The sequence below is a fragment of the Dermacentor silvarum genome, chromosome 8, assembly GCF_013339745.2.
Source record: "Dermacentor silvarum isolate Dsil-2018 chromosome 8, BIME_Dsil_1.4, whole genome shotgun sequence".
Classification (NCBI taxonomy): domain Eukaryota; kingdom Metazoa; phylum Arthropoda; class Arachnida; order Ixodida; family Ixodidae; genus Dermacentor; species Dermacentor silvarum.
The window spans coordinates 31,771,526-31,915,704 of record NC_051161.1 but is presented as its reverse complement, the minus strand read 5'-3'; the positions used below and the strand labels follow the sequence as shown (position 1 = coordinate 31,915,704).

The following is a 144,179-nucleotide window of genomic DNA, read 5'->3' as shown; positions in this document are numbered from 1 at the left end:
AGTGGTCAGAGCGATGGTCCACTCACATTATAAACGGGATCAGCCGGCCGTGAGTGGTGGATGATAAGACCAGTATAGAATAAAGCATAACACATCGCTACAAAACAGCGGCCTTGGTGCTACATGGCAGAATAATTTGTCCTTTGGAATTGGTGGCAGTGACGATTTGGCTGCCATGAAAGGCACCTGTAGTGAATATTTGAATAAGGGTCACTAATGTTGATTTTTTGTTATAAAAGTACACATCCTAAAATGGCATTCCGAAAACCTACTTAGACAGCAGCACCATTGCATACTTGGTAAATTTCTCCAATTGCTGTAAAACATGCAAGAAAAGCGGCAACTGCATGCCAGAAGCAGTAGCAGCTACTAGTCGCCATCAGAAGCACAAGACTAATCTTTGTCGACTGAAACACAGTTGGAAGAATACTTCGACAAGATTAGCACTCCGTTTTTTTTTTTTTTCGTTTCTTTTCTATTTTTCTCTATTGCTTCAACTACTGTAGTGTTGAGGTCGTACACTTTAAGGGAGGGTGAACAAAGTATATTTGATTAAGTTACTCGGCATAACATGTAGTGCTGTGTCAGTGGATTGTAAGGTCTGTGGCATTTTTGTGAGCACAGTTTGTCCGTGCACACTACAAATTTTGTATTCTTAAAAAATGCTGTGTGTAGTGTGCATGCTGTGTGTAGTGACTTGGGCTGCTTTAGTAACATTGAACGCATATTAACAATATTAATTTTTTTTTTATTTCATTAGCCCGATGGCAGTCTTGTCCAAAGGTTAGTCTCACCGGTGGCACCTTCTGGTGACAAGGCAACTCTAGAAACCCTCTTGCAGCAAGTGGCACCTCAGGTTCTTGTCGGTGGTCAGTACCTCCGTTGGGTGTTTAGTATTGCTTAATGCTTGCTGAGAAATGATGTGTGATTTTTACCGAGATCTAGCATTGTGATTAATCAGAAGTGCTAAAAATTTCTGGTGATCCCCTTCAGACACCGTTTAATTCTGCCTGCTGTAAATTTAGCTTTAACATTTTTATTACATTGGCTGCATCATTAAACATACAACAGATCAGGTTAAGAATCTGATCTCAGTGCATCTATGGACTCTGCCGTAGCTTCGAAAAAATACTTCAGAGAAGGAAATGCAGTCAACTAATTCACCTTCAGTGCGTTTGGCAGTCAGTTACTTGAAAATATTGGCTTATGTAAATTGTTACTGTTAAAAGAGAGAGGCAGAGAAAAAGAAGGAAGGACCCACTACATGACTACAATGTCTATGTTCTGACTCTTTCTCTAGTGAATAATATGTGTATTAATTTTGCAACAGAGGTCTAATCAGTAATGTGTTAAGATCAAAAATCTCTTAATGACAATTCAGTCTTATTTTCGGGCACTGCACGTAAGGCAGCGTCTTTCATTAAGTTTCTGTGAAATGGCGTGCACACTGATGCCCGTGGCCTTTAGATGTGACTAATCATTTTTCTAAAATATAATAGCACCATAGGAGAGCCTATTGTGTATCTTATCTTTTCCAAAGGTATCTTTCCCGAGTGACTACAACTGTCAAAAATAGCAGTCATAATTTCAAAGTGCTAACAGTAATAAGTTTTTAATTATCATTCCACATACTTTAATTACTGTCTTTTCAATGTTCAAATACCTTTCAATGATAAAATTCAGATGCTGTACGACCCTGTAGGGCCAGAAGAAGCAAATTTTGCAATCACTGAAAGACAGTTTATGTACATTCTGCGTAAGACAGTCATTTCAAGGCATACAATTCTGTCATTCATAGTATTTTACTTAGAAAAAACATCAAACTGTTGTAGAAGTTCTTAGAAGTTTTATTTGAGCATTGTTTGCTGCAGCTAACACTTAACTGCCTTGTATCCAACATCAGACTGCATTCATGCTGGTGCAGTATCCCAAGGAGCATATAGTGATCATTACTTTTTAATCTGTATGTTAATAATTTGTAAGTATTGATTCTGTCACAAATTTTGTTACACATGCAGATGATCCCAGCCTTTTTCTGACAGAACATGAACCTTCAGAAGATGAAGACATTGTGCTGGTTAAAGTTGACTTATACTAATCATAAATGCCAAAAATAAGAAAACAGGTTTATTTTTATACAGACTAGTAAACAAAAATGTTGTGTTTTTACCGTGATCACTAGTATAGAACTCTTTTGAGTGGTTAAATCAGTTGTTGAAAAGCAGAGATTTTGAACAGAATGAGTGAATGTGTTAATGAAGAAGCCTTCCAAACCAGTTGGAATACTATTATCTAAGTTTAATTTCTACTGACAAATATAATATTGTCAAAACTCTCTCTTTTTACCAACCTGTCGTATGTTTACTTAGTTTGGGGCGTGACTATGAAAACACTGGAAAACTGAACAAAGTACAAAAGTACATGAACACAGCAGCATAATGTTGCAAAAGTGTTGTTAAGCAGCCGCTGTCGTGAGCAACACATTTCTTGCAGAAATATTTACCTTAAACCAAAGCCAAAATATTATTTGCGCTTTTGTATAAATATTGGGGTTGTATTTTGCAACACTCTCTCAGCAATACTTTCACCCTTTTGTGCCAGATATGCCGCACCACTTCATTTCGTAAATGGAAATGGATGATGCCACCAAGCTCTTGCTCCTGCATCCTGGCAACCTAATTTTGCTGTTGGTGGTTTCGGAATGTTTTTAATCTTAATTTTTAATGGGCCAAATGGCAAAAACACTCAAATGAGTACGAGACAGGTGGCTGTTTGACAGAAGTCTGCATTTGTTTCGCATGTCTCGCATCAAGTGGCAAGCTGTGAAACATAGATCTGCATCCTCTGGGGGACATGTGACTGCCCTCAGGTTTTCACATTGAAAGAGACATTTCTCAGAATGATTTTGCCAGGTTTTTTTCTTGTCTGTATTATTTGTTGTGTTGCATCCCTCATTCATAGGCACATGCTTCGTATGAGTGACATGGTGTTGTTGTTTTTTCGTTTTTTCCTCTTCAGATGGAGCCAAACATGTGGTCATCACGCATGGGATACAGGTTCCACTGGACACACCACTTCAGTGGATGAGTGAACACCTCAGTTATCCGGACAATTTCCTGCATTTGTGTGTTATGCCATGCTCATAGTGAACGCTTCAAATGTTCATCAGTGATATTTCACAAATTTTATATCCCGCTAGTCGAGGGTAGCTTGTCTTGTGGATGCAGAGAGGGCTTCTAACGACTAAGATATATCGAGCGCAAATTATTTGAATGGGTACCTCATACATTCTGCTTGATTGTGCCGACAATTTGCACTTATATGTACCTACTGTCATAATTATGAATTGGGCTGTCAAAAAAAGTGATTATTACCTGTCAAGGTGCATGCTTTTTTTGTCCACATTGTGCACTTTTTCCATTTTTAGTTCTCTATTGACATCTTTGACTGGTTGCTCAGAGCACTTTGGCAGTGCTACAATGACTGTACAAAGCAGCAGCAGAGCTTTATTCGAAGACTAAGCCAACTCCGCCATGCACAATCAAGTTAGACTCTCACTGTCAGAGTGTGCATACCCCTACAAAACAACTCAAACGTTACCTTACTCAACATTGTAGTGCCGCAGAAGCATTTTGAAACTAGTTGAATATGTCGTCATACGTTTGTTGATGATGCTTGTTGGACGTTATTTCATGATCATGTTAAGCGAATGACTGCACTGCCATTAAGAAAATTAGATCTAACTGGTTCTTGACGAAATTCACAGTCATGCTTGCTTGGGTGTGGCTCCACTGTTGTGAGATTTTGCCAAAAATGAGTCATTCCCAAGCTTCCTTTTGTTGTTGTGCTACAAGGCCTAGTTATTTTTACTGTGTAGCGTGGCTCCATCATTGTGTGATACATTGCATAAAGCTCTGGACAACGATTTCACGATTGCATTAGTCTGTTACAGCACCATTTGTAGACTTGCAGAGCACAGCTTGTGTTTTTTGAAAAGTGCAACATGAATAATGTGCCACGAAAAGCTTGAAAGCTGTGCTGCTACAGCCAATAATACTTGGTTCCAACGTAGTTGTAAGGTATGCACAACACAGTTTCATTCATGCAGTACCAATCACGCATGTTTTTAAAATGCCAAGAAGGCTTGGCACAAAAAATGTGTATTCCATATGTAGTGGGTACGATTACTCCATTTACAAAGCTGAGTGTGAAACCTTCAGTTACCAACTAGCAGCAATTTTGGGGCCACAAAATTGAAATAGATTTGTACATAATGACTAAAAACGCTTGGTTAAACCATTTGGTAAAAATTTGGTTAACCTTTCAGGACATGAATACAAAACGAGAAGCAAATTTAATAAGCAGCAGCCAGAACAAAGGCCCATATTAAATGTGGGGTTTCGAGGTACATAGTCATATATATGAGTTGGTCTGCCACTTCTTATTCATGGTAGTGTTCAAGCACCCAGAATGTTTTGTTCGATGACGTGTTTGATCTTCTGCTAGGAATGAAAAGTAACTATTTAGTATGAACTAAAGTCAATTTTATATAATTTTAAATAATGCTTGATAGGTTGAGACAATTTGGTCATATGACCTCATATTTGTTTCATGCTCTATTCAAAAATACATTTTAAAGATGTTTCGTGTCATCTATACGTGCTTTTAAAATTTTGTATGTGTTCAGCCTGAAGATTGGAGTGCAATGTCTGTAAGCTGTGTGTGTGTGTGTGTGTACAGGAGTTTTCTTAATTTATTAACTGTCATATATTTAGATGAGAAAAGTTGTTCTTAGTACATATGCTCCTAAATTTATATTGTGGTTGTAAAAATAATAAACAAAAAAGGGCTTGCATGTCTATGCGAGCCATATGATTCACAGCGTTGCTATATTGGCAATTTTGTTGCTAGATTTAGTGATCATTTTGTCCATTTAGTGACAAACTTTTCTGTTTAGCAATTTTATTTAGCAGCGTGACTGAACAACTGACAACATTTTAGTGACTTCGAAGTTAAGAAAGTTTCTTTTCTAATAGCCTTTCAGAACATAGTTTATTAGTCAAAAGCTACGAATAGCAGCTTAAATTGATTGTATGGTGCATCAGCTCAGTGACCGTGATGAAGCAACAGTGTTCTGCAGTTACAGCAGGTCATACATATTGTGCTAAGGGATACAGGCTACCCGTTGTGTTCATCAAACGCATCTATTTTTATGCTTTATTGAACCCATTAGAATGGCTCTTAACGTTGAGAATGCTGTGGTTTCACTGATTACGTTATATTGGTACACATTTGCAAGTGTAGCAGTGAATTAAATTATCGAAAGTTATTGCAACAAATTTTATGGTGGGATTTAGAACGCAACAGGTGATTAATAAGACAGATCAACTGTAGAAAGGCACATATATTGAAGTAGCTGGGCCCATACATGCAAATCTAAAGTATTGCTTCTGTTCTGCACGGCTTTTAGACAAGTCAATACTGCACGGACCTTTCAGGTGGATCAAGAGGTGGCAACGTAGTATTTGTCCTGCATAAAGTTTACATAATTGTCATCGCCGTGTTAACGACATGACGAAGTGTGGGTATTCTCCTTTAGCAAGCACTAAAAACTAAAACATTTGCGGGCATAACGTGGACTATTTGCATTTTTGTGCTAGGAATATCTGGTTATGTGTGTTCTTTTGAATTACGCTGGATTTGCAACCTTATAATTTGAAGGTAAACACAGATTTTCAGCTGACATCATCCTTTTTGTAAATATGTATATTAGCAAAGTAAAAGGCCCTTTACTCTGCTAGCCAATTCACTGTTCATTCCTTACCTGCCTGAACTAGATGTATTTGAAAAGCTTCGGTAGATGATTTACTCCATGTTAGTCAATATTATGGTGTTCCAAATTTTCTACATTTAAGATTCACATAGTAGTTTGAACGACATTGAAGCAAAGTTTTGAGAGGAGGTATGTAGATATTCAGCATCTCCACCGAATGTGATGCAGTTTATTGACAGAGGCAAAATAAGATCATCAGGAAACCAAAACACGAGCTAACACAACCTCCGGTCTCATGACTAGCTACAACACTGTGGCTTGCATAGTCTTCACTACATTGTCTTCTTTGTCTCAGTTTAGAGACACACTTGAAAAAAAAAAAAAAAAGTTGGAAAGACGGCAAATAAAGCCTTGTTATGTTGACATTTCAATTGCTGTTTAGCACCCTAGTGTAGTGCAGATTTACATGTTCTTTAGTTCTTACTTTGAATTTGTTTTGATAGCTGCTACTGTGAGTCGGTAGCTATGGTGTGCTGCCGAGCTTGAGGTTTGATGCCCATCTGCAGCAGCTGCATTTCGATGGGTGTGAAATGCATAAACATGCATGCGCCGTGCACCTACTCATTTAACACAGTACGGCTGTACAATGCGCAAAGAAAATGACGTGCAACAACGCAAAAGACTCATAATTTATTATATTGTCTTGCTTGCATAAAAAGATGAGACACAGCAGGTAAAAACAAGTGATGGAAGTATACCCACCACACAGTGGGAAAATGCAAGTATCGGGTCCTTGAAGTGACGTGTTGATGCAAGTAGTAGTGCGTGCGCCGATGCAAGGGCTATGATAATGTATAATCGTCACAGCGAGATAGATGTGAACTTGGCAAGTTGAGTGATGTTCATTATGATGGCAGTGAAAAAGTGGCACTTAGCAGTCAAAGAATCGCGTAGGACTGGTAGGGTACTGGCAACTAAGAGTTCAGTGCGTGCATACGTCTACACTAGTACAAAAAGCCTACCAGCGTGTGTAACCCAACTTTTACTACCATGTGCGGACAAAAAAATATTTTGAGCAGGTTGATTTCACAGTCAAACTATGATTGATAGAACTTATATGTGAAAAAGGGCTTCTATCATATTGCATTTTTTTTTGTATGTTTGTATGTATTTGTATGTTGTCAGTATAGAACTTGTCCTATGAAATTCTTTCCCTGCTTGTTGCTATATTATTTGTGCTGCCATAATAATTAGTAATATGTTGCCATATATCATTTTGTGGACCTGCTATTTTTTCGATGAAATGGACGTGTCAGTTATTGGTTTGGCTACTATGTTTTTACTGTTTATATAGTCAGCTCATTCTCATTCACAAATTCCACATGCCCTTCAAAATTTTCAATTTGAAATAATTAAGGGCTTGCAAAATAAAAGGGCCTTACATTACCACGTAAGAAACCCACACACCGGCAAGGGTAATATAAGAATACTCGTGCCACATGGGCAAAGTAAATAGCACTTTGAGCGAGTGCACTTCGTGGCTAGTGTCATTCGCAGGCTGCCACACGGGAACGCTTAGTGACACTCACTACAGAGCGCACTCGCTGGCGAGTGTGTTCGGCGAACTCGCTTCGCGGCGGCGAAGTGTGTAGCCTCGTTAGCAATGCTTAGAAGATACATAAAGTGATATTGAAAGAAGAGTCAGGAGTAATTTTTAATAACATTGTTTTAAATTGCTAATGTTGAAAGATAATAAAATGTGCCACACCGCAAAAAACCAAGAACAGCAAAAAAACTCTCGCTCTCGGGCTGTTCACGACCACGCCGGATAATGACTGCGCAGTTGTTTGGCGGGTCGAGTCGTTTTGACCGTTGCTGGTCAAGTTGCCGTCGTTGCCGGTGCTTATAAAGGTGGATTGTAAATAGTGTTTCTAACAATAATAAACTGTTTTCGTGCACACATTTTTATATTAATATATGCTTTCCCGTCTGACTCCCGGTCGCCATGGCGATCAATTTGAAAACATTTTTCTTTCTCGTGTAGCAGCACACCGCCAAAGTGCACTTTACTTTGCTCGTGTGGCACGGGTATAACACACGTCTGCATAACTGAAGCCTCTAGTACAGACGGAATATTGTAATAAGGCAGACTTGGTGCTCTTAAGGCAACTTTGCATACACCTAAGGCAATTAAACATTTAAGATCAGCAGTTCAAGAAATATTTTGTTGCATACTTCAAGGTTGTCAAAAGTTGTAATTTAAATAATCTGTGCTGAAATATTCAACAGTTTTTCTCTCTCATATTTTGAGGTGTTAATGGTGGGAGATGGATCGATATTTATATGTGACAACGTAAATCTATCATAACCTACCTAACACAACCAAGTCTGTGGGAGTTGCATTGTATTTCATGTAACAGCTGCGGATGCACCGGATGGAACTCACACTGTTGGGAGAGACCACACACATGGCTTTTTGGAATTGAGTGCCCACTGTTTCCTATACAAAAAAGTGCACTTACTGCGTGTTGCTAATCCATAACAGGATTGCGAATGCTGAGCATTCATGCCTGCTGCTACTAAGGGAGTGGAGGGGGTGTACTTCACTTGGGTGATGATCACTGTTACTCCCTAAGTATGTGAAGCGTTGTGTTGAAAAGCTTAAAAGCACCCTTGGTAAATTTTTAAGCAACAAAGTTGTGACAGACAAAACTTATATTAACAGCTTGCACGTATTCTCTTTTCTGTGAGCAGGACTTGCCATGCCTCTAGGTTCCAAGTTTCTTTTTAACATGAAGCACGATGTCACAGCAGCAGATTATAGTTGCTGCAATGAAAGCAACTTACACAATCTATCACAACGAATCATTGCGGACGATATGCGCTCTGCTGTTATCTTTGCTAGCAGCCTGCTCTCATTTGTGCAATGGCTTGTCAGGGAAAAAGGTAAGCAAGCAGCTGATATGGATAGAAAACACCATTGCGAGTCATTAGAATTACATAGTTGTGCCACCTAATAAAATGTCAGTCTCAACATATAAACTATATCACTCTCTCAAAGCTTGCACAATGTTCCGAAGGGCGGTGGTTGCTTCGGAAGGAGGGATTTGGTTGAGAACAGCAAGGGCTCTTGACGTGTAGGACTCCAAAAGGGCCTTTGTCTTCTCGATGCCATCTCCATTTACAATAGTGTTGTGAACCTATGGAATGCAAGAAAAAGAAGCTTTTCAGATGTACATTCAATACTGCTGTTGATGTGTGTTGGTCACTGTTGAGCTGGCAGCTGAATCTACAGCACTGTTACGACACAACACATTACGCAGTTCGTAGAGCGAGCATTCTCAGGATTTTAATGAAGGCAATAATCTTACCACGTGTGCTGCAAGTTCTCTAACATACCATAAGAAAGTGGCAGATTGATAGCAACCTTGAGTAGAGAACTGCACCATGCAACTTGCTTTTCAATGCCACACCTTAAGCACCATACAAACGCTGACCTATATTACAGCGAAGCTGTATACCTCTCGTTGGTCGGAAAATTTCGTGGCGTAAACACAAAACTCCAGGTTAACAATTGAAGGCCAACGGCATATCTTTGTTTGCAATCAGGCATGCAGCATATACAGTGTAGACCGCTTATAATGTAAGTCGCCGGAGTCGTGAATATCCGCACTATAAGTGGTACCGCACTATAACCAAAACAACTATTTTATTGCGATGATGGAAACTCCAGGTGCATTTCTGCCGTCGCTCTAGGTTCCGTATTCGCTTACTAAATAAATTGACAAGCACACGGTGTCACGCGCGCACAAGCAAACATGAACACATCTCGCTCGTTGACCGCGGAAACGAACTGTTAAAATGCTCGAATGACGCAGCGCGGCGAGTGAATTGACCTTCCTGCTATCATGCCTCTCGCTTCAACGCGACCTATAAGTGGCGAAAACACGGCGTGCATTGGACTTTCCCCGTCGCAGATTGCTTTCAAGATAGGGCCAAGGCGATCGTATCGCCGAAGTGGATCGTTGCAGATTATGTCCTGCTTCAGTCCACTGAAACCATTCTGCATTGCTTTGCTGGCAAAAATCCTCTCCTTCTGTTTGCGCCAGTCCCGAATGCAAGTTTCGGATTCTCCGAACGCCCGTGATGCGGCCCGATTTCCGTCCGTCTCCGCACACATGATCATTTTCCTTTTAAATGCGGCATCATGATGAACTCGGTACTTCATGCTAATAGAGCAGACGCAGAGAACGTGAAGACGGACAATAGACTATTGCCTAAGCACGTGTGCTGCAGCACATGGAGGAAGCTAAGGTATCTAGGGACGACGTGCGTGCGAGGTGGCCATTTTGAAATGCCGACGGCTATATGGTAACGCAGATTTAGGGTCGTACTCGATTATGCGCAAGCAATTTTTGGACCCGTTGTATCGGAAAAAAAGTGCGCATTAGTTTCGAGCAAACACGGTATTTGTGGCTTGAGGGGAGCGTTTGTTGAACTTCCAGGCAGCCGCACTGTAACCGGTATTTCGTGTCCCGCAACTGCACTATAAGCGATACGCGTATACATAGAGTACTATGGGAAAGTTAACGGGAGTCTGAAAAGACCATATTATATCCGGTCTTGCATTATAAGCGCTTACGTTATAAGTGGTCTATGCTGTATATATATGTATATACTTAGTGACGTCACCACGCTTTCATACATAAAATGGAGACCCGTCTAGCAACTCATTCAGTTCATTCTAAGACTGCCATAGGTAAACTACAGGAAATTAAATACACCAGCAGAACAGTGTGAATACAATGCTCGACCATGTGTGGTGTTTGATACAGCTTCGCTGGACATTAACGTTCGCAGGGTGGGATGGTGGCCAATTTTTTTGGAAAGCTTTGTGAGATTGCCACTGGCCCTATAGAAGTAATGTATAAGCGTGACTGAAATTCTGGATACCTTACAGCACGCTGTTTGATAATTCGGATTTTGCTTGTGTAACTAAGTGCTAATTCAGTCACTGAGTTGGGCAGAAAGAGTTACTTCTTGTTTGGTTACGTCGCTGACCGCGCCCAAACCACTAAGTTATGAAGACTACATTCACAGTTGATTGTGCGTATTCAGAATATCCACTGTTTGTCCCTTCACATGTTACAAAGCAATATGGTCCCAGGCAATTTCTCTGATGCTATGACAAATTTCTGCCGCTCAAAATACTCAAGCAGTTTCAAATGGTGCCAACTCTACCTCAATCTCTATGCCAACGAGGACGGTGATTAAATAGGAGAAGTGCCAACAATGGCTGTTCCGAAGAAACAAGCAATCATTTGGGTATTGGAGTGCGGTTTACCTATCTTTCAGTTGCCAAGGGATAGAGATGTGCATGCATCTGCTGCACTTTTGTGCAGCAGATGCATGCACTTTTGTGCAGCAGATGTAGATCTGTAGCGCCAGCATTACACTGGTTGAAATACAAACTAACCAGCTTGTGTGCAAGCATATGTGCATGTAGCAATTCATTGGGAAGCTTAATTTTTTCTTTCCATATTAGATAAAAGTCAATTACTTTCTGACAAATTTGATATGTCAGACTCCCGATTATTCAAACATTTAGGCAGTCCTCGCTGAGTCTGAATTATCGGCTAGTGACGGTAACTTAGCCGACTCCACTTCCTTCTTTCACTGTGCTGTGTAGTAGAACATCAGCAATTGCTCTTTGGCCACCTCTTGATATATTGTACACACCCCACTCACTTCACTCACATAACCTCTTGGCAGTGCTTAAAGTCAGGGGGGGGGGGGGCTCGGGGATGCCCATCCCCTCCCCCTATTTCTTAAGAAGGGGCCTGGCTTCCACAAATTTCATCGGTCCTGATGGGACCGATGAAATTTATCAAATTAAAACAAGATTCAGTAAAAATGCCAGAACACACTGCCGATCCATTGGGCAGTATATTCCAGATTCTAACACCCCTGAATCAAACGTGCACCCATTTCTGTGTGTCCAAAGTAGAAAACTAACAAACCTCGTAAACAAAGTAGAAATCTAATGCACACTCGGATTTTCTAACAAGAAAAATGGGCGAGATATGTTGCACAATGGCAGCTGGTTTCCTAAAGTCAGCTTTGCCACCATACATCCATGTTATGCAGTAAAGCATATTAATATACCACGACTGTTTTGATATCGTGTCTGACTGCACCATGCAAGCAATTTTCGGCCCAAGTTTATTGAAAGAAAAAAAAAGGTTCGTGTTAGAATGATGTAAATACTGTAATCAAACATTGTGAGTTATGGTTACTGCTTGAAAATTTTGCTATGGCAGGCCGAAAATAGGCATTTTCTACGTGAGATGACGCGTGTTTAACGTATTCACTCTCGCCTAAGCTCTGCCGACACAGACGCTGCCACTAAGGGGTTCACTATTTGGGTTACATATGGGTTGGGCGCATGCATGCTGATTGGTAAAGTTAGAATTAGCCGGCAAAGGTCAATATTAGGATTGAAAAAACGAAAGTATGGGCCCATAGAAATGCATGGATGGGCGCTGGCCAACCCTTCGGCCTGAATCGAAATAACTGAAAAATTTAATTAAACAGAGTCGAAATAATGGCATAACAGGCTCACTGGATCATATAAACAACCACCCGGTTTCCCACCTCAAAACTTCTTGGAACTGTAAAATAAGTATTTTTTCCAGAACAAGCAGCGAGACATTTTTTGTATTAAGTCAAAACCAACTGGTATATTATGCAATAGGTGTGACACATTTAATGCTAGAAATTGCAGTACCTTCAGATAATCCAGTTTCTCAACATTGTCCCTGTGGCTGCGAATCTCTTCAAGGAGGCTTGGATCCGATTCCAGGTGCAAAACAACTGGCGCCGACGTCAGTACAAATGGCATGCCAGGAGGATGCCTGTACGTGTCGACAAAGGGTTGCAGGTCGGAATGAACCTGCATGGACAAATAATTTTCAGCCCTTCACATCCACGAGCTGCCCAGCTCTGCATATGACATCCTCAAAATCATATGTGGAATGTAAAAGATGTTGCAGCGGAGGTCCTGAGTTTTTACACCTCAAGAAGTTATTTTCCATGTGCCAAAATCTTGCTACATATCAGCAAAGTGGAAGAGCGGCCTAGCTGGTACATATTGAAAAGTGTACACCACAGTGGCTGTTCCTGATTTGTTCCCGACTCCGATTGAAAAGGCATTCTTGCATTCCACCTTGATCAGAATGTACTTGTGATAACTGGCAATGAGAACCATGACCCTGTGACATGAATAGTATGCCACAGCCATTCAGCCACTGCTGTGGTTTCTGAGCACACACCACTTCACATCTTGCTGCACACACATCACAAGGCTGGCAAGCTCCCAATAAAGTAACACTTGCACGTCAGTATTTATATATATATATATATATATAAAGACCTGTAACCTTTCTTTTTATAGCCTAGCTGTAGCTGGTGCTCAGTTGCACCACGCAAGTGTGCTTCGAGGGTAATTTTGTTTCTCCTGCAGATGAAGTGAGCGTCCTAATGACACGTGCTAGTTCAACCTGTCATCTGAACACCACTGATGATTAATTTTTACAGTCTGCATCTGCTAATTAAGTCCACTAATACACCTTGTTTGTTAATCTTGGCAGTGACTGCACAGCGCGTTAGAGGGCTATACAGAGGCAGTGCACACAAGTGGCTTAATCTCTTAAATTAAAACAGTATACTAGTAGACTATATAGGATGTAATTGCACAATAACTATCATCAATCGTGTATTCACTTTCGTTCTTTAAAACTCTGTGTACATGGTGCTTTCCTGTTGGTAATGCCATGGGATGCTGAGATGTGTACGACATTCCTTACAGCAACGATCTGGGCGTGCAGCATTAAAGAAAAACCCTAAAGGCTCTTCGCATAAAACCACAACTGAAAGGACCTGTGAAAGAAAGTTCAGGCCTATCTTGCACGTAGTGCCATATATATATGTATGTGGTATTGCTCATCAATCGCAGCTGCAGGGGCATGCTGGTGAACTTTGCTAAGGAAATACAGATACCACACGTCTTGGTGAAGCATCCGAGTTTGCTGCTGTGTGGTATTGTGGCTCTATCTAGCATGAACTCTGTGAATGACAGCTGTTTCCCCGAAGATTTCAGCGCTCGCCTTCACATTTTTTCTCCCCCCCCCCCTTTTTTTTACGTGATAGACCTGTAGACCTGACACACACACGGCTTGAGACAAGATGACATAAACCAGTGCAATGACGTGAAATTTCGCGTGATTACGGATCCTGGAGGCACATATAACAGACAAGACGAGAGGCTTCACGAACCAGTTTGACGACCATTATTATTGTGCAACCCAGCTGCACCTTAAATGGTGTGTAGCTTTTAAGAGCATTGCACACCCAAAAAGTGGCATTAGCAATACACTGTGAGCACAGAATCCAAACTTAGCCAGGGTTCTTTAGCATGACGGGTAGGTAGCATACACTTTAAGTTGGAGCCCGCTATTTACGATACAATTTCTAACGCTGCCAATTTATTCACCATCAGTATTATTGGCATATTGATAGCATCACAAATCGCAGAAAATATACAAAATATGACGATAGATGTCAATGGAGTAAATTTTATTGCATGTTATCACTAAGGAAACTAACCACTCCAAGAGTGCGTCTGTCTCTTAGGACAGCTGCGATTGTGATAAAAACAGTGCTAACCTGCCACGCAAGTCCAATGCTCTTGCCGAACTCGAAGCCAAGCTCTTGGAAGGCCTGTTCGTGACTTGCAAGTTCCAGTGTGGCCTGGCAGCTGTTGGACATGAGCGAACCTGTAGAGAGATAGTTCTTCTCCTCCCACTGGGCGATGCCCATGCCTGGGCTAGGAATGGGACTGCCCTGCTGGTCATGGTCTCCCAGAAACTCTGACTGCATGAAGTCTCCAATGGCTGTTGCCACCAAGTCCACCACCTGTTCAAACAGCCACCAACAGAGCGACAAGAAGCATAGTAACATTCTCTTTGCATAACAGATGACGTCTATAAATGAGGTGAAGCTTCTCAATTCTTTCGTTACCACTAGAAATGTGCTCATTTTTGGTGCTTTTATGCTTTGACATTTTATTGTACACCACGATACGTAAAATTATAGCCTAATCACTGGAATTTTGAATGGATATAAAGCAGTAATAATTGCTCAGACAGTTTTTGAGAACTCTTGTGTGAAACTTCAAAGAAGCACCTCAAGGAACCCAAATGAAATAACAATTTGCTATTTTAGTATAAATACTGAGAGTTAAACCAATCTGAAATATACAAAATATGCACCTGGCTCCTAGTTCCCAACTTCTGTAAGTGAAAACATAAGTATGAAGATTTGTTGGCGCCCATACAAGCCGTAGTGTGAAAACCCCACGTAACGGGACGGATTGCTCGCAAAAATTTGTACATATGCTGTCGAAACACTGATGGGTAAATGCAACTCGTGGTGGGAAAAATAAAGTTGCACTTGATATTAGTTGAACACAATTACCAAAATAACACGCACTTGTGAGCATCTACTGTTGTTTGAGACAACCGTTAAAACAGCCTAGATGTCAGATAAAAAATTAAGACAACTAGAAAGAAGCTTCTACGTCTTCACTGCTGCTGTCATCTAGGAATTATGTTACTGAGACGATAAATGTAAATTTTGCATCGTTTTATAGAGGAAATATTAGGAGCACTAGAGACTAGTTTTGGCGATACCTCCAGTCAAAACTTTTTTTTATTGCGATAGCAATTATATGGACACTCCAAAGCAGATTTCTGCTGTCGGCGTCGCCGTCGCCGTGAGGTTCCGTATGACGTCAATGGAGATGAAATCGTCGCCATGCGCCGAACGCTGTATGTGCGAGTGAAAGGGCACGAGGGACGCGCGCTTTCACGGGGAGTGAACGCACGGCGGAGAACAAACGCGCGTTCTGCGCCGTGCTCCCTTAAAGGCTGCAGAAGTAGGCGTCTCTTTCCTCCTTTACAATCACCATATATGTAGAGCAAACGCACCTTCTTCCGACGAGCGAAAGGCCTTGGGGGGGAGGAGGAGGGAAGGAAGGCGACGTTTAGCTATAGTGCCTAGAATAAGTATATTCTAGGCACTATAGTTTAGCTGCGGCACCAAGTGCCTATTTATATGAGAGGCTCTGGCAACAGTCACCAACGCCGCACGCATTTTGTGCGAACGCGGGCAAAACGGCGACGGCGTCGACAACACTTCTGCGTGTTGCCGGTGCTGCTGCATGTCGAAATTTATACAGCTGATAAAGCTACTGTCATTACTCCGTATAGCTCTCTACAAATTTGCTATCGCAATTGATGCTTCGCCTTTCAGGTGAAACTGCGACAACTTTTTTTTTTTCCCAGACTCCCCAATCTCCTTTGCAGAATGATATTGCTTTTGAATGACGTTTCATGACGTTGCTAGTAGAAGAATTCCAAGGGAAATGTTTAATAGCGTGTAGAAAAACTATAGATCGAACTGATTGATTTTTATAGGTGCAGCAATGAAAGAATTAAAAGGATGAGGAAGGAAGACATTTAGGCGTCATTAAACAGAAACGTTTAGCATACCTTCAAGCCATGCTAAATCAGCGTTTTATCACCAAGACATAGGTAAATGTTACTATTGCTGAAAGCCGGGGGCGTTGGTTACTGGCATTATAAAACATGGTTACAGCACTAAAAAAGATAAACCAGAACAAGAAATGCGATTGACTGGCACTACCAGCATACATCCTGTGCATTTTGTGCATATGTTTCATCTTCGTTAGTGCGGTAGCCATGTAAATGTGACTTCCTAATTCAACCTACCTTTTAATTTTACCCACTGCCAAGTCCTGACAGGCATCAGTGGCTTTTAAATATGCTATCAAATGCTGGATAATTAAAGGGAACATTGTAGTTCCTTGAAAATGAAATGCCACATATGGTACGGACTTTGCACATGATTTGTATGTGCAGCCTTGCAAGCTGCAGCAAGCAGTGTGGTAAAAGAAAGTGCTTTGTTGGCAATAAAAACTTTAAGCATACAACTTAAATTAGCAAAAAAAATGTTGACATAAAATCAAGTGCAGTAGTATGCAATTAGGCAGGTGAGCTGTAAGTAATATAAAAACTAATTTGTTAACCATAAATGTAACTCCACAAACAGTACAAATTTAACTAATACATATTTGGTATAAAAAGAAGATTATTTTCTGAGTTACCGTTTTAGCCCATGCTGCATTACTCAGTTGATTGTGTGTTCGAACTGTTTTAACTAAAGTCGTACGTATTGTTTATGTGGTAAAAAGAATGACAAATATTTCGCTAAGATGTTCTTTGTCAAAATCTCACTATTTTAACGGAGTTGCTGATCATTGTTCTATCTTTATTGTACATAAGATGATCACTTCTACCCGGTGAGCAGATGCAGTGAAATAATACGTATTGATTGGCATTGGGCGATCATCAGAAGCTCAACAAAAGAGGGACGTGAAGTGTGAGAAGACATGAGGTGCAATTTTTTTCAGCAACGCATTGACCCCCCTGAGGGAACTGCAACAAACGTACACACCAAAAGACCATCTCATAATTGCAAAACACTAATGAAAACTTTTGTGCACCCGCCGTGGTGGCTTGGTTTGGCACACCTTTGGCATTGTGCTGCTGAGCACGAGGTGACGGGTTTGATTACCAGCCACTGCAGCCTCATTCTGATGGGGGTGGAATGCAAAAACAACCGTGTACCATGCATTGGGTGCATGTTAAAGAACCCCAGGCGGTCAAAAGTAATCCTGAGTCCTCCACTATGGTACGTCTCATAATCTTATCGTGGTTCTGGCATGTAAAACACCGAAATTTAATTAAATTACTTTTTTTACATTTGTGCAGGAACCGCAAACAATAATTGTGAATGTAAGTGAATAGCCGAACGCTTCAAGAAATGCGTGACACTTTATTAAAGCAATGGTTTATTTGACAGCATACATTTGTTGCAGTAAGGATATTTAGGTAGTGTTTGTTGTTTCATTCCGTAATTTTGTAAAGAACGCGGCAATTAACCAGCACATCTTTAGCAGTAGTATATGTGGTCAGCACATGCGTCTCAAAAGCTTTTGAGTCTGGCGGCGAATGTGCCCCTAAACTCGGTTGCACGAGCGCAGGCGCCCTTTGTATTGGTGTCTTTGTATCGGCGATGGCAGTCCAACCTTCGACCACCAACCACCGTCCATGAAAACGGGTGAAAGAACCAAACAAACCTATTCGCTTTAATAATGACATAGAAAATGTGTTGCATATACCCTCTGATCGCATCTGGCAAAATTGGTGTGAATATGTATGAAGCATTTTAAAGAAAAAGAAAAAAAAAAAGCACAAGAAGACATCTGGACAGTAGGTAGCCATGTTGTGGGTCCTGTTTTTTTTTTTTTTTTCTTACAGTAATGGTTTATATTAGGCAAGCTTCTGAAATGATTGGGTATTCTTACAGTACACGTGATGGAGTCCTTGTTGCCACAATTGTAATAGTTTTCAGAGCTAATGCGTGGAGTCCACATAAATGAATACAATAAATCTTTAAAAACTATGTACTTTTGATTCTGTTCTGGTGCTGTCCGTTTCTAGGGAAGTTGAAGTTGTGAGAAATAGATTGATTCATCGGGTTTAACATCCCAGCAGCGCTGGAGTCCATAAGTGATGCATAGGGGGAGTGCACTGAATAATTTCCACAACCTGAGGTTCTTTGATGTGTATTGAAATCAAAATACAGAAGCGCCTTCACATTCCACTTCAACGGAATCACCACATTTGTGTTCTACCACCATCAGCGGGGAATCAAAACCGCAGCCTTAAGCTCAGCAGTACTACACCACAGTTGTGGAGCCACTGTGATGGGCGAAGATGCAAGAAATAATGTAACTACATTTTTATCTGACGGAATCAATATGTGTCTGAAAGTGTTCAAGTGATCCCCCACTTTGCTGCATACCTTGCAGTTCTTCAGATCCGTCAGGGACTTGCTGGCATTGGCAATAAGGTAGTCCCCCGTCAGGACGGATATCTTGTTGCCAAATTGCAGGTCCTTGAGAGTGGTGGCATCAGGGAACAGGTCATTTGACAGGTTCAGCACACCACGGTGAATCAGGTGTGCCGTGTGGATCATCTCGGTGATTTCAGCCAGCGACCTCTGCCGTTGCGTGATGCCTGCCACACGCTCTTCCTCGAGGCAGTCCTGCCGCGTGCTTGGGTGGCCAGCTGCCTTTGACAGCAGCAGCACAATGAGACCTCTTGTCTGAATGTTGGTGCGTCCATTGTATATCAATCGCCTGCAAAGGGCAAATCATTCGTGGGTGCCACTTTTACCAATCAAGCCGGCATCACTATTTTGAAGGAATGTGTACAGTGCCAAGGGAACAAGCTCACAACAGTAAACCAAATAGGCTAAGCCTCTGGAGTAAAAAAGTCTAGACAGACAAGCACATTTGAAACAGTGAAGTGGCTTGTGGGAAAGGCTGCAATATTTTTAAAAGGGGGGGGGGGGGGTGGAGTTTGCACAGTTTTACACTAGAACTGGACCTGATTACATCTGTCGGCATTCTCCATATGTTATTGTATGTTTATGTAAACCTCCTCCCCCGACCGCCCTAGTGGATTGTAAAGATAGCTGTTGTCATTTAGATACTGCGATGTAGGCAAAGCATTATGCATTCCATAAAAATTTTCAATTTTTGCTCATGATTTAGTTGACTTCTAACAGATGCACACCATAATTGCTGCCAGTGTGAGGTCCGGTCTGGCAGACTTTCTTGTGTCAAGCTGAAGCAATTCCCCTATGATGCCATCAAGACTGATAGGTGGGTGGATTATGTTAACGGATTAGGTGGTAACATCTGTCAACGTGGGAATGCAAAATCTTGTGCCAATGTGTGAAAGCCCATCTGTTTCTCATCCAGCATGGAGAAAGTGATATTGAATGTGAGGCAGAACGCAATGCACAAACTACACATAAATTTGTCTGCCCATGCGTCAAATATGGCCTGAACGCGTCTACTTTTTCCTCCGAATTTATTCTCTGGTATCATAACCATGGTCTTTATTTCAAGTGTCGCGCATTATGTGCTGTACATAGTTGTCATGATCCGGCGGCAAAATTATGCACTGCTTAAATACACACGACGTAGTTCGTATAGGCAGGCACTATTTTATTTTTGCTACCGCTGGCAAAATCGTAACGGGCTATGTAACACGCACACGCGCAGTTGCCATGGCGACGCGCACTGCTTCTTTGACCGCCTTACCGCAGTCCCGAGACGCCTCAGCCGGTCTGGCCCTAGACGACAGAGGCGAGCTGGTAAGAGGGGGACCGGCGCCTCCTCTCCGAATGTCGAGCAAGACGCGACTCACATGCGCGTTCAAAGGCACTGGGTCATCCGGTCAAGGAAGTTCGTTCGCACGGATTCCAGGGCAAATGCCCGACCGCGTACGATAGCGGAGGTTCAGACGTATCGTTCATGATTTTATGGTTTTCCTGGTTTATTGTGTCATTTTGCAGTAGGCTCATTACAGTATCTGCAGCATAAGCCAAAGCTCATAAACACGCAAGACAGACGAAAAAATAAATAATGCAATGCTGACGGGATAAATCACCTAGCGGAGACTGACATAAGCAAGTTTACTGTGTTTAGCGTTCGCGGTCAAATTGTCAACACGTGAGCAAAGCTGCGGAAGACGCGCACAAGCTCTTAAGGAGCATGCGACAAACTGACACATGTGGGTTAGAATGACACGCGAAACTCGGGGAGATCTTCGTCCATACACAACAGCTCTTACTCACTTTGCTGTCTTCAGTACGGGGTGATTGGTACCGATCAACTTTCGCACATGGAATGCAATGTTGGACGTTTCGTCGTTGAGGAGGCATCGCAGGCTGAAGTACGACGTCGGATAGCCGACGATTTTCTCTGCGTTCGACACAGCGCGGTTCCAGTCTGTGGTTTTTGTAGAAGCCCAGAAACCAGCTGATGCGAAAGTTCTGCTCGTGTACCACTGACCAACGACAGCATCTCTTGGTGCGCACAGTGCGCGCAACAGCGCTCGGCTCATGTTGCGCGGACTACGAAGTTACGTTTCGGGACCGATCAGAATGGTTTCACCCGCCGCCGCAGTCCCAAAACAAACTTGCCCCAACTTCGGCGACCCATTGCTGCGAGCAGAAGGAAACCGGCGTGACTGGGTAAGGCTTGCATAAAGTTCACTATTTGCGCTCACATAAAAAGGTGGCGCTAGTGAACGTATAAAGAACGTGAGCAAAAGGGTTGCTCTTTTCTTTCTGATAAAAAGATGTATAAATCTGCATTTTGTCTTTAAAATACCCTACAAGATAGATTAAATTATATAAAAAACTTTGAAAGTGAATAAATGCGCAGGGCGCCTTGATTTATACAATCATTTACACCGTGACCTCGATGCTACTAGCGCCATGTAGCGGCATTGTTTGTTACTTTTACGTTGAATCTAGTTTCGGTTTCGGTAAATAGCGCTTGCGCTTTCTGTGCGCGTGAGCAAACTACAGAATACGTTCGCCCTTATTCGCCCTGGTTGCGCCACGCCTTCCCAGCTAAACATGCACCAACTTGACCAATAACAAGCCTTGCTGAAGGTCCTATGTTACGCTCTGAACGAAAGGAAACTGAGACTCGATTTATGTTGGTCGCGACCAACGAAGTCAAGGAAAGCGCAGCGAAAAAAAAAAAAAAAGAAAAAAAAAAGATTCTTTTTCTATTTAAGTGTGGAAGTGATAAGCTAAAGGGAAATGAAAGTGGGACGAAAAAAAAAAAAAAAAAAAAAAACTTACCGCTGGTTGGAGCCGAACCCACAACTTACGCTCAGTGGCGTCGCCAGCACTTTTTTTTTTTTTCCGTGAAGAAAAGAAGGGGGGGGGGGGGGGGGGGGCGTGCCCGGTGCGCCTCCCTTTTTCTTTCTTTCTTTCTTTCTTTTTTTTTTTTACGCCCCTGCCTACGCTGTGTTTCGTAAGATGCTGCGCGCAAAAATGATATTAATACTAGAAGCTCAGTCGCTGTCCCGTACACAGCACATCAACAAGTTATGCTTTGTTTGAAAGCCCTCGTGGCTGACCACTCGAACTTCCCGTCCTCACGAGTCCCCGCACACTACTGTCGCCTCTCTAGCACGGCGTGTCACTGCCACTGTTGACATGACAGCACGCCTTGGGGTGGTAGAGTATGTAGGTGCATTACCAGCTCCTGACACGTGTATCCGGTTTCGTCACCTGCAGCTACACTGAAGCCATTCTCAAAGCGGTTCTTCCCAGCGCTCCTTAGCTCTCAGTGCCAACCCTCATATCAAAGGCAGAATATTCATCTGATTGATTCTGCAATAAAGAGCCTCACTGTTGTACAAACAGCCAGGACGACCGAATTTATATTACCTTCGTTTTCATTCTTCCTTCTTGTTCTTCGTATTTTGCATGACCTCAGTAGACTTCGTTTCTTTGCTAATGTTCTTGTTTATTCAACCCCCCCCCCCCTTTTTTTTTTAACCTTTACGTTCGAGCAGCATTGATCAAATTTGCTTTAATTTAGCGCAAAAAGCGAGTCCATCATTTGGAGGATGCGCTTATCAGTCCCGGCTCCAGGCTAGCCTTATAGTTAATCACTAAATATTCTCCAATGTGACGCTTCGCAATCTGCTGCTATTCCAACGCATTGAGTTTTCACGTTTAACTAGATAGACGAATCACTCACGAGGTGCAATGTTTATAATCGTGCTTACCTGGCCGAGCAACACACAGCGAATCAGACAGTGCAAAATGAAGTAATTTTCTTGCGTCTTCGTAAAAGAGCAAGTCAGCAAAGCCACTCAGCGTCATCAACTATACTTAAAGATAGCTTTAAAATATTGCGACTACTTATTTCCAGCTTTTAACTTTCCTTTGTACTTCTGGTAGCAATCACCACCACTTACGGCAGAAGTCATTTCGTATACTTGTTCATCGCTGAAAAGGTTCCAAATTGAAACAATTGAGTCCCATGCGAATTCATTCTGTGAACGATAAAAAAATTGTCGCTTTTATGAAGGAATGCTTGACTTGACCCGTGCTCGACGGCAACGACTTTGCAACATTATTAGCAAAGATTAAAGTAGCATTCGGCACATTGTGTTGCTTCGCAGCGTATGCAGACTATGCGAAACAGTTTCGCTAGCGCAATCACTGCTCTCGCACAACATGGTCGACTCAAAGGCTGTTTGCGGCGAACAGCAGCAACGAGTCTATGCGGACACACTTCCGTATAGAATTCCGACCAGACTCTACCTAATGCATCTGAGCTGTTTTTAAGGCGAAAGCCTTATGTTTCTCTATGTTTCTGTATGTTTATCTCTATGTTTCAGGGTCGCATTGTGAGGTACAGAAAGTCACGTGACACAAGGAAGGCCAGAAGCGAACCAAAGCATGTCCAGCCGTGCACGAGAGATAATTAATTATTAGCAAAGTTAAATAATGATTGATTAGTGATTGGATTAAGGTGGATTAAAGAGGATTAGGGTGGATTAAGGTCGATTAGCGTGTATTAAGGAGGATTAGGGTGTATTAAGGTGAATTAAATAGTACACTTTACAAGGCTGTCAGCTTCGCGTTTTTTAGGCGATAGCTAAGGACACCTGGGAATTTGTTATTTGTCATTGAAAGTTAAGCACAGGAGCGAGGCGAGACCTTTGGATGGAGTTTCGTGCGAACCCTTGTCTGCAGCAAACAGCAAGGCCTTGTTTCTGTTCAGAGATAAGGATACGCCTTGTCCCATTTACCGTTTATCTGTCGAACCGATTGTTGCACCGCCGTTCAAGGCGTAAGGCTTCTGCTAATTACTGGTGGTCACGACATGGCGTTCAATAGTCGCACAACGACAGAAGGACAAGAAAGAAGCATTCTGAAAACCAGAGTGTATTTTCATACCTTATAGGTTGCCTATAATCTATGAAAGCAATGAAGGAATAACTTTTTTAAAGTTTATTGGCACTGAAACCTTTTTTTTTTAAATCAATTTTCGTTGACTTTGTTCCCATGTCTCCAGCGGCCGGGTACTGCCCTTCAAGCTCTCGTTAGGCTTTGGAAGGCCCGCTTTTGTACACTGCGATTGTAATCTAATAAGCATTATTATTATTATTATTATTATTATTATTATATTATTATTATTATTATTATTATTATTATTATTATTATTATTATTATTATTATTATTATTATTATTATTCGTTCGTGGACTTCGCACCAAGGCACGTGAATTTTTCGCCAATGTCATTTCGTCTTTATTTCCTATTTTTGTTATTTCCGAAACTTGGCTCTGCAGTGAAATTTCCTCCTCAGATCCTTTTCCGCAACATTATAACGTCTTTCGCAGTGACCGGGACTTCAGTGGAGCTAAACAAAAAGGTGGTGGCGTACTTATTGCCGTCGTCAGCTCACTGACATGTGTAAGGCGCAGCGACATAGAAAGTGTGCAGGAATCGATTTGGCTTGAAGTCAGCCTATAGCGCGCTGTGAAAAATTGTTAATCGGAACCTTCTACGTTCCACCGAAATTTCTCCTGCCTTGTTTGATGAGGTCATCTCCTCTATTGAAAGTGTCTTATCCTCCCATCGCAAGCACAGAGTAATCCTTCTTGGTGATTTTAACACACCAGGAATTGATTGGAACACGCTTACATATTCTCATTATAATCATTACATAGAGATCAAATGCAGCCTGTTGTTAGACTTTCTGTCCTTCTGTTCTCTTCAGCAGCACAACTTGATCGCCAATTCCTGTGGCAACGTTTTAGACGTTTGCCTCTCGAACGATCAAGCTACAGATGTCTCCCGTTCTGACATTTCCCTTGACCGTCCCGATAAGTTTCACCCCTCACTTAAGATAACTGCCTCTGTGTCAGCCTTGAGGCAGAGCTTTTCCACTGGCATTAATGAATCTTCTCGCTTTGCTTTCAAGCGGGGTGATTATGTTGGCTTGTATGATTTCTTGTCCACCAGAGATTGGTCCCTGATCACAGATAAAACCAATGTTGATCACCAAATAGATCAGTTTCTGGAGCTTGTTTTGAGCTGTATGCGCAAATGCATTCCTCAGTATAGTCCTATAGACGCTCTAAATATCCCCCCTGGTTCTCATCTGGACTTATAACTGCCCTAAAGCATAAAGATCATGCGCACCGTAAATCCAGAATTCCTGTGCCTAATGAGTGGAGAGAAGAATTCCGCTTTTTTCGAACTCTCTGCAACCGCCTCTATAAGCGGGATCATGACTCATATATTGCATTCTTGGAGAAGAGCGCCTCCGACCGGCCGGCGGAATTTTGGAAGTATATCCGCAAGCGTACTAGTAATCGCGGAGAGTGTTTTCGCCTGCTCGACTCTAGTGGAGTAGAAGTGCATTTAAAATTTTTATTAATGACATTCTTTCCGCCATTCGGCATTCTTCATTCCTTCTATATGCCGATGACATAAAGATTTTTAAGGCAATTCACACTGTTGATGACTCTCGCATCCTGCAGTCTGCCCTGCTTTCTTTTTCTAAATGGTGCACAGATAATAACCTCACCTTAAATGCTGCTAAGACCAAAGTCATGACTTTCACCCGCAAAACAGCAAGCATTTCTTTTTCTTATTCAGTGGATTCTGTACCATTGTGTAAGATCCGTGAGATCAATGATCTCGGTGTACTTTTTGATACAACCTTACACTTTTCAGCTCACACTAAACGCGTTGCAACGCGGGGCATGCGCACTCTTGGCTCTGTTTGCAGACTGTCGAGAGAATTCAACTCTCCTACACCGTTCCGTAAGTTGTACAAACAATCTGTCTTCCTGAACTCGAATACGCGCGTCGGTCGTCTGGAACGGGATTTCTAGATCCAACAGTGACATTATATAGATCGGGTCCAGAAAAAGTTTCTAAGCATATATCATCACCGCTTTGCTAACACGGACTCTGGGCCCTGCTCTAGCACTGTTAGATTATTGCCATTGGGCTTACTTCGCTGCCGACGTAATCCTTTTCCTTTTCAAACTCCTTCACGGTATCCTCATGTGCCCCGAACTCCTCAGTTGTATCACATTTCGTATTCCGCGCAAGGTCACCAGAGAACACAGACCTTTCCATGTTGCTGCCTGTCACCACCAACACTCAACCGTCCACAGAATACATGAGCCTTTATAACGCCCGCTTTCATCACCTTGATATTTTTCACAACTCTCTGTCTTTGTTCTGCTCTGAGCTTTCCGTTGTTGTGTCTTAGATTCACATATTGTTCAACTTCCCTTCTCCTCCTTTTTATTATGCATGCATTTTGCGCCTACGGTTACATGTATGTACACTTTTCTTTTCAAGATTGTTATTTTTATTCATTGTTTTTTTTTTACTGATATTCCCCTGCTGCATTTCTTTTTCTATGCATACGTGCGCCAGCACCTAGACCTCACGGTTGTTCCTGGGCACGATAAATAAGTGATTGATTATTATTATTATTATTATTATTATTATTATTATTATTATTATTATTATTATTATTATTATTATTATTATGTACACTCTACTCATATTTTTATTTTTATTCGTTGTGCTTCTTTACTTACATTCCCCTGCAGATTTTTTTTTTGTTTTGTTTAATTTGTAATGTATGCGTGCGCCGGCACTCATACCTTAAGATTGTTTCTGGATACGGTAAATTATTTATTTATTTATTTATTTATTTATTTATTTATTTATTTATTTATTTATTTATTACGTGGCTGACGGTGTCTACCAAGCGGCGTCAAGCCTTTTTTTTTTTTTTTTTTTTTTCAGAGTAAACGTGCCCATGAGCTAAATGGTTTCCACCTGTTGATCAGTCAGAAAAAAAAAAGGCCGTATGCAGTTGCGAAAGAAGAGATGTTTATTTCGTAGAAGTTTCCACTGCAAGGCTTTCAAGAGTTCTACAGCACGTCTTGTACACAAGGACAAAGAACACAAATTTCATACAATACTATTATATCATTATGTGAACACAATATAAATGAATAAAAAAAATCTGATGCATCACTATATGCACATCTATGCTACAGTAACACCTATACCACTCTGCGCTTGATGCGGGGGAAAAAGAGGTGGGGAGAGGGGGGACGTGCTTAAGTGGCAATTTCGTAACGATTTTTTTTTTTTTTTGTCGAAGTCTGCCGTCCTTTTTTGGTATATGAATATTATTTTCACCGCCATTCGGATGCTCCAAACTGCTTTCGATTCTGGGGCTTGCGAATGCGGCCTTTAAATAAGAGTTCGGTGACACATTTCAATGTCCACACACCGATGTCTGATGCATCGGAATGCGGGACGGATGCGTACCCGTAAAAATCGATTTCCCTCCCCAATGCACGAAAAATTTGTGTCTTTGACAAACGATAGCATCGACGACACATTGTACGTGTGCGTCTTTCTTTCTTGAGTGAGAAAGGCGGCAACCTTCAATGTAAAATGCGAGAAGAAAACAACACGTGGGAACCATATATGAAACAAGAACTAGTATATGTACAAGACATGTGCATGCTTTACATTTGATGAGCGAGTTTGGTATATGTATATAGACTATCTACACTTAAAGCTATGAGCCTAGATATGAGTGCACGACGAGAAATTGGGACGAAGCCGTTATTATGGCAGCGCCCGAGCGTATAACTTGCGTACAACAGGAAAGAAAAAAAAAAAAAAAAGAAAAACATCCTTATATCGCGATCACGTGACTGTGAAAAGTTTGCTGCTGCGCACAACTAGCGTGTAATTCTCGCTCACGGCCGGTGACACGCCTTGTCTGTATTCCGCTTCGTAATTCTGTCCGAGCAGAAGTCTCAAAGAATCAACATCTGCTTTTAGGAGTAGCCTATCCATGGCGTACGTTCAACTGTGTACTTCTGGTGCGGGTACTGGTTCTGTGCTAGCACCAACAGCGACTACAGCAACGAGCCGGTAGAAAAGTATAAAAGTACAAAAGTGAAAAACCACGCTTCACATATCCGTCGTTGGTTGCAGGTCTTCGCTGCGAGGCTGCATAGCCATCTCTTTAAATGCGCTGTACAGTTTGTCACTGCGGCCTTCGTCACGATAGCACGGTGCACGTTTTTGACATTTTTCGAGCTGGAGCGTCTAGAGAGAGTGCTCCCGACGTAGATTTATTGACCTAAAGAACGTACGTTGTCGATGGAGTCGAGCGAGGACAAAACCGTACAAAACTAACGCACCAATGTCACCCACCTGCGAGGGACCGTGCAAAACGTGACAAAGTCTGCACTGACACGTTCCCTCTCACACACGCTCATCACTTGTTTATCGGAAGCCCCTCAGTTGTAAAATTCTCAAAATACATATCAATCGCATTTCCAGCCTATGACACTCATGTTCTATAGCTTTTCCTAAAGCACACTTCGCATAATAAAGTTCTTTCAGTCACGTACCGTGCACTTTACTTTCAATTGATCGCTTCACGTAATATTTACAACTCAGCCAGTATGCTGCCAAGCTCACCATCGAATGCCAACAGCATGAATCTTCTGTTCTCGCCAAGCTTCGGCAGGCATTGTCGTTCGTTGAAACGATCAGTACTGTGTACAGTCAAGCAGCTCAACAAGAACGCTTCTGCAACGAAATGACCTGCATAACGAAGGAATAATTCCATTCCGCCTCTATTGTGAGCTGCAGTGCGCGACCTTTACAACGAAGTGACCTATATAACGAATACTTTGGGAGGCCCCAAGCACATAATTAAAAAGGCGTTCGACAGTATTACGATTCGATTCTAAGCGCCTTCTGTGGTTTGGTACATTTTTAGCGCCTTCTGTGGTTTGGTACATTTTTAGTCAGGTTTTTCAGGAATGACACACATTTCCGAACGTGTGATTTCCGTCCGCCTTCCGGTATTGGTCCGCTGAATAGCCAGCTTTTACTGCCGACAAAGCTACGACGATTTGTTCGCTTGAACACATACGCGTACACGGCGCTCACTATACCACAGCCAAAATTCGAATGGTAGACCCAAAGAGAAGGTTTAATCTTCATGATGTGTTAAAGGGACTCTAAATAGACAAATATAACGTTGAGCTTTATTAGTCATTCATCTTTCTATAATACCAACAAAGCCGCTCAGAGGGTTAGATCAGGCTTAGGTATAAGATAGAACACGAAAGGCGGGTGGCGACGCCGGCTTGAAGTTTCCGCACTAGTTCGCAGTGACGTCATTGATTTTTATGGCGTCTGCTCGAGCCTAGTCATTATTTTGTTAACTGTAAAGATGCACTTCATTGTATTCTGAAAGCGCCAAAGGTCTGTGAGCAAGTTTCGAGAACATTCACTGTGTTACAACGACCCAAATACGTGAAAATACTTTGAGAAACGTGACCGTCACAGTGACGTACCTGCGCTGGAGTTGGGGCGCATAATTCAAGAAATGGAAGTTTGGCCTTCATTTCATCTTCTAATAACGAACTTTTCACGGCGAAATGAACAAAAGTACACTTTTCAAGGAATGCTTTATCAGTGTGATTTGATTCAGGGTTTCTGTTTAGCATCTTGTTACATTCATTGTGCGATTTTCTTTTTTCACTGTACATTTCACATTGCACTCGCATAAAACTGGCTTACTCGCGCTCACAAACTTGTCAAACACGTTCAGAACATTTACAAAGCAACAGAACTAAGCTGCACTCACTGAAGAACGCAAAAAATGGCAGTAAGATTCGAAAGGCTCATGGCTAATGAAAGGATGCAAGCTCGATTATTAGGGTATTAAATACGCGTCGCGATTCGTGCATGGAGTAAAATGTGTGGGAAAAAAAGATGCGATGACGTTACCTGAGTATTGCTCGCAGATTCATACCAGCCAGAAGTGGCACGTCTGCAAATAAATTGCTTGCGCTACTATCAAATTAAAGCCAGAGGACGCTTGTCGCCTTCAAATCTTAAATAAGTAAGCATATCATTTATGCTTTTTCCTGTGAAAGCATTTTTTTTATGAGCTAGGTACACCATGAACACGTTTAAGTCCATCAAAACTGCGACAGCTCCCGCTGATCATCGTGTATGTTGTTGGCGAATCTCGTGATTCGTTCTTTACTCTTATTCTCTTCGTTGTGACGTTATAACTGCGCGTCGTCAAGACTGTCAATAACGTCACTGCAACTTTTGAGGGACAGAATAGGCAAAGCGTGTATAGCGGCATTTAGGGCCTTTTACACGTAAGGAAAGACGGCATCGGAGGCTGAGGAAGTTTATTGCAAAAGGGTGATTTGACAGCAGAGCTTCGTATACCGGCGCAAGTTCGTTTTATTTTAACACATTCAGTTCCGAACTTCCGACGTTTCACAATCATCTTTGACGACGTTTTCTGCTACACTTTCAGCAAGAAATCTGCATCCAACATCTGTTTTCTTATCGCGATGAGTTGGAAGATGTCATCGCGCTTAATTTTCTGTTCCTCTCAGAATTACAATTACCACATTAACTTTTTTTTCGGCGGCTCTGTGCGTATTCCTGTTGCCTGGGAAACTCCAGCGCAATGCGGCTATCGCACCCAAGGACGACGAACACACCTAAAATTTCACTGAGCGTCTGCACTTTTTCAATACCAGAAAGAACAAAGAGAAGGCTTTGATTTAGGGACGAACGTCTTCATTAGTTGTCCTCTGACGCTTAAGTAAAATTACAGCTATCGTTTATGTCTTCCAGCCTTCAGTATGCTCGTTCGTTTCCATCCAAATTGTCTGTGCTATGCGTTTTGACACTGCGCTGCTGATAATACTATTCGTACGTGTTCCTCTCATCTGCATGATGTATAGTGTGCTTGCTTGCCTCTCCTTGAGTTTAAATTTCTCTTTCCTTCAGCAGCAGCGTGCTTCAAGATGTATCGCTCTCAAAGCTGCCTTGTATACCTCGGATCATGGTTAAAAAAAAAAAAAAAAAAACTACGGCTGCCGAGTTAAGTCCTGAGTACGAAGTGAGTTGAAATGCATTTGCGCTTCGCGGTAAAGTAACGAGCTACTTCGCTTACTCCAAGACGGGAGGGACAAGACTCGGTGCTACAGAGCACGTCTGGGGCTCTAGGCAGCAAACGCCCGTCGCAAGAACTGCTATACTAGGCACAGCACAGTAATAGATTAACAAGGCCGACACAAGCTAGTGAGGTAGGTAAGGATTGACTGCATGCGACGTCCCTCGGCTGGGGACTTTCTAAATGCCTCTATACTTGCAATAGCTTTGTCGTTGCTAGTGCCCGCGTATAGAAAATATAGATGAAGCCTAGAGAGTATAGTTAAGAAGGTTAACTATAGGAAATGGAAGAAAAGATTAGCTTGCATGCCTATACCTTTCATAGGCTTTACGAAGAATCTAATCGAATGGTTTCTCTGACACATTAAAGAATTCAAATTTTACGTTCAGTGCACTGCTTACGAAAAGCCAGCGAATAAATAATTTGTAGGGAAGTTGTCCTTGTAATTTGATGCGTGCGACGTGCTGCTACTTTGCTGAGATAAAGTGTCGGAGCCTTTGGTTAGGAACGTGTTCATCGCCTGGCAAGCGATGCGATAAATACATTTTTTTTTTCGTTGTATGACAAACAATACATTAGAAAAATGAGGGAAGGCAGCGGATGCTTTTTTTTTTTCATCTTAAAGGCAATGCTGCCAGTGAAATGATAATAATAAATAACGAGTACAAAAGGCATTTGTGGAAGCATCTTTAGTTTAGTTGAAGAAAATAGTTTTTTGGGGAAAGGGGATGAAGATTTATCGGGCGACGTTACTTCGGACGCTTACCGAGTGAAACTCGGGACAAACAATTGCGGAACAAGTAAGTCGCTTCCGGACTCAGAATAGTAATTAGACACAGGTTTCCGATGCAAGGAATGAGCACATAATAAATAGCGTAAAACAACCGTCGAATCGTTGAACATATCAAAGATGCGTGGAGCCGGGATCAGTGTACCGGAGCTGATAAATATTTGTCGCGAAAACTGTCCCGTCGTACTGGACCACGTACATTAATTTCCGATCGGGGAACCTCTACTCAACTGGGGAATAACAGATAACGAGGAATAAGTAAGGTTTTAATTTAGGAAGGTTATCGAGTGAGCACGTAAGGGCGTAGTTGTTTTAAACTCTCAATTAGTAAATGATACATGTTGGAGCCTTACTACAATTCTCAAAACATTTACACAGCGCATATAAGAGGAAGGTCGTTCCCTTGCTTAACTGAAAAAAAAGAGATAAAAAAAAAGAAAACAGAAGGGCAAGGCTTGGAGTGTTGATGCCCCGCGTAATATATAAACAATCGTGTGCTTTTCGTCTTTCAGATCTTTTGAACTCTTGCTAGCGCCAGTGCTCCTGCACCTTACTTCGCACAGGAACGTCGAAAGGAACAGAAATGCGAGAAACGTTCTAACGTAGACCCCATACACGAACACATCGAAAAAAAAAAAAAAAAGACGGGATCTGAACACCAACAAAACCCACTTTAGACGCCACTTCGTGATTCGTCATAAGGCGTGCCTCTCAACCGGTATGTACAAAACACACATTACAGTGCTCAAGCTACTATTTCTAGCTATGGCAGTAGAAAACAATCAAAATACATGGCTAGTAGCAGCTCAGTACGGATGCCTGCAGCGAGACGACCACATTAAGCGGGACCGCACAGGCTTTACGAGGGAGTGATCACGGACGACAGAGCGAAACCCGTGGTAGACCACTGCATGCACACAGGCACGATACCGAATAATGTTCCTGTATATGGCTCTCATGTGAAGGGACTCTAATACCGAATGACTCTGCGCGCCCTCTTGTTTGTGCGGGATCACGTGTGAGGACGCAATAAGCGAACTGTCCTCACATCGCGTCGCCGTTACGAGAGAGCACTGACGTTGAGAATGGCACACCACCCGGCTCGCCTGACGTCACGTGAAAAGCACTCCTTCTTTTGCGGAAAAAAATGTAGATCTTCGCGTAGGTCAGTGTTGCGAAGCTAGCATAAACATCACAAAACGCACGCTTGGGTTGTGCGCATTACATCGGCCCGTTGTCACAACTCCTCGAGCAAACAATACGACCCTTGTGGGGTCACCAACGTCTTCTTTCATGACTGCGAGCAGATTTGCGTGCTTCACATAAAGACATGCACATACGCGATACTGTAGCAACTCGAGATAACACAGCCTTATAGTTCGTTCCACAAGCATACACGGTCTACTCCACGTTGCGATGGTCTCCAAGGGTCGTAGATGGGTGCATACAGTCCAGACGTCAACAGGGCGTTGAATCCAGCAAGCCAAACAGCATGTGCGTCCCAGTATATTGCTCCCGCACTCGTCGAAGTGCACACAAGCATTTAGCGCCCACCAACAAACAAAGTGTCATTCATTGCAGATTTTTTTTCTTTTTTTTTACTTTATCTAGAGAGCAAAATAAGTTACACAGACAAAGCAGGCCGTCCACATGCTTTTCGGATGTGAACATTTAGAAGCCAAATGTATTCTCCAAACTAGGACCATGACCTTGTTCGCATTGATATAATTTCGACGACATTGCGAACATTCGTTGCCTTTTGCAAACCGAACACAAACTCACAACGTAATAACAAATAAAGTGTGCAGTCAGTTTTCGCTGTTATGGTTCGATGCCGGACACTTGCCTAGATTTTGTTCATAGCAGTTCCAGAGGACACCGGTAAACCAAAACCACATGCATTCGGCATATACGAACGAAGCAGCTTCGTAGGGACACAAAAGTTTCTAGGAGCCACTTGATCATATGGAGCGCCTTCCACTGCGTTTTTTTCCTTCGTACTAGAACAAGAGCTGCAGCAGTGCATTCGTTTCGGCGTTCGTCAACGATATTATCGTGCGCCAGTAAGCGCACAGCGAGAGAACAAAGCGGTGAAGTGTGAAGCGCACGACTGCAGTTCTTGTGCTAGCAAAATGAAGAAAAGAACCTGCGTTGAAGAACATGCGCGGGATCAGGCAGCAATCTTGTAGAAAGCACTGCCGTAGAACGCACAAGCAGCGCAGGAAGACACGGCGACCACTGGTGGAAGGCGGCCAGTCAGCGGCGATCCTGCAGGTCGCTGGAACCCATTAGACGGCGCGCAATGTCGAAGTATGTCGTTGTCGATCTTGGAGACGCAAGCAACGGCACTGCAGCAGTGTTAGTCCGGTGGGACCGGTTTTTCATCACTCTGGTGCTGTCACCGGCGATGTTGTGTGCCACGCGGCACGGGGCAACAGTCGCAACGACTGTCCCGCCGTCGGCGGGGAGGCCTCGGGAGTTTTGGGAGAGAGAACGACGACTGCTGGGCTGCTCAGTGTAACGCAGGATGACGACCCGCGGCTCCTCGTCTTCGGGACTCAGGGCTTGAAGTCTTTGACGCTTCTGGGCAGGAAATTGGTGCCCTTCTGTCGCGGCCGGCGACCCCTCTTGACGTGTCCGTTCTTGCCGATGGACAGGTACCACCGCCAGCGGGTGCCGCGCGAGTAGCGCATCGACGAGAAGGTGGTGTACGAGTTGGCCAGCTCGGTCAGCTGGAAGATGCACTTCTCCGAGCGCCGCTTCTGCGAAGACCAAAGCAGAACGGCAAGGCGTTAGCAAAGTTCTCTCTATCTCTTTAAAGCGTTAAATTGCACAATCATCATTAAAGTGAAGAGACTATAAACATTCATAATCATGGCAAGCTATAAAAGAACCTGAAAGGGACCTAGCTCTTATAAAGGAATATAGAAAAGATTATAGGAGGTGTGTGTAGACAACTACGAGCAAAAAATAATAATAGTTATACAAGAACAGATACACACGCAGCAGCTACAACAAGCGCGAGGGAGCTATGCGAACGTAAAGGAGAAAAATATGTCAGATGACCCATTGGTAGAGTGTGTTCAATGTAGTTGATTAAGGCAGAACACAGACAACGGGGACATAGTAGCAGCGGAATTAAATGAACATGCTATGAAAACGCTGCTTAAGCTATTGTGTATTGCGTAGAATGAAATACAATTCGTAAGCTGACGCAGGTCACGTGACACGATTCACTGTCACTGCGACAACAATGTTCGGAAGACACTTTTTAATCGAATACTTATAAGTTACTGTATAGTTATTGCGTACCTTCCTGTGAAGAATGCGACTGAAAAAAATTTATGCAGGCACGTTGACAAGTACAATAGTGCACTTTTGAAAATATATCTAGCATCGGATTCATCAAGTGCTACGACATGGTACACTCGCAAACGCTAAGAGCAAGGAAGTCAGCCCGAATCGCAGGCGTGTACGCTCACATACACACATGCGTCTGCACACATACTACACGCAAGTGTACGCGCAGTTTCAAGTATTGAAATACTTGAAACATCTGTTTGGCGCAACAACTGCGTGGTGGGGGCGCAGCCGCATAGTATAAGCGTGCCGAACGGGAGAACAATGGTGCCTTGATCACTCATCGCAACGGCTGTGTCAACTGAAACATTGTATCCGAAAATCGCATGACGCGCCAATTCACCGTGTTTGTATGGCATCTAGCTTTGAAGTTTTGTTTTGAGCCATGCATCCGGGCTATACGCAGCCCTTGACACTGCCTGTCACTGCATGTCCAGCTCAGCATAGGCAACTGGTAAGAGATGTTGTAAACGGTAGCACTCTAATCCCTGTTTTGTGAAGACATGTAAAAAAAATAGGACAAACCGATAGGACAGCAATGCGTCTGGTTAAACAGGAAGCGACATGGGACAAGCGCTTGTCCCTGATCCTTCGATAATGCAGTACCAACATGCCCATTGCAAGTCGCAACCTTGTTGGGTTACACTTTGCGTAAGAGTATGGATGACGTCTAACCGAGATGCCCCAGATTAATGTGGCGAGTTGGGCGTGTTGGTACAAGAAGTGCAGCGCAATAAAACACAAGGACGACACAAAGGAACGACAAGTTCAGCGCTCGTCCTTGTCGTTTCTTTGTGTCGTCCTTGTGTTTTTTTTCGCTGCCGTTCTTGTAATAATGTCCCAGATGTTCAATGTCGTGAAACTGCCCAAGGAAAGCTGTGCAGCAGAGTCTGAACACACTCGTATATTAAATATACGTTTAAATTAATAGGGACATCTGCCCACAAGCTGCGTTAAGTTCTATTCTTTCCCACGACTTCTGTTTCTGAGCCTCTCTTTCCGCGTCAAATATGTCACCATTGGTCAATCAGTGCAGTCCCTCGTAGAAATCTCAGAAGAATGCGCGACACTTTCTTGCGCACTATCCGCGGTCCACCCGGCAAGACTAACTGTCTACACGTTTGTGAGGAAACCTTCTTCTTCTCATGCCGTCCAGAAGCCTACTGCGTTCAGAATAGAAGCGCTTGCAAGACCAGATGAAGTGTTCTATATCGCCCACTTCGTTGCCCTCAGTGCAAGATGGGGAAACAGTAGCGCTGACCATGCAGGTGTGTAGGCCGATCGTGTTCTTCCTCTGTACAGGAGGGTGACTTCCATGAGGCTATCATTTTACAACACAGGGCTGATGCGGCGGTTTCCAAAATGAACGAAAGTGGTGACGGATCGTCTCTTTAGGGAGTTGGTATTTCACCGGAGCTATCACTGTAGTCTGCCTTGAAAGCGCTGCTTTTTTTTAACCTCTCTGAGTGCAGACACTGCTTCACGAAGAGGGTAAAACAAGTTCCAAGTGTTTCCTTCTTATTATGTGGTTAAGCACACCTATATAGTTCTCAAAGCAACTAAGTCTAACGAAGTCTTCGCCGCACACCTAACGATTCTCTTCACGACAGCGTTACACAACAACAGGGACATCTGCCCACAAGCTGCGCCAAGTTCTATTCTTTCCCCCGACTTCTGTTTCTCAGCGCACGGCGGCATAGCCGTCGCCTGCAATAAATTCTTACTAGTCGGCCATCTTACCATTTGCGTACACTCCGTACGTATTGCATTTCCTTTCCACGCGACAGAGTGGTCATGCAGGCTCGCACGAGAAAGTCCCTCTGTGACGTCTACTATATATATATGGCCTGTCGCTGACCACATGGAGCGTCGCCCTTTTACTATTCGAGCGATTACTAATTTGTCTCGACGTGTCTTAGCGGGCAGTTTCGTTTGCTTCTACATAGTTCGAAGTGCGCAAACCGGTTTTCTAAATCGCCATTCCCGAGGCAGACGAACGGCTTAGCCTGTCCTAATGTCGATTCTTGCAGATAGCGCCGCAAGAAATCGGCTCGACTTTCCCGCCTCGGCGGGGAAATGGTTGGGTACGTCTCTGGGCCAGCAACGTCTGATCCTTTTAAGCACGTGTTTTGAAACCGTATCCATTGTATGCAGTGCGAAGTCGGAGTGCACTACGCATGATATGAATTTCCCCGCTTATTATTTTTTTTTCACGCTTATAATTCACGAATGCAACTGTGAAATTGCACGGCGCTCTAAACTAAAGTGACACATGTTAAACAAAGCTCGTTAATAGCGCATATCGTACTGTGGTAGAACCTAATTCTTTCAGCTTGCACAGTGCCGTGTATCGTTCAGAAAGAGAAAGAAAAATGCGACATTTTCCACCTCAGACATCCTCTCTTACAATTTTCTTTTTCTGACAATGTGTTTTGAAATATCTCCGGCCTCCAACATACCTTCTTTGAAAAGCATAACACGCAGGTTTAGAATATTCGACTTAGAGCAACCCTGTATACTTTGCTATCCGCAATAAATGTCGGGATCCCTTGACTTAGCATCCTTGTGCGCCTGAAACAGCTTTATCGGTCGTAGGGGATTCGATGTCAATGAGAAGAACGTTGCTCTCGCAGACCACGCTTTCTTGAAACAGAAGAAAATTCAATGCCAAATACGTATACAACCATATGAAGCCATGGCTATTAACGAAGACGAAGGCGTTGGCACAACACACGTTCCTTGTAATGTTTATAGACATATGCCCGAAGTCATGTTGTTTGTCATGTTCTTTCATTGACTTGCAGGAGCATGCGCAGTAAGAAGTGCACATCAACTCCTCTCTTCTCTAAATTTCCGGTTGAATATTAGCGCTTGTGTTGCGTGTAAGCCTTCGTCACTGCATGCGCTGTTATTATTATCCGTGAATCGACACCAACTTATCCAGCTTAGCATCTTCAGAGGAAGCCAACATTTATCTGTTGGCTTTTAGGGTTCTGACTGACAAAAAAAAAAAAAATGTGGTTGATCCCTCTTATATAGGAATCGGTATAGAACACGAAAGTGAAACGTGTCTTCACAGAAGTAGTGTAATGTTTATTGCACATTGATATATAATGTCTATTGGTGTTTTGTGGCTAAAGCGCCCTTAGGCGTTGATGCACCCACGCTGACGCCTGGTGGCACGTCTCCTCCATCACGACTACCAACGTCGATGACCATGAGCAACCGTCGTGCATATGGAAGCTGCACTACGCTGCACACGCTAGCACAACGCGAAAGACGAAGCACGTAACTGACACACTAATACAACGCGCAAGACAAAGCACGTAACTGAATCGTCACCGAGTCAAATCAGCGCGTACAGCGCGTCGTAATTGCAGCCTCCGCGATCAACTTCAGAAACATTTTCAGAGCTAATTGCGGAGGCCACGCTCCGCTGTGCTGAGTACGGTGAACGCCACCTAGGTGGCGTTGGTAGTGCTTCTTGATGCCAGCGTCCCTTCGAATGCTGGCATCGAGGCGTCGTAGTGCTGAGACCACCGAAGCGTTCACTGTCGGTGCGCGTTAGTGTCATAATGCAGTACTTCTCTTTTCTGCTCTTAGGCGGCGGCACCGCCCCGAGCAAGAGCGCGGGTACACGGAGGAGTGTTAGATATATAAGGCGCGTCTGTGTAGCTCTCTGCAAATGCGTTTGTGGCGCAATGGGTTAAACGCTCGGCGATCTATCGTCGCGGACCGAGAGGCCGTGGGTTCGATTTCCAAATTTTGCATGTTTGTGGAACTTTTTCTTCTAGTTTCTTTCTTTGTATTATGTTCGTGTACATTGTAAGAACGTCATATCCGTGACGGAAATACGTCAGTGAAGTCTTGGTGGACCCCGGCATAAAACACTTTCGTGTTAAAAAAAAATCGGGTTCCTTGGTTCCCCTTCTCCTCCATCCCCAATACATATAGACTGTATAATCACTGCGTTTTGCACGACGCATTGGATCCCGAGCGCCGTTCTTTCTGTATATCCCAGCAGCATCAAATCAGGAGAGAGAGAGAGAGAGAGAGAGAGAAAACCGGATTCGCTGCATGAGAGTATTCGAACAAGTTAACTTCTTTTTTAAAGGCTGCATGTTACAAATTCCTCAAAGCCATTTGCTACGCGAAGCCACTCGAGGCTTGTAAGTGTTGTCGAATGTAAGAATAGCAGAAATGCTCAGCGGCGACATTTGCCACAGTAGTAACAGCACTGCAGTTGCTTGTCTGAACGTCACCTCGGAAACGCTAACACTTCCAATTTAGTTTTGATAGAATGCTGTGCTACTATATATAAGCACGACCGGCGACCGTATCGGCGGGCTCCGACAGGGCCATTCTGGATTCGCTCTTGGCTTTTGCCAAGAGCGAATACTACAGCGAATATTACACAGTGCACTCAGGCAGTTTTTACGAGTTCGTTTTTCTGCTGATTATTCAGAGTACACAATGTGGGAACGCAATTACATCGACTTATATTTAGATATGCCGAGTAAGCCATGACTACTGTTAAATGCGATGACATATATGCCCTACACTTCTACAGGAATGCGCCGAAACAGAGAAAAAGAACGCAAATATGATGAAGAGAAGAAGGGGACAGAATAAAAGAAAGAACAAGCAAGATAAACATGAATTTAAAAGGAAAATGAGAAAAGGAGCATTCTTCGAAAGGACATAATAATCTCAGAACATAGTCCCCAGGACATAATCTCGACAAATCATCTACAGATTGGGTGGTCGCAGACGGGCACGCCATCATCGCCCTCTTTTTCTCTGCGCGATATAAATCGGGAACCTTGCAATTTCTTCTTCTTTCTTTTCAGCGTTTCGCTTTCTCCATCGCCAGTTTAGAGAATCAGAGAGGGGGGAATCAGGAAGCATCGAAAACGGCAGCAGTGGTGGTGGGACCCCGGCGGGCGCGCAGCAGCTTGCCCTCGCAAGCATTCGTCGGTTGCCCGTATGTGCCCGCGAGGGCTGTTTACCTAGAGCGCCGGCGACGGCTGCAGTGTACGCGGCAGCCGTCAGCGCGGCGCGACTGTGTAGCCGCCAATGCCACGCGGGGGGGCCTCCCCCTGCGATAGACGCGCGCCGTGTAGACAACAATGTCTGCGCGCGGCACACGTGCTCTGTCGCGACTCGGTTCCGGAGCCTCTTCCGCGTTCGCTCTCCCTCTCCCACGCACAGGGCACGGCGCCGGGACAGGCACCCGAGCCTGGCGTCGTCGTCGGCGGCGGTGGCGGGAACAGAGACGCGGCGGCGAAGGGGTGGAGCTCCGAGGCGGGACAGGTGGTCCGAGTCGGCGCACCACTGCGCGAGTGCGTTAAGTGCGTTGTCGAAAGAGACGGGGAGTGTTGGAGAATATTCGGTGCCTGCGATGGAGCAGGACACGAAGAACGCTTCATTGAATGTGTGTCCGCGCATGCTGTGAAATTCTCGACTTTCTTAATCTTTCAGACCCCCTTCCCCAGTGCAGGGTAGCCGACCGAGCTCAGCTTGGTAAACCTCTCTGCCTTTTCACTTCTCTCGCTCTCTCAGTGCTAGCGAAAGCAAGGAAGAAACGTGACGAAACACGAGCGCCGACCTTAAGTTGAATGCCTCGAATGCGGAGGATGATGAGCAATTTGTGACGAATTTTACCAGGACCCTCTTTCTAGTTTGCAAGAGCGCTGCTCCCTATTGCATATCAGTTCAACTTCTGGCGGTACCGGTCATCGTTCGAGTGAAGACGAAGTGCTGGCTGCACAGGCTGTGGCTTGTAGAGCCACGCACACATTTGTTTGTTTTTAGACAAGCAACATACGCTCGTACGCGCTGTCTGCAAAAAAGCTGGAGGCGACCCTAATCCTTGACTTAGGGTGTCTGGTAGTGGCACTTGCACCTCGGCGTTGGTGTGCCCTGGTGTATTCCTTAGGTTAACTTTGTGTTATTAAAGTGAAGTACGGCACAGACAAAGAGAATGCTGGTGAATTCTTGATGAAAACGATGTAAACTACACTACACTACACTACACTACACTACACTACACTACACTACACTACGCTACACTAGACCACACTTGGACCGGCGTCCTCGTCGTCTACTTCCATGGCGAACGGAACGGGCGGGAAACCGAACTTGGAGGAGCGAGCGAACTGAACTGGCGGGAAACCGCCACGCACATGGAGCGAAACCATTACTGATGCGGTGGGTACCTAAAGTGTGCTTTGGTATACGGCAATTAGGCTTTCCTTAATTGTTTCTAATTATTCTTGTCACTTAACTAACTCAATTTGTAAGTAAACTTATCATGTGATGTCCTATCCATCATCAACATTAAGTAGAGCCATCGATTTCGTACAGTTTTTATGTTTAATGATTTATTTTGAATTTAGAAACATTTTTTTTAAATATCGCACAAACCGGAAGTCGGTGGTCGACCGGAAGTCGCTGCTTAGGAAACGGAGTGTCACTCGCTCGCTGCTCGTGTCACTGAAACCATTGCGACATTAGCAAGCAAACTTTCTCGCGTGTCGAATTACGCGGTGTCCCTGTCCTCGCGCTGCAGACGCAAGTTGACTTGAGTTTCCAACGGCCCCAGACATTTGGCTTAGAAACCCGAAGCTTGCTGGTGTGATCTGTTGGGCTCTAGGTTTTGCTCAACCAGTGCTACTCCTACTTACCCATAATGCTTCTTATATCTACGCTTTTTGTATAAATGTAATAAAAAAAGGAAATCTATGTGTTGACTGTAAATGAAAATGACCGCATCTTTGAAGTCAACACCTTTCTATCGCTTTATTTCTTCATTGCTGTCATGGGTGCCATCATTTACTCGCACGAATATGCTGTGGTTGACAGTGGGCTCGAGCGCCCCGAAGACCATGACTACACCGTCGGGCAGGCAGCCCGGCAAAGCTTTAAAGTCTGTTGGAGAAGCATCGTGGTTAAGTTGCACGTAGCGTTTTTTGTTAACAGCCATCGCAATGATCGAAGTCCATTCAGATGAAACGCCGCTCTAAAGACTGCACGACGTTCGTAACACAGTGGCAGGCATTGCTAATTAACAATCGATACTGGTTTTCACAGTAAGTGATTTGTATCACTACACATATTTATGCTGCGCTGTAAGACAGATGACCACGAGGAGAAGCCTGACTAACGGCTGCAAAATAAAATAAAGAAATACCTCAGGCAAAGCGAAAGTAACTTCCGCGATTGAGTTGTGCGTTGCGACACAGCTCAATCTCTTATTTTCACAGCTTGCAGAAGAAGAAAGAAAGTAGTGCGACGAAATAAACAGATATATCAAGTTAATTACCTAAATAAAGATGCTATATGTGTCGCTATCATAAAGCAGGTAACATGAGATAATTAGCTGGTCATGTACAAATGAAAACGCTACCACTGGAGCTGGGCTCTGGCGATAAGCTTGCTTTCAGAATTTTCATTCACCAGCCGTGCTTCAAGTTTAAGCAAGTGCGCAGACGAGCAGATAAGGAAGATAAGCGAATGCATAGCGTCAGTCCCAACGCCAGGTGCCGCACCGTTTGATAGCGCGGTTATGTTGGCTATTTAGGCTGTCCACCGCTCGCGGCTCCCGCTCCCGTGCATTTTTTTTCTTTTTGTTCTTTGCTTCTGAAAGTGCGGTCGTTTCTCATGGCGGCGTAAACGCCTTGAAAGTTAGGAATGCCTGTGTTAACGAGAAAACATAAGGCACCAAAAAACTACTAAAGTGGGACGCAGAGAGACGGCTGTTTCACACGCAAGGTAAGCATGCGTCTTCCCATCGTTTTGCAGCACTTAAATGCGGTTTATAACTTGGAATGCGTGGATTCTGAATGCCGCAGTGACTGCGCATGCAGCGAATGAAATTAAGGTCGCGAAAATAAAAAGAAGGCCCTGTAAGTGCGAGTGTGAGACAAAAAGCACCCAGATTTCTGGGAAGGGGATGGCTTATTTGGTTTCGGCAATCATGCGCCGACCGACGCTGGCCCCAAATCGGTGACCAACGGCCAAATTGTGATATCGTAAGACTTAAGTTCACTGCAAATTCCTTGGTAATGCTGGAATTCTTCTGTCTGCTTTCGTTTACGCAAAGGAGAAGAGGCAGGAACGCGGCATATGCCATAAAGTCCGTATCATCGCAGGAAACAGTCGTAACCAGAACAGCATCCTTGTACGGCAAGCTAGCGAAAAACATATACACGCAAACTGACGTGGAACGGGGAAGTCATAAAAACTGGGCAGACGCAACGTCGGAACCTAAGCTAACAGTTTCTTCTCTGGCTCGGCAAACAGTCGCGAAGTGAACGTTTGCACTCTTCCATTTGGGGAAAAAAAAAAAAAAAAATGCTCGAGAGAAAGGAACGCTAATGTTGAGGCTTTACGAGCTACTTTCGGCTGAAATATGGGCGCGGTAACGCAGTTAGCAGAGCCCGGCCAGGCGGCCTAAATGGATGCCTCGTGTACGGAACGTTTCCTCGGCACAGACGTTTCTCGACGCGTTCTTTTCTTCTGGGGATTTCTGGGCGCTTTGAGCTTGTTTCCGTCTCGCCTATGTCTTCGGTCCCAGTAACTGAGGTGAATCAGGTTTCCAGACGGCGCAATGTGCTCCGATAATAAAGACAAGCAAAATGGGGATAAGAGAGGTAGGAATGGGAAATGCAAGTAGAGTAGTGTTTTGCAGGCAAGGATCGATCCCGTCGAGGTCAACGTCCTCTTGGGCAGGAGAGTTACAATGTAATCGTTGTGGTGGAGTAGGGAGAGGGAGTGTGCTCGGAGCAGATACTCCCCCCGACAGTGTAGTAGTTGGAGCGAGGAATATCAAAGAGCAAGCATAAACACTACCAACTGCTGGGGCGGAAACCTCTTAACATGTATCGCCGCACCCGCTGCATTAGCGAGCACTTCCGTGTCGCTCCGAGGTCTTTGCGGAGTTGACAGAAGGGAGTTTCAGAGATCGTATATACATCTTTATGGGCTTTAAGGCAAGTCTGTTTGGCAATGCTATGTTTTGAAGAACTGACAGTAATAAAGGAGGGCTGGAGAGGATATATTTATTTGCCACATAGCTTCGTTTATAGGTTTCTGATTCTGTTTTATCTTGGCTTTACTAAATTACTATAGGTTTTGGCGAAGCTCTCCTAGATGTCAAGCCGGCCTATAGGCCAAATTAAGACTAATTTGTTAGATTCTGTTAAGATAAAAGTTATCGGATAGGGGCAAACAGCCGGTATATATAAATGGATATAATCTTCGCTTCTGTTGCCCGTCCTGATAACGTCCTTGCCCGAAGGTTTCCCTATGACGAAGGACACAATTATTTATGCTAAATATTGAATACGCTACAGCGTTTACCAGAAATAATTGTAACAATATACCTTATATCCATGCAGCCTTGCTGGCGAATCGAAAGCATATTATATAGCTAAAATAGAAAGACGGTGTGTGTTCAAGTCGAGCTCTTGTGCAGTCCATGAACACATGAAACTGTTCGTTTGACTTATTACGCAAACAAGTATGCACGCTATAGACAGAGAGAGAGAAAACCGAAATGTGTTAGGGCGAGGAGGTAATTAAGTAAGAACAGAACAGAGTATGTGAAGATGTGTATACGTTGTTTCATAGTAATATAATGGCACCACGCTATGGAAGTGACAGCTGTCGTCAGCCAATGAAGAGCGCGAAAAGGCACCTGTTTCGTCCGCCCCACGTCCCTACGCATCAGAACGATCATGTGCTCATGCAGTCCCAAGCGCAAGTCTTGTGCGCACGCCTGGTAGTTTCTATTGCACTATGCGACAGAGTAAGTATACATGAATACAAGTATACTACGCTGGGGGACGAAAAAGAAAGACAGCACGCTCTGCGCAATGTAACTATAACGCCGTGTAAGATTAAAGTGTATAGGAGCTCATTCGGAAGTGCCCCGTACATCGGTGGTTCTCTGTACCAAAAGCAGACGAAAGGGAACGCCGCCGCCGACGTCGAAGAAGATGACAAATCTATAGCGCACGTTTCGGACCAGTCCTTCGAGCCCTTTCTATGACTCGTCTGGGGCGTTGTCCGGCATCCGAGGCTGACTTCTTTCTCGAGCGTTCGTTTTTTCTCGGCGCAGCCCTTTGAAGGCGCCGCATGCTCGGATGCGCAATCAGAGCCCGCCATAAGAAATAATGTATGGTACGCGTATGCGTTCCTGTCCCGTAGCCATTCCCGGCGCACATATACTTCTCTCCGCCAAATACGCTCCGGCGTAGAGAAGTGGCCTTCCCCTTGACGCAACAACCAGAGTTTCTTGATTGGCATCCCGGTGAGTTTGCTGCGACACGCGCGCGCTGCGCAGCGGGTGTCGGGCGTCTCACCCACGTGCGTAGCTCTCGTGGCATACTGCTTTCCCTTTTTGCTTAGCCAGAGAAAAAGGAGTGTGTCTCTGTGTCGTGAATGCCAAGGCGCAACCAGTTTCGTCGATGGCTCTCGTCATACCCGGGCAGATTCCGGTGTCGCCGTGTCGACCCTCATTCGATCGGCGCGGCTGTCGTTTGGATCGACGCTTGGATCGACCCTATGGCGTCACGTGTCAATGCTCACTCGTGTGCGGTGACCTTGCATTTGACGCCGTTCTTGACGCGAGTCACTTTCCTCGTCATAAATGACAGGGCCGCACAACTCTCAGCTCACACGAACAGTATGCGTTGCATCGACGTTGCATCAAGTGACGGCTCGTGTTTGTTGCTGCTGTACGCTTCCTTTTGTAGTGAGTGCGAACGGCGCCTTCACTCACTCACTCACTCACTCACTCACTCACTCACTCACTCACTCACTCACTCACTCACTCACTCACTCACTCACTCACTCACTCACTCACTCACTCACTCACTCACTCACTCACTCACTCACTCACTCACTCACTCACTCACTCACTCACTCACTCACTCACTCACTCACTCACTCACTCACTCACTCACTCACTCACTCACTCACTCACTCACTCACTTAGCAACTTTGGCATTCACTCAGCCAGCGACAAACTCACGGGTTCAGCCAATATTCAGCTCAATATTTAGCTTCGTACGCCGAGGTTCCTGCTAGATATTCTTTTTTTATTTACCTACCATTTGTTCGTTTACCAAATGCGTAGATTTGCTTGAACAGTGAACTGGCACCGCCAGCCGAAAGCATGAGAGGCCGATCGTGCAAGCCAGAAAAGTGCTCACCTGTCCAGAGAGCTGTCCCTTGCGGTTCATGCAGAGGTAGCGTTTGCTGGCGACTCCGCGAATACTGTACAGCTTCACAGCCACCGCGTTCATCTCCAGGACGGCTGCAAGGATAAGAAGAAGCAATGGGTCAAGCACCAGCTCATGTTTCGCGTTTATTTGGCGGTGGTAGTAGAACAGCAGATACACTTTTATTGAGATGATACCAGACTGGGATATCTCGCTGATTGGCTCATCCCGATGTATTACGAGAACTCTTATTATCGTATTAGCCGTCGTGAAGGCCATAAAATGTTTCATCCAGTCATGCAGACCCTACTTAAAGAAATAATGAGAAAGTATACACGTCTCAGTACCACTAACATAAGCAATAGCCCTTTCGAGGAACTTGGTGATGGAATCTTGCGTCTCGGGATCGACGCACGTCACAATTAATGCTCCAACGCGGGCCTCTACACGTTCGCTCTAATTATATAAACTGCGCAGCACGCGCAACGAATATATCAGGATGGTGCAGTAAAAATTAATTGGGGTCATCATAAATCACTTTTGAGACCTTGAAAGCAGGAACAGCGTTATACGCGCGCATTCACCGGATGACCTGCATTGAACCTCGTCTTATCGGCAAATTCAGCCCTTCACGAGACGAAGGCTTCCCTCGGAGTTTCACGCGCGCCTCGAGTGTACGGCTCAGTTTTGCTGTTCTGCAAAGGGTTACCCCCTCCACTAAGAGCAAAGAGCGGAGTCACGCTGGACGTCAGAAGTGGCGCAGCTTCGCCGAGCTTCTTTTTTTTTTTTTCCCACCACCCCAGTTTCTTTGGACAAGACAGCCGTTCTGGCACGGAGAAAGGGGAGTGTTTCATTAAAGCTCACTGAGCACCCAGCGTCCGACGCCCGGGCTTTTTTTCTTCTCCTCCTTGTTTCTCGTGCTCAGACGTCTGAACGCCCCGTCGCCTCCGCAAAGCCACTTCCATCCGCTTCGCAAGGCACCGGTCATTTGTCACGCTGCGCCCGGATAGAGTTCGCCACGACCGAGGAGGCGCAGTTTAGCCGCCGCCGTGGCGGCGGCGGGCTTCGGCGTGTGTAATTAAATGCCACCGTGGCCCCCGCCGCCACCGTGCCGCGGAAGAGAGCGATTGCGCCGCCGAGATTGTAGGTTGCGCGCAAGCAGGTATGTACGCATGCACGAACGTGCGTGCGTGCGGCTCGCTCCCCCGTGGGCGCTGACGTCTTCATCAAATAAACGGACTTTTATCATGGCAGGGTGCGGCACGATACGACGCCCCGCGCGTATATAGAGGCGAGCGGTGCGTTCCGAAGCGCGGCGGAAGAGTTCAATGAGGGAGGTGATTGCACGCGCCCTCCCTCGAGCGACGGCGGACACTTGGGAGGCGAACCGAGGGATGGGTCTCGTCTCCCCCGAGACCATTCCGCTACCCCCCCCCCCCCCCCCCCCCCCCCCCTTCTATACCCGAACCTGCTGCGTCGCGAACGCAGCTGTCTTTCTCGATCTGGGATGGCAGAAGAGAGGTTGAACGAACCCTTCTCGTCGCTCTATCTCGCGCACTATCTTCTCGCATTCAGTAGTAATGACAATGACGAAACTGAGGCCCGATTCGTAACGATCTTTAAGGTCGCAAGCTGATCTGTCATTGCGAAGCACGGTCGCAGTTCTCATCCCGTTCTCGGTCGCGATTGGCCGCCGCCCATTGTTACGAACGTGCTTGTTTCTCCAGAACGCTTTGGCGCACGAAGCCCACACGCATGCATGCATCCTTGTCATTGATCAGCGGTCATTATAGCAGTGTGTCCACAGCGCCTGTCTGGCCACTGCCGTTTCCTCGGGCTACACATAAAATAGCAATGTCTGCGCGACAAGACGTCTGTAGTCAAATGGAGGTAATCATAATGTGACTTTTGCTTCTGGACGGCAGTCGAAGCTAAAGCCGAACGAGGGCCATCTCCCATGAGCAGCGCTGATAATTTCCTTCGGTAGCAATGCGTACACACGCTGTGGGTTGCTTCTACGGTAGCCATGCATAAGGAAGCAGCCTTTCTAAACGCTCCCAGGCTGTTGCATCGCCGCGGGCTGACGTGAGCAAAATAGCGCTGACCGCATTTTAGATGAGAGCGACGTTCTCTGTGCGCACACACGCACGCCTATATAGGCAGCGCAGCGTCATCGTCCGGACACATTAGGCGCTCGTTACGGCGGCGAAAAAATGCCCGAGAGCTTTTTTCCGGGCGTCTCTCCTGTCGCAATTATGCGTCTCCGAGAGACGAGCTCCGCCGCGAACCGGTGCCTGCATGCTCGTGCGGCGAATGCATGCATGCATGCGTGCGTGCGGGTGTCGTGATTAAGCGCGCGCGGCCCGCCTTCGGCGCGATGCCGCCGACAAGTTGCTCTGGTCGTCGCGAAGTGCCGTGACTAACGGGTTAGCACTTGGGACGAGAATAATTAACGCCGGATCAAACCGTGAGGCGGTGGAAACGAGCGGAAGGCGTCGGGCTTCACGGCGCCGAAGATGGACGGCGCGCCGTACGTGGCCGGATGAGAGTGGGTGCCGCGTAATACGCCTCAACTGCCGAGACGGATCCTGTTTCACCATGTTGTGACAAATCCGATTACCGAGTGCCCTGTGCTGTTGTGCTTAATTCGAGGCATCTTTTTTTTTTTTTCTCTGTCGTTTCTGATTTTTTTTTTTATGGTGTTCTGTTGTGACCCGCCGTGGTGGTTCACTGGATATATGGCGTGGTCCCGCTGAGAACGAGGCTATGGGTTCGATTCCAGGCTGCAGCGACCCGTTTTCAGTGGGGGCGGAATGCAGAAACGCTTTTGTACAGCGTTTTAAAGTCCACGCTATAACGAACCACAGATGGCCAGAATATATTCGGAGCCCTTCGCTACGGCGTCTCTCATAACCGTATCGATGGAATGTTAAAAATCAATCAATCAATAGTTTTTCCCAATTCAGCATCAATATAATCACCGTTAGCCTGTTTTTATGTCCACTGCAGGGCGAAGGCCTTTCCCTGCGATCTCCAATTACCCCTGTCTTGCGCTAACTGATTACAACTTGCCCCTGCAAATTTTCTAATTGCATCACCCCACCTAGTTTTCCGCCGTCCTCGACTGCGCTTCCCTTCCCTTCCCCCCACTATCCAGCACTATATACATATATATATATATATATATATATATATATATATATATATATATATATATATATACATATACACGCTACCGTGTCTCCGCAGACTTCTATGCGAAGAAAGCTTAACTGCGAGCTGATGAATGCGCCGAGAGCTACGAGATTTATTTGAGTAGTAGTAAGTTAAATGCACGAGAAACGCCACAAAAGGAATGTGTGCGATTATGCGCTGTCTGCGGCAGTTCCTTATACGGCCTTGATATAGGTCCGCCTAAATGAAAGAAAACCCCCTCAATTAACTGCGTCGTGGTATAATTGTGATCTTATACACTATAATGGTAATAGATATAATCAAACGTAAGAGAGCCATGCTTAGTTATACGTATCTTCTTTAGTCGCGAGCATTATACATCTATCTAGTGCGTATGGTGCTCAGGCTTGTATACATTGCTTTCCCTCTTAATAACACATCATAAGAGTAATAGTTTTTCATCCCATCCAGCATTCGCAGCCATAATTGCGCACTGCTAATCTAACGAGCGAGCATATAGTCCGCGCACAATAATAGTTAATTGGATGGGCAACCTCCAGAGTTTTGTGCTCTCCGCGTCCTCTTAATCAACAGGATCGTGTATTAGTGCGCCAAATAGAACCGTCCCACGCCACAGCATACACGGCAGGAAAGGTAACGCCCAACCGTTCAAGCTGACGATGATCATGCCGTCTGGCCTCGCGTGGCTATACGGTCATCAATAAGCCACGTTTGTTTCGCGCGCGCACTTGATACCACGCGCATGCGTAGTGGACTGCTGCTACATGCTTTCTCGGAACCCCGCGCCCGACACCTCCCCTCCGCTTCTCGTGTAATCAATTACGCATTGCGAGAGCGCGGCGTGCAGCGTAACTGTATAGGGAAGGGAAGCCCAGGCTTAGCGATGCGTGGCCGCGTGTCCCAATGACCCCATGCTGAGCACGGGAGAGAAAGCGCTAATTAAAAACACGGCCTCTCCGCTAGGAGGCGCGCTATGCACCCTTTCTCTGTGCGCGGTGTACATAAGCGAACGGAGTGATCTACGCTAAAGCAAACGCAATTACCCGGGTCCCGCTTTCGTTTGACCCTTCCTTTGGAACCTGGGAGATCGTGCGCGCTCCCTTGTCAACTCTCTTCGAATTCTCGTCGCCGTCGAGAATCGTCGAAAAGGAAAAGCTAAAAAAGCAGTCGGTGAAGGCGGCTCTTGAGAACTCGTTGGCTCGCCGTTGCCAAGCCACCACGGTATGTATATACATAGGCGCTGCAACGTTGGCGAAGCACAAGTATATCAGCATCGTTGCGGACCGTGGAAGAAGAAAGCCTGTTGCACAGTGAATGCGATTGAAGGAAGCCGAGGGGAGGAACGGAATGGAGGGGGGTCCGCGGTGGTTGTTCTGGCGTCTTTATCGAACGGGTGGCGGGGATCGTTAGGGGCGGAGGTGCGCTGCCGCAGCGTCTCATTATTGGCCCCCATGATGAGTGACCGTTGCGCCGCCAGTCACGGAGTTGCAGTAAATTTGCCCGCCCATTAGTCTTGCGTGCGGAGGCAAAGGCTGGAAACCCGATCGTTCCTGCGCCGTAATGGACGCTCAAGTACCACTCGCGCGTGTTGTCTATATAGATTGTGGCTGTGTTGCGAAGAGGGGGCAGCGGGTCAACGCTGATTCCACGCACCGGATCGTCTGAATCGTGTACGTTACCACGTGTATAGTATAACTTGGAAGCAGTGTTTACCCTCGTCCGATTGGCCTTGGTCGGGAAATTCGCTTGAGACTGCATTCGAACCCTATAGTCAAAATTCCACAAGCTTCAAGAATAAGTAAAATGATAATGATAATATTAATAGATGTTAGGAGTAATCACCTTTGAATAGGAGTATACAGCGTATACGCCACCGTGCTTAGGCTAACATGCTCCACTTTTGCTAGCTGCAAGTCTTACCCAGCCACTGGAGCTGTGAGAATCATAATCTGGACAATATATGGAACTTCAGAACACTGCCGAAAACATGCTTGTGCTAACAACAGTTCGCAATATGTTTGCGTAAGCGAGAGACGGTTCCCTGTTAACGGAGTCACTGTGGCAGAACGAAAAAAAAAAAATGCCAACATTATAACAACTTGGTGTTACGTTTAGTTATTTGACTGTCCCTCTGCCAAAAGCGTATCGAATTAGTCCGGTTGTCATATTCTGTAACGACAGTGCAATGGCAGCAAGATCAAACAAAACAAACAAACAAAACAAAGGACGTAAGATATCACCGCTACATGCGCGGCGACGTGCTGGATAAGTAGGTGACCTCATTGCGGTGCAAGTGATAGCGAAGATATGCTGATGCAAATGCTGCCACTTTATCGGTAAAGTCGGTAACAATTTGGATACCCTCTTGACTCGCTAGCTTCGTTGCAAAAAATTGTCCCTTTGAGACTGATTCGAAATCTCCTTAGGCGAAAACATTTTAGCGTCCTTTCTCTTTTTCACTGCCGTCAGTACGGTGAGTTATGGCTATGACGTCACTTCTAGAGCACCGGTGACGATCTCTCTATTAGCCAATGTGAAAAACTGTCGAAGGCCTTTTGCCTTCGGGGTCCCTGAGTCGCATTCGCTTTCGAAGTGCGCGCAACCTTGACACCTGAGTTCGCCTTCATTCTCCCGCCGAGAGCTCAATGGCCATTCAATCATGTTTTTCGTGGGGTTCACGGTTTCATCTGTGGCTTCCCTTCTACGCCCCAGCGGGCGGCACCTCTGAGGTTTCTCTCGATTTAGAGTCCAACTCGGGCAATGCCATCGCCGGAGGCGTCGTTCATTAAGTTTTCAACGACACCCACGAGTTGAGAAACGCTGTAATTGGCAATTATAAACTTCGACGGCTTTTCACTGACACTTCTTTCTTTTTTCTTCAGCTGTGTGATCTTGTGACCTATGATCTTCGCTCACTCACCAGCGTTCCAACGCTTAGTGTGAATGTTGCGCTGGAAAAGAGTGAGTAAGCGTACTCTCAGTGCTGTTCTTGAAAAATAATTACCACCCGCGTGGTAAATTGTAAACAAGTTTCGCTGCATGCACCACCAGAATATGACTTATGAAGACCGGATGTGCTACACAATAGCGTGAAACTTGTACTTAAACGAAACCACGCTTATAGTTTTTGTTTGTGAGCAACACGTGTTTTGGTGGCTTCTATATTTGCACTCGGGACGGACGCAAAGCGAAAGTCGTTAACCTTTGCTGAAGGAAAGAATGCGGCTCTTTTCCGCCGCGCTTACCATTTTTATTTTCGTTTAGTTTTCGTTTCAACAGCGTATTTGAGGCAACTGCTGTGAAATTGCTAATGAGATGAGTCAGAATTTACGCAGAATAGAAAGAACGCGGCCTGCAATCGCTGTCATCTCAGTCTTCATCGAGAATTCAAGGTGTAGCAACGTGGCTTTGGACGAGGGCATAAATCGAACAGACAAGGACAAGCATAACCAACTATATATAGTCCTATCTCTGGCGTTCACCGAGGAGCAACATGTTCGCTTCACAACAGCGCGTGTGCATGAAAAGGTCTTACAAAACGATGATGCGTTTTGTTTCCTTTTTTTTTTTTCATGCTTAATGAAGTACATCCGCCCTAAAATCATATCTGTATACATGGTGTTGTTGTTTACGCATACGTCATCCCCAGGTAACCGGCATTGGGGCCTTATTCTTGTAACTTATTTCGGTGGCTATCACTTTCACCGCGCGTTCATTGGTTATATGCCAATGACAGGGTTTTGGTAGCATATATCACTGAGGCGTCGCGCCAAGCACTACGTCGCAAAAGGACCGAAAGCGCTGAAATCATCGTCGATAGAGATAGACTAAGAGCGTATATACGGGTCGCCTGTTGCACGGTGGCTGTGAAAATGCAGTTACAGAAAAGTAAGCGGTTTTGAGCTGTTGTGGGACGACGCTTTGCTGGTCGATGTCAATACGCGCTCGCGAACTTCGATGTATATAGCCTTTCACGGTGTCTTAGTTTGGAGACACGTACTACATGTGGGACCATCAGCGGACGCTGATGTTGCCGTCTCGGCACGTTGAACGTCTCCAGTCAGGGTGCAATTGCGGCATGCCTTCGGTCGCGGGCTATTTCGGTGCGGTTGATCGATTTCAGCGCGGCGTTACGGAACCCGCTTATTGTACTACATGGAGCTGTGCTCGCTGACAAGACCCTGATTGATCGACGCTGTATGGATGGGATTATGAATTGGCCTATACCCTACTTCCTGCTTGATCGCCGCGACAGTGTACTACCATTTCAGGCTGTCGTCGATAAGAGAACCTTGAAGAAGCTATTAAAGCGCGAATTATACTGTCACGTGCGGTGGTGGCGTAGTGACTTGGGCGTTGCGCCCGCTGCGGCCGCATTTCGATTGGGGCGAAATGCAACAACTCCTCTGTACCGTGCGAGGTGGTCAAAATTAATCCGGAGTCCCCCACTACGGCGTGCATCATATGTAATCATATCGTGGTTCTGGCATGTAAAACCCCTCAATTTTTTTTAAAGCTATACTGTTTGAGGGAAGACAAGGACCATGTGTGATGGCAAAAAACAAAGGTGACAACATAACGTCTCGTTTTTGATGTGAAATTATATAACTAATACATCGCGGGTCAAATTTTGTATGCGCAATCGTCCTTGAGCTTCTTTCTTAAGTTGCAAGCAATAGAAGAAAAAAAAAGTGTGAAAATTCTGCTTTCACAATTTTCCCTGCTGAGTTGTCTGCGTTTCTTGAAGTATCGTATCATTCGTCGTACTCCAAACAGATAAAGAAAATTTGAAGGAAAGACAGAAAGATCAACCGGAGCCGACTGTGGATGTGCTTGCTTTATCCCGGAAGAACAGTAGAGGGCATAAGGAAAGGTGCGGTAAAAAGAAAATTAACTAGAGTGGAATGGAGATACATAGCGCCACAGATGTATACCACATCTGTGGTACAACCGCATACCCGATCATCGGACGCACATCTCAGTGTGAAGCGGCACTTCTATCTATGTGTGCGCCGGGAATTCCCCTATCACCCACGAAGGATATAAATGTACCCCTGGAGACGCAGCCGCGCTCGGAAGGCGCTATTTCCGTATATGGAGCGGATGCCAGGCACAGTTAGGGGAACGGTTGAGACGTACCGCAGTCTCGCACAAGTTCTTGTTAACTTGATCACTGTGTACATGAGGTGCACCTAGGGCATGCCAGCAATTTTGAACGGATCATGGTTCCGCCAAACACGCGAAACACGGGTTTGCCAGTTTAACCCCGTGGTAAAGACCCCACATCCCCAACCCCACTTTCGAGCTATGGGCCCGAGGCCGTCCCTCGCAGCCATGACCCTCATGATGGGCTGCAATGGCTCGTCAGTCGGTCCCTGACAGCGGAGGAAACCGGGGGGTGGCCGGACCAGGCTGCCCTCTAATTCGACTCGTAAAATTTGCATGTTGAATAAATTTTTTTTCGATCAATCCGCCAAACAGCAAACTGGTTTCTTTCTTTCTTTCTTTCTTTCTTTCTTTCTTTCTTTCTTTCTTTCTTTCTTCTTTCTTTCTTTCTTTCTTTCTTTCTTTCTTTCTTTCTTTCTTTCTTTCTCAGACTGCGACTGCGTTGCACGCTCCTCTGCATGTCTACCCAAGCTACTTTCACCTTTTTTCCCCCAGCGCAACCTCTGTGCCTTTCACCTCTTTTTTTTTTTTCTCTCTCCTGCTCCTTTTCCCTGTAAGTGGTACATACAAATCACGTGCCCCCGCACTCGGAGTAGTGAAGCGGAGTTTCTTCTGGTCGATTCCTCGACACACGCAAGCATACTTTCTTTTTCTTTTCTTTTCATTTTTTTTAGCTCATCCTTCCAGCGTGAACGGACTTCTCGTTGCCATTGGCGAGTACAGCGTGTGCTTAACAAGAAAGCCAATTAATAGGTAGCGTATACAGAGTATGGATATCGCGCCGAGTTGCCAGTTGTGTTCATACGCTACGTTTCCTCGGAGCAACGATTCGCGTAATTTACTTGCACTACTGGCTGACGTAAGCATATAAAAAAAGAAAGAAAAGCTGGTTGCCCGGATATAGCTTTGGGCAAACACACGCAGATAAGTAGATACTGCGTACTTCTTCCGACGGCAGGCCCTTAATCCTGACCGCTAAAGGGGGACTCGCGCTTATTATTTATGTTCTTCTTGCTCTGCATCACACTAAATGGGTGCCTCGGTGTTGGCATAAGCGTAGGCGCACCTAATTACACTGTGATGTTAATTGCGAGTCGTTATGGTGCGTCTCGTAAGAGCAAACAAGCGCGCATTCGGTCCTTATATACGCCTATAAGTCTCCCTCCCCCGACAGTTTATTCTTTGATGGCTTCCCACAATTTTTTCGGACAAGCCCTGTGGCTTCCTCCAGATTCGGTATTATGGCATTTTTGCGAATATCGATAAGGAGCAAGCTTCATCATGCCCCATGCACAACGTCCGCGATTACTCGCTTCGCGCTCCCTTGCGGGCCAGGAAAAGAAGCCACCGTGTCTCGGGGCCTTCTTGTCGCATGCCACTCTCGGTGGCGTCGCAGAGGTTCAGCAACAACAGCACTGCCGGGTTCTGCAGACGGCTTTCTCAGAAGCAGTGGCTCTCCAAGGAAGACTGAACACCGACGAGCGTCCCGCACCCTTCTTCGCGCGCCAGTTGCGCCTGGTGCTCAAATTGGGATCACTAGCTTTCTCCGTTCGCGCGAAGCGTGCCTCGACTACGTAAAGTGACTTTGCTTAGGGCGCTCCTTCGGGTGTTTGTTTTGTTCTTCGGCGCGCGTATATTATAAATGCGAGCCTCTCGTGCTGATCTCCGGTTGGGTTATCGGGCGCGACACGCTGAATTATGCGCGCGTTCTTGTTTGTTTTGGTTTTGGTTTTCGTCGAGTGCACGCACGGGTGTGCGCATATGCGTGGGTTGTTGATAAATGAACGGGTTCAATTAGTGCGGAACAAGTGATAGCGTCGAGTTTGCCGGCGTTTAATTTCATCCCGACACCGCCGCCACTGCGACGATGGTCAGGTTCCGGCGCTGTCTCGGGGTCTGCGTGTCGCGGAAAGTGACACTGGTAATTAAACCTTGTAGACTTTGGTGTGGCCCTGCTGCATATACTGCGGGTCATTGAAACGCGCGGCTCGTAGCCTGAAATGAAGAGTAAAAGCACTCTTCACAGAGACGAAAACGAGAGTCGAGACGCGAAGACGTGTCCGTCGTGTCTTCATCAAGCTTTAGCGAGAGGCATGCATTCGTGACGAGGTTCGGGGTGTCTTATTCACATTTGGCATCGTTTATTCGCTTTTGGGATTGCCAAATTTTCAGCACAGAAATTTGCATGTTGTCGCACCTAGTAAGCGAGAACAACTCTCATCGCTCGTTCCTCGGTGCAATCGCGCGACATTATCGTGCGAAAGATAACCATCACAAGTTCAAATATAGGATGCCTCAGTACCTGCTGAAATCTAATAATTTAGCGAACATTTGCATGTGCTCGTTGGTTTTCAAGCAGCGTAATCGTTATTTCTTGACCACATGTTCTAAATCTAAACTACATGCCAGCGCCATAAGAGGGATGTGAAAAAACTTACGCGCGTTCGAAATAGGAAGGCTGTTGATTAAAACAGACTGTACAGCTCGCAGCCTCACTCGCACATGGGAAACATAGTTGGCTGCATAACTTTAAGGACATTCGTATGGAAGAATGTTAAAGCTAATTCATGATGCATACGCAGCTGATTTCATCAGTAGTGGACAAGAAAAGCCTTATCACGGTCTCAGGCTTCCTCTCGTTCGTACACTTTCTATAACTTCCATCAAATTTAAAGTTTTCTGTGACCTCCTTGTTTTGTTTGAATACGCTTCAGAGGTCACTCCATTTTTCTCACTCGTATCTTACATTGTAACAGAAAGACAGACGTTCACTCACGCCGTCAACATTTCAGATGCTTTTACAACCAGATTGACTACTGGCTAGATTACAAGGCTCGACCATTGGGACCCACCATCGCGCTCTTCGACTTAGATAGTCGAAACCAACCTTTATTTGTATATTTGATCATTTATTCCGTTTGGTAACTTCAGAAAACAAAAACGCCCCGTCGCTGTGCGCACTTTTCGTTTACATTATGACAACTTGAGCTGACCGCGCAGGTGAAAATAAAGCTCACTCTGTACCTTAATGTCGTATAAGAGGTGCGGCCCGTTTCATTTTCTAAAACGCTATTCATTGTCACACCGATCATGTATCCCCTTCCAGCGCAGGTATCACGAACCAGGGTATAGCGGTCATGCCAATAGAGAGATCTGCGTCTGCACACACACGCGTATACCCGTTTGTGGAAATACGCACTCGCACAACAGAGGCACACGTTTTACCCCAGTGAGAAATTGCCATCTGTCTCCGTGCAAATAGCAGAGATGAATTGTCTCCCCAACAAGGCTCGTTCGCACTCAGACACTCCGGGCAGGGACTCTTCTGTATTCGTGCGCCGAGGTGGTGGTGTTCTCAGAGGAGCTTGTTTGCAGCACAGCGGGGCGCTGATGAAGCCGAGCAGAAACGAGCGTTTTCGGACGCAGGTCACGTCTCGCACCTGCGAAGGAACCAGGGGGGCCAGTGGGCGTCAATCCGTGCTCGCGCTTTCTTGTGTGTGACGCGAGTCTCCCGAATGCCAACAACGAACAGCTCGCTCCTCACCAAGCGCCTCCGTGGCTTTCGCGGGCGGCAGGCAGGCAGGCCAGCGGGAGGAATCCACACACCGCAAACACGCAGTCAAACAACTGCAGGCGCGTCAGACCGTAAAAGAAAAGTGTCCCCTCGGAACGCGCGCGTGTCCTGCCCCTCGCCCCATCCGGCGTAACGACGTCTCTGTCATCCTTCACCTCATCGTCGTTGTCCTCCCGTGTCTAGCGACCGGATTCGAAAACAAGGCCGAAGAAAGCCGTCGAGAGAGACGAATTCTCACGGGTCGGCCAGCGAGAGGACAGGCAAAGAAAGGGGGGGGGGGGGGGGGGGGGTCGCAGCTTTGTCCACGGAACAAGGAATAAATGAAGCATGGCTAGCGGAGATGTGTGTAATGAGACATGCTCCGCCGAGTTTCCCCGGGGGTCTAGCGTCGTCCACAAGCAAGCAGTCGCGAAGCCTGTGGGTGACCCCGCGATCTAGAGGTCTTGTCGCGAAATGAGGCACAAGCAGGAGCGTTGACAACAGCAGAGAGGTTATGGTTTTTCTCGCGGCTGCGTTCATTTGATGTGTGCACAGCGCCGAGTCGAAGTTAAAGGTGGCGTAACCACAGCACTTTGCCAAGCGATAAGATCTCGGTGAAGAAACATATATAGAAATGGGTTGTCTGCTTCATTTGAAAAGAAGGAACCGAGAGAGAGAGAGAATAACCTAGGATCTTATATTCTTCCGTCTGCTGTACGCTGCGAGTCGCATCAAAATCTAGCCCTGGGATACCCACGACAGCAAGCCGTGATCCGTTGTCCTTGCGGCAGATGTGATAACGTCCGGGCTTCCTGTCCAGCCAGGCACAGCTCACAAGTGTGAAAGTGAAGCCGCGGCTGGCATCGGTTGGTCGAGCGACCTCCGTCGTTGGCCCCGCTCGCCAGCAGTGGTCGCCACAACTGGTTCGCGTCAGCGACCGGCCGAGGTGTTCCGATGGATGTCGGCTCGTCGCGGTGACGCCCCGGTACGCCTGCCCTGTCAGGGTGCCTTGGCGAGAGTGACTAGCCCCGTGGGCGTCGAAATACTGCACGGATAAGCATGGTCTCTGCGCATTCTCTCACGCTGGATATCTGCGCACGTACAGTACGTCTATGGAGAGAAGCAAAGTGATCATTCAGAGTGACGGCAGTTTAGAGCAGACTGGTTTTGGTTAAGTTCGCTTTCATTGAGTCGTGTGGCTCTCAGCACGGTGTCGCTGCTCTTGTTACGTGAGCAGATGGAATGAATCAGGCAATAAACAATTGGAATTAGGAATTCCAATTAGGAATGAATATGATCGCTGATACAGCAGCGTCCTCAAGCAGTGCAAGCACAGCAGGTATACGCTACATACATTCAGAGTGTTGTTATATAGGAACTAATCAAAGTAATGTTTTTCTTATTTTCTTTTTTAATGTTGCGTATTGGCATTTAAGGGGACGTGATACAGTAGGCGTCCTAAAGTGGCTTTACCGTTTTGGTAAGCCATGCTAATTACGCATTATAATAATAAGGGAAGCCACGCGACTTTTTTCGCCGAATTCAGTGCGCAAAAATTTGGTCTTAGATGGGATATATCAGAGCACCTTCACGTTGTGCATTGTTGAATATCGCAGGGCTTGCCACCTATATTGTGGTTTAGACAAATACTGTTAGTTCAGTAATTGGAGAGTGCACAAGGCGACACGATAACGATTAACTGCCCAAAAGCTATGTAATTGTCTGTGTAAGCGCACCATCATCATCGTTTACATGCCGGAAAGCGTACATAGATATACAAAGCATGCAACGACATTATAATTTATTGTCCCATGTTGAAGAGGACTTGGCTTTCTTGCGTCTTCACAAGTTCGGAGTGTGGGTATATTGCTAAGAAACAAAACACAAACCACGAAACCACACAAAGAGAGAGAGAGAGAGAGAGAGAGAGAGAGAAAGGAATGGACCGACAAATCATCGTTCGGGGCTCGGCCAGGCCTTGTACCCTGAAGTTCAGCCGCAGACGCGCCGGCGTTTAGCCGGGTAAATGGCCGTTGAGAATCTTTTGACACCGTGACAACAACCGGAACAACGCTCGCCGCATGCATGCGCCGCTTTCTCCGCCGTTTCATCGCATTAGGCCAGCGTTACGCTCGTCCGTCACACCGCATGCAAGCAACTGACAAGGCAGGGCATGCGGCGCGTGCTAACTCGAACGGGCGAACGGCCGCGCACGACGCTGCAGTGGACCACCCTTTGAGCCATAATGGGAGAACCGGGAGGAGAAACACTTTTGCAATTTTGTTTTGTCCGCACTCCTACTGAGCATTGTCAGCCGTCCCACGCTTGGCTCCGGTTCGCGTGCGCTGCAAGAGCCTTTGCTCGCATTATAAGCGTTCTGTAGGAAGGGTTGTAGCAGAGTACTTCCTTGAAGCTATTGTAGCTACGATCCTTGAAGCCGAGGCACGTGCGTTCAAAATCGATGCCTTTCCCCAGACCCAACCCACCGGCCCTTCCTTGCAAGTCAGCGCCTAACAAATAGTACTCGGCCGTTCGCAATTAAACGAGCAAACTCTAAGTGACGGCAAGCTCAATTTCATGCGTGTAAAAAAGAAAAAGAAGAAAGGAAGTGAACCGGAACAACATCATGCAAAGACAACCGATCGCTTTTCTCCTCTGCTTCATGCATGCAACTTAGCTGAAAGCCCTGTGGCCGGAGCATATGTTATTGTGACAGAGTGATACTTTGGCGAACAAAACGTATTGAGATTAGGGATTGGCCATGCATGGAACACTGGTGCTGTACTTGACCAAGGAGATGTGTCTGCAACGAAGATATATGAGAGCGATATTTGGCCTGTGTGATGCGGATGCGATATTTGATGCGTGATGCGGATTTGGCCTGTGCGAACAAGGACCGGTAGACAAGCACGTAAGGCTGTCGCTTTCTATACCTTTTGTTCTTCATCTTTGGTGCTGTATAGCATTCTTACCGTGCAGCCTCAGCCAATCGATCCTTGTCGGCTCGATAGCGCGCGAGGCTACATGAATCAAGTGCACTGTCGACGAAGGGGTGCACCAGTTACATCGTGCCTGTGTTTCTAAACAATGGTTACACTGCAGTGCGAGTTAGAGGTTTTCTTTGTGCATTTTTTCTTACTGTTTCCTGGCTTACCAGCGCTTTCAAAAAAGCGGCGTCGCCACCGAGTCTGTACACTGCGAGCCAGTGCGAACTTGACGCCTCTGCGGGCCGCCGAGGTGAAACCATGAGAGGCGGCTCCACCCATTCTCGATGCGGCATATAATAGACCCCGTGATTACCGGAGACCACCCCCGAAGATTTGGCAGCTTCGATGGGGCTTCCACTTTCGCGCGTGGGGGCCCATTAAGCGATTAATGCCCCGCAAGCAGTACGCGTGTTGTACGTCTCCTGTCCTGTATACTCTCTATACACTGACTGCAGCCGGCAATGAACCACTTCCAGGGTGCTTGGCCGCAGACAGTGGGTATTTTTCTCATGACTGTGCACTCCGGGCGAGCCGCCGCTCCTTCGTCTGATGATATGGGCGTGACTGCTAATGAATAAGAATCGGCGCCGATACCGAGGAAGGCTGGCAGAGTCACAATTCATCCACGGGCTGACATGCACGGTATAGGGTGAGGCGTACGTCTGGTAACCGACATGGGCTCGTTCACCCATGGCGAAAGTGCCAGAATGCTTAGGATTGCAGGCGAGTAAACGGGAATCCTCCGAACTATTGGTTGTACGTGACGTTGACTACATGAGCCGAACTCATCGCCGAAAGCGAAAGTGCAGCGAGCGACGGCCAAGAAAATGGGGCGGTCGCTACTTCTGCGAACAACTTCTGCGAGCAATCGGGAATGAGGGATTTTTTTTTGTTCTTTTGCAGTAATCACTGACGCGGCTTCTTATTATAAGAATTTACTGTAATGTTCATTTAAGGATATGGGTAAGAGGAAAGTACGCACTCCACCTAGCGAAGTTACAGTGTAGATGAGTTCGCCGAACTGTCGATATCGTCAGCAGCTTATATAAAGCTGTAGCAAATAAAGTTTTGCCACCGCCACCGTTGCAGGTTTACGCCTCTGCTTTTTCTTTGTACGCTTTTTCCTGCTGCTGCTGCACGATCATGGCTTGAACCAGATGTCGATTCGCGTATGTTATCCTTCAATGGCTAATTTGACACTCCGCGTGTCGTTTACCGTTGAGTTGTGCGTGCCATTTTTTTTTTTTTAGGATTGCTCACGTTACATGTAGAGAGTGTGGTTATGTAAGGAAATACAAGTATAGGCACGCTCTATGTCCTTTCTCCCGCTTCGCGCATCGTTAAAATGGCTTAAAGAGAGAGAGAGAGAGAAAAAGGTAAAGGAAAGACAGGGAGGTTAACCAGAGGTTATCTCCGGTTGGCTACCCTGTGCCGGGGGAGGGGTAAAGGGATGCGAAAGGAGAGAGAGAGAAAAATAAGTGAAAATAAAGAATAAACAAAAAGGAAGGAAACAAGAAAATCACACACGCACACAAAACAGAACTGTTTCTGTGGGCACTGTCATGAAGTCCGCGAAGGCGTTCGCGTGTTGCATTGTCTGAACGTTCCGTCCTAAGTAACACAATGCAGAGTCACAATTTGTCATTGAGTCCGGTGTCTTTCAAGTAACGCAGCAGTGCCTTCAGGGCGGCTCGCGCCGTTGTTTGTGTAGGCCAGTTTCCAAGGATGTTCTTTTCTGTTATTGGGCGTTTGTCCAGTTGATCTATTGTCGCTGAGAGAGCTGCTCTCTGCGGGTTGAAACGAGGGCACTCACAAAGAAGGTGTGCGATTGTTTCGTTACACCCGCAGGATTCACAAAGTGGGCTATTGGCCATTCCGATACGAAAGGAGTACGCATTTGAAAATGCTACTCCAAGCCATAGACGGATTAGAAGTGTGCAGTCCCGTCGTGGAAGGTCGAATGGAATACGAAGCTGTAAATTAGGGTCCAGGGCATGTAGGCGTGCACTTGTGAAATCGGAGGAATTCCATTGCATCAATGTTAGTTCACATTCCAGGCGGTAAGGGCCCCGCTAAACTTATTGCGCTATACCAGGACAAACTCGTTGCTCCGTGGTGTGTATACCTGCTTATGTATGAGTACGTGCTTATATTCCTTCTGTAATTTCATCTTTCATCTGTCATCGCACTTCCCTCCTTGCCTTCTTCTTCTTTTTTTTTATTTGTCCTTTCGCCCCAAGCTTATGCCTGTTTGGTACTAGTATTTTCATACATAATGTTTATTTTTCGCTTTCAGATACCTGCAATATATAAGGCGTCCCTTCGTGTTCGAGGGTGAAGTTATGGGAACACTGAATTTACTTCCTTCAAGCACCCACTAATGCGCGAAGTATAGGAATTCCTGCGTATGCCACAACCGCAATGAAATCTGCCGCTGTCGATGAATGCTGGACCATGCGACATCCGATGACTGAATTGAGTGAGCGCATGGATTCACAGTTTTTTTTCCTTGTCTTTCCTGCCCCATCCACCGCGTAGGGTAGCAAACTAGACGCCAACCTGGTGTATCAGCCTCAGTCTCAGCGCCATTACTTTTTGATCCTGTTCCCACCCCGTTTCTCTCTCTATCTCTCTCTCACGGTAAAAGTCGATGCTTTTCTACACAACCAATAAAAGACCGGTAAAGACGGGAACCCATTAAGGGTTTCACGAGACTGTGGCAGAAGGCTACATAACTGGTTGGACCTATTTACGATGCCCGCACAAACTACAGAAGACACAGGACAGGCAGCACTTGTCCTAAGTTCATCCCGTCCCCATATAGACATGCGTGCGCGCTGTGTATACCGTACGCAATCATTCAGCAGGACCTCTCTTCGGCGGTACCGTTGCGATCCACAACACGATTCACGCACGACGGGAACGCGACAGACGGCCGCACGCGTATACCGCCCTGATTCTCTTCGCGTGTCGGCAAGCTTCGCCGGCCAATTGGAGGAAATCACGCGAGCCCTTCGTTGAGAACCGCGCTGTTCTTCGGCCGACACGGTGCGGAAGCCCGGCTGCTGCGGCGCGGACGTCGCCAACTCGAGGTCTGAGTGAGCGAGACAGAGAGCGATGGAAATAGAAAGGGCAGGGAGCCACGGAGACGAGACCCGCGTGCCGCACCTTATGCCGCAGCACGCGCCGAGATTGGATCTGCATATATACGGCGCGAGCGCGCGCTTCCTCGACGGCGGCTCAATTGGTCGGGTTCAACAAACCGGACAGCGGCTGGGCACCGAGCACGAATGCGACACAATAGGCCGGCGAACGGACGGCCCGACAGTAGCTTCGAATATCGGGGCGAGGAGACGAATAAAGGGAGAGAACGAGTCGATTCAGCGTTTCAGCGTCGTGTTTTCATTAAAAGCATGCAGTGTTTTACAGGGTCGACGTTAGTTGGCGTAAGAGGCTCATGCATTATTCTTGGTCGTTCGTTGGGAATTAGCCTTTCTGGCGCTTGCTAACGGGTGCCTCCTCTCTTATAGTTCACAGAGGTGCGGTAGTTGATCGCCTAACTCTCCTCCAACCTCCAATCCTCGCCTCCTTGCTCAGAACTAACACTTAACCATTGAGAGGGTTGGGAAGAAAGGACGTTGTACCGAACTATACAGTCGCGTTTATCCGAGCTCGAACATCGTGCTTGCATAGAGGGAAGCAGACCCGGAAAGAGGTTGACACAAAGAGCAGCGACACGGGCGGAGACAAACGCGGCGCGCGGGCGGCACCTTGAAAGGCCGCGCAACAGAGGCCTTTGTCGTTTCGGCTGAGATCGGCAAACCGCTCAACCTTCTTACGTGTCGCGGTTTCAAAGAAAGAGACGAGTCTTGCATTTGGTTGCTTTCGGAGGGGAAGGGGCGCAGCGATAAATTACTCATGCGCTCTCGCCCACTCGAGCATGTTTCTGAAACGCGGATGCAAATGCACTATACAGCCTGAAAGAAGGCAATGACGTTTTACTTGATGTATATAACGCTTGTAGTACCTTCACGGTCGATTCGAATTTCGGCTTTATACGAATTCAGATACCTCGGGCCAGCACCCGTTGTGTGAAAAGTGCAAGGGCATGCCTTATCGCGCCAAGCTAAATGATAAGAAGAGGGCCACTGACGACGAAAAGAAAACCCTGAATGAATATGGAAAGTGACCATGGAATCGGCTACCATGCAGGGGGAGGGAGGGAAGTGCGTAAGGGGAAGGTAGGGATGTTGCTCCTGCAGGTTGAGCCCGGTTGGCCACCCTAAACTGAAGAAGGGGGAAAGGGTAATGAATAATCAGATGAACTGTTGTTGTCGGCAGTATCAACGCTCCATGCATGCTCCGCTGTAGTGTGTCAAGAACTCCAGCAACGGGATTAAACGCGTTTCTAATGTTCCATAGGGGTTTCCAATGTGACTTCAAGCGAAAAAAGGTGATACTGAAGGTCAGGTAATTTTTTTTCTTGGTTTTTACGTGAACCTGATCGGTATCAGCAACTAACATAGCCCTACTTATTATTTGCAGTTGAGATTTTGGCGCGCTTTTGATTATGCGAGCTCGGGTGGTGCGAAAGCTTTCTGGGATTGCAGAAAATTTGTCTTGTCTTGATTACGACAGGCCTAATTTTAAAAGTTGACGGATTTCTTTGCACCCATCATTGTAGTGTACAATTTTTCCTGGGAGCGCACACGCACACGCTCGAGGCAACCTCCTCTCCACTCAGTGCAGCTCACATCCTCAAAATAGAAACCGCATTCACTTGGCCACATCGCATCCGGGGACGACAAAAGCATCCCTTCCAGACCTCTTCCACATCCCGCTAGTCCGGTTTTCACAATTCTGGCCACAAGCCATTTCTTATCGACTAATTAAATTTTTTTTACTTGTTTGTCTGTGTGTGTTCTTTTTTAAATTTTATTGTTGTATTACTGTGCGCTGCATTGTTTGCTATTTGTGCGTTGATTCTACCAACCCCTTTTGTAAAGGGGGCATGACGAATGCATAAATAATGCTGACCGTGTTCATTCTGCCGAAAAGGCTTGGGGGCAATGTCCTCAAGTTGATCAGAACGAGGCCAGTGATTATACCCAGACGCTGTCGTTGCAACGAAAATGACTTTTTCTTTTCTCTTTTATTATTTTAGAAACTTTAGCTTTGAATTGAGTTACAAAGTTTTCTTTCCTCGTGTGCAAATTGAATGTATACTTCCCGTGTGTGTTTTTTTTTCTACTCTCCTGTATAGGACACATCCATTTTTTAAAAAGCTCACGAACCCGACCTTCCTCCATAGTTGCAGTTACTTTATGAATCTGCTTGGGTTAGCTTGCATTAGAATAAGAGGAAGAAGAAGAAAAGAAGAAACTTTTCGCTGTGAAACACGCCGTGGCGGGAAATGTTCGAGAGATTCAAAGATGCACTTTGTATCGAATCTGACACTGGAAATGCCTTTACATAAAAAAAAAAAACATGACAAAAAATTACGTATGTGAAAAAAGAAATGATGCACTGGCGATGCGTAGAGGCATGCTTTCATGGACTCACAAAAAAAAAAAGAAAAAGAAGAAGAAAGGAGAACCAAACGGACAAAAAAACTTCTTGCGAAGTTTTGCGGAGGCGAGTATGTCTTTCCGTTCATGTCTGTTCAGCAGAGTGTGTCAGTCGGTGTATGTCACTCTTCCTTGTATTTTACTGGGCTGTATTTGTGGCTCTTCTGGCTCCGGCAACCCTTTTCGCCGCAATGCAAAAATAGGCCGCGCCGACGGAAGAAAGTTTTGGACCTTTGCCGGACAAGCGTAGCGCCGCCAGGATCAGGCGACGTTCGGAAGCCCGGTCCGTGCGATGGGCATTTGCAACCGAGACGTGGATACGCGTGCTTTTTCTCTGGTTAAAACGGTGCAGCATGGCGGAAGGCCACACGTGGCGTCACCAAATATGATGCCTTATATAGATATACGCTAAGTCTAAGTGTTCGTGTAGCGGTGACGTCGCCTAGATTAACTTACGTTCCCGTTGCTATACTCTATGACGTGAAAGTTTATAAACGAGAACGGTTTCGGCTAGGCCGACGCCTTCCTGTAAAGTGATTTGACGACCGATGCTCCTTGAACTATGACTTACAGTAATGTATAAACTGGAGTCGAAGTCACCGCAGGCGTCATGTCAGTCAGAAGACCGATCACGCGAATTCGCGTTGACCTTCTCGATGGAGCGGCGTTTACAGTTTTAAGAAATCTCGAGCGGCCAGAGCATGTCTCGCAGGTTCCACTCCACACCCAGAATATTGAGAAAGAGGTGCTCGGAGCCTTGGCACCACGTTATTATAGTGGCGACGTCTTTGCACACTGAGAAGCACTCTGATGAAAGTGAGCAGGGGACGTTGGTGTTCCCTTCCTGGAGCCCCTTTTTGATTGTCCAAGTTTTGGGCTTTCTGCTTTGACGTCACGGCTCTGTGCACCGGGTCCCGTGCAATGTTCGAGATATAGTGATGTGGCCTGTATCCCAAGGGATGCTTATATTTCGAGTACACGCATTCCATACATCACTCGTTGGTGCTTTGCATTCTCAGTCCTGCAAGATCGCTTTCACTGGAAAGCAGGTCATGCACCGTCGCACTAAGTGATACGGGCAGCGGTTGATCACTTTGTCACATTGCTTGAGTCTACTTTTGGCTATTGTGATTGGCTTGTGCACGGGCACCGTGGCTTTCAATCACGTGAAGACACAGCTAGCCCTGCTAACCGCTCGCCGTTGTGGAGCGAAATGTTCTTTGATTGTGACTTCAGACCTGCGTCAGTGGTTTTCCTCAGACCTGGTACAAGTTGCACCAGCAACTTGCCATATATTTCACTAGCCGCGACGCGTCCCCGAATGTCCCCTTACCGGGTCGGAAGCAGATATCTTACATGTGCAGCTGTCCGGCGAGGCCCAAACAATCTATTTTACTTTCGGAATCAGGCCTTCGCCACAAGTCGACGCTCAGCTGCGATAGGGAAAAGGAAGCACATTATTTTCCCGACAGCGATAATATTAAAGAAGTATCGTACATGAAAAACGCATGACGTTGTTTTCTTCGCTTTCTGGTTCGTTTCTCACCGAATGCAAAGTACACTGTGAATGAAACAATCAGTTTGAGAAGAAAGACAAAAGAGTGAAGGAAAGACAGGAAGGGAGGCAAGATCGGTAATCTTATATTTGACCGTATCTTATATTATTATCCTTGTTTTTGCTACTGTGTGAAAAGGAGTATAGCGGACGCGTCACCACCGAAAGGCGAATGATCCGCTCATCGTATACCTTCAGGTCAATGAAAATAGCGGAGGCGCGCCCCGGACTAGTTGATACCAACTGTATATAGTTTATATATACGCATCGCTGCACGGTACTATAGTGAGCTGTAGTATAATTCGGACTGGTCCGTGGCGCCCGCTCAGCACGTCAACAGTCAGCGACAGCTTCGCTACATACAGCTGTGCCGCAAAGCACGCGCTGATCGAAACGCCGGTAACGCCGGCCGCATAGTGAGCGCTCACTATACATGCAAATGGCCGCACGAGAGCCCCGGCCGCGTTGTTTGTTTACGCATTCCCTTCGTCGCCTGCTCGCCAGCTGACGTAACAGATTGGCTCCCTGCCAGGGAGGTGCTTGAACTTCTTCCCGCTCGCCACCACGCGCGTAATAGCTGTAACGTGGATAAACCAGCTCGGCGTTCTTAACGCGTCCGCGTGAAGCGTGTCGAGTTAAACAAGGCTTAACGGCCCTGTCACTCTCGTTTTGTTTCGTTTGCGTCGCTATATACCTGTAGGTGCGCCTCGCATCATGTTACGATTTCTTTCGAAGCTCCAATTGCAAAGGCTGCCATTGGCAATAAAGAACGAAATATCGTCGAGGTACAATGACTGCTGTAAACGGGCTTTTTACGGGTGTACAGATGAGAACAATATAAAATTAGACACTGAATCAGCATTCATAACAGTCCATTATTCTTAATTTACCTCTCAAGCACAGAATGTACCGCGGTAGATTCTTAAATTATGGGGTTACGTGCCAAAACCACGATCTGATTATGAGGCACGCCGTAGTGGGGGAATCCGAAATAATTTAGACCGCCTGGGGTTCTTTAACGTGCACCTAAATCTAAATACACGGCTGTTTTCGCATTTCGCCCCCATCGACACGCGGCCGCCGTGGCCGGGATGCGATCCCGCGACCTCGCGCTTAGCCGTTCAACACCATATAACCACTAAGCAACCACGGCGGGTTGATTCTATTTAACTATATACAGCAAGTGACGTTTGAACCTACACGTTTGCCCTAGAACTTTTGCTAGAATATACCCTCCCTGGCATAGTGGTTGAGACTATAATGGTTGACCTGACAGCACAGTAAATGAGTTCGCAGAAACGATGCGCTCGAAACAGGCACTAAACGGCGTCCTTCTATAGTTCGTTTGTGTTTCCCGAAATCAGGCATACACATCTACGCATTACAGTTCTAAATATAGTTAAGGGCGCTACATTATACTGCCCCGTTTACTGACGCTCCACAAATCATTCGACACACAACTCGTGTCGGAGTAAAACAAGCGAAAGTTGGCGCACGTGGAATCACATAGACTGTCAGGACATCTTACACCAGGGAAGCGCGATGCACTTGAGTGAGATAAGACCTTCATCTGAACTGCGACGCGTGCAAGGGTACGGCGTGCAGCAACAGTGTACGAAACGGCATCGCACTTAAGCGCGCATGCGTAACGTCAGTGTTGGTTTCGATACGAGTTCTTGCGCCTGCTGCAGGAGTCTTCTTCGTCGAGCGCATAATAAACAGAAGGTAGAGAAGAAAGTTGTAACACTGCACTTACGCGCCGCTGCCTCGTACTTATCTCGCGAAGCAACGCTTACACAGGCTCTTTCTTTTTCTTTGTTGTGCGCAACCTCTTCGACTCTGAACTGGGCGAGTTGTCACCGCACGTCTTTCGTGTATATGTCGTCGTTTCACTCTCTCGAAAAGCAACTACAGTTACTGAACTCAAACGATCGGCTCGTATACATGTACGTATCTCCACGATGTCAAGTACACTACGCGATATTTCGCATGGTTTCACTCAGGTTTTGTCCTGCTTTATTCTATAAGGCTTACAATGCCTAATTAGACAAGAACATGGAGAAGTCGAAGGTTCGCCGCACAACCGCACATCGTTTAGCCTCCTATTTCTCATTGCAGGGTAGCCAACTGGGTCTCAACCTGGTTAATATTTCCTTTCACTTACACCTCTCTCTCTTTCCCCTATCATCATTTCACTGATGGTATCTCTGATGCATTTAACATCTCGTAATATTTTATCAATTATACTCTGCAAACCACTTTTCTCGACCGTCGTTTTTCTCGATCACCTATTCTCAGCTTATACGATTCCTTGTAATTCAATACCGAAAGTACCCATATAAACCTACGCTTCGGAAGCTTCTTTTCGCGTGGCACCTGCACCCACGCCAACGCTTGTGTAAATGTATACGCAACAATCCACAGTTTTCAGCCCTTTTTGCCGAGGTCATCCTTCGCATCAATCAACCACTCGATCTGTATGCACGTGCAATCAACGTCTTCTGAAAGACAATACCAGGAAGCGCGAATCACGCGAAAAACGCAACGACTTGCATTCGCGGAGGCGAATCCAAAGCACGGAATGGGTGCGAACGTTCCTTTTTTTCCCACGCTCTTGTTTTCTGGCAGAAATCAAAAGTTAGGGTGCGCGTTCCTCAAGGTCGTCCCACAGCGTATCGATGTGTCGATGAGAGAAGAGTAACGCAATATCGCCGCTTTTCGCCTCCATGCGTCAATCCTCCACGCTCACTCTATTATCTTTTTCCGGTGGATTTCTTCGACTCGATCGCCTCAAATCAGATCACGACCACCATTGTTCGATGACAGAAAGGTCATCCACAAGCGAAGCCAGCCTCCTGCTGCCGCACGATGCGACGAGAATGTGGCATTAAAATGAAGACAAGCGCAGACCAAATGACTGCGAAGGGAGCGCAAATATAGATATACGATTGGAAACTGAGATCATTCATTTCCACTTCGACGCACGTACAAACAAACGCTCACGCAAAAAAAGGAAAGGTGCAAGTCGTGGTCGTTTTAATTAGCTCGTGCGTTTCATGTCAACGGATCGCTTCCGCTCTGTGTCGCCAATTTCCTCACATACGTGCACCTGCGTGCGAGAGCCACAAATGAAGTTCGGGAACGCCACCTCGAGGCTGTCGAATGGCGCCTCACTAATACTGCGCAGGGCTGTGGCAGCTGCGGCCATGGCTTCGTCCACTCAGAATCTACACTTGGTAGAGCTGTCCCCACGTGAAAACGATTCAGGATTGGCCGGAACTTTTTTTATTCATTGACAGTGCAAAATCGCCCACCCAGGTATATATAACGAACCAACAAATTCGTAAACTTGGCCTCTAATTAGCTGACGCGTTTTTTTCTTCTTTAATTTAAGTGTATATGATTGTATAATATGGAAAAAATACCCTGGTCGAAGCCGGATACTCCTTTTCGGTTATTTTGCGAAGATCACATATTCGCGTGCAACTTTGACAAATTAGAAAGAAAGAAAGAAAATGAATCTAAATAAGAATAGAATGTAGAAGGAATAAATTACTATGAGTTACGATGACTTCGCATATATCAAATGTGCACATAGGAAAGTACTGAAGGCCACACGAACCAGAAGTATACAACGTACAGTTTGTAGCTCACATATAGACATTTTGCTCGGCAACTGATGTAATCGCCGAAACACTATACGGATTTTAGAGGCGCATTTACTCCACAAACCTATTTCTTCCCCCGTTTCAGCCGCGTTCTTCACTATAGTATACATATATTTGGTCTCAAGCAGCAACGACCGTCTCGTGTACGCTTCGAGCGCAAATTGAGCGTTCTCCAGGGCGTCGTGGACCGAGCCTGTTTATTCTCCGCAAAATGGCCGCAGGCGACGTATTCCCAAGGCGGTCTACCATTCGCTACTGACCACGGATTCACACGCGTCCACCCGAAGCAACGGTCGCCGGCGACGCAAACACGGCTATTTGGCGGCCGCAAGCCGATTCCAAGCGAAGATTAATGGCGAACTCCGTTTCGGGCGTGCGTCTGGTCAGCGCACCACTGACCACGCGGGCGGCACGAGTTGCAGCGTGTGCAACGGTCTGGGTTAGCGCGAATTCGCCGCCCGTTATTGCGACGCCCCTGCAGATAAGGAAAGATAACGTCGTGGAACGCGGTCTGTCTTTTCTTTCTTTTTTTTTTTTCTTTTCTTGAGCCACGTTGCAAGGCTTCACATAATTCTCACATTACGCTTACCCCTCTCTTATAGTTCTTGCTAGTGATTTTTTTTTTTTTTCATTGCACTTACATAGCAGGCAGGGCAGACAACCGGAACCTACTCTGGTTACACTCACTGTGTTTTATCAGTGCTGTTTTCTCTATCTCGCTCACTGTAGCAGCAGCGAGAGCTGTGTTTATACTTCGCTCTTCCGGGGTCTTTTAGCGTCTTGGACGATGTTTGCAGCGCGTCCGATGGCTATGTGCTCTTTATTGCTGCACACTGCATAGGAACCGGCGTTTCTCCGCTAATTTGGTAAAATGGCTGACACCCGTGAATGTCAGTCACGACGATTTCTATCTGTACCAACAATTCGCTGATATCCTTATCGTGCATGTCTGTGTCACCGGGTTGTTTCCAAACGAAAAAAAAAAAAAAAAACGCCAAGTAACTCGCTCGCATAATAGCGTACTTGTGTTTTCAGCGATGTAGCGACAACAAGATAGCGTTGTAGCGACCAGGAAGAGGCTGATAAAGCCGCGTATCACTAAATCTGAAGACTGCGGCGGCGCAGTGTCAGATACAAGTGATATACGAGCTTGACATTTCAGTGGAACCGCTGCTCTGTTGGGAACGGGTTATTTCGCAGCAGCTCCCCTGCTCTCAAAAAAAATATGTTTTATAGCTGAATAGGGTAAACGTATATCAGGTTGACACATGTTATTATGAGCAACACGGGGAAAGAATGACATAAATACAATTACATGCTGTATATGTTCAGCTGTTAAGCTTATGAGCTGTGAAGTGACACCATCGTGACATTCAAGCAACCTACATTGCCTGGTTATTTATTTATTTATTTATTTATTTATTTATTTATTTATTTATTTATTTATTTATTTATTTATTTATTTATTTATTTATATTTGCGTTACACCCATGAAAACAGCACTAGAGCAGCTCACTTCATGGAGGAATCCAGACGCGCAATGTGGTGCGCAAACCAACCTGCAAAACGTGCAACCAGATGAATTGCACCAGGTCTTTTTTTTTCTTTATTTCTTTTTTTTTAACCAAGACAAAAGTAAGATGGGGCACACTAAAATCGCCGCTGGGGTTTTGTACGGTACGGGCTCAGTAAATTAAATCCCGAGCTGGTCGCAATGGGGTGAGCTATACCAAACGACATCAAGCTGCAGAAAAGAGCAATACTATGAAAAGAAGGTTACTAAACCTACTCTGCAGCATCCGACATCCAAATATGGAAAAAAAAAAGAACGATGAAGAAAAAAAAGGTAGTTTATTGAAATTTTGGCGCGGCCGAGGCATCGTGCCAATAGTGCGTCTCCCGGGAGTGTGCGTGATTGACGTATGAGGCATTTATAGAGCGCTTCGTGGCAGCGCTGGCGAGGATGCTCGTCAGAAGCCGGGGGAGAAAGCAACATGCAAAGCACTGCTGTCAGTGTCACCGCGACTTAGCCACGGGGTCAAGGCGCTCCATCAAGCGTTTATACCGCGCACCCACCCTGTCTCCGAACCACTTATGTTACTGCGTACGCCTTGTTCAACCCCCCCCCCCCCCCCCCTTCACCCACCCACCCTCTTTCTATCTCTCTCTCTCTCTCTTCAATATACGCATGCAGATTGGTCATAAACTAGTTGCATGCAGCTACCCGTTTAAATTTAGAAGCGAAAAACACGCTCAGCCGCCGATGCATCATTCCTCAGCTTCGGATCACTTTTCTCCGAGTTGCGGCCGGATTTGCAGACGTCACCATCAAGAACAAAATGGAAAGTGTACTCGGATGAGAAATGAAACTCGCTCTAAGTTAAATGCAAAAAAAAAAAAAAGTGTACATGAGGAGACCGAACTGACGAAACTTGGAGAACTGTTTATAATTTGTTGAGCGCTTTCGGTACACCGTGTACTTATTTCATTTAGCGTCCTTTGCGAGAACAACTATGACGACGACGACGAAATGAAGATCGAGTAAGCTTGGCAATCTAAGGAGCGCACTCTTTATGCAAGCGTACTACATGTATATTGATATATCACAGAAGCATGCCGTTGCAAGGTTATCCGAACGCTGATGAACTTCGTTTGTCGTATAAGAGTACGTCCGCTTCGTCAGTATCGCTTGGTTAAATGCGAGCGCCATTCCGTGTATATAGTTCGACACTGGTCAGTGCTCAATACCAACACAAGCCCCGTTCCTCCGTCCCGACCTAACTCGTGTCAGGTACCTCGTTCTCGTTTACGAGAGACGCACAGCAGCTACAGCCGCCGCAACAGTGATTGGTTGCCTTCGGAAAGGCACACTGCGACCGCTTTCACTGGGCAAGGCGAGTTCTCTGGGTCTGGCGCCGGCGGACGTCAGAGGAAGGCGGCAGCGCGCGTACGCTGATGATATACTACGTGCGCGCAAATTTAAGGGTGTGTACACCGGGGCAGGGGGCCACGTACGCGACCATTTCTCTTTCGGCGGCGGCAGCAGCTCTCGCTTCACTGCAGGGGCGGCCCCGGCAGCTTCCACTTGAGCTGAGACAGGTGTTTATGCAAATTGGAGCACGTGGAGAAGCAAGTGCTCCGCACTCGCGCAGTAGTACCGTGCACTGGTCTAGAAGTTGGGAGACGCGCCGAGACGCTGACTACAGCGCTCGCGAGTATCAGGTGGTTCAGTTGGAATTTAACTCGGTGCGTTTCATATAAATATCGAGAGACCGGCGGCTAAAGGCTGCGTGCTACGAATAGCGTGAAAGAGGTCGAGAAGCGCGCGCACACACACACAAGAAAAAAAGAAAAAAAAAGAAGGAAAAAAAAAAAAAAACGCCATCAGAGTGACACGAGTTCAAAACTTTCAAACTTCCCACAGACCATGTTTGTTGTACCTTTGCTGACACTCGAAATTGATGGTCTGTAAACGTCGCACGACCTATCGAGCTCTACAACTGTCCAAAGCGAAACGACCTAGTCGTGGTTGTTTGTGGCACATAACGCCAGTGGTACAAAGTACAGAAAAACATATCAAGACGAGGAAAACAGGCGTAGACGAGTTTGTCACCCAGTATAACAGTTCGCCGTGTACGGTGGAAAATGGGACTGAGCGGAGCGGATATTTTGATGGCGGCTGATGCAGCCACCGGCTTCAACAGCAGTGCACCCATCTGACGAGGCCGGTTTAAGTTGCCGCTTGGGCACGCATCCGCCCGCTCCCAACTGAGGGCGGCCGAGCGAAAGTGTTGCCTCCGTGTTGAACGGGGTGGTCCGGTGTGGGTCACCGGGACGCAGAAACACGCCTCGCACGCCGCCCTTCATCCCCGAAGACCCTTCACCCACATCGTTTCTTGCACTTGGCTTTCATACCGTACCTGTTGCAATGCGCTCCCTGCTGCGCGAACATGCGCAAATCGCGTTCAAATGATAAAACGTGGGCGCCTTTCTTGGGCACCGCGCACGATTTTGATGTTCGCTAAAGTAACAAGCGCGAGAGATACACGACCTCCCGCTTGCACTGACGTGTACGCAGACAGAGGCGGCAGGGGACAAGATGGTACGCGTCTTGAAGCGGCGAGAGTTAGAACATGAAGGACGCGGTGTAGCACAAGACCCTCATCGTCGCTGCAAGCTGAGAACCATAGTATATGTACAGTCATCCGCAAAAGTTTACGGGATGCGGTTTCCCCTGCAAATGTGAATTACTGCGCTGTTAAGGCATGGTACTTCTAATTTAAAGAATCACTGTGTAGGTGGCGCAGGCTACTACATGCTGGACCATTTAATTTGAGGCTCTGTGACTACGCTTCGCGAGAATTGCGGTTCTTAGCAGATCCTGCGTCCCACAAACGTTCGCGGTTGACGGTAAGTGAGTATGATTGAAAGTAGACGGAAACAAAAGAGAAAAGAAATAAAGTTGTGGCGACTTGGAGACAATTTGGAAACAACGGTGTAGGATTTCTTCCACCGCGCCGCCAGCTATAGCGACCAACATAACCTGTTCCACGCGGCTGCGCTGAGGGAGACTGTTGAGGAAAACCATTTGATGAGTTCTGATGTGATGTTGGCGCAAGTTGGAATACGCTAGCGCAAGACAGGGGTAATTGGAGATCGCAGGGAGAGGCCTTCGTCCTGCAGTGGACATAAAATATATGATGATGATGATGATGATGATGATGATGATGATGATGATGATGATGATGATGATGATGATACGCTGACCGACGAGGGAAAATGCGGTTGATTTGGCGTCGACGTACTAAAAAGCAAATGATGTCGACGCTGCTTCGGACACACGGAACCTTGATATTATTTCCAGGAATTCTGTAATTAGAAAGAAAGCGCGACAACGAGCGTTCGACGAGGAAGATAACAGCACAAGCGTATGCGCGCTTTTTTGGAGAAACAGCCACTTGCCGCGTATGTATAGCAATCTCATCGAAAACTAGAAAAGGCAAGCCGTCACAGCTACACACGTGCCTTTGCGTTTGCTGGCGATTTGCTGGCCGGTATTATTGCTACAGACAATGCCATATGGGCACCAACCGACTACGAACAACTCGTAGAGCAGTACAAAATGTTGTAGCTCTCCTAGGCGTTTTCGTTATGGTCAGCGGTAGGTGGCAGGGCTGCCGTTTGAAAACTCTGAGTTGTTCTGAGAGCACATCATCATCATCATCATCATCATCATCATCATCATCATCATCATCATCATCATCATCATCATCATCATCATCATATATTTATGTCCACTGCAGGACAAAGGCCTCTGCCTGTGATCTCCAATTACCCCTGTCTTGCGCTAGCTGATTCCAACTTGCAGGCGCATATATATATATATATATATATATATATATATATATATATATATATATATATTATTGCATAAGGTTCAAACGTAAAGGCACAATGTGGTAACGCTTGGTGCCTTGCCTCGCATATAAACGGTGCAAATATGCGAGAATGTATATGTGACGCGAGCATCCCAGTCAAGGCAAGTTAGTTCGCGCGTCCAACGTGCCGAATAAACACAGACCACGCAAGACAAGTGGTATTAATGTGAAAGTTGCACTGTCCAGCGTGCCTTTCCTTCATGTATCACCTCGCATGCGCTTTCGCCATATCCATGACGTTGCAAACGTCACCACCACCACAATGATTTTCCTTGCGACAGAAGAACGGGAAGCTTGGCCGCCATTTTTCTCAGCTAAGAACGCACCATTTTCCTCTTTGAAATCACTCCCTCTATCTCGCCATATATACGTATAGTTAGGAAAGACCAGCATGTATATCAGCTTACACTAGTTTCACGTCCCTCATTAGCCTCCCCGCTTGAACCGGAATGTGGGTGACACGTCGTAACTCCCAGTGACACGGTGGCGCTGACAACGAAGCCAGTGTCTTCAGAGTTCCGTCAACGGGACGTCCCGGCTACGCCTACCCGAAGTCTGAGGAAAGGGCGACGCTCATTCACCTCGCGGGGTGCGAACCGGGCAGCTCCTCATCGGAGAAGTGCCAAACGGCCTGCTTCTCCTCATCCGCGCGAACAAGCGCGCTTCGTTTACGACACGTCACCGCCGCGTCGCCGTCTCGCGCGATGATCGAGTTGGGTCGTTGCTTTCGAGAGGGGCGATTCATTTCGCTTTTTTCGGAAGGGCCATCATCGGTCCGATGAAAGAGCGCGCTTTGAAGAGCAGACTGCCTCCATCCCGAACGAGTGGCAGCGCGCCGCCCTCGTTCCACATTTCGAGAGCGTTTTGTTCTCCCCGTGCGGGTTTCCTTACACGCGCGCTTTCGCTCCCGTCTGGCGAAGGGAAAACACCTCGCGACGGCGCTCCTGGACCTTGCGACGCACGTCGCGTAATGAAAACAGTGGCGTGTGTGAGTGTGCGAGTATCCGTGTTAAGCGTGCCACGGCCCCGTCTTTGTTGTTTTCATTGGCGCTCGCGTTCCCATACCGAAGCGGTACGTGTCTGGGACGCCAAAGGGTGGCAGCGCGTGCCGAGGCTGTTGATACAAAGTGGGAAGGAATGATACAAATCGAATGAAAGGCGCGAGTTGGTCCACGCCAAGAACACAGTGGAAGGGCACGCGATGAAGCCATTGGTGGTACTATGTGTACATTACTCTTAAAAAAAATTAAAGCTAGTATTGTTGATCTGTGCAGTATACAGAGGAAGGCTTCTGAAATGCGCATCCGTTTATATTCCGGGGTCTTGCGTGGGAAAACCACGATCTGATTATGAGGCGCGCAGGCCGGTAGGAGGCGACTCCGGGTTGATTTCGATCACCCGGGGTTCCTTAATGTGCACCTAAATCTCAGGGAACGAGCGTTCTTGCATTTCACCCAAATCGAAGTGCGGCCGCCGCGGCTTGGATGGAACCCGCGACCTCGAGCTCAGCAGCTCCATCGCCATGGCCACCGAGCTAGTGGGTATGCGCATGCGCTTCCGTTTCCTAGAAGTGTAGACTTCTAGATACCGGCCGCAACCAGTTGTTTCAGGCCATTCGAAAACGAATGCGCTTTGGATAATTCCCGGTCGTTTCGTTTTTTGTTAGCATGTGCATGCCTTCTCTCTTTAACAGTAAAGATTATAGTTGTTGTTTGTCTATATTCAGTTTAGGCATGCACGCGCTGACAAAAGGGGCTCCCTGAAAGTAGCGAAGAAGGTCGACAGCGGCGCAATTACTGCCATTTTACCTACCCCATGGCTGACGTTGAAGTAGGCTAAACAACGAAGAAAACCGGTTGGTTCGCGTGATATAACTGCGTGTCATACAATCGGCGGCGCGGTCCAAGTACGCCTTCGTTTCGGAAAAGTCTGCGTGGTTCTTTGCATGTCGTTAACAGCGCTAATATCGTTCGACGCGCAGAAAAAAAAAAAAAAAAAACACAAAGAACGTTAGATGACCTGCGGGTTAATCGCTTCGTAAAAATTGTTTTACTTGTGGATATAACGATGCTTCATGAGCTACGTAGAAAAAGAACAAACGTAACTTGGGCTGAGGGTGAAAGACATAATATAAGCATGGCGTCCTATAGTATGGGTGTTCTACGGTTTCGTTTTGAACAGTGGCTGATTTAGAACAGTGGACTTGGACGCACAAGGGGACGCACTTATGTGAGCGCATGTTTATAATAGAACCGTATTTTTAGAACGCAGCAATGTTAGGGCTCTTTCGACATGATGAAGACGTCTTACTTGTCTTCAGTTCTCGTTTCCTAGTAGTATACTGTCTGATAACACTTTCGCTTCGAGTCAGCAAACTTCACAGTTCAAGACGCGAGTCTGTCAGATACTCAAGAGACAGCCTCTCTTGAATCCCGGTTGTCTGCATCTTGTTTATGCAGCGACGCGCGCGCCATGAAAAAAGAAAAGAGTGCATGTGTAAACATCTGACCCGATAGCGAGCCTCCGTCAGGGATCCGCTGTTTTTTCTCGCGTCCGCGCGCCAGACAGCTGGGCGACGGATCCCGCAACTGCAGGCTCTGCGACATAACCTTGGCCGTTGTCACGACGGTGACGGGCGCGCCTGCGTCGTGCGCGCTTCTCAGCACGCGGAGGTCAGGGAGTCGGTGAACGAGAAAACAGCTATACCGATAAGGAACAGGCATGCCGGACGATGAACCGGACAAAGCCGCAACCTCCTGTTCTCTTGGTCATTCCGGAGAAGCGTATATACATCACGGAGAGTTTAAATGTGCCGCATAATGCTCCGCCTTGGTCCTTATCACATGGCCCCCATAAATTCTCCAATCACTGCGAAGGAAAAGTTTAATGAAAAAAAAAGTATCTACTGTTAATCAGGTCAGCTGGGAAAACTGTGCTTTCATGTTGGCTTTCACAGGTACTTTGAAGTCCCCATGCATGTATTCGAACACTGTTTTCACGTGGTAGCAATTGTTTTGAGCCGCACCTTCGGAAGAAAAGAGTTCGCCACCGTTCGTTCGATCTTCTCAAGCCCTCTATATGTGTTTCCTGCCACTTCTTTTTCCTGCGCATAAGACTTGCATGCAAGTCGCGGGACGCATTATACGTCGCTGTCTCGTTATGAGAAGGGTAAGACTACCCTGACACTTTCCTCTGTCCTACATATGATGCGGAATCCTGTCACTTCAACAGGCCATAAGTGTTGATGGCAATATGAATCGATGACGAACGAGGCAATAGGCGCGATTGATCCAGCACTCCCCCCCACTCCCCTCCACTCCACTCCAGTCCGCTCGCTCTCTCACCTACACACCACAAATACCCCCCTTTGGTCTGGTCCTCTGGTCTGTCCAAAGGATATGAGAACCATCCCGTGTTTAGCCGTATCTTGTAAGCTTACTGCGTGCTTCAAAGGCAATTTGTACTGAATAAAGCCGAAAGAAATGAAGACAGGTATCGCGCCATTCTTGGTCCTTCCCCCTCATTTCACACCATGGGCATAGCATGGTGGGCGCGCTAACTGCATGTCAGCATAAATCTTCATTGTCGCAGATCTGGAATCTCCTCTCTCGTCTGCCGCGCCGCTCTGGTGGGCGTCGCAGGAGAGCCGCGCCGGCTTAAGTGGTTCCGACGGGAACACGGGAGCGCGTGTGATGAAATCCCTTTCGCGTCAGACACGCGCAGGGAAGCGCTGAAAACACGAATGTCGCGCACCCCCTTCCCTCCGCGGTGCCGAAAAAAGACGCGCCGGGCATTCTGCTTTTTGCTATTTTCGGCAGCCGCTTATATTTAGAGGCTGCCGCGAAGATTTGTGACTTTTTATTCGCGCGCGCCTTTCTCGCTCCTTGCTTAGGTCCCTGCTGTTTGGGCGGCGGCGACGCGCGACCCACAAGAGAAAAGAAAGCCAGAGAGAAGCAAGCGTCCGTTTGCCATTTTTGCGTCTTTGCTTGGTCTGCTGCTTTGTCGCCACACGTAAGCGGTCGCGGGTACGTGAATAGGATCGCGGAAGTAGTGCCCTGCTATGCCCATAAGCGTGCCAAACGGCCGGCGGCGCTCCTTCGACGCGTCTGCCGCGGCTACTGTGAGCGAAACGGCGCCGGCTTTTTGACGAGCCGGTGCATCTGAACCCGTAGACGCTCGTTAGCACGCAACGTCCATTTGGCCCGGACATCTCGGCATAGTTGTTTGGTTCCTGTATATGCGTAATGTTGGTCTCGCTATAATACACCGAGAATTGCCTAGCGCGCAGCGCCTCTCGCAAAAACCGTGCACCTGGCGGTAGCTGTATAGGGGCAGCGTAAGGGGCAGCGGATTGGTTGCGCGCACGGCTGTTCGCAAGTCATGTCACACAACGCTGTTGCGTGAGGAGATCATCGGGACAGTTCGCCATCTGATTTGCGATATTTGGCGGTATTAGAGATAGTGAATATAGGTCGATTGTGCTTCAAGGACGACGTTTCAAGGTCAGTAAACTGTAGTATATATATGTATGCTATCTAAATATGGCTGAGCTACGCGAAGTAGTCATATAGCCGATTAATGCCCTCAGGAGACGAGCTCTTACTCTGGCTTTGTGTAGAAACACATCTGCAGCTATTACGGGCCTGACTATGCAGGCCGTTTCAACAGTAGTGAAGTTCATACGATCGGTGTTTGACGGCTTGGAACGTCTGCCCTCACTGCCACTTGTTTCCGTCATATTTTCGTTTTTGTATATATGTGCGTGAGGAAAGAGATATGGATCACAATTATGCGGTTCTTTTTTCTCGTTTTTTTTTCCTTGTAGAGATTAATTCCTGTACTGCGGTCGCTTTGTGCAGTATGTCGAAGTCGGGAGTTTATCATATTAAACTTGCGGCTTTTGTCGCAGCATAGAAGTCGCTCGTGCACTGTGGCGCAGTGCTGACCGCTTCTATAGGCGAAGTGCTTCACTGCTATTAATTCAATCCGGTGTAGTTACAATATTTTATAAGAGGAGGTGGAGGGGAAGGCAGTGACCTACATGACCTCTAGCGCACGCATCTACTAATTAAAGAAATATCTGTGTGTCTTCACTGAAAATTAAGATACGAACGTTTGCGTACAAAATTTTGTGCGCTAACTGCTTTAAAAAATACGTGCAAAAGCTCTTTTTTTTAAGGTTTGACGTGTCTGTGCATGAAGAGGACATCTGTCTGCAGTCTGTCGCAATTTTTTTTTTTTTTTTGGAAGTAGTGAGGTGCAATATGTTATTGCTGACAATAAAAGCTGACACAGGACTCCGGCGTTCTTTGCAGGACTACACACCTTAGATTTACAGGCGCTGAATGCCGCACCTGACGACCTTTGCCGTTGTCTTGCGATATAGCACTGTTCGATGAAACGGCGCGACCGGCACAGTAAGCGCCTGCAACATCGAACAATAACCGTTCCGGAGAAAGCCACGCGTCGGTAAACACGATTCCGCTGCGGCTTGGCTTCATCCGCACACAGCGTCTGGCACCTGCCTGCAACTGCTTCGTCATTGCACTCTTGAACAATGAAAAATGTCACCCCGGGGATGGTCCGTGAGGATGCGGCCAAGGTAGTTGCGAAATTCGCGCGCAGGTAAAAGTAGTACTACCGTTTGGGTGTGTCTGCTGCAGCATGCGCAAGTGCGCATGATTTGCGGTTGCTAACGGTGCTTACACGTTCATGCGTTCCACTGTCTTGTCATCTTGTCAGAGGGACATAAACAGCACTATGCCTGTGTGTTTCAACACTCACCGTAGACGGAAAAGTAGACGGCTAAGCGGACAGAGGCCATCTTAAGTCTCGTTCCAGTTCTGACAAATAGTTCAAAGAAGACAGCTTCGCGAAGACAGCATCGAAGTCAAAAACGATGCAGGCTACTTTGCTGTCCAAACAAGATGGCGGCACCTGAGCAGGAAGCTTGGAATTTCGAGGGGAAGGTCGTCTGCGCACAAGGAAACGTATCACGCTTTCCGTGCACCCAATGTAATTCATGTTGTGTTTCTCATAGGTTCGAACGCGCAAGGAGTTAAAATAAAGAAATAATCTATTTTTAACACGAAAGTGTTTTATGCCGGGGTCCACCAAGACTTCACTGTCGTATTTCCGTCACGGAAATACGTCATAGAACATAATACAAAGAAAGAAACCAGAAGAAAAAGTTCCACAAACATGCAAAATTTGGAAATCGAACCCACGACCTCTCGGTCCGCGACGATGGATCGCCGAGCGTTTAACCCATTGCGCCACAAACGCATTTGCAGAGAGCTACACAGACGCGCCTTATATATCTAACACTCCTCCGTGTACCCGCGCTCTTGCTCGGGGCGGTGCCGCCGCCTACGAGCAGAAAAGAGAAGTACTGCATTATGACACTAACGCGCACCGACAGTGAACGCTTCGGTGGTCTCAGCACTACGACGCCTCGATGCCAGCATTCGAAGGGACGCTGGCATCAAGAAGCACTACCAACGCCACCTAGGTGGCGTTCACCGTACTCAGCACAGCGGAGCGTGGCCTCCGCAATTAGCTCTGAAAATGTTTCTGAAGTTGATCGCGGAGGCTGCAATTACGACGCGCTGTACGCGCTGATTTGACTCGGTGACGATTCAGTTACGTGCTTTGTCTTGCGCGTTGTATTAGTGTGTCAGTTACGTGCTTCGTCTTTCGCGTTGTGCTAGCGTGTGCAGCGTAGTGCAGCTTCCATATGCACGACGGTTGCTCATGGTCATCGACGTTGGTAGTCGTGATGGAGGAGACGTGCCACCAGGCGTCAGCGTGGGTGCATCAACGCCTAAGGGCGCTTTAGCCACAAAACACCAATAGACATTATATATCAATGTGCAATAAACATTACACTACTTCTGTGAAGACACGTTTCACTTTCGTGTTCTATACCGATTCCTATATAAGAGGGATCAACCACATTTTTTCTTAGCTATTTCTAATCGCCGCGAGGTTGCATCACGTCTTCCATGCGTGTTATAGATGGTTCCAATCGCGTTCCGTTATTTGGGCTCGAAGCTGTCTGCTTAGCTGTATATACGTAGTCTTGTCTCCGATGCTGCCCATAATTGGAACACTGAGGAAGTATCTTTTTTAAGAGTCCATTTTTATTTATCTGGCACATTAGGATTGGTTAGGAGTGGAGAAAAGGTAGGCGTAAGTTTCACTTTTCACTATGCGCCTAAACCTCGACAACTGGCACTTAATGTGACGCTGCGAATTTCAACGTATCTTGGCATGTTTCAGTCATTTTCGTGATCGAAAAGTTCTAAAAAGACGTCCTAGATTGAGTGTTCCGTATGTGATATGACGATTTATTGGACGTCTCACGCAATCGAGGCAGTCCACGAACGCTGATGGTGCGCACAGCGACAGACGCAAGAGCACTTCTTCCTCTTCTTCACTACAATGGCCCCCGGGAGAGAAGATGAGCCATCCTGGCGACCTACGGCGTAGGTAGGATCAGGGGGTCATAGTATGGCTTAAGTCGGCTGACATGAACCGTGTCACGTCCGCGATGTCTAAGGTCGTGTGATGGCGTCACAGGCTCGACAACGTAGTTGACAGCCGAGGTACGGTCGATGACGCGGTAGGGACCATCATAGCGTGCAAGAAGTTTGGTTGAAAGGCCAGGGCTGTGAGGTGGGATCCACAACCAAACAAGGGAACCAGGCGGAAAATGTGGTGTAGGCACGTTACTGTCATGCCGCAGCTTTTGGCGACCTTGGGCGGCGGTCGTAAGGGTACGGGCGAGCTGCCTACAGTCCTCTGCGTATTTGGCGGCTTCAGACACTGGCGTGCATTCAGAAGCGTCGGGTCGGTATGGGAGCAGGGTGTCCATTGTACACGAGGGCTCGCGGCCATATAACAGAAAGAATGGCGAAAAGCCAGTGGTAGCTTGTGTGGCGGTATTATAGGCATACGTGACGAACGGCAAAACAGTGTCCCAGTTACTGTGGTCCGAGGCAACGTACATAGTCAACATGTCACCGAGTGTGCGGTTGAACCTCTCTGTCAAGCCGTTCGTTTGCGGGTGGTAGGCGGTAGACTTGCGGTGAACGATGCTGCATGCAGCGAGAAGGGCTTGTATTACTTCTGACAGGAACACACGCCCCCGGTCGCTGAGCAGTTCGCGTGGTGCTCCATGTCGAAGAACGAAGTTCCGCAAGATGAAGAAGGCAACGTCACGCGCAGAAGCCGCCGGAAGTGCGGCAGTCTCGGCGTAGCGCGTCAAGTGGTCGACGCCTACAATTATCCATCGGTTACCCGAGGAACTGTAGGGAAGTGGCCCGTATAGGTCTATGCCGACGCGATCAAATGGCCGGGCCGGGCAGGGGAGCGGCTGTAACTCGCCAGGAGGGCGCTGTTGAATTTTACGCCTTTGGCACGCCGTGCAAGCGCGTACGTACTGGCGCACGAAGTGATACATGCCGTGCCAGTAGAAACGCTGCCTCAGCCGAGTGTACGTTTTCAGAACGCCGGCGTGACCATTATGAGGAGCGTCATGGAAATAAGCGCATATGTCAGTACGCATGTGTCGTGGTATCACAAGCAGCCATTTGCGACCATCAGGCAAATAATTTCTGCGGTAAAGGACGTTGTCGTGGACAGCAAAGTGAGCGGCTTGGCGACGAAGTGTTCGAGAAGAGGGTGTGACGGAGGGATCATGGAGGAAATTCAGCATAGTTGAAAGCAGGGGATCCTTACGCTGCTCGGCCGGCATATCAGCGACGTTGATCGTCGACATGGATGCGAAGGGCGTTGACACTGAAGCCACATCGGAAGGTAGCGGTGATCGGGAAAGCGCATCGGCGTCGGAGTGCTTTCGGCCCGATCGGTAGACAACGCGGATGTTATATTCTTGTAAGCGAAGTGCCCAGCGGCCGAGGCGACCTGACGGATCTTTCAACGAGGACAGCCAGCAAAGGGCGTGGTGGTCGGTAACAATGTCAAAAGGGCGACCATATAGGTACGGACGAAATTTGACGAGAGCCCAAATAATGGCCAAGCACTCTTTCTCTGTGACAGAGTAGTTGGCTTCTGCCTTCTTTAAAGTGCGACTCGCATATGCGACGACGTACTCGTCGTAGCCGTCTTTCCGTTGCGCTAGGACTGCACCAAGTCCGATGCCACTGGCGTCCGTGTGTAGCTCTGTGGGCGCTGTCGGATCGTAGTGTCGAAGAATCGGCGGCGAAGTAAGTAGACGACGTAGTTGCTTGAAGGCGTCGTCACACGAAGTTGACCACGCGGAGATGCCGCTGCTAGCCGTAAGCAAATTGGTCAGTGGTGCGATAATAGTGGCAAAATTGCGCACAAAACGCCGAAAGTAAGAGCAGAGCCCTATAAAGCTGCGGAGTGCCTTAAGAGTGGTGGGCATCGGAAACTCTGCGACCGCGCGAAGCTTGGCTGGGTCAGGAAGTACACCATCCTTCGAAACAACGTGTCCCAATATTGTTAACTTGCGGGCAGCAAAACGGCACTTTTTGATGTTGAATTGGAGGCCGGCAGAGGTGATACACGTCAGGATCTCACGCAAGCGAACGAGGTGCGTCGGGAAATCGGGCGAAAACACGACAATATCATCAAGATAGCATAGACATGTTTTCCACTTGTAGTTACGAAGGATAGTGTCCATCATACGCTCGAAAGTAGCGGGCGCGTTGCAGAGCCCGAATGGCATTACGGTAAATTCATACAAGCCGTCGGGCGTGACGAAAGCGGTCTTCTCACAGTCGTCTTCAGCCATCGGCACTTGCCAATAGCCGGAGCGAAGATCCAAAGATGAGAAGTACTCCGCGCCTTGTAGGGAGTCGAGGGCGTCATCTATCCGAGGCAGCGGATACACATCTTTACGAGTTATCTTATTGAGCCGACGGTAATCCACACAGAAGCGTATTGAGCCGTCCTTCTTGCGTACTAATACTACAGGAGACGCCCAAGGACTCTGGGAAGGACGAATGACGCCACGATGCAGCATATCGTCGACTTGCTCGGTAATGATTTGTCGCTCGGCTGCCGACACGCGGTATGGCCGCTGGCGTAATGGTGGATGGGAACCAGTGTGGATGCTGTGAGTGACGGTCGCCGTACGTCCCAGGGATGGTTGGTCGCAATCAAACGACGAGCGAAAATTCTGAAGAAGCGCGAGGACTTGCTGGCGGTACGCAGGTGGGAGATCGGCGTCCAAGGCAGATTCGAGAACGTCTGACGACGACGACAATGATGATGATGATGCGCACAGCAATGGAGAAGTGAGGGCGTCGAGCTCATAACAGGCCATGTCGTCGGAAGTATCGAGAATGTGAAGCGGGTCAAGGGGCTGAACACGACCAAGGGATTCTCCACGCAGTAAGGTCACAGGGGATTGAAGCGGGTTACACACAAGCATAGTGGATAATCCAGATACAGTGTTGAGGACGGCAAATGGTAGAGGGAGAGCCTTGCGACGTAGAAAAATAGGCGATGGTGTAAAAAGCACCGTAGCGTCTGGCGCGGCGGAACAAGATACGGGCACAAGAACCGACATTTCGGGTGGTATGTTCGTATCGGAGACAACTGTGAGCTTGGCGGCTTTACTTTCAGAAGGGTCAGGCAGCGAGGCTTCGGAAAGCGGGAAAAGCGCCACTTCGGCCCGAGCACAGTCGATGATGGCACGATGGTGAGACAAGAAGTCCCAGCCAAGAATGATGTCATGTGAACATGAAGGAAGCACGAAAAATTCAACAACATAAACTACGTCGGCAATGAGCACTCTTGCGGTACATTGAGCGAGCGGTGCTATATGCTGCGCACTCGCGGTACGCAGTAGCAAACCAGACAACGGCGTGGTGACCTTGCGGAGCTTACGACAAAGCTTTTCGTCCATAACAGAAACCGCAGCCCCAGTATCAATAAGCGCAATTGTGGCGGTTCCTTCAACCAAAACGTCCAGTAAATTGTGTGGCGACTGTGCAGGCCTTGTAGAAGTCGCGAAGCTGGCAGTTCGTGCCTGCAGAACTGCAGCAACTAGTTTCCCTCGCTAGGTGACTGGCGACGACGTAAGGGGGAAAGCGAGCGACGACGTGGTGACGGAGAACGATGGTTGCCGAAAGGGCGTCGAGACGACGGCGGATACTCTGGGTCGGGATGCATGGAATGGCCGGTAGCATCGTGGGAATATCCATACCCAGGCGTTGAGACAGCAGGGTTAGAAGGTGGCATTCGACGATGGCAGAAGCGCGCGACATGGCCGGCGAAACCGCAAGCGAAACATATGGGTCGGTTGTCGCGTGTGCGCCAAGGGTTCTGAATTGGGCTTCGAGGCGGAATAGGAGGCGACACGGGAGTTGGCACTGCTTGAGGTCGCACTGTCGCAGGAAATGCGAATGTCGGCGGCGCAGGTCGCGCTGCGACTGCGGCATAGGTCAGAGGTGCCGCCACGGGAGGACATGGTTGAGCCAAAGGTAGCGAGTCGGCAAGTTCCTCGCGAATGGCTCTCCTAATGGGAGCAGCCAGAGATGTGTCAGGCTGTAGGGGTCGATCGCTGAGAGGCAGCATAGACAGTTGGCGCGCCACCTCCTCACGAATAAAATCCTTAATCTGAACGGAGAGTGAGGATTCAGGCGAGGAGTTGGAGGGAAGCGTGAGGCCCGAGAGAGAGTGGCCGGGTGCAACAGCGCTGCGCGCAAGGACCCTCTGGCGACGCAGCTCATCGAAGCTCTGGCAAAGAGTGACGACAGCTGCGACAGATGAAGGGTTTCGCGCGAGAAGCATTTGAAATGCATCGTCCTCGATGCCCTTGAGGATGTGCTTCACCTTGTCCTCTTCACTCATGGTAGAATCGACGCGGGCGCAAATATCGACGACATCCTCTATGTAGCTGGTGTACGTCTCGCCGGGCTGTTGAGCGCGCTGGCGTAGACGCTGTTCAGCACGGAGCTTTCGTAAGGCTGGGCGGCCGAAGACTTCCGTGAATGCTGCCTTGAAAGCGGACCAGGTTTGGAGGTCCCGCTCATGATTGCGGAACCAGAGGTTCGCAACGTCAGCAAGATAGAAGATGACGGAACGTAACTTCGTCGGGTCATCCCACTTGTTGTTCTCACTGACGCGCTCATAGGTAGAGAGCCAATCGTCCACGTCAGTCTCACCGGCTCCGCTGAAGACGGGGGGGTCCCGCTGCCGCTGGACGGCACCGCAAATGATGGGCGCGGCGGAAGCTGCTGGCGGATTGTCGGTAGGCTCGAGCATGGTAGCGGCTGAAGCAGTCGGCAACGTTCGGCTGCGAAGTTCCAGGGTGAGGTCGGGGATTGCAGCACCTTCCACCAAATGTGATATGACGATTTATTGGACGTCTCACGCAATCGAGGCAGTCCACGAACGCTGATGGTGCGCACAGCGACAGACGCAAGAGCACTTCTTCCTCTTCTTCACTACACGTATAACTAAACGCTTTTTTTGTTTTATTGACACTATAGTATAATGATATGTTGGCGCACAAATACGCCGCCGGCTATTCCTTGGCTTTTGAATACCGTTCTGTGACGTCGAGTGCAGCAATAATGTATTTCGCATCTTTTGTTTTTGCCTCTTTCCTGGCTTACCAAGCCTCCGGTCACGGTATACGACTAACCTTTTTCGGTATTCTAATAGAAATAATTAATCTTCACCTAATATTCTTTCTGGATGTAATGTTTCTCTTAGTTCTAATATTTGAATTCAGAGGAAAAGATGAAGATATAGACGCATAGCAAACTGTGCTCGATGTGTCGTTAAGTATTCTAGTCCATTATACGAAAGTTACTTTGCTTACGTGTTCTTGTGTTATATGATCAAATTCTCCCACCGCGGCGGAACGATACGCGCCTGACCTTTATTGACCATGGCGCCATACAGGACACTTATTTCACCGCGTAAGTAATAACCGCTGGTCGCCAGTCTAACGACTCTGCTGACAGTACTTCAGGGGTCTCGTGGACGTCGAGCATTTACGCTTTGCTCTCCCACTGTCAGAACCGTGGGAATGACGCGTCGTGCGTCGCATCGGTGGAAGAGCCACCCGCGCTTGTGTCTCGTCTGAAGCCACACTTTCTTCTGTCAGGACGATGAACAAGAAGCTTCCCTTTCGCGTCCACTATCCAGCTTCACGCGCATCACGCGCTTCATCGCGTGGTAAAGGTCAAAACAACGTGCTCGAAGCACGGATGCAAATGCGTTTAGGATGTTAACCCTCCTTCCGTATACCTTTCTCTCTACGAGCGAGCAATTTAATCTGAGACAGCAAGGCACGCCTCCACTTTTTTTTTTTTTTTTTTGAATGGACGATGTGCCTCTCGCACACGACGGACCACCCTACTGCGAAAGTTGACCATAAATTCAACTCCGCCACGAACTCGCGTGTCATCGCTGCGCGCATTCGCGTGGGGGGGAACGAGGAGCGACACAATGCGACGGTGTGAACAAGATCGTAAACGACACAGCGCTTAAGCATAGTAACGATAAGCGTAACTAAAGACTCGGTAACTACGGAGTCTTTAGTTACGCTTACGAATGCGCGAGAGAAATGAAGGCGTGACTGGTTATGTCTGCCGCGCAGCGTGGGATTTGTCTACACGGAGAAGCGAGGGAAAGCACGCGAACACATGTGTCACCCCTCCCTCCCTGCCTCCTCAAGCGACGCTGCATCTCACGAGTGGTTACCACTTTAGGACGACGGCGACAATTTGTTTTGTATCTCGACGTTCTCGACCGTCTGGCCCAGCTGTCGGCTTCCGGACGTGTCATCGCGAACGAGCTCAAAGCGGAAACGTCCCCTGCAGAAGGAAGTATATCGTGAGCCCTATAAGCTATGCCCTATACTATAACGTGCACGAGCATAGTCGCGCGCTTCTGTGTTAGTATAGTGGACAGTTATAGCAAATTATTTACAGAGACGATCGCTCGTACACGCGATAGCGCGTTTTGACCAAAGACCTCTGACAGAGGAACTTACTTTAGAATGCCGACATCACAAGCCATTGCAGCGGAGGGCGACGAGGACACTGTTGTAGTTTTTAAGGGACAAGCGGCTGTAGCCCGGACAGATGTTTATAGTGCTGCAAGTGCTACTGTGTTGTGCCACCTGTGACCGATTGTGATTGTGCTCCTTTCTTTCTCTATCTCTACTTTCCTGCCACTTAACCTCCCCCTCCCCTCTCTCCCCAGCGTAGGGTAGCAAACCGGATCTTCCCATCTGGTTAACCTCCCCGCCTTTCCCCTTTCTTCTGTCTCTCTCTATAGCAGATTGGAAATGTGATCCTTGTTCGAAATGTGACTCGGTATAATGCTATAAACATATCGCCTGTGTGTCCTGCGCAAGGAAGGTACTTTTAACCTTCCTGAGAAACACTGCTCTCGATGAAATACTTTAGCGTGTTGCGTTTTGTGGTGTGTTTAGTGTATGTTGTGTATCTGTGATGTGCACTGTGCATAGAATTTCATTTTTCATGATAACCATCTAGAGTATAGCACGCCGACACCTTGCGTGCCAGGCAATACTTCTCTAAGAATCGTCAAAAAGCTTCTCTCTCTCTCTCTCAAGAGTCTGATAGAAAGTTGTCGATTCATGTGAAAGCATGTTGTGTACAGAAAATTGGGTCAGTGACCGAGTCAAGATAAACGTATCGACGTTTCGGACTCAATAGGAAACATTTGGTTTCAGTGAGACCGTTTTTATGAGAAACTTGTACGCGGTTGCATGCAGCAAGGAAGTTAATTTCGACAGTTGCTTTCACAAAAAGTCTTTCTGTCAAAATAGCGTTCGGGATAGTCAGTACGACTGGTAATTCGAGGTTCAGTTTTGCAGATAGGTTGCGTTCAACAGTTTAATGTCCTAAAAGCTCGGAAGACGACATGGATCCCGGTACTTCTCAAAAGAACTGACCACAAATAAGATGGACAACACCTTGAACGCGTAAACAGTAACGCTTGTTAAGAAAAGTATGCCTCACTTATATAGAGCGCCATGATTAGCAACTTTATGTAATCGCACCCCGCTATTTCCTTCCATGCTTTTCTTTATAAAACCCTCTCTGTAATACCTAGAACCTGAAAACAAATAAATAAGTAAATAAATAAATAAATCAACTTGTCATTCCCGTATTAATTTTTCTGCCGTTCCTATAGCATCCTTCACTGAATTCGGCGCTGGAGCATGAATTCGGCGCTATAGCATGTCTGTTATATACCAATGACCTCTGCATCTTGCTGCCATTACGGCTTCTCTCTATCTAGGTTTCCAAGAATGCTATCTCACAGCACTTCGACATACTCGATCTGTTTTACTGTGGATCGTTCGGAAACGGGCGCAGGAATTCGTGCGTCCAAGCACTGAGAACCAATCTTTTCTCACCCAAATTCCGAGCGGAGGTGCTGCCGTCGTTAAACTGTCGCGCAGGGGGAAGATCTAAGTCAACATCAGTCGTAATCTGCACCTCACTTGCAGCTTCCCCGTAAGCAGGCTCCGCGTCCGTTGGTTCGTGGGCTCAGAGGGATTGATTCGCCGTAAACGACTCGTAAAGTGAGGACGAGCGCGTCGCCGACACACGCACCTTGCGTGTGAGAGAATGGGCAGCATTAAAGTGACGCCCCGTGCCCCACCCAACCCGGTATCTTCCCTTGTCGCCGACTCAGCCCATCGTGCGAAGATCAGGGCCTTGCCTTTCGGGCCGCTTTAGGGCACTTATACGACAGGCCTTTTTTACAGAAGAAAATATTCTGGGAGACCGCGGCCTTGTATACGTCTGCGATGTGCAAAGCCACAAAAGCGCTACTGCATCTGTTTCCTGAGGTGCACCAACATGTATGGCCGCTTTATGTCAAGTTCTTATTTATTGTGAGTTTCATTGTCTTTAAGCAATTGTGAAGAGGTATGAGGCCGTATTCACAAAGTGTCTCGTTCGGAAGTGCTCGCAGGCTGGCCGCCTTCGCTAATAATGTGTCCAGCGTCAGGATTGGCTGGAATTCACTCTTACGAACAGTTCTAGCGTAAGAGCTTTTTGTGGATACTGACTCTGATTGTCTCTATTTTGCTATCTCTCTTGCTCTCTCGTCTTGTGTTGTCGTCGTCATCGCCGTCGTCTACGATTTTGAGATAGCCAGCTCTTCAATAGCCAAACTTCTCATGCACCGTATACAGACTCTGTTCTCTTTTCCTCCGCTAAGTTCAACTGGCCTGCACATTCGTATATGTGGTCCTCCGTCTGGTACTGTAGTGCGGTGCTTGGTGCGATGCTTGACATGGTATAGTGGGCTGTTGAGTGATGTGGTATGGCACGGTGTGGCATGGTGTGTAGTGTGATGTTTGTTGCGGCGTGGTGTTTGGTGTTCCTTGACTGCAGTGGTGGTGCGGTGGAGTGGCGTGGTGTGGCGTGGCGTATATAACGCGGTCCTGCTTGTGTGGTATACAGATAACCGAAGCGCGTCGCAATCTGCATTATCCCTATTTGCAGTTCCTTTTAAAGACGAATGCACCGGAAACGAACCCCCCACTGCGCGTTGTCGTCTGCCTGTCCTGTCATTTTGCGTGCCCCCATGCACCACCACCTTTTGTTTTTTCACTGTCACGACGATCACCGCTTCCGCCTTCGGCTTTATGCTGACGCAAGAAAATTTTCGAAAGAGCAGGATGCAAGAGGCGCACTACACCTGCTCGGGATGCCCTTCCGTGCTCTATACACGAGCGCGTGCCGGCCGGCGTGCGCGGCGGTGCACTGTTTGGCGTCGTTGTTGACGGGTCGCTGCTGCTGCTAGCAGCGGCGGCGGCTGCAGCTATTTCCAAAGTGCGCGCCAGCGAGAGAGCCCCGAGGTTTCTGACCCCGCCGCCGGTGCCAGTCGTGGTACGTAAGGGAAGGAAAGGGGTGAGCGTCTTTCATTTCGAATCTGTGCAATCAGGCAGCCGAGACAGAGACGTCAGCGCCCTGTCGTGGCTTCGAATTTCTTAATTTATGCGGCTGCCCTGAGCTCGCTCTATAGCCGCGGGTCGAGTGTCGAGTGATTGATTTTCCGGAACGGGTGCTTTCTTTCTTTTTTTTTTCCGAACCCAGCTGTTTGCCAGTTTCGTCTCCTTTCTTAGATCCACTCTTCGAGCGCGTACAGGAAGAGTTTTTGTTGAAATAGTTGGCCTATAAAGGGGACTTCAGAGGAAACTGACAGTCAACAGAACCAGCGGGGCGGACGCCTGCGCAAAGGACGGAACGCGAATAAGGCGAGCATGAGACTTTAGCTGCATGATACACCGAGATAATGCTTGATTACGTAGTAATTAGCTGTACGACGTCGAGAACACATAACGAAACAGGCGGCGGGGGCTAAAGGGGTCTGTATGTACTCTTCTTTTTTCTGCCCTGTATACAGTGAATTACGCCGCACCGACAAGCGGTGTCAGCTTCCCTCGGGATTATGGAAGCGTTCACAATCTTTCAAAGGGCACAGCACAACCACCATGCATGCGGTGTATACCAGATGACACGCTCTATATGTAGCGTCATCGCATTGAACCGTCGCATAACTATCGCTAATGTTTGTGTGCGTCCTTTTCTTAGAGTTTGTGATTAAGTTCCAGATCATTACCGCTCGAATTCACGAGCCGAGTTATGCAAAATGCACGATAAATGACGACAAAAGCGAATGTTACTCCGTTCCAAAATATAGCGCTGTCTGTCACTTTTCTGCCGCGCACGCCTAAGCCAATATAGTTACTTTCTGTGAAGGACGCAGTCTGCACGCAGGCGACGCTAGTCCATCAAAAGCGCTGCAGCCGCAGCAGCCTTCTAACCGGTGCATGCCAAGCTTGACTTGATTTACGACGTCAGTCTCACCCGCTGACAGATAGACTTCGTGCAAAATGCACAAACTGCGCGGCTTCCAGCGAATATCTTAGGAAGGCTCTTCTGTCGCGCTTCGCCTGTATTTACGGCTTAACTACAGGCAACGGACTGCTCCTGCTCACACAATGTTTGGAATCGTAGCTCCGAGAAAGTGGCGTATTTTCGAGCCGATATCTTCAAGAGCCAAGGCTGAGATAGCTTGACCGCGTAACGAGAAGTGATGGTAACTGTGCACATCGGCTGGAATTATTGTAACTGGAGGCCAGTGAAACCGAGTGATAGGAAGTAAGATGAGAAGAGAGACACACAGGAAGGAGGAAAAGGAGGAAAATATGGAAGGAAAGTTATAGAGAGGTCAACCAGACGCACGTCCGGTTTGCTACCCTACACGGAGAGGGGAGGAGCTTTAGGGATGAAAATAAAGAAACGAGAAAGAGGAAACAAGGTACTCCCAGTGTGCTCAGTGATGGACACGCAGGGAAGGAAATCAAAAAGCGCGTGGTTGGCAACCCTATGCTGGGGAAGATAGTGAAGGGATGAAGTAAAAAAAAAAAATGTTCATTCGGCACTTTGTGTAGTTCATATCCAGTGCTAATGCAGCTCCACTAACGTGAAACCTATAGAAGTGCGAAACCGTGATGCGTCGGTGTTTACCTTGTGTTTTCGTTGTGTTTATGTTGTTTTATCCTGTGTTTATCTTGTGTTTAGCAATCCATCATCCGTTTTCACACCTGTGCTAAGGCACAACTGGTGGAAAACCGCCGCGCACATGGAGCCAAACCCTTTGCTGATGATAGTTATAAGCGATTTTAACAAAGCTCTGTTAATTAATGCGCTTAATGCTTGATTATTCCTGTTTTTTAAATTATTCTGAATCATGTTAGTTTATGTTGAAATGGTTTTGACCAATTCTGCACTTGTTTTGACCATCTTTTGAGATCTTGTTTTTGCGCGAGACCACGACGACATGACATCACATTAGATAGACGCCGACAGTCCGGGCCCCTAAAGTGCTTAGCACTTAATAAAAACGGACAAAAGGTCGAGAGACTATATGCACGGCTATACTGCAAGCGGTCACAGAATGCGGTACAGACTTCAAAAAGCGTAGCATTCTATTCGCTTTCTGTAGAAAGGTTCCTCTATGACCAAACAACCAAGAAGAACGTGTTGCTGGGCAAGTAGGTTCGCTCGCCCTTGTGGATCGTCCGGTTCACGCAAAAGTATTTTTATTTACAGTGGCTAAAGATTTTTTCTTCCCTAAAGGGTGTACAATCTGGCCGACTAGATCACCGCAGTGGGATACTGCCCTCGTTGTACGAAGGACAATGACAAGGCTTTCTCTTCAGCTGCTACATATGTGCACACGACACTACCAGCCATTCGAATACGGAATGAGTAAATGAGATAGGCTTGTTAAAAGGCGGAAATATGGTACTTTAAAAGACATCAAAGTTCGGGAAGGAATCGGTAAACTATAGGACAAGGTGTAGAAGCTCATTAACCCCACAAAGCCCAATGTATCATTTTTGATACGCTACACATAAAACTCTGATTTAAGCACTGGAAACCCTATGCAGGGCCCATCCACGTGTTTTTGATATACCGAAGGGAGTTCTCAGTTTACTAAGTAATTAATTACTGTACTAATTAATGTGTACACAATTATTGTTTCACTGTTTTCTTTGTACCAGTATACCCCCCTGTAGCCGTACATAATTGTGAATAAGCTGTTTTAATTTTCTTTGATGTGGAATGGAATTTGGGCTTTGTGAGGTTAAGGATACTGGCATCCCGTGAAGGATTGGGCATTGCTGAAACACAGACGCACACGCAGACCGACAGAAAGACGCAAACAAACCTCAAGCCCTTGCCCTGATGAGTAAAAAGGAAATGTACGAAACAATAAAACGAAACAATCTACTCAAGCATATAATATACCGCGTTTCCATGTGATAACAGCAAAGTGATTCAGAGCAAGTGTCGCAGTGCAACGAAAAGAAAGGAATCACTTCTGCTGAACAGAATCAAATATTATGACCAGCAACACGACGCGATGTGACATACGCTGACAAGCGCAAACCACTGGCTAATATGGTGGCCGAAACTGAGGCCGGAGGCTCTAGTTTCGCTCGTCAGACAGTCTCGTCATGCAGCGTCTAGTGGTATACGCTAAATGCCTTTTGTCTCTGTTAGACAAGGTCATCTACCCTGTGAGAGAGTTAAGGGAGAATAAATAAAAAAAAAAAACACTGCGCAGTAACGTCACGAACATTAACCACCCACGAAGTCGTCGGAGGACGCGCGAGGTTCAGAGAAAGGGCGGGCGGGGACGACTCGAAACAACGCTGCCGTTTCCTACGCTTAACTAAAGAAGCCCAGATCATTTCGACCTCCACAGGAGAAACGCGAGAGCCAGGGTTTAGGAGATGGGGGCGCCCTCATTATCTTTTCGCGGTCCTTGAATCTCAGCTGGGGGAAAAAATGCAGACGGCCTGCTTTCAATCACGACGCCAGGGCTTGAACTGCTGTTGGCCCTTAACCCGGTTTAACGGACGCGTGTCCCGAGAAACAACTTGAAAGATGCGTGCGAAAGAGGGGGAAGTCACCAAATTGGAGCTCCCTAAGCTTTTACGCTGATCTTCCTTTCGTTGTTCTAGTTTTTCGTTTCGTCCGCGGAAAGCCCCGCCATTGCGCGCTCTTGAACTGCCCCGGAGAGCATGCCGTATGGCGGAGCGCCGGAAATAGAGTGACTTATGTTCCAGTGGGTGAATGCCGGCCTATACCGCTAGCGTCGCCAGAAAGTGGAAGAAAGAAAAAAAAATAATAAAAAAGAGAGAGAGAACGGTCCCGTTAACCTCTCACCAGTTTCGTAATGGGTAAAGAGCGTGCCACGGGAACGCGGATGAAAAACGGCGCGGAATCGAGACACCGACATGAGTCGAGCCTGGTAGGACAAAAAGATGCGTGGTTGCAAGTTTTGTCTTTCGAGAAGTTCGGCCATCTTCCAGAATCCCGACTGGTGAAAGCACGCACTCGATCAGGCGTCAGACGCTCGCCGGTGCGGTGTTGGGTCTCTGCCTCGTTTGTCTATAGAAGGCGAACATGCCCAAGGAACGGACGCTTCCCGGCGGTCTTCCAAACGGGCGTTCGGTTGGCTTGCCGTTACCTCCTCCCCCTTTTTGACATCGCCTGTTTACAAGTTATCTTGTCCTTCGCGGAAAGAGAACATAATTTTTTTACATTGTAGTTCGCTCGCGAAATTTTAAAACAGGAGAGCTTTCTCTATGTCACGTGCTACTTATGTCGATGGCTGTGATCGCTTGCGCGGTGTCACCTTATTATTGCGATAGCAATTATATGGACACTCAAAAGCAGATTTCTGCCGTCGGCGTCGCCGTCGCCGTGAGGTTCCGTATGACGTCATTTGGAGATGAAATCGTCGCCGCGCGCCGAACGCTGTATGTGCGAGTGAAAGGGCGCGAGGGGCGCGTCTTTCACGGGGAGTGAACGCACGGCGGAGAACAAACGCGCGTTCTGCGCCGTGCTCGCTTAAGGGCTGCAGAAGTAGGCGTCTCTTTTCTCCTTTACAATCACCATATATGTAGAGCAAACGCGCCTTCTTCGGACGCGCGAGAGGCCGTGGGGGAGGGGGAGGGAAGGGAGGCGACGTTTAGCTGCGGCACCAAGTGCCTATTTATATCAGAGGCTCCAGCAACAGTCACCAACGCCGCACGCATTTTGAGCTAACGCGGGCAAAACGCCGATGGCGTCGACAACAGTTCTGCGTGTTGTTGCTACCAAAGCCGCTCACCTTACTTCGTATGACATTGCTGTGTTGCTATCGCATTCATTGCTTCGCCCTTAGGGCGAAACTGTGACATTTTTTTTAATATAATCTTTCTACGTCGCCCGTCCCCCAGCGTAGGGTATAAGCAAATCGAACATACCGTCCTAGTTGACCTCCCTGCCTTGCATTTTTTTCCTTTGGTCCCACCTTCTGCTGTATAGCTGCAGCTGAACTGAAGTCTGTGTGGGCCCACGTTTTAATCTGTTTACTTTGTCTAAATGAGCTTCGTGTCTTGCCAACTCCCCCCCCCCCCTTTCTCTTTCTCTCTCTCTCTCTCACTTTTCGTTTCAATTAACTCTAGAAGTACTAAAAGAGGTTCGTTAGCCATAGTTACGGTGTTCACTTGTTCAAAGGCTGAGACCAAACATTAAAAAAAGTACCTCTTAGTAGCCTGCAGAGCTTCCTTCGCTCAAGTCCTATAGAAATCCAGCGAGACGCGTCTCACAGTATTGAGCTTTGAACCACCATAGGAACTTGATTACATGAGCGGTGCGACGAACTCTGGAACCAGGCAATGACCCCTTATATAAAATCAAGATTCTCAGCCGAAACGTGGCATGCAACGAAGAAGATAAATTATGCCTCGGTTATTGGTTTCCAACTGAATCGTCTATGACAGCACAGAGTTAAACTCAAAAGTCGTTCGCTTGTGAAGTCACTTCACCGCAGAGTTTTGTGTAATGCAGTGAAGCATCAAGCACGTTAAAAGTGGGAGACTGCTGACGGCGAAGCACGGCGAGCATATGCACAGAACTTAGGGATAGCGCCTAAAATTACGAGTAGAAATAAAATCGAACGTTACGATTTATTCAAATCACGAGATGTTCAAGTTTTACATTCTTCAGTCCAGCGGCCGTATATTGTAACGACCCACCTCGTTTCGAGTCCTTCTTTCCTTATTATTCGTCTCACCAAAAGGCCAATGCTAGCAATATCGGCGGCATAGCGGCGTATGAGTTGTTTCAGGATACGGCCCCGCGACAATTCAGTCCAAGGACCCATGGAGTGTTCTGTATGACTTGCTTACACGTGCGCCGCTCGTAAAATTGAAACTTCACTCTACCATTGCCAAGTTTAATACGGTCTGGTTGTCATTGGAGAGCCTGGTCGACGCCCATGTGGCCCTGAAAAAATCTTTAGAAGTGCTAGAGCTAGCGTAGCGAAGCGCATAAGCGTCCAGATTAGTTCTCTTTTTTACTGCCACCGTTTTACAGCTGCTCCTGTGCCCGCTTATCCAAGCAAATGAAGTCGTAACCGCCGATTTACTGCTGCGCGGCCGAGACGGGATGATAGAGTGCTGGGGTCATACAGTCTCTCTCACCAAATATGTGCAGTGTTACGGAAGCTATAGAGACGACATCTGCAAGTCGGGTTCCGAGTTCATTGGTGAGAATGGTTACAAAATGGCACCTGGAGAATTGCGTTCCTGGCTATGGTATTTGGCCGGCGAACGAGCGAAGACCAATCGGGAACCGCCTTTACGCGCGAGTGACTTTGTATTTTGGACTCCTCCATGGCCCGCGCCATTTTCTTTCTTCCACAGCACTGCACGGTATAGTGACACGAAGTACATGCCGCCTCCGCTCCATCTGATGCCAGTCAATCGTTTGCGGGCTCTACTTATATACATTGTAAACGTTGACTAGTAAAACTTGACACTGGCGTCACGGGGTTAGCCCGAGAGTCGATACAAGTTCCATTCGTAGTCGTCTGTGAGTGTGTGTCCGTGCTTTTATGCAAATATAATAGGAAGGGGGAGGGTTTATCCACCCGTTGTCCGAGTAAAAAAAAAAAAAAAAAGAGCCCTTCCGGTTTCAGAACGCGGGTCGTAAGCGCGCGGTGAAGCCCATGATTTCGTATTCTGCAGGCGTCTTGCAGCGATTTGGGGGCGCCTCATGAGCCTACCTCGATAAAAGACGCGCTGGCGGTGAGTTGGCCGCTCACTCCGGTATGTAAACACCGCTATATTCTTTTATTCATGTCATTTGGTGTGCCGAATGGCACGTTACAATGTTCCGACTACGCCGGGAAATACTAACTCACGCAGGCTATATGATAGTTCTGTTTTTTTCTTTGTCGTCTTACCCCCCCCCCCCCTTTTTTTTTTGTTCTTCTTTCTTTTCTTTTTGTAACCGAGCAGCTTTAAGTCCACCTCAGGAATTTATGTCGGCTCGTCAGGAGTTTTCTTTTCATCTCTCTCTCTCTCTCTCTCTCTCTTTCGCAAGAAACCTAATTCTAGGTAAAAGTGGGCTGCAATTGGGAGCTCACTGTTGCAATAGTACCGGATACAACGCTAGTAGTATTGATATCAATGAAGTCAGGAGATCAGGGCCTGTATTCACAAAAATAATAATAATAGGTAAAAAGAGAGAAAAAGAAAAAAAATCTAAGGCTAATAGTGCTAGATGTCAGCCAGTCGTCATGTTAAACTTAATTTATCGATCGCGGCAGACCTATGACAAAGAGCCCCTGCAAGCTAAAATCTTCGTGAATTCGGCACCACACATCTGGATATTCTTTTTAGGTTCGCTTGGGCGTTCTCGTTTATTATATCTTCTCTCTCTCTCTTTCTCTTGATCTCATCTTCATTCACAAACGCTCATTATTCTGGAAGTCTGTACACCCTTGGGCTAGAAATCACTACGCTTCACTTTCATATGAACTGTTTGTTCCCACATCTTAATAGACGAGTTTAATAACGTCGACCTCGGCACAGAGATCTAAGGAGCCAGCGAGCGATCTCCAAGATCGGCGAAGCTTTTGAACTGAGAATTGATTGGTCTCTTCGACGCTTGATAGCCGCATACGTGTTTCATCAGGGGGAACCCAAACGAGCGGTGTACTAAAAAAACAACAAAGAAACAGAGGTCATTTCTTTTAGCACCTATGTTGTTACAAGAGGCCTGTTGACGTCACTTATGTATTCCGAAGCAGGCTTATAGCGACAAACTTCGTCTTTATTCTTTCGTATGTGCAAGTAAAACAAACGACCCTGCTGTCAACTAGCTACCACTTGTAGCCTATTAACGGGAGCAGGTCCATAAGTTTTCTTGGTTGGGGTAACCCGGCCCTCATTCGTTTGCTCGTACACGTGTGACGTGCGCCAGTCTTACCAGCTGCGTCCGGCCAAACCTTAGAGAATTTGATAGTACCATCTTTCTTTCCTTCTTTTAATTCGCTCTCTTTTCTATTTCATACATATTTTTTTTTCGCTCTCGCTTCTCCCGCGGCTAGTTAGACACATTGAAATTCCTAACTGGCGTGAAAGAACGCTCGATTCTGTAGTGGCGCCTCGTTCGACAAGCGTCGTAAAACACTGTCATCAAGTTGCAGGCCGCTTTCAGGCCAAAGCGATGATTCGGGTACATCGATACAAACACTTGTCTCTTCTCTCGCGAGATCATACCCGGAGATATGGTTCGGGCGGCTCGCTTGCTCTGCTCGACTCGACCTCGGCATAAATCCCCGCCTCATGAATTAAAGCTAATGCCCCGGTCGACGCCAGCAATGACGAAGCGGCGTCGCGATTGGCCAGCGAGAAAAACCGGCGTCGAACAGTTTCGTACGCGATGTCCAGTTAAATCGATGCAGCCTAGTGGAAGCTACGAGGCTTGCAGAGGTGGCCGCTAGTGGTCAGAGGAAAGTGATGTCAATTTGAAAACCAGTTTATGCCGCGTATTTGTTTTTCGCAAAGCATCAGACACGTACAGCGACATGTTTAATGATTTCAAGGACACGAAAGAGAGACTTCCTAATGGCAGCTAGAAATGTTTGTCTGGCAGCGCCGCTTACGGGCACATCCAGAGGACAACGGTGACATACGAACGGACGTCAAGGGAAACATTAAACTGAAGTCAGTTTAGTTGTTAAAGACGTGAAGTTACACTGAGGGCGCGAACAAGGGTTGAATTTAATAAAGCTAGTTGGTTAGTGTTTGTGCAATTAGTGTAATTGCTGTAATGGCCGTAATGGCCGCTTAGAGCAAGCCTCTCTCGAAGAATGTCATCAGTCCTTTGCGCGTTCTTCGCGCAATTTATACAGGCTGTTTTTTTTTTTTTTTTTTTTTTTTGTAACGTCATGTGTGCAGACCGAGGCGACCTTCTATAGATAGTAAACGACGTTAATTGTATGGTATGGCGCGGAGAGACAGCGCGTGTCCACATATCCACTATTCTTCTGACTGACCGACGCCTTCCATACTTTCATGCCATTGCACAGTATTAAAGAGACCGATCGAGTATACAGAGCCGGCCCACGGTCCTGCAGCTGCGGCCCCAATTAAACGCTGAAGAATCCAGTAGGACGTGGCTGCTCGACGTATGGGCTCTAGACACCGTGTCGGCACGCTCATCAGTATGACAAACACAGAGCTCCCACGCACCGCGATCTACGGCGCTTCGAAAGGAGCTGTCAACGCGAATTTACGACGGTGCGAAGCCGGGCCTCCCATGTTGACTTAAGCGGAGCAGCTTATTAGCAGCTTAAGGCAGCGATAAGAATTCTCTCCTCGGCCCGAAAACTCCGGTGAAAAGAATGGACAGTGTTCGTTCAATGCGATACTCGAGTTTGGCCTGTAAACTTCATGGTTGGCCTTTTTTTCTCTCTCTCTCTCTCTATTTCTCTCTCTGTCGTTTCTTTTTCTGTGGGAGTTCTGGAATGCATGATGTCTTCATACGGTGACCTGTATTGGTGGAGACGAGGCGTATAATAAGCGAATAAAGTAGGATTACAACAGCCGTGGGCACACGAGGAAAAACACACACATAGAGGCGTCGCCCTAGCGTGCGCGCGAGATGACAGGAACGCGCAGAATTCTGCTGCCGACACCACCCGCTCCATGGTGCGCGAGGGAAGAAAGACTGCCACCAGAATTTCGGGGCGCGTGAGTCGGGGTTGTTTCATGTCGATAGAGCCATTTACTCAGCGTACGAATTGTGAAAGGTTTCCTCTTCATATATAAAGGGGGAAAAAAGTGACCTTAAGGTGAAGAAACAGAATGGCATCTCGGCACGCGAGTGTCGTGAGAGCAGAGCGCGACTTTTGAGAAAGCTTTAGCTCCGAAAGGCAAGAATGAAATATTCTTTGAGGAAGTCGTAAATGAGAAACATGTTTATTACTCGGTCTCGTGGGTATCAAGCGTGAGTGCGGCGATCCAGTAGCGCGAAAGGTGTATACACTGTCTCCCTTATACTGTACAGTGCTAAAGAAGGCAGTGCGGACATTAAACCAATGAAAACAGGCATGCCGCGGCGTTCTTTCTCTCATCAACAGGTGTAGACGACTTTACTAAAAGGGCACTCGCATCAAGCGCTGAGTCCGAATTATGAGGATTCCTGGTAGTTGGAAAGTAGATGACATTTTATTTAACGAACGTGGATCATCGAACGGCACTTCCACTGTTACGTCTATTTCTCTAAGCTGCATGGATCTTGTCGTGCACGTACAGCACGGGGTAGTATGTGGGCAACGCGGCTATAAACGTGGAGTATGTATACTAGTACATTGCACTCCCGAACATTGCGTGTCTCCGTCGCGAAGTGTAGAAAGAATATAGGCCCGCACTTGTCTCAACGACACGGCGCAGCCAAACTTCACCATACACGTATGCCCTAACTTCTGAATGGGGCAGCAAGTTCTGTACATGGGTCTTTCGCACGCTATACACTCAAGGAGCCGTCAGCAAAAACGCCATGCAGGTACGGCGAAACGCTATATATGTAACTTTTTAGAACAGCAAGCAAGCTACGTGCAAGCGCCCGAAAACTATACAATATAGCGCGACGAGTCCTTAGAATCTTCGCATAGCAAGAAGGCAGTTGGCCCTTTACGCCTGTGCATAAAGGCTATCGTTTCGTAGCGTGGCGTGCTCCGAGAACGTTACACCGAACCTTATCGACCGTAAATGCAGATCTTAGCTAACTTTCCTGGGCACACCCGCACGGCATGCGTATTTCAACTCCGTGCTCAGCGGAGCGATGACCCCAACTAACCAAACCAAAGCATTTCATGGTGACTTCGGTTGGTTTGTGTACCAGCAGCTAAGTGCGAGAGAAGTTCGGCAGGCATATCCGCTCGTTAAGGAAGAAAACACGAAGCGATCGCAGCGAACAAACTACCGCATACCAGCCTCCCTTTTTGCAGACAGTTTCTGGAAAAAAGGTATATATATATATATATACGTCACGGAAGGAGTTGCCTTGCGCGAGTAATTTACGACGTGCGGCCCTCGTCCTTTTTGTTTTCGTGTGCAATTCGGTGCTCGAAGCGTTCGGCGATGAGATGCGGCAGGGAGGAGACGTTGTACGACGTCGTTCTCGCTGCATGGCGCCCTCTGCTGCAGCAACATGCCGCCACTAACCCGCCCGTCCCGTAGCAGATTTGCTCCCTACCGCTTTTCTGCGCCCATACGTGGTCCGTCGGACTTGGGTCGTACGTCAAGGTCCTCATCACGTCAGCCAGCGCTCTTTATTGGTGGTTGCCCGCTTGGAAGCGTGGGGGCCACTGCCTATAACGAACACGAGTTGCTTCTTCGCAGTGCCGTGCCTCGCGCTTCCGTATGCAGGACGTATACAACCCTTTTGACGAAGATGGTATATGCCCGGCGCTCTTCGCGTTCTTGTACAGAGCTTCGCAGTAGAGCATGGCGCCTCCCGCATGTATGCGGGCGGCACCAGATGCTTCACGACGATTTCTGGCCGACATACTTCACCGCGTCGCATACGGCCAGATGCTCCTCGTTTCGGGTCGAATCTGATTCTAGGCCACGATCACTCTCTGCAGAACTCTGGCCACGCGGTGCGCTACACCATTGGGTTGCGACTTCGACGGTCATAGAGGCACGCAGAATCTCTAAAAATGCACAACAGACGAATGCGCGCTTTATGCGTGCGGGTAACAAACATTCCCTGCCATTCAGGGGTTTCATATCTACATACGCGAGATGCGGGCGCCCCGTCGTCTGCACCTCCGTCAAGAAAGCCGAAGCGTGAGAGACGGCTTTTAGCGCGCGTAAACACGACCTACCGAAACCGCAGTCCCTTTAATCGCTCCCGGACAGACAGTGCCCATCGAAAGGAAACGAGGGCGCGGCCGGCGCCCTATCCGGATATACGGGAGGTCCGTGAGGGTAAGGTACATTTCTTTGGTGCGCCGCATCTAACGAGCCGGCGTGCCAGGGACGTTCAGAGTTCGATGTGTCATGCAGGTCTGTGTGCACTCCGGATACACGCATGCTCTATAGCTTCCTGTACCGAGAGATGGGACCACTGACCCAGGCCCTCGTGTCTTTGGAGGGCACCCCGAGCGCAGCACTCTCACCACCTGCGGGCCGACTAGGAAGAGCGTCTGGCGACCCCTCTCAGCGGTGTCTCGTCTGGCAGCGGCCATGCATCCTTGTGACTGACCAGACAGGGCCACGAGATGGCCCGAAGAAGGACGAGGAGGAGGTGGCGGCTGCCAAGGGGGCTAGAGGGCGAGACTGTCCAATTATGGCCCCCCTAATCACACGCCTGCACCTCCCGCCGCATCTTCCTGCGGCTGCGCGTGTTGGCATCCTCCTCCCTATGCCGCCTAATCCTCCCCCCTTGGCGGCACGTCCTCCGCGTTCCTACCTGCTGAGTTGCTCCTCCAGTTTTGCGCGCCGTGAGCTTTTGATGCTTCCGAAACTCCGTGCGGTTTTGCTCCTGCGTGCGCGAATTTGTTTGTTTGTTCGTTTGTTTGTTCACGCGCAAGTGTGTGCGTGCGCGCCCCAACCCTTTATGTCCTCTCTCCCGCCCCTACGCAACCGAGTTCGCGTCGAGCGATCGCTGTCGCTTCGATTTTGGCGTCGAGGTGCCCCCCTCCTGCCTTTCCCCGGAACGTACCGGGCTCGACTGCAAGTGACGCTCCAGCCTGCGGGAATTCCGACCCCGCCGATAGCGGTTGCCTGCTTGCTTCTTTTCTATTTCGTCTGTGCAGCATTGCACGCGCGCTTTGAATGAATGGCACCGTCGCCTCCAGTCATTGTGCCCCTTTCCATCTCCACCAGGCAACGCTCATTTGTCGGCAGTTCTCGAAGCTTCGTTCGGAAGGTATTGCCAATGTCCCTTTCGTCTTCTCAGCTCCTCAATCTACTTGATGTGGTTCACCGTTTTGTGTGTGTTTACAGTGTATACCTTTGCAGTGCGCCGCGATGCCGCCCATGGTATGACCATAAATGACGGCGGAACTCCGGAAGAGACGAGGGTGGGCGGCAGTTGACCGTGCAGAGGTCAGGCCGAGACGCGCTGTGCGGACGATGGCCGTTTCTTACGGGGCCACTGACATTTGTTAGCCGTTGCCAGGCCTCTACAGTGGATAGCAAATAGTCCGCGTTACTTCTTGCGGCGAAAAAAAAAAGTGTACCGAGGAAAAAGAAAAGCATATATCTGTAGCATACAGTGCTCGACGTTACTCCGAGGAAAAAGAAAATGAAATAACAAATCAGTGTTGAAGTACAGGTGGGGAGGTCATGTAATGTGTAGAACGTATACCACTGGTTCATTGCACTATCAGAATGTATGCCAAGGGAACGAAAATGCAATGGATCGCGGCCAAGAATTAGATGGAGCGATCCAGATTAGTAATCTTGCAAGTACCGGATGAGTTCGGCTGACGCAGACCAGGAGTGGTACATCTCTAGCAGATGCATTCGCTCTTCTGTGGTTCTAAATCGGTTGACGATAACGAGCACCATAATGTCGAAGCTTAGAGCAGTGTTCCGTAATTGCGAAGCAATTTACACTATTTTAGAAGAACATGTCTATCCTGGTTCTGACAGAGGTCCTGATTTGCGTTGTCTTTTAGGTTAGTGCTATAGTATAAATGCTTAATTGTTATTCTCACGCAGTGCCGAGTAAATTTCAAACGGGGCAGTTTGAAATTTCATGCAGAATTGAGTGCCGGGTCGGCGTCCGCAACGTCATTTGCTCCCGCCTCCGTCCGTTAAGAAAGCACAACAATAAATCTATTCCCGGAATGAAGCGTGAGCCAGTTATGCAAACTAATATACTCGAATTCCGAGAAAATATAGACAAATACTACTAAAACCGCTGGTCTAGTACACTGTTACTATACGTATACTACAGTGCACTCGCTTATACGCACCGGAACAAAACGGCAATTGCATGAACAAACACATACAAACAAACAAACGCAAATAAGTAAGAGGGCAAGCAAGGCAAGTGACGAGAGCAGGCAAACAAACAGAACAAGCGTCGGTGATAACCGAACTGTCATAGCGGCGGCGTGAAGAAGCCGGCGACGCAATCGCACGCAAAACAGTGGCATGGTGGTTAGCGAGTCGACCGCTCCAGAGGAGGTTTGTTTAGCTGATGGATGGGCCCGGCCCGACGCACTCAACTGGACGGCGGATGAAATGACAGGTTGTCGCTGTTAGCGGTGGGTCCTCCGCTCCTCCTCCTCCTCCTCTGCCCGAGCATCTCGTTCCCTCTGCCGCGCGTGTGAGTCCCAGCCCTCGCCGCTCAAGTTGTGCAGCGATGACACGTTGACAGGTGTTTCGCCCCACCGACGAGTGAATACTATTCTTTGCACGAAGGTGGTCTTCCGAGGCCTCCCATCTTGGCCGGTCGTTCGCTCTACCACGAGGTGGCGCCACGATTCTCGTTGGCTTTTGCGTTGGTTGTTTCGTGTGCGCGAGCGTACGCACTTACGCTTTTGCTGTTTCCTGGCTGACACTAAGCCGGAAATTTGCGCTTGACTTAGAGGAAAACAACGGGCTGGACTGCTACTCCTGCTAGTTAGGGCCGTTGTCGTCGTGAGTCGTACCGCTAAAGCGGCCGAGGCGTGTTCGTTCAACCCTTTGTTGGTGGAGCGCGCGCTGTTACATTGTACTAACGCCTTGCAGTCGTTAACGCTACGAAGACTGGAATAGCGGCGCGTTAACTGCGGTGACCCGTTTTCGGCTCCACTAGTAGCATTACCGCTGTAATGATTTTAATCTGACAAGAAGGTTGTAACTACCTTGTCTCCTTGCGTTCTTTTCTTTCCGCTGGTTAGGTTTCTGCATCTTGGATTCTGGAGCGTCGATGGCTTCCAGTAACGCAAGTAAATGCATTCAACTGAGAACTGGTTTCGCCGTCGAGAGTCTCGAAACAGCAAACGCCAGCAAGAAAACTGTGTAACAAACCCCATAAAAAGGTGGCTCAGCTTCTCCGCGAAATCTGGGAATAAACTTCTTTTTTTATTATTATTATTCTCGGCGCACATACTATCGGGCGGGCAGCGTTTGTAACCAGCCAGTTCTGCGGAGCTGGCCTTCCCGCTACCCTACAAATTCGGTTCTATTTGTTCGATTTTGTCTTTCTTTTGCGGAATTGGTCGTTGGTTTTGCATGATTTACGCGCACGTAGACCGCGGGACCAGTTCAGCTGTAGCAGAGTTGGAGAAGCAGCATCAGCCAGCGAGAGCCGGAAGCAGAACCACCAACGTACGCGGCTAATACTGGGCGATTCAGCTGGTTTTGTCGCACGGCAACGAAGACAACGACACCAAGGAGGCGACAGCGCCAACCGCGGAGAGGGAAGGGACCAGCTGCTTTGCTGCGCGTTTCGCGCGACTTGCGGCGAGCGAGGTACGACGGCGCGCCGGCCGCGCGGAGTCATGCGCGTCCACCGGAGCAGCTGTCGCCTCTGTCATCACGCTGCCTTTGTCGCGGAAGGGGGTATAGACGAGGACAGATTGCGTAGTAGCCAGATTATGTAACCGCGTCTCGCTGTTGTGGCTGAGGAAAGACACCTCTATGAAAAAAAAAAATAGCGTAGCTTGCAGTGGAAGCGCAATGCTAAAGAGACAGCGAAGCTGATGGGCACCTAGCTAGTCCTGGCTTTTGGGCGGCTAGGCTAAGCACTACCAAGTCATCCCCAGCATTTTCCGGAATTTACTGATTGCTGGTCGATTATCGATTAGCTATTGATTGGCTATCAATTGGCTATCGATGACTGACTAAGCTTAAGTAGTCCCAACCATGCTTAGCTAGACTTAGCCAGGCTCAGCTTAGCTAGTTCACATGGGTATGTGCCATTGAGCTTGGACCCTTTCTGGACTACCGCCAGGACTGGCCCACATTTTCTGTTCGCAGTTGACACATTACGCCCGGCTTTAAACAGCTCTGCTGTTAACATAGATAGAATGAAAGACATGGGACGTTAACCAGGGGACGTATTCTGCGACGATCCACTTCGGCGATACTATCGACTTGGCCATAAGGCGCGCGCTGATTGGCTGGTTGAGCAAACTCGGATGAGCTGATTGGCTCACGACCGCTTCTACCCGCTTCTACCAAAAGTCGAGGTGCAGATGCCCACCTTCTAGCTCCAAATTAGACAGATCTCAGGCGATTGACTGGAGGCGACTTCAAACTAGAACCTTCCCCAACCCGGTGCACCTACATCGCATCTATACCCCGAACTGTACCCAGATGACTTGTGTAAAATAGGTAGGACAGAACACGCCACCCTCGAACACATTCCATGGGATTGCGCACATGTACAAGCTAAAAAATGCAGTCTCCTCAGAACAGCTTGGGGCGCGTTGGAAAGCCGCGCTGATCAGCTCAGATCTGCAAGACCAACTATGGGTCATCCAGCGAGCTCGAGAGGCGGCCGGGAGACAGGTTCTCTCTACCGCCCTCTGGCGCAGCCTAGGCCCAGGCCTCAATCCGCTGGTCTCAATAAAGTTGTTTCACTCACTCACTAAAGGAAAGTAATGACATACAAAGAGAAACATCAACAAGGTGACCTGGTGGCGATGCTTAGCGCTATCTTTCTTCCCATATCGTGATTTTTCATGGAAGTGTCAGCTTTATTTTATGACGGCAGAGTGAGAGCGTGATGATTTTCCGTCTCGGGATAGTCCGGCACCTAACACGGCTAGCAAATGTAGTTCTAAACGGGCTGTACACGGATAAACTGTAGTCAGAAGTAAACTTTCTGACCATATATATTGTATTCATAACTAGATGAACATTTATAACCCCATAAATGTTGTCCCTTGCTTACCAGGCTACCCCGCTTTCCGATCTTTTTCTTTTGTTTCTCTGGTACATTCATACATGTATGTTAATAACGAATATACCGTTATAGTCAAGTAAGCGAGAACGTATTACTAAAAGTGCACGCAGAGAAAGTCACCAAAAATCGTCTGTGCAATTCGCGAGGTAACTAGCTTAATGTTACCGCAATACTTTGTTTAGTGCCAAAGTAAGAGGTCGTGGTAATAAGAATGATCGGCGCCGTGCTGCAGGCAAAATCGTGCGCATATGCGCTGTCGGTTCTCCACCACACAAACCACACCATACAGCGGTATTAATAACATGGCGAACCGATGTGTTGATGGAATAATAATAATAATCCGCACTTTAGCACAATCGCATGCTACCATGTCACTGGTCTCCTTTGTCATAGTGGCTACGTTCCTTAGTCTCAGATAATCAGTCCAGAAGGATCGAGAGCACCCTAAAGATGCCTTTTCTTATCGGTGTCGTTGCGTGTGCACTAAGGATAACTTGCGTTCACAGCGTTTGTATTTGGGATATATATGCTTCTTTCGATAACGATTACCTAGGTTTAAGTGGGTCAGCGGTAAAAATCAGGAATAAAAATAGAACGCCGGGGCGTGTTACTAGAGGTCGACGCAGGTCTCCACGACTTTTCGGGAGGTGCACAGAGTCATAAGGTAGATTTGTAATGTTCGCGGCGTATATCCATACCTGAGGGAAACAGCGTGTCTCTTGCTTCGATTTTGGAGACTGACACATCTCGAGTAGCAGTCTATAGAACACTGGTTCGGGTCGACCTCTCACCTTTTTCCTTATAATAAATCTCCCTATTTTTCTCTCTACAATCTTTCTCTTGGCACATGCAGTGAAAAATTTTCTTCATGCCTATGCGAAAGATCGCGGCACACTTTGACGGCGAAACATATGCGGCCAACTGGAAGGTCTTCAACCCCGATTCATGAACGTCTATCACTGAAGGTCAGCGACCCCCAGCATCACGAAAAGAGTTATTTCGTGAACGGGAAGAACAGCGACGAAAGAACGAGTGAAAAAAAAAATACATGGCGTGCAGATATCAACCCGGAACAGATGGATTAGGGGCGTCGACTACAATCAATCATCTTTTGCGACGCTCTCTGTGCGTGCGTAAGCAAGTTCCGCAGTCGTATCCGCTTAGTTAAGTTGTCGTACAATAGATGGACGTTTTTTTGAAATTCGCTTTTGAAACATCCTGGGATGCGCGCGCAGTAATGAGGCAGGATCGCCGTGCACCGTGCGCACGGTAGCTTCCGTGCACTGCTCGCTCAAGCATGTGCGTCAAGGCACGGAAGCTTTCACGCTCCCGTCTTCACGTGGATGGAGTTACTCACCTGCCTACGCACAACACTCTCCCTTTCACTAACATTGTGCGTTGGTGCGGTTGTTTCAACGCATGCCGGTATGCCGTATAGGCAGCACTTCGGGTAGCGTATTATGTAGGGTTACGACAGCGATTGCCGGACAGTACACAACACCAATTGATGGAGCTTGTTGTTCAATTGCGTGGACAATGACAAACTTCGTAGTGGAGAGGTTCATGCTACGTATTATAAGGTGGCCAAATATCAACAATTCAATCACAGCGAAAAGTCACAGCAAAGAGCCATAAAAAATAGTTGCCAAAGTCAAGCAGAGGAGGCGTAATCGCTGTCGACGATGGTACTGATCGAGGTTCTGATTCAGTGGCACTTTAAAATAATTTAGAATAAGAAAATGAGAGATTGATAAAATGACCTGAGACTGAGGTCTAGCCCCTGTGAGGGGCTCAAACTTTTCTGCAGTGCCCCCGAGTCATGCAGCGGAGGCTCACCATCTGCAGGGGCTGTGTCCAAGGAAAATGGCCACGAGTGAGAACGTGCTTAGAGGTGCCGGGATACTGACGGACGAGCCGACATACTACGAACGGTTAATTACGGACAATGCTTTATAAACGACTTGTCCAGTTTTTTCTCTTTTTTTTTTTTACGAAGAAGGCCTGCACTCATTAATTTAACTATAGTATACCGTATAGCGCTCAGTGCGGCAAAAAAAAAAAAAGAAATGGCGCCCATCACTAGAAAAACCCTCATACTGAAGTTTACGAAATTATAACTGTTGCCTTCAGATGTATAGGGCACGGGAATGTTCCGCCAATATTGTACAATGTTTCGAGACGGGTCACTATCGCCTCAGTTACAAGTCGATTGCGCTGAGTGGCTTTGAAAGTACGAGATCACCGAAACCTCATACCCCTAGAAGCTGGCGTCGCTGTTATTTCAATTAGCATATATTCCTCCTTTTTCCTACGAGACAAGATTGCCATACACCTTTCCTTGGTGTGATATCCTCAAGTCGCCTTTTTTCTTCTTCTTCTTCTTTATTGAGTGATATGCGTTTCTTTCTTTTTTTTTTCTTTTTTTTTTACGTGTGATCAGCGAACATCGAAACTCAAACCTTTCGTTATAACGTTTATTTTTGTTTATGCAGAGGCGTCCGTATAATTTGACAAGCGACGACCCATTAAGCTACTAAACGACTTCTCCGATATCGCCTTGTATAGTATACAAATCAGCCGAATCCTCACGAAGGCTACGCCCAAAGAAATATGACAGTCGGCAAAAAACCAAACAGGAGGCCTCGTGAAGTATGTAGTACAATCTTAGCCGTTGCGTTCGCTTTCGGTCGACTCAGACGTGCGCATAATCTCGTTCGGCACCCCGCATGGAGAAAGCGTACGGTGGTTCCACCAAAAAGGAAAGTACATCCTCTCCAGTGGGCCGTGTATATCGACACCTCGTCTCGGCCGGGGGCATCTTCCGAAGTAGCACTGCTCTTAATGATAACTCCGCCGAACGGGTGGACCGGTTTTGCTCGTTTCGAGGATTATTCTTCCTGCAGTGGCAGCAATGCAGTAAGGCAGGCGCAGAAACAAGAGCACGGTCGCCGGCCAGTCTTCCTCCGGCGTGCAGTGTGCGGAGCATTCTGTACTGACTGCGTCACTGCAACGGTGCGAGGTTGCTGCCGAAGGCGTGATGCTCCCTTCTTATTTCTCGTTTTTCTTGTTCTTTTTCTTTCTTGAGAGCAGCGCGTGCGGACCGCCGATACCGGTGCTCATTACGGAGCCTGCCCTGCGGCTTCATTAACACCGCTACCCGTCTGGGAATTACGTTCGTTCATAAGAAACCGCGGCCGTTCGCTTTAGCTCTTTGCTGCATGGTCCTCTGGTCCGCGCTTTAGCGTCCGACTTAAAACCGTGCACCGTAGTTGAAGCAAAGTGTGGTGCCATGCTATAAGCGGTAGCCCGAATTAAGAAAAATATTTGTGATTAGCAATTGGCTAAGCTTTGCAGATCCTGTCGTTGGCTATCGCCGATTGGTCAATCACTGGCCAGTCTTAATAGCCGCAGCGATATGTTTCCACGCCGTCGATCGACGTCCAATGACGAACCATCGTCCCGAGCGAACGGCCGCCGTGAGACAGATACCTCGCTATATATCTGGCACTAGCCGTAGCGTCCACAATGCTGCACCTTTTTTTTAGTGAAACTGCTAGAACACGTAGCGTAGGAAGATATACAGGGAGATAGATATTTCTTTTCCACAACAAGAAAATACAACTTCCGCATTCCTCGATATTTTCTTTTCGCTTATCCGATTTTCGGTCTGGCAAAGCCAACAGAAGGACACTGAGCCGAAACGCCTTCCTGGTGCTGAGTTCAGGGAGATGCACGTTTATTTTCTTAGACGTCGTGTTCACAGCCTTCGCGATCACGCCCTTCTAATGCGATAGCTCTGCCCTCCGGCGTCTTCGCTGTGCCTATGCGCTACAATGCAACCAGTATGAAAGTCACCGCCAGCCTGAGAGAACCGGCTTCTTCTTCTCTCGGAAGCCTAAAGCCCGGGTCATCGAGGTTCTGATGCCGTTGATAGCGCAAGTTGAAAAGGGGCCGGTGTAGCCGGCGTCCCCTGATTCCTTTTTCTCATTAACAGTTGCAGCCTGAACCGCTCTGTTGTTCTCTTATCAATCATCGTCTGTCACAATATGTCAGCACTGGCTGGTACACGCCTGAAAAGCGCCATGCCAGCACGGAAATGACTAGAAATCAAGAGCATGGTAAGCTTAAAGCACCACTCATGAGGTCGCTGACCAGAAGTTCCAAGTGTGTCATCTACTCAGGCGCTGCCACACTCATCCCTTGGTTGTTTACTTACACCACGATGTTTATGATGTATGAAGGACGCGTACGTTTAGTGTTAGTGCATTATTTTGAATTTTGCTTATTTTATTACGTGAGCTAAATCGCTTCTCGCCTCATTGTCTGCAAGTCGTCTTCTTCTTTCTGGGGTTTTACGTGCCAAAACCAGTTCTGATTATGAGGCACGTCGTAGTGGAGGGCTCCGGGTTAATTTTGACCACCTGGGGTTCTTTAACATGCACTACAACGCAAGCAGACGGGCATTTTTGCATTTCGCCTCCATCGAAATGCGGCCGCCGCGGCCGGGATTCGATCCCGCGACCTATCGTGCTCAGCAGCGCAACGCCTTAGCTAACTGAGCCACCGCGGTGGGTCTGCAAATCCTTAGAGGACAATCGTGCATTAGGTAATCGTCTCGTCACTTGTCTCGAGAGCTCATTGCGTGCGTGCCTCAGGATGTCGACTATCTTTGCGCAAACTGTTGCTGTTATCGCACACGCATTCTATGTGTACGAGAGTATATAGCTGGCAGTTTCACTCGTCTAAACACAAACAAGCGATCAATCAAGCGCGCAATGCGACGACTGACTGTATTATGTTGGCGCTGCAAGCAACCAACCTTTGCTGCGCTGCAAAATTGCGGCGCACCTCGCATTCGAAACCACAAACGGCCACTGTCATATGTTGGAGGGTTTCTCCAATAAGCCGTCCTCTCAAAGGGAGTCCTGGCTCCGAACGGGAAAGACCTAAGCAGAGTACAGAATGCGGGGAGACGGAGCGAGAGCGGGGCAGATAGGCAGCCGTGTCGACGGGCACTCGAGCGATCATCTTATCGGGAGCACCTTGCGACAGTGTTGCGAGGTGATCCGAGACGGAGGGCTCACTACAGCTGTTGACGGACTACCGGGGGCTGCCTTTATTTGAGTATGCGGATGAGCGACCGATAAGCTTCGCTGCACGGCGTCTTTGGCGAGCTCCTAGCTCTTTCTCGGACGCTCTTTGTGTGTCCCATTGAGCGTGACGTAATCGAACTGAGCGAAGCTATGCCCGACAAGAGAAACCGAAAACGACCCGGATACGCGTTCCCGATGACCCGATTGTTGGAACGACCCTTGAGAAGGAAGGTGAACGGGGTTCGATGTATCTGGAAGGAGTAGTGGGAGACTGGTTTTGGCGCATTTGCACGAAAGCAGTGTTTTAAAACCGTGCTCACGTCGTGACAGTCAGGGACAGAATTCAGAGAGCTTTTCGTTCGTATACGAAAATGTTGGACGTATTAGGATGACGGCCGGTCAATTCGAAACCACACTTACAAGCGTTGTTTCGCATTGGCGCATTTTGTGTGCGCGTGAGTGCATGAATAATGAATGAAATAATTAATTAATTAATACTGGCCCAGGTGTGAAGTTCGTGAAGTTGCCGGCGTGGTAACGAACGGCTCGTTGCTGTCTCGTCATTTTACGATCACATGGTTGGCTATTACTATTCGCCAGGCTACCGCCACCCACACACCTCTGTTACATGCGAAATGTTATGCAAATTCGACCTTCGAAGAACGGCATTTGTTGCTCCCCCAGCCCACTTCTTGTTCTCTTTATCACCGCATGGTATGTCCATGGAGAAATGGTGGCTTTTTTTTTTTTTTTTTGCTGGCAGCTTCATCAAACAGTCAATCAAACATAATCTGTTGGTTCTGTTGACGTCGTCATCATTCAAGAGTGACGGGACATCTAAGGTCAGATTCAGGAAGCTTTTCACTTTTGTCCAGCGCTTTTGTTATAAAATCGCCAACTGTTGGGAATGACGAGCGGCCCATTCTTATTCGAACCGTTCTTGCGTGGCGTGTAGCTTTCTGAAAGCGAGTTTTGGTGCGCGAAACCGGCAACGGGTGGGCCGAAGACTATCGGAGTAGCAAACAAGAAAAGATGCAGGGATTACTACAGAACCATATTCGGAGGTGATACGGGACGCTTTGTGGAAGTAGTCGCTGAAGCCGAAGAGGAAAGAACGAGTGGTTGCAGAGGCTCCGTTCCTGCAGTGGAAAGGGGCCTGGCTGCCAGCAATAAATGACGATCTGATCGATCAAACAATATGACCAAACTATATCATTCTAAATCAGTGTAAACTGCGGAAATAACAATTGCTCATGCGAATCACTGTGAAAAACAAACTGAAAAAAAAAAACTAATCAGGGAGAAGGGGGAGGTCCTATACATACAATCCATGAAGCGTGAAATTCTTCAGCGGACAAGCAATGAGGAAAAGGGGTATGCGGAAGCAGCAGCAGCAGCAGCAGCTCTGGATGTTGTCATATGGAGACAGAACAACATGATAAGGTTGTTTACACCAGATTAGACGATAAGCGTCAGGGCGGCCGTGCGAAGCCACGTGTGGGTGCACAAATGCCTTACGGAGTGCTCTCGTGTTGTGCAGAGAGGCCCTTTACAATGCAGTATAGCCGGAGGGCACACTGCCCCGAAAGAAATTGAATGACAGCGGCTGATTGGTTGCGCCGCCACCTATGATGGCACAAGGGCACAAACTCAATGTGTTAAATAGGCCAAGAGTCGGTTGGTAGTAGCTATAATGCAAAAAATAAATGCAGTTATTTAGGATGGCACATGTAGGAAAGGATAGTGTGAGCGCCTAGTCAGCCTTTCAAGAACAGGAAAAAATGTAAGCCCTTAGGTTGGCGTTCATATTTCCGTTCACGTACACATCTTGCAACGTTTGCGTGCAAAATGCGATGGCGAGTAGTTAAAGTTCCAAGCACGGTGCGACTTTACAACCAAACGCTATAACAACCTAAAGCAGTGAACATCTGAGAAAGGGTATTTTTATATATTCAAGGACGAAAGTCTTTAAATAAAATTGGCTTTTCTATGCAAAGGCAGGCGTACAAAACAAAAGAAACTGACTTTTTTTTGTTCCCCTTGTGTTCTTTCCGAACCATGAGCGCCATGTGTTGAGAGTACGTGTATGTTTGGTAAGTCGTCTAGGCATCGCCTTCTTGTTGTTATAATCTGCGCTCGTGTTGTACAATCTTGTCCCGTCTTTTCGCGCTGTCCCCAAGTATTCTCGTAGCTATATGTGCCAACAAGTTCAGCTTTCAATCCTTCTGCGTGATTTATACTTTGTATAATGTGATTGAGAACGGTCTTCTTTTTCGCTCATGAAAACAAGAGAAGTAACAAAAAATGGCGCGTGTTAGTCTCGTTTCCTTCGTCAGACACCACAAGAGGGATTTGGAGCCCTTTCTGTATGCTTGTGAAAATTATGCTGTGAATCAGGCGACCTGAGTGAATTTAATCACGTCGAGGTTTGGCCGCGATGAATACGGACCTGTTGGTGAAAAATGGAGGAACTTAGAGAAACGTCGTTGAATCTCAGTTGTCTCGTGTAAGCATAAACGATCGTGAGCGAAGCTTATCCCACCGTCCGCTCTCGAAAATGTAATGGCGACAGCGCGGTGCCTCGTGGTCTGAACATGCTGCTGCCTCCGCTTGCAGTATAACCACTCCCTCGCGAGGATACAACAGCCATGTAACACAATGTTCATCGGCGAAATGCCAAAAGCACAAACTAATCGTGGCCATGTGGTACCAGCTCGCTGGTAATCCCCGTATTGTTCCGGACGAGTCCAAACGGCACGTTTTTGCCACTGCTAGCAACCCTATAGGCTAGTGAGCAAGTGGGCTTGCAGGGCGTTAAACCCACATCTCATGTCTTATACAAACACGGGCGAAGCGACCGCATACAAAACGCTACGTCGAAAGCGCGCTTCGTCTCACAAGCTGGCGAAGACAAACATATGCGCCACACTTGAGGACAGGAACAAGCATGCGGCAAAGAAGGGGATGGGAAGGGGGGGGGGGGGGGGGGGTTGTAGAGGATATAGCAAGATGTGGGTAGGACTGGGCGCGAGTTATGGATCCGTTCCCCCGCCGGATTTCGCAACAACGTGTCTCCGATACTCCGCAAATGAGTCTCGCGCCTTCAAAAAATACCGGTCGGCAAACACGCGGGCTCTTGACCGGGTGAACGACATCCCGATGGCCAGTGTCCATGCGTCTTCACCGCCTCCTCCTTGTGTGGTATGCGACAAACGATGGAACAAGAACGGCGGAGCCGAGCGGGGGTTCCAGAAGAAACACAAACAGGGCCTCGCGTCTGTGCAGGTGGCAACGCTCATTTAATCGCGCACGTATCGTTTCAGCAGCCCGCTCCTTTACAAATCGGCGCTCCCTTCCCCTTCTTCTCGTGGCGTTACGCATACACGCACCCGCCTCGAAAGAGAAACGAACGCGGCAAGCGCCGATGACGCGAAGGTCATTTTTTTCTCCCCTTCCACACCCATGACTTATGGATTTTCCGTCGATGCGATGCTGACGACCCCCAGGTCGTTTACATCTCTGACATGCAAGCGCGGTCAGCCGCTATTTTCTGATGCTTATTGTTATTCTTTTTGGGTGGCAGTGGACGGACCGGCGAGAGAGAGAGAGAGAGAGAAGAAAGCGCGTGTCGGCTCTGAAAACTGTGAATTATCGTCCAAGTTTCTGCCTTGGGTGGCGCTCGCCTCTCCTCCCCCTTCGAACCTCATTTCTCTTCTCTCTCTTCCGTTAACCGCGCGTCACTAAATCTGCGCAGCGCCATGGAGGCAGCGAGGCATGCGGTCACCCATAGTGCCGAATGAAGGGGTGCCGAGTAACGACTGTGCTTGTATACGTTGCACTCATTTACGTCGGTAATACTCGCTACACGAATCATTCATTCACTGAAGCACGCTGACATTATGCCGCGAGATTAGTGGCATATTCCGTCAGCAATTATCATCACCGCGGTTTGTTCCGCCGGATCAGACTTCATACCCTTCTGCCACGCAGACTGGTCAGACTTGTCGAGAATGTGTGCGGGGCGTTTCTCAAGAAAGTTACGAAAAAAAAAATTGGGCTGCAACTGAATTCGAATAAAACCACCACTAATATGATGCAATTTCCAATTCCATCCCCTATTCTGCTTCAACTCTTTCTCAGTCATTGGCACAAGAGTCACCACGTTACGGACTGGCGAGTCGGTAGAGCAGGTAAGGGCCTAATTAGCGTAATAAGATGTAACTTGTGACTATACTGGGGTAACATGGATTTATTGTCGTTAAACAAGCCTAAACGAGGTGATCACGGAAGAGCAGGCTCTTCACCAGCGTAGAACTCGCTTAACTGGCTTCAAGCTGAAGCTCCGTGATACTGCATGGTTCTCTGAGGTTAGCGCACATAGGAAGCTGCGCCAGGGCTTGGCGAAGCAGGTTGGTTTCGCAACTTGGTGTTCTCCACGCTTATGAGCGCAGGGCGCCGCAGTTTATTGCTTTTTTGGAACAATCTGACAGCGCGCCATCGACGAGTATGTTTTGGTGAGCGCGCGGAGAAGCTCGGCAGCTCGCTCACTTTTCATCGCGCTTTTCGAGCAGGCCGCGACCGGAGCGTTTTCACGGTCTCCATCGCGAGGCCCGTTCTGTACTCTTTTTTTCCTACGCTCTCGTTCGTGTACTTTTTCTTTCTTTGCTCGCGTTCGCCGCGAAGGTTGGGTTGGCCCCTTCCTGCATCTGTTTCTATTTAGAGCCTCCTGATTCAACGCATGCATGCGCATTTGTTTCGGTGGCCTTGACGTGTTTACAAATTTTAATCGGCGGCAATAAGAATGTGGACACACATGTTTCACAGTGTTCCAGCTGCCGCCAATTAGAGCCTCTTTCTCGGAATGAGACGGGAAAGCCGCGTGCCGTTATAGATATGGTGAAGAAAAACGCTTGACATGTTAATGTAAACACGGCAATTACGACGACGTGTTGGCTTAAACAAAACGGAACAGCGATCGTCTCCATTCATTCCAGAGCATAAGTTCGGCTACGGCGGCATAGTGTAGTAGTTGCGTAATGTGCTTCTCAGCTTACCGAAGCTTAAGGGCGGTAACTGCGTCGTTCTTTCCTTACACCATCATAGTATATTTATGTGCGATATCATTTTGCTGTATCAGTTCGCTCCTTCCATCTCTGCAGTGGCTGAAGACTTAGGATCGATAGTATTATTTACCCTTGACTAGCCATCCTGCCCTTCTGGTGAGTATTCTTATCAAAGTGCTTTCGACAGATTATCAAACTCGGCGCAGATGCAACAGCAACCGAGCGTGGGTGTACTTGAATGCAATCTAAATATCTCGCACAGTCAAGCGACGAGTGATGGTGAGGCATCACAATGGAGATGCATGTGGAAGAAACGGCTTACATACATTTTCCAGGTCGAAATAATGTGTGTTGCGTGACAATCGTAGAGCAGTTCATTAATGTTACATTATTGCGTTGTATAAAATGCATGCATTAAAGCTTCAACGACGTTACTTTGCAGCTTGCAATTCACATAGCGCCCACTAAGCAAGCGAAATCAACGAGCTGCATTCTTGTAATAAGAGTTGTAACTCGTTGAAAGGAATAGGAGAAACCAGCACAGTGACGTACGTCAGTTATTGTACCTGACGCGCTCATAAGACTAAAACCTCACAATCACTTTCCTGCGTGCGCAAAGCAGACCAAGTAGTTGTGGTGACCTCAGTTCGATAAACTTAAGCGCCAGGGCTACAGGCGAAGCTTTTTCTCCCTTCCTTCCTTCAGAAAGCTCTCTACATAAGTATTCCGCATTGGCAATACAAATTTCACAAATACAGAGATAAAGAACGTCATATATTCAAAAACTTATTCGTAGCTTCAGTCAGTACCGTCTATATACATTCCCCAGGAGCCAGTCAAACGTTTCATTCGGCCTATCTACGCGAAATAAATATTTTTTTTCCCTTTATCGAGCCGCGTCAATACAGATGCTCTCAGAAGTCATAGAGAATGCACCATTAACGCAGCATTTATCAAAGCACCGCCGCACGAATTGTCAGTAAAAAAAACACATCGAGTTTCTCGTATACCTAATGCGGCGCGGCCCCGAGAAAGTGTAACATTGACGCGTGCCCCTTATTTGCAAGAAAATAAAGCAACGCGGCGCGCACCGTCCAGTTGAGATGCCGGCGATAGAGGATTTTCGGCCGGCCTTCCCAAATGCCGGCACATAGCGTGCGGCTGCTTTTCTTTCCTCGAGAGTGTCATTTGCTACACCGTACATACCTGCGGCGGCGGCGCCGATAAGCGTCGGAAAATATGTTCTCAGAGGCGCTCGATGTCGGCTTCGTCTCCACTCGCCGTGTACAGGAACCGCGCGTATGTAAGCCTTTTCTTGCCTCTCGAAAGGCGAGAGAATGGCACTTCGATAGCGGCGAGGAAGATGGAAATTAAAGAACAAAACGGGGAGTATGACCGGCAGATCACCGCGCGCTGTGGCACATCTTTGTGGCCCGACAGCTCGGTCCTTCGCCTTGTCTTCTTTTTTTTTTTTTTTTTCGCTCTGGAAATCAAATCCAGCTGCCCCGGTGTCGAGCTGTCTCTCACAGTGCCGGGTACTGAACTGGTTTCCCCTGGAGGGACCCACGCGTGTATAGAGCTTTTATGGGGGGACGGCGCGGCGTCTTCTTTTAATGCAGCGCCCCCCTTCGTTCAGCTTTAGCCGAGAACGTCACGCCGCAGGCACAGAACCACGCCGGTGGTGAGAACGGAAAGGGTTAACGACCCACCCGGGAGAGACTGCCCGAGTGGTACACGCGGTTCGTCTCGCTAGAATGTGCGGATCGAATGAGTAGAGGCACGTATGAGCTAAATCATTGGCTCGAACTCGGGTATATAAGCGATAACGGCCGCGGGATTGGGAGATCGGTGTCTTCGCTTATAACAACAGATTTAGACTGTCTAGAGACGCTCACACATTGACTGCCTTGCCTCTCTGTAGTTGAGGAGGCTGTGGAGCGTTTCGCGCAGGAAGAACCGGTGGTCCATCGGTGTGACCGAATGAATGCGAAGTGGTTTATAACGCGCCGTCGAGGGGGGGGGGGGGGGGGGGGGGCGTGAATGAACAGCGTCACTTGACTTAGCCAATAGACGATGCGTAGAGCTATAGAGACAATTTATGGACAAAATACTCTTTTGTGAAGGTTGAATTTCGTGTGGCTCGACTACCGACTGGCCAGCGCGCTTGCGCCAATTCATCCATCTATGTATGCACATACACTACAAATCGTCCTTAAACGCCGACAGCTGTTGTAAATTTGGCCTCGAATAAACCGATGTCTGGTCAACTAATTCATGGTTTAAATCCGCTGACGACGGATTACGTAATGAGAAAAGGCGCGAAACGCCTGGTATATAGGCTTTACAACGATGACGTGCACCATCTTCCTTTCAAGTCAATATTTTGAAACGATGGCAAACGCGGAAGTTTAAAACACCAATGGCTGTCGTTGTGCGTTCTTATGAAAGGCCGTGGGCGCGCCATTCCAAAGTGCGTGGTTGGTTTTACGTAGCTATTTTATATTACAGCGATAGAGTGAATGGCTATTACTCTCTCTCTCTCTCTCTCTGTACATCTTAACTGTCTCGGGAGAATGTGAGCGAACCGCCTTCAATTTCAGCGCTCGTGATTGTCCAATTTGGATCCATCGTCTACGCTCTTGTTTGGCGCCAGTTCTTCCCCAGCTTGAAATACTATCCCCACGTTCTCCACCGAATCGAACTATTACCGCCTGATCGTTCCCTAGGCATGGATCTATTACCGATTCGCCTTGCTTCGAACTCTTGCGAGATTTATGTGTGGGCGTCGCGGATCCACGCAGGTTCCAATTACATTCCCCCGTAATAACGATCCTATGGAGTTATCTGCGATTATTATCGTCAGTGTGTCACGTCCGCTCGTTATACTGAAGATTTCTTCGTGTCCGACGAAACACTCAATCGCAACGTGCGTGGCTGTGAAAACACGCAGCAGTGCAGCTATAGGTGACCCGAGAGGAGTTTTAAACGACTGAACCCTTTAACGACCGATACGCCAATATCGCATGCAATAGTAACAAGAAACGGACGCAACGTAATGGAACCGATTGGCGGCAAATCTATAGACGCATATCTCGCCGTGCGATCTGATATATAAGCACGGATTTAGAGGAGGACGAAAACAAGTTGTCGCTCACGCATATTTTTTTTTTTTTTTTTTTTTTTTGCGCAGGAAAGCGTCGAATCGACGGAAGCCGCTTGCAGAGCCTTCCCACCACGCGGCACGCGAATCAGTGTTGCGTGCGTGTCTGACGGTGAGATTATAAAGTCAAATGACGGATAAGGAGCGGAGTGGCGGCGGAGGCGGCGCGTCATAAGTTCGCGGTGTAAGTGGGCATTTCTCGGCGCGTTTATATACAAGTTCCAAGTGGGGCTCTCCGCCGCATAATGCTACTGTTTTTTTTTTTTTTTTTTCTTTTTTGCTGTCTTCTTTATTTCTTCGCGCCACCTGGTGATCGCGGTCTTCCCTCTGCATCGGCGGCGCCTCTCAGTTCCATTCGAGCAGTGCATGCATGCACACCTTTTCTAGTGAGAGGCAAGGGTCTCTCACTAAATGTGAGCGCATATAGCCACGGTTCCAGCGAATGCATGCAGACGCTGTCCCGAAACGTGTGCACCGGTGAATGTATAGTATCGCGTTTCCATTGTGTACGAATTGAGCGGTGGTTCAGTGACTATATGGCGTTCTGCTGCTGAGCTAGAGGTTGCGAGTTCGACTCCCTGCCCTGGTGGCACGTTAACGAGCTTGTCGTAGTAAATGTTCATCCGGAGCCATGAGCTACGGCAATTCTCACGTATCTCATAGCCATCGTGTTTTTCTGGGCATTAGTATCAATCAATAAATCAATCAATCAATCAATCAATCAATCAATTAATCAATCAAATGTGCTTGAATTTACATCCAGTTGAAGCAGAAATAGGCGAATAGACACACAACCAGTCTAATGCGGTGGTTATGAACTTAAGGATCAACATTTTCATCGCATCTCTGTGTGTAATTTGACAAAGTAGTGCTCATGTTGTTTGTGACAGGTAGGTTACTTGCTGAGTACACATCGATAAACGAGATTTCCCTCTGCATCATCGTACGTCATGCTGTATACTCAAAGCGAATCAAGCCATTTGCATTGCATGGTGTTATATGGACGAACTTACTGTTTCGTTTTCTCTAGCTCGACAATTCACGTCGACGTCAGTTAATATCTTACCCCTGGCGCGTACTAAACTAATCTTTTCGAAACGTTGGCTTCAGAGACACCTCTTCTTCGAACAGTATAGATCATTTGTCATTTCATGTCATTTTTTTTTCTCCGGCATTAAGTCATTGTCTCAAAAGAAATATTTCAGTTACCAGTTCCAGCTCTGTCCCCTCATTATGGGCTCCTTTGTGTGTTGTGTTTGCCGCCGAATTTCTCTCCGCGTAATCGTCTGCTTGACGTTATCGACAGCCGACGCCGACACCGCGGAGCCGCGATGTGCGTCAGTTCGCTCCCCTCTGTTGATTGGCTTGGCGCGGCAGCCGCGTAGGCTTCACGGCGCTGCACGTTTTTAGCAGGGGGAAGCTTACAGGAGGCACGTTCGAGACCTTGCGGCACCCCGCTGCCAAAGCCGACATTAATAAGGAGCGTGATCAATCGAAACGCCGATTGGCCCGGCCTTTGACCGTCTGTTCGGGAGCAGCTTCAAGCAGACGGCTATCTGAAGGCCCTTCTCGCTTCTTTTGGCAAGCGTGTAGGCATGAATGCCCGCGTATGCGCGAGTCTTAAACAACGAAGGCACGAATCTTGGAGAGGAGAACGATGCACGATAAAGAAGAAGCAGCGGGAAGCCAGAATGATTGCTAATGAGTGGCCACGCCGAACATCACCGACAGTTCGCTGTGCACGTAGCAGTCATGAGTTGGCGGCGCGAGCAGAAGAGAAAAAAATTGCTCGTTATTGAACACGGGCGCGCGCCGAAACAAATTTCATCGGGCGCCGAAATGTGTTTGCATTCTCCTGGCACGAGGGGCGTTTAGATTGGGTTAGCCTTTAACGTGGTGGTGACGGAGTGAGTAACGCGACTTGGCTAGTGCCATCAAGATCTATTAGCTGAGGTTAGCCAACGGAGTGGGTGTGTGCGTAATTTATCTTAGGGAGATCGGAAGTCGAGAGCAGAGACCGCGTTCGTCGGGGGGTCGTGGTAACACGAGTACGAAATGCAAGGACATTTACAGGAGGGGTCCTAGCTTTCACGCTTGATAGTTGCCTAATGTGCGAAGAAGCAAAGCGCCCCGCTATATAGTGCGGACACGGGATTTTAATTGGTACAGGCTTTGCGTAATGCGACCATTACATAGCGACATTGCTAATTTAACTGCCGTCTATCGTGTCCACGTCGCTCTGGAGTAGAGGATAGCATTGCTTGTGCTTGAAGGTGCGCGAGCAGAAAAGAAATTCAGTCGTGCTTTATACGTACTTAATCTTCTATAAAAAAGGATGGTTCAGGCTGCGTTATATTTGAAAGGGATGGTGAAGAAGTGAGCGAATCGATTAGTCGAATGCTTTCAAGGTAGGCGGAGCTATGTTACAGCTATTTATATCGCGTTAATGTGTATACAAGCGTGTCTTACAAGACAAACTCACAGTTATGAGGACGCTACAGGCAAGATCAACAAGTCAGTGCATATTTACTCGCCGTTCAACTCAAGCGGGACGCTCGCATTTTTGTATCGTCTACGTTTAATTGCGCTGACTTTGTTCATCTTGCCAGTAGTTTATATATTTGCTCTCTCGCCAATGAGAACATTCACCGCGAGAGAGCAAATATAACCGGTTGTCCTTCTGTGCCACGACTAAGCACATTTATGTCACGCGAGTAACAAAAAGCGAGCAAAAGGAAACGTGGGAGTTTCGTTATGCCCGTTTCGTCGTCTTGTGGCAAGGCCAAAACGGTGTGCGGCCTTCCCACAGCGGAATGTTTTACTCCAAGCATTCGCCACAGCGGGACGAGAACGTCGCCCTTCGCTGGCGCGCAACATCTTCGCACCGCTGACACCCTGAGCCAGCGGATCTGACGCTGCGAGCTCTCGCCTGCTCCTGACACCTCCAAGTTAGCGACACACAGAGAGAGAGAGCGAGAGAGAGAGTGAAGAGAGAGGGAGGAGGAGATGAGAGGAGGAGGAGACGGCAATGACGCGAAGCATAGGGCGCCTCAGCGCCGGCGAGGTGAGGTGAGGGAGAGAGAGAGGCAGTGCAGGCATCCATGGCATAAACAAAGCCAAAGATGCCACTGCGTTCCCTCGCGCCCTGAGCTTGACATTGGCAACAGCTCTAAATCCGTACTGATGACGGTCGGGAGAAGCTCACCGACGGGTGAGGGGGGAATAGGTGGCGGGGCAGCCCAGACACGCAGGGGGAGAAGGCGGATGGTGAAAGAACGGGCTAGTAATTCTAGGAGAATACGGTGGCGTCTGCGACGATAGCGTAGATCACGAACAATTACACACGAAGAAAAAGAATTGTAAGGGGACGAAAATGATGGAAGCAGAAATATATATGTATATATGAAATACGACAGCACGAACGGAAAAGAAGGAAGCTAAAGAAAGAAACAATACAATGAAAAAACAAAGTGCTTGTTATGAAAGAGGGCGAGTGACATCTCCAACTGCGGCCACCGCGTCGTGACGAGAACCGGCGTATTCGGCATGACGTGGCAGATGGCCAGAAGCAGAACCAGCGCAGAAGCAAACTGAGGAGGGGCAGCCCGAGAGAGAGTGAAATAGAGGAAGGAAGAAAGAGAGCGCGCGAACGTCGAGAAAGAAGTGCACAGCGAAGAAATGCAAAAGCAGGAAAAGGTGAGCGTGTCCCCGGCAAGGTCTGCCCGATGAGGCATGGATAATTTCCGAAAGGAAGGTAGGAGGTGATTTATAGCGGTCGCGCAGGTTGATCGACGCGATGAGGACGCCGGGGAAAGGGGGGGGGGGGGGGGGGGGGGAGGCGGAGAGGACTGTGACGCGCATCCGCCTGGAATCGAGAGAGTGTTTGCGCGCGAATGATTTAGGAGAACAGAGGGAGGCGGGAGCGTGCGTAAAACGTCGACCGAATCGCAAGTCCTCATTCAGAGGCGCGTTCTGTCTCTCTGGCGAGTGCGCTGGAATCTGCCCGCCATGTTCATTAAAACGTTCAGCCCCACTTAATTTCAGGAGAGAATGCGGCGACTTGATCAAGGAAAGCAGAGGGGCAGCCTCGAGCGGTAAAGAAAGTTGATGTCTCTGTTTTCTCCCTCCAAGAAAAAGGAGAAAAAAAAAAACAATGACAGCTGAACGTGGCTTCGAGTGGCAGGAACGCTTGCGTCCATTTTCGTAGACATAGCGTTGAAATCCTTCCTCCGGAAAACACAGAAAAAAAAAATTGAACAGAAAGAAGACTACATAGAGGTTAAGCATTTATTTATTCTTATTATTTTACCAAGAGTCTTGCACTCTTCGCCCTCTCACTTCCTCCACTGGACTTCAGGTGCTCCCGGCTTCTGTCTGCTAAATCAGTTAATTTATGCACGCTGCATGCGCTCCTTCAAGTAGTGCGAAAGATGAACTGGTTCAGTCAGTCGTACCCGCAACACTGATTGCACTGTGGCCGTTTGGTATAGGCAAGAAATATAAAATGACGGCCCGTTCTGACATTCTTTATACTGTTCTCCGTGATATTATTTAACATGTATACGCTGAAAATTATTTTCATGCGCACTGAAATCTGATTCCATTTAGCAAATGTATATGCGAAACCCGCAGGCCAAGTCCGTTTAAATTTAACATTTCGCGCTACTCTTTCTTGACAGTCCCGACACGGCTTGACAAAGAAATTACACAATAGAAACAGCCCTTACTATTTCCTCATGATGATTAACATTGACACGAGCTGTCACGCTGCATGCTGTAAAAATAAAATACAACGCTAATTTGTAGAAGGTATCGTCATGAACAAGACGTTCACAGATGCTTGCATGTTTGGGCAAACATAGTTTGGTGCTTCTAGCAATCTTTTCCCGCGGTTTCAACACGTAACAACAGCAATTGTCGAGCATCGGCTGCCGAAGCAGGAACTTAACACATTGGACAGATCTCAGTGCCCCGAGATGCCGGAGGTGCGCTATAATCGATTTCTCTAAATGCTATCGGGAAAATAAAGAAATATAAAAGGGAGGGGGGAAGGGTAGGGGGAGAAGAGAGAAAAAAAAAAAAAACTAACGTATTGCCGCTTTCCCCGCGTCAGTTCGTCGAAAGCGTTTTCTTTATTTCCCGCTTCAACACATTCGTTCTCACCGCGGTGCCACCAGGTCTCAGTAAGGGCGACAGAAAGAAGTCGACCCACTCCGTCAGTATACATATATACACACACACACACGTTCTCGTTACAGCTACGGACCGAGCGACACATTCCCTGTCAGTGCACGGCGGGCCGCATCAGTTTTATTACGGGCATATTCAACAGCAGCCAGGAGGATGGTCGCCGCCTGTACACACACAGGCGCGCATGCGTATTCCCGGAATTTACAGCAGTCGCCGTCCCGTCCCTCCGCGTGGTTCCTTCTCGCGGTTTCGCACCACCACCACCGCGCGCGCGCGCGTGTGTGTGTGCGTACAGCGGGAATACAAAGTAGCGCGCAGGCGTCCAATGGCATCATTTTTCTTTCGCTGCCCGCCGCGCACTGACCACCTCCTGTGTACCGCGCAGCCGCACTGCCAGCCTGTGCACACGGCCGCCCCGCACGACTGGTGCCTTATCGATGGCGACCGCCCCGGTGTGATACCCCTTCACCGGACGTTACGGAATCTTGATTGATCCGCCGATCACGAAGCACAAAAAATACGAAGAAAACGAGACCGGGAGGGCAGCGAGGAACGTCTACATGCGGCGTCCTTTGCGTCGCTCTCCGCTGAGAAACCTTTCGGACGGCGCATGACGGTTAAGAGTGCTAATGGATGGGGCTTTCGACTTCTGCCTTCGGACTACTGTTGACGCATGCTCACAAAGTATCCCGCACGTCCCAAGTCAAGACACCAGAGTGCGGAGTCTGGGGGCAACGCGCTTGTTTTCGGACAGCGAGAGCGTGTGAAATCATGAAGTGGCTATGGAAAAACAAAAGAGCGAGCGAACCAACTAAAATATTGACCTAGGAATTCAGTTCGTAAACGTCGAAACGCGCCCTGCTTCTGTTGATTGCTTCGCGGTGGTGATGCATATAATCACAAACATAACAGATGGTTTTCCTGCTCTTTGCTTATAATGTTTGGCCGTGACGGATCGCACGCAATGCAAAGCGCGCGCTGCTAATTGGTGGTCCATGCCCTCCGAAATTACACCTATGCGCAAGCCGACTATAGCCACGAAAAGCTATGTATAAATCTGTATGAGTTATACACTTGACTGGCTTGACCAACCGTCCTTTAGGCAGTCTTCGCTCAACTCGAGTAAATATGCAAATGCGCGTGAGCCGAGCGTTCGGACATGAGCTAGTAAGGCGAAACACCCGTAGCCCTTAGCCGAGCTGTCCCCTGGGTAACTAGACAGTCTAGAGAGTGCAGTGGTGCCTGTCTGGCGCGTTTTGCAACTGGGATCGGTCCTGGTGCCTTGTAAAAGTAAACACTTAGGTGTACGTAATGAAAGCCCTGTTCTTTCCTGTGGCCAAGTGCGTCAGATGTTACCATAGAACACTATAAGAACCTTTAGCTATAAGAACGTACAGTGCGTTGTTGACACAATGTTCCGTCGAACGTTCTTCTTCAATGTTCGACTGCCGAGCGGTACGAACGGACAGCGTGAGAACCCAAACGAGATGGTCAACATGACCGTCTTGTATACAAACGAAGACAATTGTGCTCGCTGTTCGCCTGTTATACAAACGCGTATACCAACCGTCTGCAACCGTAACCAGACGTTTTCGGGACACGCGGCAATAAACGGAAACGGGGACAAGCGTCCTTCGCCGCCGGCGAGGATTGACATCCATAACTGCGCGTCCGTTCGAGTTGCATCGAGTTACGCTGCGCCGTGCGCTCACCACGCCGTCATGCTACCAGCTGCGAAGGGAGGCGTCTTCCGCACGCGTTGGCAGTGAATGTGTTCGCCCCTGCTCCGTTTATTTACCATAAATCATTGCTTTCTCTCCCCCTACCGCGATTCCCTCTCCGCTTCGCACTCTCGTTCTGAGCTTGGTGTTCCGAGTTCGACCTCCGCTTCTCCAGACGCGGCTCTTCCGCTTTCAGTCAAGCAGACAAGTCTGCCATGCACACAGCGCCATATTGAGCGTCGATATATAATAACTATCGCTAAATATGCGCAGCGCTGCAAAATCCACAGTATATAGGATCGAAGTTCTATAGCTGTATCTGTTTACGCGAAGCGTATCCTCCTATATGCTCGAAGAAAAAGGTTGTCTCTGGTTGGCCCGCGTCTTCACCATTGCGTCATTGATATATCTGGATGGACATGTGGTTTTCCACCTACGCTACATCGTGTGCTAGAAGTAGCTATTGTCTTCGGCGTGCATCGATTGGTTAAAACAACGGAAGCAGACGCGAAAGAAATTTGTTGGCGGCCATACATAGTATATTACGATTATTTGAATATCGAGGGCATTATATGCATGCAGGCGACAGAGCATGAGCAGCAGAAATGTCGGGAAATCGCATTTTGCTTTACTGAGATTTTGTGCTGGATATTATGTCACAGAAAATTGTGAAGCGGCAACCGCGTAAAACGCCTTTTTCAACGTATGCTACAGGCGCAGGAACTCCTTTTGCAAGACGCGCACTCTGTATATAGCCACTGCTCAAATTCGTTATCTTTCGTTGCCGATTTAAGTTGAAATCATGTAGACCGCCCTTATGCTCCCGATATAGCCTGGGAATCGCAACGACGTAATAGAGACGCCGCGACTCTTTAACACGCCTGAAATACGTTCTATTTTAGCGCCGCTTAAGTGAATTGCGGAAAGCCCTCCTTCAGTGCACAACTCCCTGCTTCCACGTACTGCACCATTTTGACGAAACCGGAAATCGGAGCATCTCCTCTCCCCCAGCACACCCTGTGCCCGTCACTCATACCCTATAGCTTATGCCCGCGTGTCTGCAGTGTTGGGGTAAAGACGTTCCTGCAGTGTGGGGGGAAATTGCGGCAAAGACGATAATAAGCCATTGGGCTTGGCCAAGGGAAGCAGCGTAGCCCGGCGGGGTGCAGACGAGGCACGGCGTGCGCATGAAGCGAAGACGAAGGGGTGCGAGTATTTCTCCATGCTGGCCGGTCGCTTCCGCTTGGTGTGCATGGACGTAAACACAGGAGCGAAGGAGCGTGAACCAGCGAAGGAGTTCCGCGTGCTCGCCGGTGGCTTTCCCTTCTCACGCGCGATATATGGTGAGACGGAAGTAAATGAGAACTTGCTCTCGCGCTCTCTCTTTGTTCTTTTAAAAGCGTGTTTTTGGGTGCTTCGGTGCCTCTTTTTTGCCGTCTGTGACCTTGTGCATGTGTTCAACTTTATTCTTTGAGATGTGTCATCTTGCTCTTTCTTTCCTCTTCCCCTCCCCTTCTTCATATCTTCCATTTCTACGTTTCTATCTCCTCCTTTCTAAAGAGTAGGCAGGCGTTGTGCCCCTTCCGGTGGCAGTTGCCAGCCTGCGCCTCGCTTTCCCTTTCCTGTCAAATGTGTATATGCTTTCAAATCAAATAGTAGTAGTAGTAGTAATAATAATAATAATAATAGTAATTATGATAATAATAATAATAATTGCCGTCTGGATACGCAGTTCTTACGGAAAAAAAGATAGCAGAGAAGAATGATTTAGAATTGTTTACTTGAAAAAATGCAAGTGTAACAAAACGAAGTAGGAAGTGCTACTTAAGCATTGTATTTTATCGAAACCACTGCAGTAGATTGTGGGTTTAACGCCCCGAAACACCGCAGTTTGTTATGAGCGACTCCGTAGTAGATGAATGGCTCCGAGTTCATTTTTGCCACCTGGGGTTCTTTAACAAGCACACATAACACGGTACGCAAGCGTATTGCATTCTAGAGTCGGAAATCAAACCCTCGTTCTGAGCTGCACAGCGTCAAACCATTCTCGCATACAGGCGATCGAAGCGGCAGCTACTGCATGATGGCAAAGTGGCTTATAAAGCGACATTCATGCTTCGTTGACAACGGCTGTCGTTCTTTCTCCGCTGGTTACAAAGAGCCTAACTTAACATAACTGGGCTTCGATCATTTTACCCTAAAGGAAAAAAGATAGGGAGAACTTACCCTAATCTAAAGAGCTGCGCTGAACGTTTGTTGCGGACGACGCAGGGAATTGGGCCACACGCAAAAGCAACTCGAAGTCGACTATACACTCATGCAAACGCACACGATCGAACGGGAGTGAATAAAAAAGACAAAAAATAAAGCTGTGCATTTTGACAATGTACTTCCAGCTGCTCGAGTTAATCTTTCCAGACAGTCATCAACATGTCTACGTATGCACAGGTGAGTAGGCGAATACGGTCACTGAACCACGTTTATGACACGAAAAAAAAAGAAAAAAAAAAGGGGGGGGGGGGGATTAAAAGAACCAATGCTAGCGAACGGTCGCTGTGAGCTTAGGGCAGTACGGGTTCCTCGAAACACCCGTCCGCCTAATGAGAACGGAAAAGACGACAGAAACAACAGTGCGCTGCTTTGCGCACCTGTGCTTGTGCACTCGCTTCAGCGCACGCGTAATAGTAACTGCTCGTGTACGGCGCGCACTGCCTCTTCATTCGCTCCGGTCAGGAGGAGTGCCCGGCTTCAGGAAGCTTGGCGTGCACGCAGGGAACAACATCATACAGTCCGAGAGGACCACATACATTCCGGAACCCCGTAAGAAACGAAAAAAAGAGACGGTAAAAGAAAAAGAACACCGGCACGCGAACCGCCGAAGCACTACGCGTATTTGCGGTGCGTCGGCAAGAATCTTGCGACCAGCCCGTGTATAGGAGTACACAGCCAGTATAGCGGCACACGCAGAAGCGGCAATGCGCGTTCTTCAAAGAAGGGGGATTACCTACACCGCACGTCCTATCCTCGCCGCGCGGCCGCAACAGCCACGCACGACGGCAAACGACTTCGAGTGCACGTACGAGTGTGCGACGGCGGTCAGTACGGCGGTGAGGGGGGGACGTTAAACCCAGCGTATCGATCACGTGCGCGCCGGCCAACAGCGAAAACTCCCGCCGCCCGCCTGAAAACCACGCTCGCCACGTTTCCTTCGAGAGCCCGCAGAACAAACTGAGACCTGCATTGCACCGCACAGTCGTGGGTATATAAAACGAAGCCTCACCTAAGGGAACATCCGTGTGCCGAAGGGGTTGCAGGTATATACTGGACAGGTCAACGTACGGGCGTGCCGGAGATCTGCGTGTTTACTTAAATGTCCCTAAGCGTAGTCTGGAAAGTCCCTATATGTCCCCACGTTCGGCTCTCGCGTCTATATATCGTAGTATATATATTTAGTACGTCACCGCGAACTAAACATCCGTAGAATATGCATTTGTTAAGCTTAAGTGACGCATTGCAAGATACAAAGTCTTAAAATGCGTATAAACTGTTTGCGTGTGCGATTGTCGCTCGCGTATTAGGGTGTACAACGTAGAAATTTGCTGATATATACGCTTGAGGCAACAGGTATACTTGATACACTTGCGTCCAACTGGGCGTACTTAGGAAGGCGAACTTACGCAATGAAAATGGGCGCAGCTGCCATGCATAGATAATGGAAAGCTTACACGTGTCCACAATGAATCGGGCACGCGGATGTCGTGATTTTAAATGTGCAGATGTGACGCAATGAGCGCAAATAAGCACAGGGCATGGTCTCGGGTGTGTTAACTGTTGCAGGTAGGGGGGGGGGGGGGGGGGGGGGTTGTCGATGGTATGGGACAACGCACGGTTCTTCATTGCTGCCATCCACATTTGAGTTCTCTGATTACTTGGCTTCCCAATTGCATATGCATTGCCCCAGTCGACAAAGCTGCTGAAAATGATGCGTCCATACTGTAAAACGGGTAAAATCTACCGTTTCATCTCTGGAAAGCGCTCATCAGTTCCTTGACCACATGAAGCGCCAACCACTACAAAATCAAGACGCCTCACAAATACAGATTATGATCACTAAGGCAATGTCGCGCGCGTCTATACAATTGGCCAACGCAATCGACTCACTACCGTCACTGTTATTTATTTTTTTTTTTTTTTGCAGGGATTCCGCCACAAAGACTTTCCAGCTTCCCCAGGGTAAGCCAGATAGTTTTGTAAATCTGCTAAGGCTTTCTCCCACGAAAAAAAAAAGTAATACGAAACGTAGTAAAGATTCATTTTTGAATGGCGCAAGTACGAATTTCATGAGAGCGACATCGCAGATACTCGAAAAGCGCATCTGATGCAATGTGGTGTTTGCTTACATCGATGGCCGCACTGTTCATTAAATGCACATTGAAAAAGTTCTCCATACTTTACGAAATAAAGTGTGCCGGAAGAGTTGCACAAAAACATGTCTCATCGCGATTACAAAAGACCTGCATTGAAGATAACGGTTGCCATTTTATTTTATTACAGATTCTGCGTAAACTGCCTTGGAATATCGGCTAGAATCTGCTAAAATTTCATCATGTATCCGCTAATAAATCAGTTATCTAAATGCGGATATCTGCCGCTAAACAATGTCAGATTTATATATATCAAAGAAATAATCCGCTGAAATGTAAGCGCTTGTTCGAGTTTCTGAGCACTGCAGGTAGCGACGTGCAATGCGGTGAAGAGCACATCGCATCCGCGGGGAGTGCGTGCTGAGGCACCCGAACACTGACATTTTATCACTCAAAGAGAAATTCCCGTGAATATCACTAGCTGTCTAAAATGCAGGTCACGTCCGCAAGTGAATGCGCTATGTGTTTCTTTTCTTTCGTATCGTCCACAGATACGCATAGGCACAAAACTGTTAGGTGGTTCCGAACCGCATTTTTTCTTTAAACAAATTAATAGCTTTTTCTAAACCAACCTTAGCACCTTCGCGTTGTCCTCAGATGTGATCTCAACAGCGAAAGCAGGACAGCACACACTCCCCGTGGCTATATGGCATTGCTCTGTCGAGCTTGAGGCCGCCGCGGCCGTATTTTGATGTGGGTGAAATGCAAAAGTGCTTGTGTACTTAAATTTAAAGAGCCCCAGGTAGTCAAAACTTGTCCGTAGTCCCCCACCAAGGCGTGCCTCATAAGCATACCGTGGTTTTGGAACGTAAAACTCCAGAATTTTTAATTAGAACAGCACAATCTTGCTGTGAATGAGGCATGCACTCTGGTCGTTCGCAACACAAGACGCCTGCACGCCGAGACAGCGAAGCGCGCCCGCGCGTCACTGGAATATTTCGTGGAAGATAGGAAGTCACCGAGCGACCACCTATACACGTGACTTCCTGTTCACCAGTAAATGTTGTAATATTTCGTGCAATCTTCTGAAATAAGCCTGAAAAAAAAAACACCTGAATTTGAAGGTCATATGGTGTCACACAAGAGATTACGTTAAGCGATAGATATTGTTGAATGGAGGTTCCATCAAAGTCATTCTAAATGTAAAGACCGTGATTGCGGTTCCTTGGGTGTCGTGCGCAGTTTAACCCTCGGAGGCTTCAACGGAAAGGACGCGAGGATGCCCGGTATGTTCCACATACTGAGAATGCTATCGAGGAAATGAGATGCAGGTCGGCTCAGAGATAGTTACGAGAACTGCGCACTCCCATATCAACAAGATAAGCGACGAGAGACAAAAAAAAAAAAAAACGACACTTCAAATGACAACAGGGCCACGTCCAGAGACTTCTTAGCACTAAAAGGCTACTAGCAGCACTTGCCTCGGATTCATAAATAAGTGCCAAAGAGGAAGCCGTTCAGGCAGGGGTTGTCGAGATAACGAAGCAAGGCCATAGAAATATTTAAACGAACAAGAAACGCATTAATTGGAGGCAAAGTCATCAGTCTTTTGCACGACAGAAACAGGCGATGTCGAGAGGATAAATGAAACGAAAGCAACACATCGACGTGCATGAATGTCAGAAAAATAGGTTATCACTGTTATCACCAACTTCAGAAGTGTGCGCGTGTTTCAAAATACGACACGACGGTCGCTATCGAAAGCAGATTTTCTGAAAGAAAAAAGTAGTCCCCATTAGTAATTAGGTCGACAAACCCCCGCGGTTTTCGTAACACCTCTTCGGGTAGCAAGCCGGTATTTACACTGGCTAACCTCCTTGTCTTTCTTCCCCTTCTTTCCCTCTCTCGCTCTTCGCGGGCACATTCTTGTCCATCAGCAGTACCTCACGTCCCCTTCGCGTCCTTGTGATGCACTTTACCCGCGGAGTTCTTCGTTGCCCGCTTTAACGAATTATCAACTTAATTATCAACTACACTAGCGGAAGCGGGCGTACAAATGACAACCTTCATGTAAATGCTCACTTGATACACAGCGTTATATATTGAACGTGGACCACTGCTCTGTTGGCGTATATGTGAAGAGGTTGCGTCGGACACCCGATTAACCTCCTGGTTCAGGAATGAAATAATGAAATGAAAAGGCGTAGGCGATACGGAGAGGGAGCTGCCGCAGCGCAAGCACGGATCGCTATCAGTTTTCAAACACGTGTCGCGATAACTGCTGTCGGTAAATTGTATTCGCGCCATTTATCAAAGATAAGCCGCTCGACCCCCCCCCCCCCCCCCCCCCTAAGTTCGCGGTCCTCCCCCATCATAAGCTTCACTTCGTGGCCACTTTCCGCTTCGCCGGATCGCATACATAACGAGAGAGGAAGACGCTGAGGTAACTAATGGACTCGGCTCGAAATGACCGACGCCTATGAAGGAAAGCACTCTCCCCGATGCCACGACCTCGCCGAACCATTTGCAGCAGAATGGAACCATCGGGATTTCCCGACCTTTTTTTCCTACGGGTAATGAATACTTGAAAGGCGAAAAACGGCAGCATTGGCGTATGTGCGAAATATTGCATCACCGTTCTCTACACGACAAACAAACTTGAAATTAAAACACACACACACGGGTCTGACGGCACTACACAGAAATTTTACTACGTGCTCGCGGTTGGCTAGGCACCGAAGCACGTCACTCGGAACGTTGACATCTTGAATTAGACGTAAAGCGCGGCAGGTCGCGTCATGGAACAAGGTTAGGTCGCACCCGCCGTGGTTGCTCCGTGGCTATGGTGTTGGGCTGCTGAGTACGAGGTCGCGGGATCGAATCCCGGCCACGGCGGCCGCATTTCGATGGGGGCGAAAACACCCGTGTACACTTACATATAGGTGCACGTTAAAGATAACCCCGGGTGGTCCAAATTATTCCGGAGTCCCCCACTACGGCGTGCCTCATAATCAGATCGTGGTTTTGGCACGTAAAACCCAATAATTGAAGGTTAGGTCGCGCGCAGCTGACGTGCGCCGTCGTCAGGTTAGCATGTATCGAGGTCACCTCGTCTCCGTCTACCGCCTCTGGGATATGCGCGGAGTAATAAAACGCGGCGAACTAGTTTAGCCGAGCGCCGTTTCAAGTGACGGCTCGCCGTGCCTCCTCCATTGAAAGCGAGCGCGCCGGCCTTGCTCGGCTCGTCAGGCAGGGTCGCGAAGTTACTGCTCGCTACTATATATCTGCGGCGATGATTGTGTGTAGACGCGCCGGTCCAAACATACGCTTTCACTTTGGAAAGAAGCCCAACTCTTTTGTAACAGCATCGACGCGTAACTGTGTCCCCCATTCATATACAATGTATATGAAGGAAGTAGTTCTTCAGATTCGGTGTTTAATAAATTTAAAGAACTGCAGACGCACGTAGAAGCAATAACAGACATGTAACTTCGACGTTTCGGCCGTAGTCCGGCCTTCATCCATGGTCTTGATGAAGGCCGGACCCCGACCAAGACTTCGTAATTGAGCGTGTATATATATATATATATATATAATCACGCAAGAACACACGCCCACTAGCAGTATAAGCACAAAACGGTCGTGCGAGTTCTCAAGAGCTGTTCCTGACCACGTGCAAACCAGACATTCCGGGTCGCGCCACACGGTGAGAATATTGAGTTGTTTGGTATGCCAAGTGGTAAGCGTTATGACTAAAATATAAAAAAACTCGTTGCGTCGTAGTCTTCGAGTCGTAGTTCGTTGCTGAGCGCCGTTCGTGCTTCGCCTCACAAATGAGAAGGCAAAATATTAAATAACGCTGGAGGGGGCGCAGGTGTGCCGCACCGCACAACGCGAGAGCCACGCGGTGCAGCAATAAAGAAGGCGCAGGAGAAGCAAAATTGAAGAACAAGAACTGGTCTAACTCCACGAGCGTCCGCATTTGGAGACGTGCTACGTGCTGCAGGAGAGCGTCAGAGGTACCGTCGCAGCGAGAGCGATAAAACAGTCGAGGTGGGGGACGCGAGGGGTCACCGGCGAACGACCGTAGACCGGCGACGACTGGCGACAACTGCCGTCAGGGTGAACTCCAATGAGGACCCTCGAGGGCACGCAGAGAACCAATTTATCGTAACTTCCGTTTATTGATGCCAACCAGCCACTGTCAGAGAGGGAAAAAAACAAATAAAAAAGGCTTGCCTTCGAATCCTATGACTGTCGGCGTTACGTCGTAATTCGGCGAACGTAAAGCTCTGCAACTAATCTTGGCCGGATCGGAATCAGTCAAGGTAGACTGCCTCGATGCACAATCGTACTCAGCGAGCGCTGAACTATACGAATGCGCTGGGAAGATGTAGCCGACTGATCATGAGAAAATATTGCGACGAGGAGCTAAGTAGCCGATGCAGCGTAAATTCATCAACAACGGAGCTGGATAAAGAAGAGATAAAAAAAGAAGAGGGATGGAGATCGGCAATCAACTGTGTCAAGCATTGACACACATGACATCCACCGCATCCGCGCTATCACATCCTGGATGTCGCGGCATTTGATAGCCGGAGCTCTTCGGCGGGACCGGCGTCGGTCGGCGGAAATTCAACGCACCCAATCAAAGCAATACGCAACTCGCACACAGGTACACAGAGGGAGCATTGAGGAGGAGCACAGAGCCGTGCACTGACCGTATCGGTTCCGGTCCTCCCTGGTCCCGTTGACCTTCCCGTTGGCGTGGATGACCAGGTTGTATCCGGTGCGGCAGTAGAGCTGCAGGTAGCGGCTGGTGCCGCGCGGGTGCTTGACGGCCTCGTTGGCGTCGTTCGGGTCGTCGGCCACCATCCCACCACCAGCACTGTCCTGCTCCTCGGACGAGGAGGAGCCTTCGCCCAGTTCATCGACGTCCGCACTAGCAGCGATCGCGGCGGCGGCACGCGCCCGTCCGTGTCGCAGCCGGCGCACCGTCGTCTCCTGAGAGCTGTCGCTGCTGCTCGCGTTGTCGTCGGCATCTTCGGCGCTGGCGTCGACGCCGCGCGACGACGCCGCCGCCGGAGCAGCGCGCGCCTTCGGCGAGGCGGCGACCATGAGGAGAAGGAGCATCGCGAGGAGCACCACGACCAGGTTCCGGCATCCCGGCAGCGGCATGCATGATCATCGCGGCACCGCGGAGCACTGCACAGCCTGACAGCCCCTGAGCCGGCGCCGCTTTTGAAAGCTCCCCTTTGCCGCGCGAGGCGCACTACCCCCTTCCCCCGCGCGCCGCCTCGCGATTGGGCCGCCCCTGCAACCCCTTCGTCTTCGCCCTCCCCCGCGCGGCTCTTTCCCCGAGCACTGCTGTGCCGTCGCGAGAGAGCGAGGGACGACGTCGTCGACGCGCGCGCGTCAAAGCCGCGTGTTTCGCGCGCGCCCGCGTCCGCCCGCTTCGGCGTACCGCGTCAGCCAAGGGGAACGCGTTACAACTTCTCGGTGGGGTCACCTCTCCCACTTCTTCCGCGATCCCTCTGCTGCTTCTTCTTCCTCTGTGATGCTGTAACACCGAATGAGTCACGTGTCCGGAGCGGCCATCGGCGGTCGCACTGAATCCACGCGCTTCTTCGTTTCCCCCTCTCCGAGGAAATTCCGCGTCCCTCGCCCAATGTGCTTCTGTTTTCGTTTTCCGAAAAAAAAAAAAAAAAAAAAAATGTGAGCGCGAGAAAGCGAAAATGCGGCCACTAAGGCGAGACCGTTTCCTAATTTGGTTCACAGATTCTCCGGCGTGGAACGCTGCGATTCGAAGAACGTCGGCAGCGATTTGTTATTCCTCGGAGTCGCGCGAATCGGCGTTGAAATGGGAGATACCGCCTCGCAGAATAAAATATGCGTCGCTTTTTTGAGCACGCGGGAAGAAAGTACGCATAAGGTCGCCTCGGCCACACGACTCGTTTGAGCCGTCTTGAATACGTATTCCTAATTTGTGGCCGAACATATGTAGAGCAACAGAAATTAATCTTTGAATATTACGCAACTGGATCGAGAGAAGCATGCATCCAGGTTTTACCGTGACTTGAATTCCTAAACTGGACAGCGGCTACTTTGCAGTTCGTATCTGTTTCGTACCATCACACTGACATGTGCTCATACCACGCAACTTTCGAGTTTCCTTTTTTTTTTTTTTTGTTCTCCCTTTTTGTTGTCTATCCGACAGTGTCGACAACTTCAATTACGTCCCTCATTCTTCCTTTCCTTAAATCTACATCAGCGGACGCGCGAGCCTTCGCCTCCACAAGCGTACGCTTACGGACCCAGCGGCGTTTATCTCGACGTACTCACGCAGAAAATTCCTACGGCTCGTTTTCGCGTCCGCTCCCTTACACTTGCTCTTACGTTCACTGATAGTTTGGTCGGCTTAGGCAAACAACCCCGGCACTTAGCTCCCTCCTGTGTCAAGGTCAGAAGGCTGCGAGCTGCGACGCTGGACGATTATTGATCATTAAAGAGCGAGGGGTTCGTCGTAGGGCCTTTCTCGCCCGCGCAAGGGCAGCTAGCAGCAGTTAGCAGCAGCAACAGCAGAAGCCGTGCACCGCCTGATAAAACCGGGCCCTGCACCTGCGTCGGCGCCGATATAAGAGGAGGGCTCCCGTCGCGAGAAACCGGCAGCTGCTTCCACCGCACGACGACAGGGAGCCGCGCGCTCCGACAGAGACGTGGTTCGGCTCCTGCGCGGTGCGCTGCGCCTGGTTGCTCCCGTGTGAGCGCGCCGCTGGACTACGCGCGCTCCCCCGGGCGAAGGTACCGTACGGCGGGTGCCGCGGCGTCCGCATCTCCGAGAAAAACGTACGTAGCGCAACGCTCGTCGTCGGGATGACGTGACTCGGGCGCCTGCAGGTCACCGCTTAGCCTAACTGCAGGACAGAGACCTGCCACAATGTTTGGCTACCTCCCATAGACTGTTTGCGCGAAGTCTACTCAACGTGCACATGTTATCCTTATATGGTCTCATGGGATATACGTTACCTGGTCGTTCCCAGCTTTGATTTCACTCCTCAGCTAACCGAATAAGGAAATTAATTGCCAAAACGAAACAGCACACTGGTTATATAACGGAATTTTGGTTGCCAACTGTGCGCATCACGTGTCGTGTCGTACTGATCTTTTTTTTTCTTAATTTGAGCAGGAATGTCATAGATTTGTCGTTGTTCACAACCTGCACTCGCATTCGAGTGGATGGACGCAATGTGGCCTCTGAAACAAGCGGGGATAGTTTCCGCCTTAATAGTGACTGCTGTCAGTTCAGTGATTTGTCATGGCGTCACCTATAAACATGGAATGGTAATCTGGAAGCGCATGAAAACACGGACACGAGAATGCGCTTTTCATGCGCTTCCAGATTACCATTCCATGATGACAGACCAACAAGCCCACATTGCCACCCTCGTCACCTACAAAGGGACGAAAACTGACACGTAGTCCGCCTTACTGATATCACTAGCGCAGGATGCAAGTAGGTGAATTGTTGGAGGACGGGTGATAGAATTTGTACCCAGTAACCCGAATTCCAGTTCAACGACTCGGAATTGTAATGAACGTTAACCTTGAAAATTACATTTATTCTCTTCGACTACCGCGGTAGATGTCCTTCATATCCAAACAGGCTACTTTGTCGCTTTGCCCAGGTTGTCGGTTCTCTGGTTTCTCAAGACATTAATACTCCAAGTTTCTTTTCTTATACGGCGTGTACATTGAGTTCTTGGTTGTTATTAAGCGTTACTCATGTCGGTGGAGGACATTATGCTGTTTAAGGTGATGGATGGATGGAAACAACTTTATTAAATATCCGGCGAAGTTTAACGACCCGGGCTCAGGTCTCCCATGAGGGGACTTCGAGGCCTTGCCTCGTCGCCGCCTCCCGGGCCCGCTGGACTGCCCACTCTTGTGTCTTGAGGTTGGAGCTGCGCAGAGCGGCGGCCCACTTCGACGCAACAGCCTCCGGAGCTACTGACATTTTCGCTGCTATAACAGGACACTCCCACAACATGTGCGAGAGCGTCGCTCTAGTGGCCTGACATGACTTGCAAATAGCACTCGGGTACTGCGCGGGGTAAATGTGCCGCAATCGCACTGGACTGGGGAAGGTGTGTGTCTGCAGTTGTCTCCAGACGACTGCCTGGCGACGTTTCAGTGATTTATGCTTTCCTTGTTCTCCAAGCAAAAGCTAACCCTATATCATTGGCATGTTCAAGTTGTTGCTTGCGGTGTTTGGGTCTTCAAGTCCAAACTTTAGCTTAGAAAAGCAAAGCGATTTACTTGTATAAAGCCAAAATGCCTTTCTTTCACTATTTGATTACTTTTATTGCACGTTCATGACCTAGGTTAATTAAAAAGTTTGGTTCATATTACCCCGGCTTTGCCACTACAGCTTCCAAGT

General features: G+C 47.8%; 3 protein-coding genes across 3 annotated transcripts in view; 1 reads left to right on the top strand and 2 right to left on the bottom strand.

Annotated features, from left to right (window-relative positions):
- Positions 1-4,866, top strand: part of LOC119460965 (autophagy protein 5-like) — an 8,020-nt gene extending 3,154 nt beyond the window's left edge. Inside the window, exons 6-7 of the mRNA XM_037722126.2 lie at positions 761-869; positions 3,019-4,866. Of these exons, the coding sequence (XP_037578054.1) occupies positions 761-869; positions 3,019-3,146 (237 nt within the window). The 3' untranslated portion in view covers positions 3,147-4,866. The remainder of the gene's footprint in view (positions 1-760; positions 870-3,018) is intronic.
- A 3,124-nt stretch (positions 4,867-7,990) lies between these two features.
- LOC119460963 (all trans-polyprenyl-diphosphate synthase PDSS2-like) lies at positions 7,991-21,016 on the bottom strand. Its single transcript, XM_037722122.2, has 5 exons — positions 20,627-21,016; positions 18,782-19,118; positions 14,498-14,746; positions 12,561-12,725; positions 7,991-8,973 (listed from the first exon to the last, which is right to left on the bottom strand). Exons 1-5 carry the CDS (start codon positions 20,893-20,895, stop codon positions 8,821-8,823), a joined length of 1,173 nt encoding a protein of 390 aa, XP_037578050.1. The 5' UTR covers positions 20,896-21,016; the 3' UTR covers positions 7,991-8,820.
- A 5,695-nt stretch (positions 21,017-26,711) lies between these two features.
- On the bottom strand, positions 26,712-140,965 carry LOC119460962 (fibroblast growth factor 9). The gene is made up of 3 exons (XM_037722120.2): positions 140,464-140,965; positions 46,241-46,344; positions 26,712-34,423 (listed from the first exon to the last, which is right to left on the bottom strand). Exons 1-3 carry the CDS (start codon positions 140,918-140,920, stop codon positions 34,220-34,222), a joined length of 765 nt encoding a protein of 254 aa, XP_037578048.1. The 5' UTR covers positions 140,921-140,965; the 3' UTR covers positions 26,712-34,219.
- Between the last annotated feature and the right edge of the window lie 3,214 nt (positions 140,966-144,179).

Bases quoted from the DNA above. Each gene is read 5' to 3' on its own strand.
- LOC119460963 (XM_037722122.2), bottom strand. From the start codon at position 20,895: ATGAGCCGAGCGCTGTTGCGCGCACTGTGCGCACCAAGAGATGCTGTC. The intron at 14,747-18,781 runs GTATGCAGCAAA...CTGTTTGAACAG, and splicing joins CGGATCTGAAGAACTGCAAG to GTGGTGGACTTGGTGGCAAC. The intron at 12,726-14,497 runs GTTAGCACTGTT...TTGTCCATGCAG, and splicing joins GCATTGGACTTGCGTGGCAG to GTTCATTCCGACCTGCAACC.
- LOC119460962 (XM_037722120.2), bottom strand. From the start codon at position 140,920: ATGCCGCTGCCGGGATGCCGGAACCTGGTCGTGGTGCTCCTCGCGATG. The intron at 46,345-140,463 runs GTCAGTGCACGG...TTATCCTTGCAG, and splicing joins GGAGGACCGGAACCGATACG to CCGTCCTGGAGATGAACGCG. The intron at 34,424-46,240 runs GTGAGCACTTTT...TGGTCTTCGCAG, and splicing joins AGGGACAGCTCTCTGGACAG to AAGCGGCGCTCGGAGAAGTG.